We start from the raw sequence: 119,852 nt of genomic DNA on the forward strand, positions 1-119,852 counted from the left end.
AACACACACACAAGAAAAATGAGATTTACGTGGTTTGACAAATTTCCTAGTCCACGGGCGAAGAACAACTAACTTTATTTCAAAACTTGATTACACACTATTTTCCTTCTCACAATCTCGACTCACTTTTTCTCTCTACAATTTTCTCTCTCTAAACCCATCTCGATCTATTTATAGAGTCTTCAAACCCCAATTCCTCATTGGACAAGTATTTTCCAACTTTCCCACAATAAGTTACTATATCACTCTTCAACTCTAAAATAGTAAGTACAACTTTTTCCCCAAATCTTCAGCCTTTTCCCTAAGTCTTCTGGCTTCCAAAACTGATTAGGAAACTGTTTCTCGCAGCTTCCTTATTATTCATTTCCCAAGTGAAACCGGTTCCATGGATGGAACCAATTGCACTTAGGCAGTAGCCAAAAGTAAACACTTGAAATCTGCAAATTTGAACCTCCCAAGTATTCCACGTAATCAACACATGATCAAACTATGTCTTCACGTGCTCCTTCATTGCTTCACCTCGAGAAAGGATATCTGTATAGCTCCACCTTGACTAAAGATCTCCCCACCTTGAATAAAACACCATAATAAAATTGAAAAATACTCTAACATGATATTGATGCTTTGAAACTAGAATGGTAAGAAAATTATTTTAAATTATAACTCTTGATTCTGATAGTACCTTAACAAAGCTCATTCCATACTTTCAAATGCAAAGCAACATATATTCATTCTATATTTCAACAAACAATCTAGAAGTAAATAGAATGTAGATAATATATTTCAACAAATTTCATAATGTGCATCATGAATGTACTATAATAAATTTTTTGTTTTTTTGCTGTCAAAATTCATTCTGGTCCATTCTTTTAGGCCCTACTCACCGTACGTCACTTCCTTTCTTCCATATGCTTACCTTTTTCTTTTCTATTTTTCTAAATCATCCATTTTACCTTCTATATCCTCTCTATCTCTCTCAAACTATCAAACTGAAATAGAAAACCTTGCCACTTGTATTGCATAACAGATCAAACATCTAAAGGTGGTTGGATGCCCTGATCCATGTAATCTTCCCATGCATATGAACCCTAATTGAACTCCATGAAGATCCCGATTCTAAATAGGTGCTTGGGAATTTTTGAATAATCATAGCACGACACCATAGTCTATGTTTCATACTGTCAATTGATACTTACACAACCTGATCTCCACTTAGATATGTATATACACACTTAAACAACCTGATTTTACTATATTGTAAGCATAATACTAATATGAGAGTCATAATGCAAATTACAGATTCACGACATATCAAAGTTGTTAATCAATCAAAAGTGTATATATATTTATCAATCATATGCAAAAGGTTCTATGTTTCTCTTTTGTTCTACGTTTCTCTCCCTTCTCTTGTTTTCTCCCCTAAAAATTTACTTTTAAATTACACTCAACTTTCAATTTAGAAACAATATCATTCATGATACTATATCATGAAAATCATTCATAAAGGTCTAGCCCAAATTAAGATATCCAAGTTGTTGTTTCGACATTTGAACTTGAAAGAAGACTAAAAATATCCAACTGAAAAGGGAATATCCGTGAGATGTAAAATTGTAATTGACATATTTTGGTGATCAAAACGAGACTAGATCAAATTGTAATTTTTCATTTATTATTGAGTCTCAATTTCGAAAGCGAAAAATTCAAGTGAATTCCTCTTAAATTACCAACACAATAGCAAGGGCTAACTAACAACCACCGTGGTGTTCCACAAATGCCCCCTACTATGTAGCATAAAGCCTTTATCTTTGTTGTTCGAATAAAGTATAAGTCCTACAATAAAAGCAGAATATATAGGCATTACTATTAAATTATAAAATATTCATATTATAAAATAATTACAATTATAAACAATACACGTACAACTCCACCGATAAACAAGGCACCCATTCTGGTAATTAATACATGTCTGGAAGAAATGGGCTCGCTGATGATTTGGCGAAACATGTTCAATTCCCACATGTATCACGGGTAAAATTTATTTTTAAAACTTGCGGTTCACTACCAGTATGATCAAGAAAACTTGATCTATAAATATTATCATAATAATCATGTCAGTAGTAAAAAATGAAATATACTCTATCTTGTGTAGTAATAAAAACAAAAATCACATGTAAAGAACCTAAACTATCACCAATCATGTTTGCAGACGGAAGAGGTCCTTAAAATCATTGGCAACAACGTGACATATAATCTTGGTGATCACCTCATCGGGGAGAAGGAGCTTTATGTCAGTCATCGTAGCCTAAAAATTTTCGGACAGTGTTTGGAAGAAAGTATATCATGGTGGAAAAATATATAGACTCACATATTTGGTAAGACCTGGGCGTTCGTAACAATGGATGAATTTATGGGGCTTAATGGTACAATCCTAGCTACTTAATGATGGAAGCATCCGGAGGTAGATTTTCAAATGCCTTATAATTTTCATCCATCCAACAGTTGGTCATGATGCTTCATTAGAAACCGCAAAATGTCTGTTCTACCCACGTCTCAGTGGGCCCTCAACCTGATATTGATATCTTGCCCCTTTTCTTTATTATTACTGGGATTATCATGACAATTTTTACTTGAGCATCCCTTACTAATTAAATATTTACCCACCTTACTATGATTCATTGATCTACGCTTTGAACATCTATTTCAAGGTGAGAATTTTGTTCTAAATATATGAATGGTATATTCATATTCTTATTGAACCATCCTAGATCGTTTTCCCCCGGAATTGATTGCCAGAGTGTTGGAGCGAGTGGCTGCGTGTGATTATAGAGACATATCGTATTTGGAACAATGGTTTGTTCATTATTTATTCCAATTTCAATTTGTTCTGTTAAATATTCCGTGTAATAGTATTATGGTATATTAAATTTATATTTTACGTATTATTGTCCTTCATTATTTTTTTGGTTAAGGAATCCTTGACAATACGTTAATTGTGAACAATTAAAACCAGTTGCATTTTCAAATCAAACGGGTTGCATTTTCCTGAATTAAAAAGGGAAGTTTTTGTTTTTGTCAACTTCTATTACCTTTTAAGTCCAAATTAGATGGAGGTTTTAGCACGAAATTGGAGGTGTTTTGTAACCCTAATAGGACTCTCTAATTTTCTATATAAACTAACATTCACTCACAATTAATTACGACTTTTTGCATACAAAATTCTTAACTATTTTGAGAGCCAATTTTGTGAGAATTTTTTAAGAGTTTATTTTTCATTGAAAGCATATACACTATATACAAGAGTGATTTAGGGTGTTATTCTTATTCTGATTGGAGTACGAGCTATTGAAGACTGCAATAAAGCAGAATTTATTCCTTCTACATCATAATTTGATTTGAAGGGCGATCGCACTTTGAAGGGATCAGTACGATCTCGAAGTATTGTTGATCTACCAACAACCCTTCTACAAGGTTTAAGGAATAAAACTAAAGGACAGGAGGTCGTAAAGCCCACAGCGTTCAACGAGTTGAGTTTTGGTGGAGTGAATGAATTTTTCAATTGGTTTCCTCACTAAAATCCAGTGTCACTCTAACTTCACTTCCTTATTATTTTGTTGTGCAATTATTAATTGATCAATAATTTTAATTTAGTAAAATCAAATAAAGAAGCACATAATAATTCCCCCAAAAAGTTTTTTCAAACCTATTTTTGGCTCAACTCACAATATCAAATGTTGTGTGGTTAGTGATCAAAATAGAGTTACCAATTTACCATACACAAAAGGGAGCAGTTGAGCCAATCAACTCGATCCTCACCCACCCCAACCAAAGTTGAGTTACCAAACCCACACAAAAAGTAGGCATTATTATGATACTTTTCCTGAGCCTGGCATTTGATGACCCATTTATTTGGTTTTTGGTATATTATAGGCATATATATATATATATATATATATATACACACACACGCACACACACGTATATACATACACAACACACGCATAATAACTTAATAACTTCCAGTTCCATTCCGGTTAGCTGAAACTTTTTATCAAATTGGGGAAGTTTTACCCCTCTCAAAACGCATGAACAGCTAACTCAACAGAGTCCTTTTACCAATTTGGATCCTATTTTACCATGGAAAATGTTTTCAAAAGAAAAAAATTATGTCAAATAACCAAAATGAAAGAAAATTAAGCAGTACATTGGTGAGACAACGATGTATAGGACTTGTATGAATATGTATATGGACTATATTTTGTAGAGAGAGAAATAAAATTTTGTTAAATAAATTCAAAATGACAAAATTACCCTCGTTTAAAAGTATTAATTTATATATTTAAGGATATAGTAGTAAAATAATACTAGCATCTATTTTCAAAACAATGTATTATGCATTATTATAGATATATAGTTGTACCATCTGTTTTTATAGTAATATATTGATAAAGTTAGTAATGCTCCAAGGCCCTTGACAAGAAGGGCATCATTAAGGTCACCAAAAGTCAAGCATGCAATGACACTTTTTCATCAATTTATCAAAAAATTAAATAAAGAAGCACATCATTATTATGCTCAAGAATCCCTCTTTAATGGAAAAATTAGAACTAAGAGATAAACAAAAGAATCCTTTTTGATATATATAAATCAATTCAACTCCAAGCTGCTTACAATTAAATAATAAATATATAATTCATAGAACACTTAATTGCTTCTCTTTATTCTCTATCCATCTCCAAATGACAATTGCACAAAAACAATTACATACAAACAGTATGTTCGTTTTTGGGTTTTTTTTATATATATTTTTTTAAATTTTTTGATATGGATGTAGTGACCAATTGCACCCTCTAATAGCTAGTATAACTTGTTTTGAAAGCATTATTTATGTATTAACGTATGTGCTTTATATGGGTAAGAGCTGGTTTAATCAAACAAAACATCATAACTAACCATCTGATAAAAACCCCAATCATGGACCCCACTTTTGGGGCATTAGGTTTGGAGTCTGACTCAAGTCATCCCCAGGGAATGATATCTCCTTTACAACTAGGCACTTTAAATGAAATTCTAAACCAAACACACACTAACTCCAATCCCATTGTTCCATTATATAAGCAGCCCTCCCATTCCCTAATTGTGATCACCACTCTCTCTCTCTCTCACTCTAAAACACACACTCACACAATGGCAAGCCCTAGTGCCCCATTTGTGTGCTTGACCTTAGTTTTGTGCTTTGTTGTTCCAAGTTTGGCCACAGTTTACACAGTTGGGGACACATCTGGATGGACAATGGGTACTGATTATACCACATGGACAACTGGAAAGACCTTTTCTGTTGGGGACAGCCTTGGTGAGTTCTCATCTCTCATGATTACTACAATATTTTATATACAAGTCACAAAACATATATTTATAAGCATATTTTGTAACATATATATACATGTAACACATAATACAAACTTATTTATCCATCAATTAGTCATAAAAGGACTATACCGTGCACGAGACTTCTGTCAAAAAAAATTTAGATATAAGCAATCCTACCTCTCTATGCAAGGTTGTTGTTTCCTAATCAATTAGTCAAAATGTAATCATATGTTTATTTGCATTTTTTTAGCATATAATAATACAAAATTAATTCCTCAATCAGCCATAAAAATGGATAGCCATAATGTTGTAATTAAAATATAATAAATAGAACCAATGGTACAAAATTTATTGATTATGAATCCTAATGTAATTGTGATTTTTTTTATTTTTTTTGGTACTAGTATTCAATTATGGTGGTGGTCACACTGTGGACGAAGTGAGCCCAAGCGACTACAACACTTGCACAGTAGGCAACGCAATTACTTCAGACAGTAGTGGAGCCACCACAATCGCTCTCAAAACTACCGGGACACATTACTACATATGTGGTGTGGTTGGCCATTGTGGCAGTGGCATGAAGCTAGCCGTGACCGTGGCAGGTAGCGCAGCCACCACGCCGACGACGCCGTCGGGAAGCAGCCCGCCTTCCGGAACCACCACTACCCCGACAGCACAGACACCGCCGACGACGCCGTCGACAACCACTGTCCCACAATCATCTTCAACAGCTCTCTCTCCATCTGCTGCTGTTTTAGTTACTCTGCTCGCATTGTTTAAGTTTGCTATGGTTTAATTAAGTCCTCTGGCCAGGACAGAGGCAGTGCTCTTCACTTCTTTTCCTAGTTTTCTTTCTCTTTGTATGTGTATTGAGATCTTATTTGATTTGAGTAGGTAATTTCACTTATTTGTGATGATGCCATATAGATATGATCATAATTATTGTGCCATGTCCATATATACTTTATTTCATTTGTTTTTTTTTTTGACACGAGTTTAGATGGTATAATCTGTCTTGTATTTTCCGGAGCGGAGCAATGTCTACCTAAATTTTTTATAATGATGCCACATAGATATGATCATAATTATTGTGCCATGCCCATATATACTTTATTCTGCTCCCTAAATTTTTTATAATGATGCCACATAGATATGATCATAATTATTGTGCCATGCCCATATATACTTTATTCCATTTGTTTTTTCTTAGACTTCTTGAACACGAGTTTAGATGGTATAATCTGTCTTGTATTTTTCGGAACGGAACAATGTCTACCTAAATTTTTTATAAAAAAAAATTTTAAAAAATATAAAAATCACATATACCCACTAAGCAATTACATGAATATATGAAATCGGTGAAGGGAGAGGGTGGTTGGTGGAAAGCGACAGAGGGTTGTTACCATTTCTTTTTCACTTTACAGTTCAAAATACTATGCATGTGTCATGTGTGTGTGAATTTGGGGGTTGTTGACAATTTGGAACATGAAAATATGGAATAAGCTGGCAAGTACTCGGGGACGTGTCCGAGTGAATGAAGGTTCCATGTCCGTATTGGCGGAGTAGGTAAGTAATGGACCACTTACTTTGAATGGATCATGATTTTTATTTTTTAACGGTCTGTTTGAAAGAAGATTAACTTGATTGCACCTTAACTCTCACAGATGCTGCCTAATTTTTAAATTTGCACCCAAAACGGCCATTTGGTCAAACTACTGGAGAAGAAAGCCAAGTGATCAGATCCTTACCGATCGGATTAAGGAACCAAGTCAAATTGACATGTTATCATTATAGTAAAATATTCAAAAAAAGGTTTCTCAAAAGTGACATTTTATTTTATTTTTTTTTTTTTTAGGACAGATGGAATAATCTTAGTTTGAAGGTTCAACTTTATCTTGCAATGAGAATACATCTCGGATGTCCATGTGGAAGCCAATCCAATGGCCCACTTTTTTGGAACTTATACAATAAGTATAACTCAAGCATGTCTAAGTGCACCAAGACGCTTGAACTTACATATTGTCCTAAATGGACTCCAACACTAGGTTATTTTGAAGCTTGCTCCTTGGACTTCTTTCACAAGAATAAAGGTGTTATTTATTGCCTTTAATAAGATGTTTTCCTTAATGTAATGATTATATTCAATCTTTAGTTAAGCTTTAAATATTTGTTGATTTTCACTATGTTTGTTTTTAGTAGAATGTAACTAGAACCCTTTTTATTGTAACTTACAAGAAATTGTAATTGATTTTTATCTGCTTCCAAAGTTAATGATGAAAGTTACTTTTTACTTCTAAATGTTCTTAGTTGGGTGGTTCGGGCTTGATGTCTCTATCTCTATCTCTATCATTAACAAAAGAAAGCAAATAGGAATATTTGCTCGGCTCTTAATAGTTGGGCTTAGCCGCAAATTCGGACTTTGACAAATCCTAACATGCTCGCACGCGTGAAATACCAAGCATACCCTTAGGAGAACACTTTGAGCCAAACACATCTTAGTGATGACATGGCTACTCACTTAGAACACCTACATCAACATCTTATGTAACCTACCTACAAATGACTGGTTGGGATAGTATGGAATTGAGGGGAAAAAAAAAAAAAAAAGTTTTAATGAAGGAGTAAGGATCTCTCTTGCTATTTAGGCAGTTAATGACAGCAATGTTATACAAGTTTATCATAATTTGTACATACAAGGATTTTCTCCAGCGCAGCAAAGGTGCTGCACATAATTCAGTGGTTGAGATTACATCATTACTAGCGAGTCCCATTTCTCAATTCAATCTCAACAACTGAATTCTAAATTGTATGCAATAACCTCTCTGCGGAGGATCTTGTCCAATCTGCACACTTCTCAAATTGGTGATGTTACTTGCTTTATATGAAATTAAGGGAACCAAAAGAGCAAACCACTACTAGTAAAGTACTACTCAGAATCAGGCCCTCTCTCACCATTAAGGCAGTTAATTCCCACTTCTTCTTCTTCTTCTTCATATATATATATATATATATATATATATATATATATATTACAGTATATAGCTATGAAATTAATGGAAGCAAAAGGTCAATCGACAAGTAGTAGTGACTGCTCAGTATCATCCTGTCCCAAAGTCACCTATTTCAGGGCCCAATACCACCATCATCAGATTTTGGGCCCAATTGCCACTCTAAGCCTAAACAATCTTTAAACAAACAATAGGACCACTTGGAGTTGGCGCACATGCATATGTTGCGGAAGTCCTTTTTAAAAAATATTCCAACCATTGTTTTTTTCAAGTAGGAAGACAGGTCATTTGGAATTTCTTATATTGCATTAGCTAACTTTTGGAAATGGGGTTTTTCTAATTCCTTCTTGTTAATTCTTGAGAAATATGCCTCTATGGACCCTGGTTTTATGTTGGTTTGGTTGTTTGTTAATAAATAGATGAATAAATTAAATAAAATACTTTAATCATCAGCATCAATGCATTTATTACAACTTTTTTTCAAAAACATAGATTATGCTTGTACATTTTATAATAATATGAAAATTGATGAAATTGTTCCATAAGATGGAGAAAAAAAATTGAAGTAGGTCCTCTTGACACATTATAACCAATAATGGTATGTAGCTTTTTCAAAAACACAATTTGAGTAGGTAATACGTGAATTGACACAATTTTTAACTCCCATAATGAAGTTCTTAGTAGCAGTACTCTAATGTTGGTCCAAACAGAACCTTGGTATATTATTCATATTTGGGTAAAACGAGTCCAGCCGATTTTCTAATTATTATAAGCGCGTTGAATATTTTAGGTAACTTTTTCTCATTAGACAATTTTAAAGTTATTATCAAATATGATAGCATCATATTAAAAGCAAATATGATAGCATCATATTAAAGGATATTATTATAAAATTAAAAAAAAATTAAAAAAAATTTGTTATCAAATAAATAATATAATAATTTAGTTGTGAAAAGTATTTATTATAATATATCACCAAATACATTATACTCAAATGGGCTCTATTATGGGACAATAGTTACCTAGGTAGTATGTAATTACAACTTTTGGATTCCATGATTGAAGTTGAGTAAAGATCCCAAAACTATCCATTGAGCTTGGATGTGATCCCAAAGCTACCGATAAGTGAAAATTTATTCACACCGGTTATATTATAAACCCACCCATTATTCTACTACTTTAAAACTGTCCTCTGTGTTTATGGAGTTAAAAAAATGTTGCATTATTAAAACTCTTACATTTTCTTACTAAGGTAATGATCCTGTACAATTTTTTTTTACTTTTTACTCTAGTAACTTGAGTTTTTAGGCAAGCCAAATCATTAAAACAAAAGGCATTTTTTCTTTTTTTCTGGCCAAATCATATGTAGTGTGTACATAAATAAAATAAAATAAGAAAGACCAAATCTATTAAGATGCATCAATAGAACGATATTTATCTTAATTTTAATGAAATAAAAAAAATTTGTTTTAAATTATTCAATGACCTTTCAGTTTTGCCTCTTCTAGCAAACTAAATATATGTATCTATATATTTTTGGTTATATTAATTTAAAAAAAGAATAATAATTTTGTTGAACTAGGAAAGCATAAAATAATTCTACACCGAATTAGCTAGATAGAGTGAATAGTTAGGGTGAATGATTAGACCTATTTTTTTAATTAGTTAATTAAAAGAGTCACGTGACAAGTCTCCTTTCAAAGTCCTTGAAGACTTACTAGGTTCAAAAACAGGCTGTGAACCACGTGACACCCCTGTAGGCAGGGACAGCTAAAAAGAGCCATTTTTTTCACTCTCACACACACAAACACTCTCTCTCTCTCTCTCTCTCTCTCTCTCTCTCACACACACACACACACAAAATAAATAAATAAATAAAAACTATCTCGTGCACACAATTTCTATTATAAATGAAATCTCACATTACTAAATAATGACAAAATAAGCCAGAAATCAATAAAAATATTCATAACAAAGAATTCATAATTAATTAACAGAATAGAACAATAAATCAAATCTGTATCATCATCACCCGACTGGAAGATGAGAGAAAATCAGAAATAAACAAAAATAATAATAAACCCTAAATCATCAACTCAACTCCCACAAAGTATAGGAGTTTCAGATCAGATTTAAAGCAACAACGCCGACACGAAGAAGAGACCAGCCACAGATCCACCGACAGCCACTCTATTCAAAGCGGCGCCATTGGGAGTCGACGACGGAGATTCTCCAGGAGCTGCAGAGAACGACGGAGGCACCGCGATACCGGAGGGAGACGAAGCAGGGGCGTCGGAGGTTGGGGGAGCAGGAGGAGAAGCAATCGGAGAGGAGGTCGGTGCAGTCACCACGGGAGACGGAGTCGGAGAAGGAGTCGCTACCGCCTTCCGCGGAGAAGCGACCGGAGATTTGGTCGGCGTTGCGGTCGGCGATACAGTAGGCGCCGACACCGGAGACTGAGCGATAGCAGATCCAACAGCCAAAGCAAACATCACTGCAAAAACCACGCTTGAGTAAGACATTCTTGCTCTATTCTCTCTCTTCGAACAATGCAACGGATAGTTTTAGAGAGAGAAAAAGAAACTTGAATGTTGAATCTACAAAAACTAGGATATATAGAGAGAGAAAGTTATATGGAGAGAGAGTTGTGTGAAGAGACGATGGCAGAGGAACTCTTTATATACAGGGTCTGAAGTGAGAGTGCAAGGTTTATAGTCGATTTGTTAACGATTAATTTGGAAATAATTAAATTTTCTGTTGACAACTCAGCAACAGAGGATACAACTCAGCAAAATCATAGCCGTTGATGCCTTTTATTACCTTCTTTTTCTTCTTTTGTCTTGCTTTTAGGTCAACAACTTGTATTTTTCTTTCAGCGTTAACGCATCCTAGCCGCACACGTGTTTGCTTAGATATCTCTACCGTCGATTCTGGGCCGTGTTTGGTCTGAGTCGAGGCTGTCGACCTACTAAGATTCTCTTTACCGTTTGATCATTTATTAACAACAAATATTCCGCGTACCATTGTGATTTTTACTAATATAATTTTTAGGAAATGGCTATAATTAAAAATTATGATTATTAAGAGAGTTCTTAATTACCTACTAAGATTCCCTTTACGGTTTGATCATTTATTAACAACAAATATTCCGCGTACCATTGTGATTTTTACTAATATAATTTTTAGGAAATGGCTATAATTAAAAATTATGATTATTAAGAGAGTTCTTAATTACCTTACTTATAGAAAAAAAAATTAATTAATTAAAAATGATGACAATGTATTCATTAATTGTAAAATTAATCAATCTTTCTTTTCCTGGGAGATATAACGAGTTAATAACATCATGGTGATATGTCAGTAGGCATGTTTTTATTTTTTCTTTAAATTAAAAATAGAAATTTAAATGTATTTAAAAGCATTACTCGAGTTTTTTGTTAGATAAAAGAATATTATTTTTGTTAATAATACTTAAATTATTAAGCTTAAAAGAGAAAAAAAAAATATATATATATATATATATATAGAGTGCGGTCATCATCAGCGTACGCCGCGTAACGTGTGTTTTATTCTTTATTTGTTGGCATAGAGAAGCGGGCATCTCTGTCACAACCCACTTATTCGTTGTCACGACGATGTGGGATCCACCTGCCTTACTTAATGGTTATAAAACTTTTGAGCTATCAATAAGCTGTGTTTGGTGACACTCAAAAACCCGTCACATGTTGACTATCTCCCGCAAGACCATGATACACCCGTTGCGAGAACTTTCCTCTCGCATCAACTACCTCCCTTCCTCTCTCTCTCACACACACACACACACGCAGCGCTTATTTTTTCTCTCTAAATACATCCAACATCGTCTAAAGATGTCACATTTTAACATTATTGTTTTGATTTGGTTGTAAATTTGTAATTTAGGGGTGCAATTGAGTAGGGTCGCGCAGGTTTTGGGTGGGTTATGAATGGGGAGGATAATAATGGATCACTAATCCATTATCAATTTATTATGATGCGTTAAAAATGAATTGAATGTTAGATGAACTGAACCAAACTCAATTACCCAAATGTTTTTAGAAACAAATTGTCAAATATTTTTAATTCTTGAATATCAAAAAATAAAAAATGTGTTCTTGTAATAGTTTTATATTAATTTTCTGGTCTCTAGTGTTACAAATTTTTTTTATTTATTTATTTTTATTATTTTTAAAAAGGGATTTTAACCGGTACAAATATGGTTTTAATTTCAATTTTTTTTACCCAATAAAATAGAAATTAGGTTTGTAGTGAAAAAAAAAAAAATAAAAAAAAATAATCCAGAGACAGAAAGGAAAGAGGGAGAAATTTAGAGAGGTCAATTTTTTTCTATATAAAATCATAATTAATAACCATAAATAAGTATCACACCATCTTCCTATATAATTAACTTCCAACCCTGACAAGATCTTTGAGCCGTGGCAAGATCTGTTAGCAATATTTGCAATAATTCTGTATTTTAGGAAGGGTCAAAATTTAATAATAATTAAAAAAATTGTGCCAAAATTTTTTTTTTTTTTTAAAAAAAAAAAGAGACAAAGGAAAGAAATAGTAACGGAGGAGAGAAAAAAGGGGACTCAAATGTTTTTAGAAACAAATTGTCAAATATTTTTAATTCTTGAATACCATAAATAAAAAATTGTTCTAGTAACAATTTTATATTAATTTTCTGGTCTCTAGTGTTACAAATTTTATTTATTTATTTATTTATGTTATTTTTAAAGTCAGTTACAACTTATTATTCTGCTAGTATTAATATAATATATATATATATATATATATATATATATATATAAAAGGGAATTTTAACCGTTACAAATATGGTTTTAATTTCAATTTTTTTTATCCAATAAAATAGAAATTGAGGTTTGTAGTGAAAATAAAAAATAAAAAATAAATAAATAAGATATATAGAAGTTGACGTAAAAAAAAAAAAATAACAAAGAGGAGAAAGAAAAAAGAGAGAAGGAAAGAGGGAGAAATTTAGAGAGTTCAATTTTTTTTATATATAAAATCATAATTAATAATCATAAATAAGTATCACACCATCTTCCTATATAATTAACTCCCAAACTGACAGGATCTTTGACCCGTGGCAAGATCTGTGGGCAATATTTGCAATAATACTATATTTTAGGAAGGGACAAAATTTAATAATAATTTAAAAAAGGGTAAATTCTACCTACCTGAAGTTTATCAATATTCCACACACACCCCTCTATGTTTCATAATTCCACTTATTTTTCTTGAGGTTTTGATTTATGTAGCAAATTATCCCCTGCAGTTAGGCAATTAACGGTGTCAGCATGAACAAATTGGTATAAGGTCAATTTTGTCCTTCCAATACTTGAAAGGACATTTTTAACCTCATTAGCCAATGCAAATTTACAAAATTACCCTTAACTTATAAACTAAAAAAGATAACTGTGCCTTCATATCACCGAACCCAGAACACCCCCATTCACCAATCGTTTCAACTTTGTAAGTCGCCAGAATTGAGCCCACAGTATTAATCCATGCACCAACGGATGGTGACCAAACAAGTCTGAACGATGTGCAAGGATGACTAGGCGATGCAAAACGGGAAGTGCAGCCACATAATTTACCAACAAGGACCGACGACAAAGCTGTTTTTACTGGCGAGAAACGGCGAGACTGAACTGACAGGCGATGAAGCGATTAAACGATGGTGAAGAGGACGACAGACATGCTTCAATGAAGGACGCTGATGAGACTGTTTAGTGGAATGAAATTACATGCATGAAGCGGGCTGTGAAAAGGATGGTGAAGCTTGCAGTTTTAACAATGGTGACGAACTTACAGAGCTAGGCCGGATTCTTCTACAGAGCTTTGGCGTGTCTATGGCCGTTTTGACTTGGGTTTCACCGAGGTGGGTTGAGGAATGGCTGCTCGCCGGACTGAACTGGGTTTGGTCGAACTTAGTTCGTTTTAGCTTTCAGCTTGACTGAATCGCAAAACTGGGTTTGGTATGACTGAATCGCTGTTAACCGGTCTGAAAAAGGAGGAACCTTAGTTCAGTCCAACCACCGGACTTCAACGCCGTCAAATCTACGGATGTGTAGTCGCCATCAAATCTACCTTCGTAACGTTGGATAAGAACGAGGTAAGACGGGTCAAAAATGACGACGGCGAAGTTCACAGCTACCTCGACCCAGTTCAGTCCAGTGATCCCAAGTCCGATAAAGCTCAGTTCAGTCCGGCGAAGCTTCGCGGTTTGTTCACTACATGTTGGTGGTCTCGCCTACGCTATTTTGGCACCTTAACCAAAGCACGTTTGAACTGAGGTTCACCTCTACTGCTCGCCGGACTGGACTGAAGCTCGCCGGAGTCAAACCTGTGTGTAATGTATATGTGTGTCTATGTGTCTGTCCGTATATATATGTATGTGTGTATATGTGTCTTCGTATATGTACGTGGTGGGTGGTCAGTCGTCGTCGTGGTGGGTTGAGGTGGAAAAACGACGAGATTGGTTTTGGAACTCGCCGGAGATCGCTTCACCCAGTTTAGTCTGGCGATCCCTACTCCGGTGAAAAGCTCGCAAAGGAGGTTGTGATAAAAACTAGCGAACTGTCCTTACAATTGAACGGCGGGCAGTAAGGAGAACGGCTCGGCTGTGATAAGAGCCACCTTTTTCTGTGGTGGCTATCGGTGGCATAGTTTCTTCATCGCCGGCTATAATAAAGAAAAAAAAAAAAAAAAAAAGAAAGATATATATAGTGTGTCTATGTATGCGTCTGTGAGGAGAGAGAGACATAGAGGGTATTAGAGTCTTTTCATTTTAAGTTATAAATTTTAATATATAATTTAAGGGTAAAACAGTAAAATCACACATTTTTGTTAGTGAAACGCTTTTTACTGACAAGGGGTGTAGGTGGCATTATAAAACGTAAAGGGGTGTGTGTGGAATATTGACAAAGTTCAGGGGGTGTAAGTGAAATTAACCCTTAAAAAAACTGTGCCAATTTTTTTTTTCTCCGAAAGTTAAAGCAGTGCCAAATTTGTGAGAGAGAGATCAATTTTACAATAACTATATCTGCCAATGAAATTACTTTCCAAAAAAAAAAAAAAATTACATACTCTAAATTTTTTTGAGAGCAAACAAAAGAGTTAAAAAACTTTCTCAAAAAAAAAAAAAGAGAGAAAAATAAAATAAAATAAAATGGGAGAAGAGAGAGATACGTACGAAAAAAAAATAAAATAAATTGGAGGAGACTAAAAAGAGTTTTGTTTGAGCGAATTGAGATGGGTACCCATGAATAATAAGGCAAAAAGTGCAAAAAAAACCCCCCTAAATTATTACAAATCGGCATTTTACCCCCTTGGATTACAAAAATGAACAAGTCAGTACACAACTATCACAAAATCGTGCAAATTAACCCTTAAAACTCAATTCCGGCCACTTTCCGGCCCACAAGGTCAGCACGTGACTGTCATTTTCTTTTAATTCCGTAATTGCTCCGAAATATTACAGTTGTAACCCTTTGACATATATGTATATATGTGAATATATATGTGTGTGTGTGTAGGGGGCTATTGTTGCCACTCGAGGCAACCTCACCGCTGATGTGCCTGTGCCCGCTTCAACACTGCCATTAAAGCATTGGAAATTGGGGGTTCCACGGCAGAGGTGGTGGTTTGGGCGGTGGGAAGTTGGTCGAGGGCCACGCTGAAGTAGAGCTCCAGAGCCCGGCACTGAAGAGGGTGAGAATAATTAGGATGGGATCGAATACAAGTTTGTCGGAGGAAGCCAGATGGAGATGCTAGAAGAGTCACCGCTACGTGAAGCGACGTCATCTGGCCAGGATTACGATGGCCGGCTTCGGCGATCGAGTGGTTCAGTATACTCGCTGCCTTCGGCGTTTGGGTTTGCTGGGTCATACTTGATCCCACTCTCATCTTACTGTAGAGAAACAAACAATCTGAAAAGCCTTTTTTTCAGCTCACAATTGAAGTTCTTTTGAATCTCTAATAAACCCCAAAATTAGAATTGAATCCAAGTTAACTTTCTTCGGATCTTTGAGCTCCGGTGACCTGAAAATCCAAAGCAACCAAGAAATGGCACGACTATCTTCAAATTGGGTTTTCAGATACCCACTATAAAAAATAAACTTTAAAATTCTCTCCCGACATTAATCAATTCTCAATAGCCTCAAAAGTGTGGGATCTACTCTCTCTCTTAGAGATCGATAAAAGCTAAGACACAGTCACTTTCTTGTTCAACCACCAATAGTATGTATCCCAGAACCAGATGAGGAAATGGTAAGAAATGTAACAGAAAATATAAAAACAAAACCAACTTTTTCAGATATATATTACAAATTACATACAAATAAAGCCAAGTGTGACAAACCAATTTAAAATTAAGATTACGGCAAATGCTCCTTTTATTCTAGAGAGAGAAACTAAGAGAAACTAGTTTAAAATCACGATTATGGCAAATGCTCCTTTTATTCTAGAGAGAAAAACAAAGAGAGAAAGAGACGATTACGGCGAATGCTACTTTTTGTGTCATCTTTTTTATTATAATTTTTGTTTAATATTCTTGTCACAATACAATAGGTATAATGGAGAGAGAAGCAGATTCAAGAGCCTCATTTCCCTTTCTAACTTTCTCTCTTATTATTTATTCTCATCTCAATACAAGAGGTATAATGGATAGAGAAGCAGATTCATGAACTTTATTTCTCTCTCTAACTTTCTCTCTCTTATTATTTATTTTTATATTTTTTTTTTCTTAACTACAATGGGTAGTTTTGTAAATCTACATTGAGGTCGGCCGGAAAGTGGCTGGAATTGAGTTTTAGGGGTTAATTTGCACGATTTGTGATAGTTGTGTACTGACTTGTTCATTTTTGTAGTCTATGAGAGTAAAATGCCGATTTGTGATAGTTCAAGGGGGGTTTTTTGCACTTGTGCCGAATAATAATGGGCATCCATTTTTTACCCATTACTTATCTATTCATTTAAATTAATTACACAAATGATTTAATTTGGCCGAAACAATTTAATGAGTTTGGGTATAAATTGTCACTCCTAAGTTGTATACACAACTGCTTGTCTCTCTTTGAGATAAAGATGGCCGGTCAGTTGCCAAAATTTCCTTTTGCTTCCCATGAAATTACACTTGAAAATCTTTACCTTGTTCAAACATTTTAGGATTATTAATTAAAATTATGTATAAAATATTTTATGGAAGCCTTAACTATCATATGAATTAGGACAAAAATTCCTTGAAATTGGTAAATTGGTACGAATTAAATCAAATCGTCCCTTCAATTCAATTCTTTTATAGTACCGTTTCGATTTGGATTCCATACATCAGATAATAGTCCATCATTTTAGACTACAAATATATATAAATATATATATATATATATATATTTGAAATGTTTATTTTATATATACATTTAAGTAAAGAGATGGTTCCCACAATATTATCAAAAAAAAGAAATGTGGTTCAGAACCACAGTTTGGTTCTCTTCAATTACATTTTTAAACATGGATGTGTGTTATCATACCTGTCACCTGCCACGTCATCAAAAAAGCCCCACTTTACATAAATCAAATAGTCAATGCGCAAGATTAGTTATTTATGCACAATATATATAAGTGGAGGACTTCATTTTGTATTTGTTACATAAATAAATCAATTAAAATAAATAGATCTGATCATTCACTGTAATAAATCGATGTATGAATCATTTTCTAACTTTTAATAGTAGAGTGAATACTTAAATATTGATTTTTGGAATTCAATGATGTACTTGGTTTGATGACTAAAGCCATGTGGGTCTTGACCTGACTTGTGAAGAGAGAGAGACCATTGGTATGACACGCAAAAAATAAGACACGACTGCTACATGAATACTTCAAAAAATCACTAATTTAAAATTTAGAACAATTGTTTTTGTTTTTTAAAATTTTATATTATTTTTTAATTAATCCAGAATATATTTTAGATTGCATTGAATACTTCAAAATTACTTGTGTCTTAAAAATGTCCAAAATGTAAGGATATCCTAGCTGACATCACTAAACATGGATTTATTCGTACCAATTTACCAATTTCAAGGAATTTTTGTCCTAATTCATAATTTTAATTAATAACCCTAATTGAGACAAGCTTGGCAAAAGAAATATGAGCAAGTAAAATCGATGCCATTTCCTTATGCTTGATCAATTAGTTATATGTTTATTAAAGAACCTTTCTTGGGGCTGTTATTTGCAGTTTTGAACGGGCCACATGACAGGCGTTATGGGATTTTGAATTTTTGAATGAACTTGGAGTGGGCCACGTTCACTGTTTGGGCCGGCTTGAATGTTTAGTGTCTCCTTGGATAGTTTACTGTTTAGTGTCACCTTTGGGCGCAAATCCTCTGTAGTATGTTTTTCCTGCAGTCCCCATTGTTGGGCCTAGATTACAGAGGATTTGCACATCATTCTAGGGTTTTGTACCATAACATAGCATCATTAAGCAGCTTAGAATCGGTTACAAGAGAATAAACAAGAATCAAACCAGAATCGAGAACCCGTCAACGTGCTAAACCAAAGTAACATAAATAAACTCTCATACATTTACTTAAAAAAAATACGGATACAACTTTATTTGGCTACAAGGCCTTACATTAAATCAAATTATTAAAGAAGCCTCAACAAATACAGTCCTTACCAATTTCATTATTTATCAACTTTACAATTTTCAAATAAAAGGCCTAGTCAACAAAAGAATTCATAATTAATTAACAAAGAATTGTTAAGGCCCTTAAAGAATACAAGAAATGGAACAATAAATCAAATCTGTATCACCATCACTGGAAGATGAGAGAAAATCAGAAATAAACAAAAATAATAATAAACCCTAAATCATCAACTCAACTCCCACGAAGCATACGAGTTTCAGATCAGATTTAAAGCAACAACGCCGACACGAAGAAGAGACCAGCCACACATCCACCCACAGTCACTCTATTCAAAGCGGCGCCATTGGGAGTCGACGACGGAGATTCTCCCGGAGCTGAAGAGAACGACGGAGGCACCGCTATACCGGAGGGAGACGAAGCAGGAGCGTCGGAGGTTGGGGGAGCAGGAGGAGAAGCAATCGGAGAGGAGCTCGGTGCAGTCACCACGGGAGACGGAGTCGGAGAAGGAGTCGCTACCGCCTTCCGCGGAGAAGCGACAGGAGATTTGGTCGGCGTTGCGGTCGGCGATACAGTAGGCGCCGACACCGGAGACTGAGCGATAGCAGATCCAACAGCCAAAGCAAAGATCACTGCAACAATCACGCTCGAGTAAGACATTCTTTCTCTATTCTCTCTCTTCGAACAATGCAACGGATGGTTTTATAGAGAGAGAAAAAAAAACTTGAATGTTGAATCTACAAAAAAAACTAGGATATAGAGAGAAAGTTATAGAGAGAGTTGTGTGAGGAACTCTATATATACAGGGTGTGAAGTGAGAGTGCGAGGTTTATAGTCCTTTTGTTAATGATTAATTTGAAAATAATTAAATTTTCTAACGTTTTCTAAGCATTGGTTGACAACTCATCAACAGAGGAGACAACTCAGCAAAATCATAGCCGTTGATGCCTTTTATTACCTTCTTTTTCTTTGTTTGTCTTGGTTTTAGGTGAACAACTTGTACTTTTCTCTCAGCGTTAACGCATCCTAGCCGCACACGTGTTTGCTTAGATATATCTACCGTCGATTCTGGGCCGTGTTTGGTCTGAGTTGAGGCTGTCGACCTACTAAGATTCTCTTTACCGTTTGATCATTAAATAACAACAAATATTCCGCGGACCGTTGTCATTTTCCACCAATATAATTTTTAGGAAAAGGCTTAACTAAAATTTATGATAATTAAGAGAGCTCTTAATTACCTTACTTATACAGTAAAAAATAAATAAATAAAAAATGATGACAATGTATTCATTAATTGTAAAATTAATCAATCTTTCTTCGAGATATAACAAACAAGTTAAACAACACCATGGTAATATGTCACTAGGCATGTTTTTACTTTTTCTTTAAATTAAAAATAGATGTTTAAATGTATTTAAAAGCATTAGTTATTTGTTAGATAAAATAACATTAATTTTTTTTTTTGTTAATAATACTTAAATTATCAAGCATAAAAGAGAAAGAAAAAAGAAAAAAAAAATTGAGTGTGGTCAACATCAGCGTATGCCGCGTAACGTGTGTTTTATTCTTGATTTGTTGGCACGGAGAAGCGCATCTCTGTCACTGCCCACTTATTCGTTGTCACAACGATGTGGGACCCACCTTCCTTACTTGATGGGTATAAAACTTTTGAGCAATCAATAAGCTGTGTTTGGTGATACTCAAAAACCCGTCACATGTTGACCATCTCGATACAGCCGTTGCGGAAAAGAACTTTCCTCTATCATCAAACCACCTCCCTTCCCCTCTCTCTCCCCTCTCTCTCTCTCACACACACACACAGCGATTAATTTTTCTCTCTAAATACCTCCAACATGATCAAACAGATGGCACATTATCAATATTGTTTTGATTAGATTGTGTATACCATCACTTGTTTCTCTTGGAGATAGAGATGGTCGGTCATTTGCCAAAATTTCCTTTTGCTTCCAATGAAATTACACTTGAAAATCTTTACCTTGTTCAAACATTTTAGGGTTATTAATTAAAATTATGTATAATATATATATGGAGACCTTAACTACCATATGAATTAGGACAAAAACTCACAGAAATTGATAAATTGGTACGAATCAAAGCGAATCGTCTTTGCAATTCAATTCCATTATTTTAGATTACAAATATATTTTATTTTTTGGTTGAAATATTTATTTTATATCTATATCTATATCTATTATTAAAAGTATAAAGAGTTTCAGTATTTATTTATTAATATAAAAAAAATTATTAGTGTACATATTTATTTCTTAATATATAAAAAAATTATTAATTGATATAAAATGAATTAAAATAAAAGAGTTTCTATAAATAAAATGCATCTTTTAATATTTTAGTATTTATTTACTAATCAAAAAATATATTTATTAGTGTAAATATTTATTTCTTAATATAAAAAATGTTTATTAATTGATATAAAATGAGTTTAAATAAAAGAGTTTAATCAAATGAATTAAAATAAAAGAGTTTCTATAAATAAAATGAATGTTTCAGTATTTCAGTATTAATTTATTAATATAAAAAAATATTTATTAATTGATATAAAATAAATTAAAATAAAAGAGTTTCTATAAATAAAATAAATTAAATATGTAATTGTTTAATTGCAATTCAATCAAGATGTTAATTTTAAATCATTAAATAAATTCCCAATTAAAATTAAATAGGTAATTGTTTAATTAAAATTCAATTAAGATGTTTCAAATAATTTATGGATAAAATAATAAAATAATTTACAAAATAATAAAATAAGTTAGTAATTAAAATAAATACTATAAGTTACCAATTAAAATAAATCATATTATGCTCGGAATTCTTCAAAGTTAAAACAACTTTACTTTTTCTATTTTATTCTATTTATAACTCTTTCCTAAATATAAAAATATAGATCTAAATCTTTCCAAGTAATAAAATAAATTACCAATTAAAAATAATAAAATAAGTTACCAATTAAAATAAATCTTACCAATTATGCCCAAAAAATTTCATGGTTAAAACAACTTTACTATTTCTATTTTATTCTATTTCCAACTCTTTCCTAAATATAAATATAGATCTAAATCTTTGCAAATTATAAAATAAATTACCAATTAAAATTAGGTAATTGTTTAATTGAAAGATTTATTTAATGATTTGAAACATGTTGATAAAATAAATGACAATTAATAAATTACCAATCAAGATATTTCAAATCATTTATAAATAAAATAATTAAATAATTTACCAAATAATAAAATAAGTTACTAATTAAATTACCAATTAAAATAAAAAAAAAGTTACGTATTAAAATAAAATAAGTAATTATTTAATAAAAAAAATTATTAATTAATTAAATAAATTACCAATTAAAATTAAATAAGTAATTGTTTAATTGAAATTCAATAAACTTGTTTCAAATCCTTAAATAAATTACCAGAAATTAAATAGGTAATTGTTTAATTGAAATTCAAATTTTTCAAATCATTTATAGATAAAATAATAAAATGAGTTACCGATTAAAATAAATCCTATAAGTTACCAATTAAAATAATTCCTATTATGCTCAGAATTCTTCAAGGTTAAAACAATTTACTTTTTCTATTTTATTCTATTTCTAACTCTTTCCTAAATATAAATATAGATCTAAATCTTTCCATTATAATATTATAATTTTATAATAAAATTATTATTATGTTTTATTATAATGTTATGGTGAGATTTTCTTTTTTTTTTTTTTTTTGTACCATTATGATGAGATACATTAATTATATTTATATATGAAAAATCGAGATCATACTATATCTTCCCAAAGTAATAATACTAAAAGTGAAACAGGTAATATAATGTTTGATGGTTCAAAATGTTTTATTTTTAATTTATTTTGATTGATTTGTTTCGTAATGTGTTGTCACGTCATCAAAAAGGGCCCCACTTTACATAAATCAAGTAGTCAATGCGCAAGTTATGCACCATGTCATTAAACTTTTAATAGCGACGAATGGCTAATTGCAGTCGCTCAAGTGACTGTCCATTCACATTATTAGTTACCAATTATGATAGGTTAGTTTTGAATACATTAATTAGTTTGAGATTCTATTTTTATGGGACTCTACTAACATTATTTTTTAGACAAAAATACCCTTTTAAATTATCTAATGTTTCCTCTTTTCTTCTTCTCTCCTCTTTTAAGGAGTATGTGTGGTTAGTTATGTGATAGGATAATTCATTCACGAGAAATGGATGGATTCGGAAAAAAATAAAAGGAAAAAGAAAAAAAAAAAAAATTGAGAAAAAAATAAAAAAAGAATAAAAAGAACGGTAAAAAAAAATCGATTATATATTTCTTCCTTTTTGTTTTTTCTGTATATATATGTTTTTTTTTTGTTTTTATTTTTAATTTTTACAACTATCCTTGTATAAATGGATTTAAAAAAAAAAAAAAAAAAAGGAAATAATTCCTTCACCAAAAAAGAAATATATACGTGTACAACACTAATTTTGTACATATATATTTTAAATCTCATAATCTATCTTGTTCTTTTTCAGGATTTTTTTCTCTTTTTTTCCTCAGGATCTATTTATTGTGAATGGATTATCCTATCTAACTTTTTTTTTTTTTCTCCTTTTTCAGCATCCATTCATATCACATTAGTAATTATTATTATTATTATATATATACATACAGACACACATACGCATACATCCCTATATAAATCGATTAAAAGAGGAGATAAAAAGAAAGACATAATTTAAAAGTGTATTTTTGTCTAGAAAGTAATGTTAGTAGAGTTCATAAAAATAGAAATTCAAAGTAATTAATACATTCAAAACTAACCAATTTTAACTGCAACTGTAAATGGACAATCGCTTGCGCGACTGCAATCAGCATAGAAGACTTAAATTAGCATTCCTCCAACACCGTCATGTGGCTCTTGACCAGACCTGTAAAAAGAGAGGCCATTGGATTCCCATATACCCCATGAACTACGGATATGAATATGACACCGACATGGACATGGCAATATCTCAAAACTCCAAATATAGGACAAAGATACATCAAAAAAATAATATAATATATATTTTTATATAAATAATATATCTTTGCCATTTTATGCATATAATCATAAATAAATCACTAATTTGGAATTTAGAGCAATTGTTTTTGTTTTCTTAAATTGTATATTATTTTTTAATTAACCCATAATATATTTTAGATTGCACTGAGTTCTTTTTTTTTTTTAAATAATAATAATTACAAAATCAATCTGCCGTATCCTAAAAGTGTCCAAAATGTATCATTATTGTGTCCACCAAGAAAAATATATATATTTACTATTCAAAATATTTCTAACCCCTACACATATCCGAGCTGTATCAACGTATTTGAGAAATGTCTGAGTGTTGAATACCAACTCGACATCTTAATAGAAAAGTATCCATACTTGCAAGCATATACCTCATCCACGCCCTATCCTTATCTCCTAATACTTTTTATTCTTTTTCCTTTTCCTTCTCATCATAAAATTAGCATGGCATTAGTGACCATCACCCTATAAAAGGAGAGAGACCTTCTGCACCTTTAATGGGAGACTTTCTGCACCTTTAATACTTCATTATTTCTGCCATCAACCAATTATATATATTTAATAAGCTAATGATATGATGCCATCACTACAGGAACCGGGGTAATTAAGTTTTTCCCTTGTATAAAAAGACTTACCCCAAAGCTAGAGAGGGGGAAGAGAAATTAAGGAACCACCACCTACAAACTTGAAGCTTTCTCACTCTCTTTATTTTCTCTCTCACCTCACTCACTGAACCTTCACCAAAGAAGCTAACGGCGGTGAACTTGCACACTGTCATCCTCTCTCTGTCTCTCTTTCAGGTTTGCCAGGGCTTCTACCTCTCTCAGTGTACCTTAGTTCTTTGAATAATGCATGATGTACCATATGCGTATATATAATCTACATCTTCATCGCGGCATAACGTCGCAGTGCCTTCCTCCACTTCGCCAATGTTCGGCGGAATGATCTCTCCTTCATCACGACTTGGTGTCACAGTGCCTTCATCTCCGCTAGCTTCATCACGGTTTGACACTCCCTATCGCCTTCCATCTACAAAGGCTAAGCACCGCGATCTCTCTCACCCCTCGCTCCACCCCCAACCCAACTCCCTCTTAATAATTGTTAAGGGTGAGTTGACAAAGAACCTACTCCAAAATTTAGCAGAACAAATTTTTGTACATAAAACACACACTGAGAAAGTTTAAAAACAAATAAATCCATTTCTAAATATAAAAAGATCCAACCATTCATGTTCATATATAAATCCAATCAACAGGGGAAGAAACTAGTCCCTCCAATAAAAAGATGTATTGCATTTAGTCAGGTAACATCTTTTTTCCACCAAAAATTGCTATTTCACAAAGTTCCTTCCCTTCCACTCCCCACCTTTCATCACCAACAATAGAGACACAGCTCTGATAACAAAGATTCATCCCAATTTACAAATTCATCTCTTTCAATAACAAATTGACTAGCTTAAAGAAAACTAGACAGTATGAACTCCAAGAATTGAAGCATGACCTTGCTTTTTTCCGAACTACTTTTGTTTAACGAGGTTGATCACTATTCAAGAGAATATGCAGAGATGTTCTCTACATGGCATGGATTACTATGGAAAAATAAAATTGAAAGTTGAATGCAGCTCGAGGCATAAATGAGTTTTTCAATGAATGTAATTCGCATTGTGTGTATAAATCATTTGAGTTTTGCTTCTTGTTCTAAGCAGTAGATTGCCAGGGCTATGGTAGTGGTACCATATCTCAACCGGAATTATTGAGAATGAAACCTCTTGTTCTTTTCTTTTTACATAACAATCTGGATCGTCATAGCCTGACCGAGCCCAAGAGACCTCCTGCATGCATGCCAGGATAAAAATAAAGAAACCATTTATTAATAGAAGAATCTGTTCAGGACCAAAAAAATAATAATAATAATTTAAAGAGAGAAGAAACTGCATTAAGTACAATACAAAACATTTTAGTGAGATGGAAGTTTAAGAGTGGCTCTAAAAATGCTTTCCAAAAAAAATGGAAGCATGGCAAATATTGATGTCCTTTTCGATTAGTGCCCCAAATTGAACATGCAAACATGGCTGTTATTAATTTCATGAGCAGTTCCTAAAGGCCTCGATTTTAGATATAAGAGAAAGTTCCACTATTTAGCAGGATAAATGTTGCTGTCAGAGAGTCAAAACTCAATTTTAAATTGTCCTAATCACTGACAAACGTTACTTTAGTGATAAATTCCCGCCACTATTACTATTGCTTGACTGCCCGCCACCAGCAACTACTTATGTAACTGTACTGGCTGTTAGCTAAGTAATACATTGCTCTGGCAGCAGCCAATCCTGTAATGGCAATAGGGGCAGACAAGAAAATTTCCAGGAAATAGTTATCTTCTGGGGCAAACAGAACCAGAACGTTTAAAGTTAAAACCAATAGCACATACTTTATTTAGTTGAAGAGCTTTTCAATAGCACCTTAAAATTATAAATGTTAGTCTCGGTTCATCCAAGCAATAAGCAAACAAATATGACAATTTTATATATGCTCAGTTTACAAATTCAAATTGTTGGGCAAAGTGCAGAATATCCCCACGAACTCACTTTTTGGCAGATTTCCCCTTTGAACTATAATTTGCCAAAAAAAACACTAAACTATCAAAAAAAATTGCAATCATTCCCCTTCTATTTTCCATTAAGAATGGTATAGTCTCGTGTGTGGCACGTGCCGTATACGTTTATTATCATGACGATTTTACCCATTTATGTCTCTTTTCAACTGCAACATCTACAACAATAAAAAACGACATCAGCTTTTTCCATTTTATTTTATCATTATCTATTTCTCCTTCAAAGGCATTTTAGTACTTTTCCTAAATTGTTAAAAGAATCATTCTTCTTTCAACGGCAAACAGAAGTGAGGGGACGAGTGCAAATATTTTCTATAGTTCAGGGGGTTTTTTGCCAAATCAATTAGTTAGGGGGGTAAGCTTCCAAAAATAGATTGTTCAAGGGGTTTTCTGCTTTTTTGTCTTTTTTACTATTTCTCATTCAATGGCATTTTAGTACGTCTCCTAAAATTGTTAACTGATCCAATATTCTTTTAGTGGCAAACTGAGAAAAGGGGGTGATTGCGAGGTTTTTCAATAGTTCAGGGTCTCTTTTTGCCAAATTATTAGTTCAATAGCTTAATCTGCCAAAAAGTTATAATTCAAAGGTTTTTTTTTTGGGAAAAAGTAACAATATAATCGGTAAGATTCAACTCAATAAAAATCAACAATTGTGAGGCCAAGAAAACTTCTACTGTGCAACAATATTGAGATTTGTAGGTCTCCACACCAATGGTGCCTTAGTTCATAACTTCATATCATAAAAATTTAGCATTTAAAAGAATCAAAACACCAAGTTTAGGGGGTGAATATTATCTTGAAAATGAAAGATTAACCAAAAAAAAAAAAAATCTTTGATTTTTACCTTACAAATTAGTCTGTGCTCGTCTGCAATGAGAAACCTCCAAGAAGAAGAATCAGCAAAACGGCAGCATGGAATAATGACATGCAGCACAAGATCTTTCTGATCTGTAAGAACTGGAAGAAACTCTTCTAACTACTGTACCATGTAATATTATAGCTCTAAACTCTATTTAATTGCAGAAGATGTGCAGGCTGCCGAAGCCTCTGCTATTAACAAGACTGGTTGGCGAGCCTGTAGGCAAGCAGCTATGTCAAATGGACGCAACTCAGATCCGTCAAAAAGAAGATTAACACCAGGAAGGGCTACTTCTCTGCTGTCAGCATCATCTGATTCGGATTTCTGTGTACTCGTGAGAGAAGTTTCTTCAACGAGCCTTGTAGCAGCTTCGTACACAGAACCAAGAGCGAATGATCTGCAGATATCATAAAAAAAATCATGGTGGTTTTGGAAATTCTCGAATCAGCGAGAAATACTAACAAAATTATATCGGATAAAATCATTACTGTTTCATTTGATGCATTACAAAAAAATAATAACGATTGGAAATATTAGGACAACACATGAAAGTAACTATACTGGGTTCCTTTTCTTAGCAATGAAATGAAGCCATTAATGTTCAGATTTTCAAAATAATGGTCTAAGATAAGGTCATTGTAATAGATATATATATATATATATATATATATATATATATATAACCTCAGTTCTCTTTGTTCCAACAAATATTTTTGGATTTTCACGATGACCCTGTTACATGCGACAAATTTGTTCACTCAAACACACATTGGAAACTGAAAAAATCATAATTGTACTGATACTTGCCCCTAACAGATTCATCCCTATCAAGTCTCTTTGGATTCGAGAGAATAGGTAATAAGGAACGAAAAATGTAAACTACAAGTAAACCCAGACCACCAATAAGGCACAACTACAGCACATTATTACAAATAGCGCATAACTGTCATTTCAAACTATTCATTTTAAAAGTATATAAAGGTAAAAATGTTAAGTCACAAAAAATATAATAACCAGCCCATGTACTGATGGGCCAATAGACCAGTTCAAACAAAAGAAAAATTTTGCCACAGTTGTTGTATCAAGGTAACTTGTTGGCATGACGTTAAAAAAAGTGAGCAATGGGCCTAGTAGTTCATTTCTTACCATAATAGCTAAATAAGAAGAGGACTTTTCTGTACGGTAAAAGATGCAACATGACTCTTTAAGTCATTAGAACTTTATAATTATTCTCCTTTAACAATAATGCATTTTAAAGATGCAGATTTTAAGGGGATAGCATTCCCCTGCCACCCATGGAAATCGAGAGGCTATCTGAAGGAGAATCATTCATCCTTAAAGTTTATCAAACCAAGAATGAAGTTCTTCAATATTTATGCCAGTAAGCAAAACAATATCCCTGGAAACAAGCAGCATCTATTCTTTCATTTCTTTTACCCTCCGCAATAGAGGTACAATAGTGTTTGTCAAGATCCTTGCCACCACAACCCTAAAGCGAAGGGGGGACCATCAGTGAACAACAAATTAAAAGACAACATTGAATGCAAACCGAAGTTACAAGAAGAAGCATAAAGGTACTAAAACAGAGTTATAATGAACCATAGTAGGGTTAAGAATTTCCATTTGCTCCAAACGTAACCAGAAACTAATTGGGTGTGGAAATCATAGCAGGTCAACGTCTAAACAGACAAACTTATCCCAAGTGGCTGTCCTAATTAGAGAAACCTGAAAGGAACTGAGATTCTGACATTACAAAAATTGAAATGGACCAAGAGGGCTACTTCCAAATCCACTCATTTACTTCACTCATTTGCTAAAATATTTCTGTTTGCTCAGCAGAACTTTTCTCAGCCCCCTGTTGGAGAGGCTTCTTAAATGAATTGTGCAATGCACTAATAAATTTCCTTATTTGTTCGGGAGGCACAGGGAAGGAGGATTACAAAGAAAATGTAGGATAATTTGATCAATTGTATCTTGATTGAAATCAATTCAAAGAGGGAAGCATACAACAGGGTTTTTATCAGTGCCACGCCAAATATTTTGAAAATTGTATCTTGTGGCTGTTGTCCATTGTCAATGATATCTTCCGCATGATGTGATAAAATAAATTCATGATTCCCTTAGTCTGTACATCAAAAAAGCAGATCTGACGAAGTTACAAGAAGAAGCATAAAGGTACTAAAACAGAGTTATAATGAACCATAGTAGGGTTAAGAATTTCCATTTGCTCCAAACGTAACCAGAAACTAATTGGGTGTGGAAATCATAGCAGGTCAACGTCTAAACAGACAAACTTATCCCAAGTGGCTGTCCTAATTAGAGAAACCTGAAAGGAACTGAGATTCTGACATTACAAAAATTGAAATGGACCAAGAGGGCTACTTCCAAATCCACTCATTTACTTCACTCATTTGCTAAAATATTTCTGTTTGCTCAGCAGAACTTTTCTCAGCCCCCTGTTGGAGAGGCTTCTTAAATGAATTGTGCAATGCACTAATAAATTTCCTTATTTGTTCGGGAGGCACAGGGAAGGAGGATTACAAAGAAAATGTAGGATAATTTGATCAATTGTATCTTGATTGAAATCAATTCAAAGAGGGAAGCATACAACAGGGTTTTTATCAGTGCCACGCCAAATATTTTGAAAATTGTATCTTGTGGCTGTTGTCCATTGTCAATGATATCTTCCGCATGATGTGATAAAATAAATTCATGATTCCCTTAGTCTGTACATCAAAAAAGCAGATCTGACCAGCATAACATCCCATATCTGATGGATCTCAAATTTTGGCCCCATATTACACTTGGAAAAACACCCAGTTCATCACCAACGTCCTCTCAACTTCCATTCCAAGTAAATTTGTTTTACAATATGCCAATACTCATTAATTAGATCCTTTTTTATTTATTTTTTTGCAATTACATATGGAAACAAGCCTCACATAAATAGGCCTGTGTTTCAAATCAGCCATGCATGGCTGCTATAATTTAGTCTTTTGCCCTATCAGCAGTCCAAGGCAAGCCCAAATTTGGATCCCAGAGATTCTTATACAGGATTGGCTCTGAACAAGACAAGAAGTTAACCAGTTTAGAGAAGCTGATCTTATAGTCCTCATACATTTGGAAAATGAGACAGCCCCATTGTATCAAATTAAAAAATGGAACAGTTGTAGTATAACAGTCCTATTGTAACTTGTTCCTCATACAATTGGAAAATTAGATACCAATCTACTCATCTCAACTAATACAGCCTTAAACAAATTTAGCATAGACAACAGGTACACTCTTCTCAAGTATGTTCTACTTGGTGCATTTCCAGCAATCAAGACATAGGGCACCATATTATCTCATGCCTTTTCCTGCTAACACCTTCAGCCTAAACAAAGTTATTCATTAGCAGTCTGGTCGTTGGACTTTTGTACATAAGCAAGCAAGAACTTAGCTGACTTTATTTCGTTGCCTTAGTATGGGCCTATCATTACTAGTCAAGAAAGAGGAGAGTCGTGTCAGGTAGGCAATAGTCTAAACCTCTAAACCTATGGTTAATCCTACGTGCATGACTCAAGAATAAGTTTTCTATTAATGGTAACAAGGTAGGAATGATACTGCATTAACTCACATCTTATATACCATTTAAAACAAGGATATCAAAGAAAAAAATCCTTGCAACTAATCTCTGTCCCCAAACCTTTCACTTGGAAAAGGACAAAATGATCGTATACTTTTTAAAACATGATGACTTGCACATTTGACTACCACATCCATTGTGCCTTATCAGGCTACCAAATTAGGTGTGTCCTATTATTTTTCTTTCTAGAGGACTTCTTTCTCTCTCTTTTTACTACTTATCAGGATATCTGAAATAAAAAGAGGAAGACTTCAATAGAATATTTAAATTACCAATCTCTTCATAGAACAGTAAGTCATTGATATTGGTTATATGATTTAGAAGTAACAAAAAATTTTAATGTTTACTATTCAGAAACAATCTTAAGGTTCTACTTTATATTATTAAATGTAGTAATGTATTTGTTACTGTATTTATGAGTAGATGAATATTTGAAAAAATGATAGTTTCACTAAAAATTCAAGAAAGCAAAAGACTCACCTGTGCCAGGACAACAATACTTAACAGCACAACCACCTAGAAATCTTCGTTGCTTGTGGAAGTCTTCGCACATAAAATTGTGCAACATAAAGCCTCATGAGGTTTAAATCAAAAACCAGAATAAGATTGGTTTTTAACATTGAATGGTCTAGAGAAACTTTAGCTAATTATTGACAACAAGGTTGATTAGAGCTAGCATTCTCATAGAGACTACATAGACAATGCTTCAGCATTTAGCAATAGGAGTGAAATCAGGCACAAAGATCTTCAAATGAAGAGATGAATGGTCTAGAAGATTGAGGGACTATAATGTTTCAGATGCTTAGAAGGCTCTTTTAGTTTTTATGTCTTTGGGGGGAGTTGGATAATGAGATATGCCCTGTATATTGGTGTATGCTTCTTGGATAACCATCATTTTGTACTTCTCTAGGAGGATAACCATCATTTTGTACTTCTCTAGGAGAGGATACTTTGTCCTTTGCCTATTTATCAATAAAATGTAGTTTCTTTTTGCACAAAAATGAAATACAATAGCAAAATCATAACAAGAAAAAATGAAACAAAAAAAAAAAAAAAAAACCGAAGGGGACAAAAAAGAGTAGCAAATAGGAAAGAAAAGCTAATACAGAAACTAATGCATTAAAAAAAAAAAATTGATTAAACTTCAAATACACAACAAGCTCTTATATGGAAACAGTAATTGTAACATCATATTAGGTAAACCATATGCCACATGCAAACACATAAAAGAAGATCGATTTAGACGCACCTTAGAATGTTACCATCAAAGCTCAAAACTTCTGTCATGCAACGGTGACGGTTAGCAAGTTTTAATCTCTGATGCTCACTCAAGGCTCCCGAAATGGGAGAAGAAGGATCCACAAGCGGATTCCACCTTCCACTTGCATAGTTCATAAGTTGTCGCGAAGAATCCTTTGATTGCTCCCTCTGGTAAAGAAGTCTTGCAGTCGGACCTGTTGCTTGATACTCGACACAGATGTCATGTAACCTTTTCCTTAAGTCTTGCATCGCATCATGATGCTTATTAAGTAAATCTGTTTGAAGTAATTGCGAAGAAACCACTCTTTTACATATATTGTTGCATAATTTTGGACTAAATAGTGGAATCCCAAATTCCACACTCAATGGAACCCATTCGTACTTCTCATCATCAGGTGAAAGTTGGTTTGACTCTCTTTCTTTGAAAAGTTTTAATAGTCGAATATAACCAATGGTCCAGAGTTCTATCTTATTTGCTATATCAGTTAACAGAGAATTCAACTTCAAACTTTCTTCTCTACATAGTCCCAATTCCTCCCCTATATGGGCAATTGAACCATCTGAGTTCTTTAAAGGCAATGGAATATCCATAGTGACGATTTTTCCACTCTCATCAAGGTCATATCTGCTGAGGGGCTGCACCAGCACAGCCGAGTGTTTGAGAAGAGAATTTAAGCAATGTAAAAGGATACTTCCTTTAACTAAACTTCCTTCAAACTTGCCTCCCAAACCTCCAATCGTGGATCCATCCCAAGACCATATGAGGGCTTTCTCACAACCAGCCAATGGTGCAGGAAGCAATCGTAAACATTGACCTTTCATTAGAACTACTGATAGAGGTCCCCAAGCCACAGCAGCATACAGTACTAATTTCATCCAAGGTGTCATAGACGAATGAGAAGGAGGACCAAAATGAATGGGACCTTTACGTCCAGGTAGAACTGAAGAATAAGGAAGAGGAACCATAGATACAACAATATCGTAGTCACGAAGAAACATCCGATTTAAAGTTGCTGGTGCAAGAGCAGCCAAACTTTCACAGCGGAGAAGGTCCACACGGTATTTCTTTTTTCTCCTTGAAGTTCCGTCTCCGACTTCTAAACCTTGAGCAGTCATTGGTTTCTCATCATCCTGTAATCTAGGGTCTGATTTAGAATTCTCACTTAAGTAACTACCCTCTTCAGATATAGTGGCAGGAATATTCTCATCACCTGTACTTCCACTTACAGGATCAGCCAAAATGGCATCCTCCTGAGGTGTTCCTGAAAGCAGGGAACTATCGCTATTTACCCCAGCCACCTTCACACCAGAATGTCCTGATTTGTCTGTCAAATTAATGTCAGCTACCAAAGAAGTAGCCTCCTCATTTGAAGATATCATACTCATCTTATCACAAACTTCCACAAGGCTCTCATCTGTAGCAACTCCACCTGCTGCCAGACATTCCAGAACACAGCGAAGGCTAAATGCATGATTGGCAAATTCCTGCAGCTCTCCCTCAAATTTTGTTCCCTCTAATGTACTCAGATCATTGCAAAGATCTGCAATGCTAGCATGACCCAGTTTTCCCGCTTCATATAATGTCACAGCATGAGATTTCAAGCCTGCAAAAGAAACAGGATCAACACTAATATGAACAGGAGCCATCCCAATAGCTCACTCTACCGAAAGTTCATAGCATTCCAGTGAAAAATTATGAAAACCAAAACTTAAGATAGAGACCTAGTCTCAAGCAGAACAAGATATTCATAGCATCAAACTTAAAGCACGCTGAAATTCCAACAAGTTCCTACTTCATGAATGTGGATACCTATTTTAAGTAAACTATACTTTCAGATAATCTTTCAACATGGTTCCTAATCACTCCAAAACAATTTTCTCTGAAGCAAGTATGCCTTTTAATTGCCAATCTAAGATTTTCGTAGAACCGAAAATCTAAGACCCTATATGGTACTGTGAACTTCTTTAGAAGATTGGAAATCTTCCAGTGCCCTCTCTAACCGATTAAATGGAAATACGGCAGAAGCCATCAGCAGCCTGCCTTAAGGAAAAGTAACTTTTATGTTCCTTTGACAAAATAAAAGAGCTCTTATCTCTATTATCTTTCTTGGTTTGGACCACCAACAAAATTCTGTGAAAGAAAGCTTTACGATTGAACATAATTAAATGATGAGTGGGTCAAACAACCGCCTTACAACCTCTTCAAGTAGAGATAATGGCATGGCCCCAACATTTTGCAATTGATGCCATAGCCCAGAATCTTTAGAAGCATTCATTTGAAAGGAAACCAATTTAAAATTTTGTTCTTCTTCTTTTGATAGGTGAGGAAGACAAGTAATAGATTTTCCAACATTAAAAAATAAAAAAAAAATTTCTAAATATTGGTAACTATTATAACAATCACAAAGAGAGTTGTTCGCCAATGAAAAATTCAAAATCCATGGATAGGAGATATATTTCAATGCCTGTCGAAGTTGGCGACCTAGGAATAAGGACTTCAAAATTATGATTTATGCTCGCATGGGAAATGATTTTGGAGGGCGGACAATGAATACATTTAAAATATAAATGTGTTGGTGGAGTTTGGACGTCCACTGAGGTGAGGGGTAGTTATGGTGCGGAACCTCAGGAAAAAATTAAGAACACCAACTAATTATCTGAAAGAGTTATTCCAAGGTGGGAGATACTAAGAGGTGGAACTCATGGTGTTTGGTGCCAAGGCATGACTGTTAAGAAGTTTGTATATCTTGTCTTCATTCTGGCATAGTAGGAGGCCCGGTTTCAATATTATGTTCTTTAACTTCTTTAGGAGGAAGAGAGAGGTTCCAATCTTTCTTAAAAGCATCATGACTGGTGTTTAAGGTGGGTTATGTATTTGTTGAGAAACGATATCCTATACACATTTTTAGAATCAAAGATTATGTGAACTTGGAATAAGAGCCGTTGAGAGGTTCCGCATGTGAAGCCGTCTCATATTAAAAGCTGTGGAATTCTTGTGTTCCTTTGGAAGTCGTTTTCTTTGTGATGACTGTAGCTAGGGACAAACATTTGATAGTTGATATTTTATTACTAAAGGATGGGAGATTCCTGAAGAACAAGAATGATTAAGAATCTGCAAATCACCTTCTTCATAGTACATCGAGTTTAGTGTTTTCGGTGTTCCATTTCTTTTTCTTTTTTCTCTTCTTTATTTTGTGCTATGTATCTGTTGGATTATGCCAGTCAATGTTTAATCTGTTATACTTGGTGATTCAAGAATGAGAGAATTCAGGAGTAGCATCATCAGAAGGTGGCTCCATTATGTCTCATGTTACTGTTTGGAATAAGCAGAGGGAGAGAAGATTTGCAATGAGGATCTATGGGTGGTAGGAGAATATTTGAAGATGGTGAATAATCAACAACTAAAGTAAACTTGGCTTTTTCATCTCTCTTCAGTTGGAAGTCCTCCTCTTTAGGCACTGTTCAGGAGTTTTTGGAATATTTCTCTCTTTCCAAGACCTTTACAATTATGAATATCCTGCATGTACATGGCCTTCATATTTCGTTGAAGAGAAATGGGTTTACTCAACAAAAAGTAAAATAAAGATAGCAGTAAGGGGAGGGGGAAAAAAAGGAACAATTAACTGATTCACCAGCCATCTTGAACATTATGCAACCACGAGTAAAAATGATTTTGTGCTTTCTCCTTCTTTGAAGAATATCACATCATCACTGATGTAACCTCCTTGCGAATGTCCAGACCATGGTTGAGTTTCAATCTTTAACCATTTGAGTGAACCCGTTTTTCTTACAAGAAACCGCAGTATGTTGAAGAAATTAGGTTGAAGTTCATTAGAAAACATTCATACACTGCAACATGAGAGTATCACAGAGATTCTATGAACCAAAAACTAACAAAAGATTTATTCATTCCAGGTAATAGTACTGCTTCAGATTTCACAAATTCTCAACCCACTCAAACGACATAAGGTATTATAAATGGAAAGGTTTGATACAATCAAGTACACTAATAAGAATTTAATAACAAACAAAAGTTTTAATTGCATGACGAGGATGAGTAACTCTTCCTCTTCCTCAATAAAAATCACTTACCGTGGGGTGGGAGAGTATGAGTAACTCCTAAATTGACAGCACAGTACTTTTTCAGATTTCACATATTTCAACTCAAACAAAAATCAATGTAATACTGTAAATCCAGAGCTTACTTTATCAGATAAGAAACTACAACAATAAGAATTTGATACCAAACAAAAGCACTTTAATGACAAGGATGAATAAATCCAAATACCATACATATATGCAGACAAAACACTGAAGGCAAATTCAGGATGAGATAATGGATGAGTTCATCATACATGGAAGGAGAAGAAAAATGAAAAATGAGGAACAAACCTGGTGAAACAGACCCCATCATAAGATACGATGTTATGTTAGCATCAACTACGAAAGCAACACGAGCATAATCAGCAGCCAGGCCATAGTTTTCTGTCCCTAAACCATCTCCCTGTTGAACAGATCTGCCATCAGCAGAGAATTTCGTTGGGTCCAAACTAGCATGAGAACCATCTTCGTCATCACTGAGGTTAATGTTAGAAGCATCTGATACAGTTGCGTCTTGAAGAACAGATGCAGGATCAATTAATTTTACCGCCCACCCTAATCGACAAGCAAAAGATGCAGCAGCTTGCAGCTGAGAAAGGTCAGCCTGTAAAGTTGTAGCCAATTCAGCCACAGTTGAATTCTCACTTGAAACCACAAAAACAGCATACAATAACCTGGATAATGGCCTTAAAGTGGTTAGGATCTTAACTTCTCTGCTAGGAAGATGATAGCAAATGAAAAACAATGTATTCATTATTAATATAACTGCCTTACTCCTCAATGGGATCTTCGTAGGACTGCTCCCTGTTGGAAACAAAACCTTCAAGCCTGGAAACTGAAATGCTGTAAGCATTAGCATTCCAAACTAATAAATAGTGAGGAAAAGGAAAACAGAAATAGAACATAATATAGTTAGGTACAGACATATCTTACTAACTCGCCACATTTTGCAAACACTCAACCAAGGAAGAAAAAAATAATTGTTTTCACTACAATTTTCAGCTTGCCAAAAATAAATAAATAAATTGGAAATATTGAAAAATTATCCATTTTATCAGCTATATATTTAACCTATTAAACAATATATGAGGTTTTTCAATTAGGAAGCATTGAACAGACAAAACCATTTTAGAAGTTCCAAATATAACAGTCTTACAAGACAATAAATTATATAATTCAGAGAGACAGAGAACAATTATTGCAATAAAACTCATGACCAATTTAACAGGTCAACTAGAAGTCAATGCCCCCCAAAAAAAACTTCCATTTTCTCCATAAAGAAAGGGGCTTTATAGGTGTAGAGTAGATGTGCTTTATACTAATTAAAACAGAAAGATTTAAATTAAGATTCTCAAGGGCAAGTCACCCTCTTCCCAGTATAACGAGGTATGTCTTCTTCTGTCTCAAGTGATCACCTAACTGCAGGAATCCTTTATGTTAGCAGAAGGCCTTTGATCCACAACTATGTTACCTACACTCAGGTACGACTGCAGTGTGTCTAGAGGTCTGATTCACCCATCCTTCTAAGTGTAGGATACAAAGATTCGAGTAAAAAGCGTCCAAGAATTAGGTATGCATACTAGGACCGGATATGAGTATGGGTACTGGTATGGCAATTGCAAATGAAAACACATTACCTTTGAAGCGGTCATCAGGATAAACAGGGACATCAAAGTAGATCAATCCCCGTCTGTAAAGACCCTTCACAATGTCAGGATCAAAAAGGATGAATGAATTTGCTTCCTCCTTACAAACTTTATCAATTGTTGCCATTTCATCCTCTGAGAGTTTCTGCAGTAATGAGAAAGGAGAAAAGAAAACACTTGTCTTATATTTCTATAATAGAAACTTGTCTTGTATAAATCACGTACAGCTTGGACTCATGTATATTTGAGGGCTCTGTGCACAAGCTGGAGTGCCAATAAATTTAAAGAAGTTGGTTACTCTTTATTTACAGTACAGTATTTAAGTAAAGGGAATCATTAGACATGTCACCTTAAATTCTTCCAGTGTAAAGTTGACAAGACAAACTCCCCACCATGGATCGATTACAATGTCCACAGGTTGTGTAGGTAATAGTTCCTTTGCAATTGACTTATTCAGCTTCCACATAATTTTCTGGATAGCTCAGATATAGTAAATGAGGTAAGAAAATAATAAGTGCAGTACTTCGCTCTATACGATTTTCCATAAACATCATAATTAATGATTTTAAACCAGTCCCCACAGTAAAGCGCCAATGGGGCTAACAAAGATTTCTACAGAAAGATTGAAGAAACTAAAAATATTCAAGAAAAGAAGTGCATAAAACTTACAACACAGGATTGGATGACGATAAAACTTATAATTTATAATACATAAATAAATTATTCACAATATAAATTATTTACAATAGGACTACTGGGAATTTGGAAACCCATTTTAAAAAGAGCATAAAGCTTACTCCACAGGATTGGATGACGATAAATCTTATAAGTTATAATACATAATAAATTATTCACAATAGAACTATTGGGAATTTGGAACATCAAATGGGTTTCTGCTACAATGGAAATAGAATGTCATCTGAAGATGGAAACATGATGTATTAATTTTATTTCTGTTTGCCAAGTGGAAAGTGTCTCGGTAAGTACTAGGTGATGCAGCAGAATCCAAGATGTACACAAAGGTCAAATGAGCTGACTACTACGACCAGCTTGGACTTGGTACTTTCTTGCCTGTGTTTCTACTCGATATTTTGTTAAGCATGAAGTGGATGTTTGTGTTTGAAAGCAGCCTCCTTGTGCCAAAAAGATTTTTTAAGGCCAATGGTTAGCTTTATCTCCAATAGCTACCTCCCTATTATAGCTTCCTTTTAACAGGACATTAGAAAAGAGGATAGGATAATATAATAAAACTTGTATTACAAGAACTATAGTTAGAATCATTAGCACCTGTGCACCCCAAGCAGGCTAGACAAACACATTAAAACACAATTTTGGGAGCATATGGATGAATTAATTCGAGGGATACAGAAAGAGAAAAATTACATATAAAAAGCAGACTTTAATGGTCATGTAGGAAAAGATTGTGAAGGGTATGAAATGATACATGGTGGACACAGATTTGGAGACAGAAATGATGCTGGAGAGGCTACCTTACTTAAGATTTTGCAGTGCATATGATCTTATAATTGGGAATACCTATTTCAAAAAGAGAAATGAACATCTAATAACTTTTAAAACTGGATAAAATATGAGCCAAATCGACTTCTCTCTAACAAAAAAGGTAGATCTCTTAAGAAGCAAAGATTGTAGGTTATCCTAGGAGAGAGCTTAACATCACAACATAGGTTACTAGTTTTAGACGCATATATAAAGGGACAATGTAGAAGGAAAAAGAGAATTATAAACCCAAGAACTAGGTAGTGAAATTTAAATGGGGAGAAATTATAATAATTTAAGAATAGGATACTAACATAAGTAACAGGGATGTAGAAGATAAAACAAACTTTCTTTTCTTTTTCTTTTTTTTAATTGGTAAAAGTCGATTAGAAAAGGTTTCAAAAGGAGAAATCGTCCCTAATACAAAAAAATGAAAGTTGAACCTAAGGACCAATGGAGTCCAAAAGATCAACTAAGTCATCAGTAGAAGAGCAAGCGCTTCCTTTCACATAAGAAAATAGAACGAGGAATATGAATTTTCAAGGTCGCCAAAGACGATTCCTTTCCTTCGAAATTTCTGCTATTCCTCCTTCTCCATATGCACCACCAAACACAGTGTGGAGCTATCCTCCAATAGTCACGAGCGTGACTTTTCACTGGGCATCCTCTCCACATGTTAATCAGTCCTATGGAGGATTGAGGAATTACCCAATGTACGCCAAAAATGCCGAAGATGGGGTTCCAACAATCATACGTCACAGGGCAGTGCATAAGAATGTGATCCACAGACTCACCGTCTGTTTTACATAGACAGCACCAATTAACAATAGTGTTACCTCTCTTTCTCAAATTGTCCAACGTCAAAATCTTGCCCCAGACGGCAGTCCAAACAAAGGATGCGACTCTAAGTGGAGCCTTAGAATGCCATATAGTCTTCTATGGGAAATCATGACCAACGAAATTGGGCAAACAAAAGAACATGGACCGAACACCAAATCTACCATGGGTGGAAGAAGGGACCCACAAAATGTCATCACTACCTCTGCCAACATCCTTCTCCTGAAAAGAACGCCTAAAATGCACATCCCACGTAACCCCACTGCTATCAAGCCGATAACAGTCAGCTACGCAGGCATGCCTATTTTCGGCAATACTATAAAGTCTAGGAAAGGAATGAGACAACAACTGCTCTCCACACCATAAATCCTCCCAAAAGTGGACGCGCCTACCATCACAAACCTTGAATCTGATGTATGAGGAAAAGACATCCCAACCCTTCCAAATGAATTTCCACAAGCTGATGCCTCCCGCAACAAAGACTGGACGGGAGGACCAGCCACCACTCTCCTCCCCAAAACAACACAAGGCAATCCTTCTCCACTGGTGATGTCGTTCCCTAAGATAAAACAAACTTAATACTTATCAAAAAAAAAAAAAAATGCCTTGTGTTGGAAACCATTCTGACCTTCTTGAACCGGTAGCCAAATCTGGATCAGGCAAAGTACGTTGGAAACCATTCTGACCTTCTTGAACCGGTAGCCACAATCTTGTACCAGTTCAAGACATCCTGAACAGTTTGGAAACTTTCCTTTCTTATTCTGTTTGATTCCTTTTTGGACTAGACTTCTTTCCAAGTCCTATGCATGAAATTTTCTATATTTTCAGAGGGATTAGGACATTCTAAACTCTATATAAACCCTGATAGTCTTCTAGGTTTATTAATGGCTTTAAGGAACATCAATTCTATATTTTGAGAAAGCCTTTTAGAGAGAGAAAATTCAGAAAATCAAATATGACTATTCTGAATGAATTTTTGAGAGCATACACATATTTTCATGAGTGATTTAGTAGTGTTGTTCTCTATATCATCGGAATTGGAGCTATATTGATGATTCGGAGATTCCGAATGAAAAACAAGATTTAATTCTTCTACATCGAGTTCAGATCTTGAAGAACAGAAGTAAAAGCGATCACACTTTGAAAGAGTTGGAGCATTCGAGGAGTGTTGTCTAATCACCTGCTACTCTTCTACAAAGATCAAGCATAAGCCTGAGGTCAAGTTGCTGTTGAACGAGACGTCGCAAAGCCAGAGGATTGTCAGCAACTGGTGTTTGGTAGAACAATAGGGTATGAGCCAGAGTCAAAGTTCAGTGTACTTTGTTTCAAACATAGTGGATCTGTTTACTTTGGACTGCATAGTCCACGAGGTTTTCCCATGCAAACAGTTGACGTATTTTATCAACTGGGGTTTTCTCGCTAAAAATCCTTATGCACTCTCTCTAACCTTAACTTGCTTTACTTTACTGTAGTTATATTTGTGATTGTGGATGTTTAAATTGATCATATAATTTAATCAATCATTAATTGAACAAGTTGACCTAATAATTAGATCTAGGTCGTTAAAGGAGTTAATAACAATTAAAATCAACTAATAGCCTCCGTACCCCGCGTTAACACTGTTTTCACATGGACATGTAGAAAGAAGGCCACTAAGTGCGCCAATTAGGAAGAGTACAGTACACATGGCTGCTAATGCCAAGGGAAGGGAAAGACCAAAGTTAACACGAGTAGTTGGTAAGGAATGGTATGTTAACATGTGGTTTAATTGAGGCTATGGCCTTGGACAAAGCATAATGGAAAATTATGATCCCTATATTACAAAAAAAAAAAAAAAAAAATTATGATTCCTGTAGCCAACATTACGCAGCTGTAAAAAAGGCTTTGTTGAGTGATAGAAGGTTCAGTGATACTTATGACATTCTGTCATTCTAAGTTTGAGTTGTTGAGTGAGCAGTTAGATATGACTACCCCTGCAGGCCCTCTTAGCCACCCACAACCTTGGCTTTTTTGAGAATCCTACTTCTGTGTCATACGACTTGTAGCTCGGCAATCCATCGAGTTGGTTTGTTTATCCTTTCAGTTTGTTTTCTTCCCATAAACTCATACAAGAAAACAAAATTGGTAATGTCCCTGGACCAAGGTTAAGAATATAATCTTAAAAGGAAGGAGATTCTTCAGCAAAGGCAGTGGCAAAAAGGGTCATCTCAATTGCTTAAACCTTTCATTGTCTGAGACAATTCTTTTTTACATCATTTATAAATCGCTAATACAAGTTATTTTCTCATAACATTATTATTTCCATCTTTTAACATAGGCCGCATATGGAAGGCCATTATGCAGTATAGATTTATATCTTCAAATTTGATTGACAAACAAATTGCTCGACTTGCAGCTACTTTAGTCCATTTATTATTAAAATATTTTCTCAATTCTTGAAGAAGAAAAAGATTGCTATTTCTAAATTTTTAGCTATATTCACAGCGATAAGTTTGTAGTTAAAAAAATTCGATTCAAACCTAATATAAATCTTTCTCTCTTGAGATTATGTCCAGAAGTCTGTTCCCGAGAAAACTGAAGATTATAAAAGAGTTCTATAAAACAGTGGTCCTGGATATAGACCTACCCTTTGGCTTTATTTGCACAAAAGTGACTGCTCTCAATATTTGGAACATGCGTTCTCACACTTGATATCTTCAAATTTATTGGCAAACAAATTGCCTGACTTGCACCAACTTTAGTCCATTTATTCTTAAAATATTCTCACTTCTTGAAGAAGAAAAATATTGCTATTTCTAAATTCTTAGCCATATTCACAGCGTTTAGTTTGTAGTTAAAAAATTTCAATTCATACCTAATATAAATCTTTTTCTCTTGAAATTATGTGCAGAAGTCTGTTCCCAAGAAAACTGAAGATTATAAAAGAGTTCTATATAATGGTAACCTTTAGCATTATTTGTATGAAAGTGACTGCTCTCAAGATTTGGAAAATGCATTCTCACACTTGATAGATTCAGCATTTACCACCACACCTTGCAATGGCCCTTCCAAAATTCTTCTATCCCAAAAAATACTATAAACGATTATAAAAGTGTTGGGATCAAAATTAAAAGCATTGGACCATTTCAGGGCAACAATATCTAGAAAAAAAACCCACAAAATTTTAGGTCAAAGAAAAAATATGCAAGATAATGTATCAAAATCAAATCATATGAGCACCTAAAGATATAAGAAATTGAATTAGAATAATAGCATTGAGAGTTTGGAGGGACATTAAAAAAGCTCTTCTTTTCCCTTTGGGGGAAGGGCAGGGTTGTAAAGGGTGAGATGAGCTGAGCAATGGATTGCTCAAAAGCCACTCAAAAGTATTAAGGAGCTCCACAATATGATCAAATATCTCCAAGCCAAAACTCAAGTACCTTGATTTTTTAATAATCATAAAACACACGACCTTTGTTCATGTCTATGTCGTGAATCGATCTCAAACAAGCCTCTTAGCCCAGCCGAGCTTGAGTAAATTGGTTTGTTTTACAATCCGCATAGGGGAGGTACCAATATCTGACAACAAACTAACAAATTGAAGGTATAAGAGCGGTTGTTGAAAATACAGAGCACCTTCAATTATAGGTGTGTCTATGCCCCTAAATTTATACCTATTTGTTGTCACAAGAATGGCAAAATGTTGACAGGATGACTAAATGACGATACAAAAGTACTCATGCGTTACCACAAATCACTAAAAGAAATACACACTTTGCTATGTATTTGATTCCTGACAATTGTGAGTCATGAGCCATTCATGACGTGAGAACACTGAAACACAATTTGAGAATTCTGACTAGACATAGACAACGAGCGTTTAAAAAAAAAAAAAACCAACAATAATAATAATAAATTGATATATAGGGCTCCCTGATTCCCATATTATTCATTACGAAAGTAAAACAGGAGTTTAGCTGTCTTTAAAAGAAAGCAACCAAATAGAACAATATTGTATAATTCAATACAACAAAGAAAGGAAAGAAAATGAAGAAGACAAAGAGAGAATTCCCAAAATACATAATGGTATAGTCATAGAAACTAGGAAGGCAGACAACCAGTTTAGCACCTGAATTTGGCCAGGCCAAGGTCAGAATAGATTTATGAGAATCGATTACATACAAACACAAGCAGTTCAAGACATAACTACAGATAACCATACCCATGTCATGCTTTCTCCACATGTATCCAAGTGTTTATCAATGTTCGAAATCATTTAATCATTGCCGTGAAACTGGACAAGCATCTTATTGAGGTTGTTCAATCATAATATTAGCAAATGTAAGAAAAGACACGTAGGCAGGTGATATACATCTATATCAGTAAAAGATACTACAGAAGCTTAACAGCAAGTTAGTCTGCAAGTGTTCTTAAATTGTACCTTTGACCTGCACTTGTTCATGATATCAATGAATTCATTTCTTCCGACTCCTGTAAGACGCAAGGCATCAGCTGCACTAAAATTTGGAATGCTGTCATATGGTTGCTCTGCAAATAATAAGGACGATTGCAAATGATAAGAAACCAGTAAAAATGTATAAAATACTAACATATCACAACCCAAATAATGTTTAAATGATTAACAAAAAAACAGATATAGCTAAACAAAAGTAAGCTATGAAACAAAGAAGGTGATTTGGACACTTGATTAATGATACAAATGTAGAATCCAAGCACAAGAATTCAGCTTAAGGAGATGGTAGCAAAATAAGGAAGACAAAAAAGTCTAATTTCAGTCACATGTACAAGGAAGACAAAAAAAGTCTAATTTCGGTCAAATGTATCAGTTAGTCATTTATGTGCTCAAAGTTTATGTTGAAAAGTGTTGAAGGATTTATATATTTAAGTTACACCCTCTCTAAAAGCTTAAACTTTTGGAGTAGATGGTTGTTAACACGGTATCAGAGCCAAGTTCAAACCTCACCGTCACCCTAATTAAAAAAATTAATTGAAAAACACGTGTTGGACCAAAAGAAGGCCACACGTGAGGGGGCGTGTTGAAGGATTTATATATTTAAGTTACACCCTCTCTAAAAGCTTAAACTTTTGGAGTAGATGGTTGTTAACAAAAAGCAACAGGCATACGCCACCAGGCACAGATCATGCCACATTTAGGCTAGAGTATCAGGAATATAGAAATATAACTCAGTCCTGGTTTTCCTCTGATTTAAAAAGAATTAAAAACTGAATAAATACTAACACCTAAAGATATTAAACAGGTAATCATGATTCAAATGCGCAGTTCTCTTTTCCAAACAATCAGTGCTTGAATAATGGTTCAACAACCTTGTCCTAGAAAATGTGCAGCAAAACATCTAGTACTGTGTTTCAAACGTTTTGCACACAAATCCTTTAAGAGATTATATCCGCAAATATAGCTTCCATCAGGGTAATTTAAAACAAACATCCAAGCCATAAGCAAAATTTGGCTCAAGGACAGCTATCATAAAGATGGCATGTTAAACCATGTCCAATATTCATCACAAAAAAATAATAATAATAACCAAGTACCATTTTTCATGACTTCAAATATCATATCGCAATAATATTTGAAAGGCGAAACCCTCATCACACGGCAAATATACTCTGCAAGTTGATAGGGAAACAGCTGCAAAAAATGAATATATATATTTAATAAAGTTAAATGAATTATAAGATAGAAGAATAGAATACAACAACAGAATCTATTAATTTTATAATGTATAATAGGAACAGTGAAATTAAAGGGAAGTTTTGTGCACGAATGTTTTCTAACATGGACTCTTAGAAAGTATACCAACAAATTTTTTTTTTTTTTTTTGGGGGGGGGGGGGAAGAAGAAAGTATACCAATAGAGATCACATGGAAGGCAATCAAAAGGCCTACCTGGACATGATTGACATCATGCAATCATTTCTTCCAAAAGTTCAATATTTTCCAGAGAAATATACGCAGCCACTTTTTTTTCAAGAAGTAAAAGACAACAGGAAGGACAATGTATGTGGGAACATCAAGTCCCACAAAGCTTTTAGTGCACAATTTCATAATTAACATTAAAAAAACTCATTAGACTGTAGCAATATGAATTATGGATAGTGAATAGGAAAAGGAAAGAGTTTTTATCTGTTATACGCACCGCTAAATTTTTCCGTAAATAACGCATCATGTCTTCATAATATTCACCTTCTTTGCATACTTTGCGAGCAAAACAAGTGTTCCATTGGAGCCTTTTCTTTATGCAATGTTCAATTATCCTGCATAAAGAATGGTGAGTATAAGAAAATGTAATATCATAAGAGAGCTTGTTCAAATGAAATACGAGCACAGTAAGTTTAATGATAATCAGATCAACTAAAAATTAGGTGACTGTCACACCTGGCTTTCAATCATACAGGTTTTCAAAAATTAAACTGTCTATTACATCTATATATATACTTGTCAAGGTAGTCCAAAACCTTAAAGAACTTGTGTTTCCATTCTCTATTGTAGCCTTTAGCCAGCTAGCAAAAATTGACACCAAGGAATGGATTCAAATGTTAGAAAAAGCATTTGCTTATCAACTACGAAAACCATTTTTCGTCAATAATAACCTTGATTTATCAAATTTCCTAAGGGAATTCCATTAATAGTGTTTCTTTTACCCGATAGGCATGCATGACTCCTGTACATAACATGAAACAACCAAGCAAATGAATCTCATGCAGTGCCTTCACCTATAAATCCAAAATCAATTATCATATATACAGTTTATTTGGCATTAGAACTCTTTCGGAGTAAGTTATTCGTCAATGCGTGAAACCAAATCTACAAAATAATGGCATAGGCCATCCCAGGACTACTAAGAGGAATAGGACTGAATGAAAACATAGTCTTAGGCATCTAGCCTCATTTTTATAGGTAACCAGGCACTTAGGCAGTATTAGGCTATGTACTTCCTTCATAAGTTATTTTGAACCAAGCTTTAACTTTTAGGAAGTACTCGCCCTACTATTCTTTTTCTTTTTGTTATAAGGTACTCGCCCTACTATTCTCAATTTTGATTTGGTGTTACATACTGATATTTTTAATGGATAACGGTTTTGTTGATATTCCCATAATAAAATTTCCCTGTGAGTCTGTGACATAAGCTGAATGAGACCGTCAATTTTTTACAATTGGAAGTGTGTTCTGTATCGCTATATGTCTTGTGGGGTGGATCTAGCTTCTATGTACTTAATTTCTTTCAATACTAAGAAAGATCTGAAAATTCTAAACAAAAAAATAACAGTATTAATTAATAGGCATAAATTTGGGTGAAAAATCAGAGGTCAAACCCATGAGTAATGCTTAGTCTTCATGGTTAATGATATCATGTTTTCATATCTGATTTATAAGCTCAACAGTATTGATGCAAGCAGCCACTTCCACTATTCTAGAATCAAAACTTGAGCAAAAGTCATATCACTTCAGCTTCAACAAGTTCAAAGTAAATAGCATCAGAACTAACCTTCTATCTTATGATTACATTTTCCAGTACCACATCTAATAAGAGAAAACTAACCTTCTATGCCATTCTTCTTTAGAATTCAAAGTCGCTTGAAGCCTCTTAGGGAGACTCTCCCAAGAGCATTCTTCCTTAATTGCTTTCACTATCAACTGCTCCTCAACTGTTGACGGAGTACGCTGCATCTTACTAAATCACTCAGTACGGTACTATATAATCCCTAGTCCCTGCAAAAGTAAAGCAATTGCAACAATTCAATATAAACAACTCCAATCTGATGAGACAAGTTAGAATTCTCAATTACACACAGTTGAATCCCATTTCACGAGTATTCTGGATAATCTTCTATTGGAATGTACATAAAGCTTTGGTTAATTCAAGCATTTAAACAAACAAATTCTGTTCCTTTCTCGGGAAAATTGATTGTTGGATCGGAAAGAAATGTGAGATGCAGGAAAACATGATTGATCGCAGTCTTTGAGCACTAGAAAAAACTCACCTGAATTGGAGAGGTATAATGGATGTGGAAAATGTTGAGTGGGATCAAGAAACTAGGGTTTGAACATTGCTGGTGGAGATCTGAGAGGAACGAAGGCGTTGAGTTTTCATTGAAGCAGAATTGAATTCTAACAGTGGGACCCACTATATTTTCATTTCTGCTTCGGTGTGGTCGTTGCTCGTGTTAAAGCTTTGTAATAACAATTTCGAAGAGCCGGACAAATATTACGAAGGACGAGCAAAGCTGCTATGGTGGTTTTAATAATGGGCTCCTGTGCTCGGTCGGGAATAAGCCAGACCCACCCAAATTTTAACGGAGCTGACCCACTAGGAAGTTCTTCTATTTTTATTGTGAAAAATAACAGTACAAACAAAAATAAATAAATATAATTAAAATTAGTAGTTATATTTTAACCCAAAAAAAAAAAAAAAAAAAAAACTACAGTAGAGTTAGAATTTTGAATAACAAAGTACAGTTACTACAGTATTCTATTTTAAAATTTTATTTTTTATTTTGATTGAATTGATTCTAGTAAAAAAATTTGTTGCTTATCATCCCCCGTAATGTGTTTGGGGCTACATATTTTTAGGAATTTTAATAGGAATCATGTTGTGAAGGTGGTGTTGTTCCAAAGAGATATGTAGCAAATTGAGTTAAAAATAATAATTAAAAAAAAAAAAGGTGATATGCTTCAAGACTCTGGATTCAAATATCTTAAAATTATCTCAAAATCGAGTTATTTTGAAACCCGCTATAAAGATGGATAAATATGACTGATGTTTCCTAAATTTGATATTTTGAATTAGAGCTTAGGGGGCATGTTCGACTTGAAGAATTGTTCTCGATACATATGTAATTATTTTGTCTAATTCAATAAAATTGAAAAATAAATTAATAAAATAGACCATTTTGTAATTTATGTCTCCCAACTCTACCTAAGTGTGGTATTGCCAAAAATAAATAAAGAAGAAGGAGGAGGAGGGTAGGCTAAGTTTTTAACTACGATGTTTATCATAATGATTAGAAAAATTATGAACTTATCTTCGGATTGAGAAACGTGAGTATGAGCTACTGTGGTGAGACTCACACACGTGTCTCATAGTCAAATGTCATACATCGTAAGTCTAGTCGTGATAGGGCGTCCAACTAAAAACATCCAATTTGCTTCCAAATCTAATGTGGTTATATATATATATATATATATATATATATATATATATATTATGAAACTTGAAAGTTATGATCACGCAATTTTCCATCTCTAATCTCTTTCTTCATTTTTATCCTTTTCGGGTCTTGCCTATCATTGATTCCGAGACTTATTCTTTTATTTCTCAAAATCGAAGAGAGAAATCAGAGTATTTGTTTATCCTTGATTCCGAGACTTATTATTCGATTTCCCGAAATCGAAGGGAGGAATCAGAGTAGTTGTTTATGCTAGTTTGCAAAGTCAAATATAAAAAAGGATTGCAAATTGGTTTCAAGGAGTTTAATTAACTTATAATTGATGAATCTCATGGGAACAAGCGTAATGGGAATGCCAAATACATAATCTCTTCGCATCATCTAATTACTCCCTTTGTGATTTCATCTTCCATAATAACACCCACAAAAAATCTTTTCGTGAATTAACCACCACAATTCAGAATACCTACAAAAATTTAGAAACATGCCCAGATTAGAGCCTCGAAAATGGTGACTTATAATTTTAAAGAACGAGAGAGAGCATGAATTGAGAGAGAGAATATAATGGAAAGATAAGGAAGATGGTAGAAAGGAAGAGAGTAAGGAATTGGGAAGAGAATCAAAACTATCACAAAAATCACTGAAGCTACTTTGAAAGAAATGAATTCAAAAAATTAAATATTCACAAAAATTATGTTCATGAAATAACCACAAAAAATTAGAAATGTACTCGTGAAAATCCAAATTAGGGACTATAACTTAAAATATTATATTCAAAAAGAAGTTTAGGGCATAAATATGTGAATGGAAAATGTAAAATTGAAGAAAGAAAGAGAGCACACTAGAATTGAAGACAAAGGAATAATCGAGGAAGATGGTAGAACTATTACAGAGAAAGAGGAAATCCTTAGGAGTGAGAATCGAGATATTGTGGGATAGAGAAGTATGTTAGCCAACAATATATATATATTTTTTTCTTAATTAAGAGTCTGACGTGGCATAGCTTTGTGTTTTTTCCCCAATCAACTTACTAAGGGCTTGTTCAATTTTGGAAGTGCTTTGGCTAATATTTTTGCTTTGAATTTTTTGCTTTTGTTAGTGTACTGTGGCGAAGCAAAAGCACGAAGCATGTTTGGTAAAATTTGATATCATTTGAATAGTATCGAAACGCTTCTAAAATTGAGGCCAAAATCAGATGTATCAAAATAATATATATATATATATATATATATATATACATGTATATATATTTTTTTTTTGCTTCCGCACTGCAACAAACCATTGTTAAAAAAAAAAATTTAACTAGCCATTCAAATTTTCAAACTTGCAATACTTTTTACTAAACATACTTTCATATTTTTGCTTCCAAATATTTTGTAACAAATTTACGTTATCAAACAAGTTTCGAAATAGTGTTGAACACACTTTAAAGTAGAAATATTGTTTCTGCTTCAAATCAAAGGAAAAGCACAGAGCGACTGTGATTGCCAAACATGCCCTTAGTAAGTTGATTGGGGAGCAGTTAGATGTTAACAAATTGTATGAAGAGGTGATGAAGACAAACAGTTTTGACGAGGCAATCCTTGCCACAACATTTAACTATTTGGTGCAGCATGAAATGCTTGCAAGGGCATTTTTTGCCAAGAATGGTACGCTTAGAAAGATTTGGCTTGAAAATATTTAAAAGTAAACGGATAGTTAGAGATAAGAACTTTCTGTAAGAATAATGACTCACCATATTAAGAATAATGACCCACCACATATTTGTTTAATCCTCCGACATTACCCATTTTGGTTTGTCTTCCATTGAAGTTATCGCATTGATTCTTTTGCTTTATGACATTTCCCATTTCGGTTTGTTTTCTATTCAATATATTTCCTATTGTTTCCATCTTATTGATTCCTTTACTTTATGATCTTTTATTAACTTATGATTTCTTTACACTGAAAGCTATGAATGATAGCTATAATTGATCAGCCAATTTGCAATTCTTCTACTTGATGGTCAGTAGTTGAGTTGCCTATAAATAGCAGAAGCATCGGTCCTTTCTCTACCCTATTCTATATAAGTGTATAATTGTCATCATTTATACACATTATAGATACAACACATAAGTGAGTAAAGTGTGTAGAAGTGATTAAGGGAGAGAAACTATCTTCTAGATCTTATTGATTAATCAAAGTGGTGATTATTGTTCATTCGATATTTCAACATCTCCGCACATATGGATCAAGGTATTTATGATTATACATTATTTATAGGAATGTATAAAGATCCGGTTACATATTTACAAGCTATTCACAGTAATGATTCTATTAAATGGATTAATACCATGAATGAAGAACTAAAATCAATGAAGCAAAATGAAGTTTGGGAACTCGTTGAATTGCCTGAAGGATATAATCAAGTCGGGTGTAAATAGGTCTTTAAGACTAAACTTGACTCGAATGGCAATATTGAACAATATAAAACCAAACTTGTGGCCAAAAGTTTTACTCAGCAAGAAGACATTAATTATAAAGAAACCTTCTCTCCTATATCTAAGAAGGATAATTTTAAAATCATTATGGCATTAGTAACTCATTATGATTTAGAGTTACATCAAATGGATGTGAAAACTGCTTTTTTAAATGGGAGTTTAGAAGAAGAAGTCTACATGGATCAACCTGAAGGTTTCACATTAGAAGGAAATGAACACATGGTCTGTAAACTTAAGAAATCAACATATGGACTTAAACAAGCCTCCCGACAATGGTATATTAAGTTCAACAATACCATTACTACTTTTGGTTTTAAGAAAATCACTGTTGATCGGTGTATATACCAGAAGATTAGTGGGAGTAAGTTTATATTTTTGATTCTATATATTGATGATATTTTGCTTGCTAGCAGTGATCTTGGTTTATTATGTGAAGCTAAGAATTATCTCTCAAAGAACTTTGAAATGAAAGATATAGATGAGGCATCTTACGTGATAGGAATCGATCATGTGGATTGTTAGGATTATCTCAGAAGACATATATTGAAAGAGTTTTAGAGAGATTTGGTATGCAAAGTTGTTCAGATAGTATTGGTCTAATACATAAAGGGGATAAACTTAGTCTAAATCAATGCCCAAAGAATGATTTGGAACGTAAAGATATGCAAATGATTTCTTATGCATCTGTTGTAGGAAGTTTGATGTATGCACAGGTTTGTATAAGACTTGATATTAGTTTCGTAGTCAGAATGCTAGGCAGATATCAAAACAATCTAGGAATAGATCATTGGAAAGCTGCAAAGAAGGTTTTGAGATACTTACAAGGGATAAAAGATTATATGCTCACATTTAAAAGGTCTGGTCATTTAGATGTTATTGGTTATTCAGACTCAGATTTTGCTGAACGTGTGGATAGTAGAAAATTCACTTTTGGTTATATGTTTCTTTTAGCTGTAGAAGCAATATCATAGAAAAGTGTAAAACAGTCTATTATTGCTTCGTCTACTATAGAGGTTGAATTTGTCGCATGCTTTGAGGCTACAAATCAAGGTTTATCAGTTTATGGTTGTGGAATTTTTATTTTAGGGCTTGGAATTATAGAGTCTATTTCAAGGCCGTTGAAAATTTATTGTGATAATACCGCAATTGTCTTCTTTTCTAAAAATGATAGGTATTATAAAGGTATTAAGCACATGGATTTAAAATACCTATCCGTTAAAGAATAAATTCAGAAACAACGAGTGTCTATTGAGCACATAAGCACACAACTCATGATTACGGATCTGTTAACAAAGGGACTATCACCCAATATATTCAAAAAGCATGCTGAAATGATGGGTCTTGAATGTAGTCCATGACTATTATTATATGCAGCTGGTTGCTTATACTCACATATGACATTTTGCACTCATTAAATGTGTTTATGATATTCTTTTGTTTTATTAATGGTTAACATGTATGATATCAGGAAGACTTTACAAGACATTATTGTTGGACCTTTAAGTAATCTTCTCAATTATCGATCATATTAAGTAAATCATTAATGTTGTACTACATGAAAGGAAGTATGACATTTACTGATATACAACTGCCATGACTCGCGTTAATAAGTTACTTATCAATGATATTTATGATGAATCAAAAATAGGCTTCATGCCATTCAAATTATGAAACAAATAAGTATGATGGGTCAAGTGGAAGAATGTAAGAATAATGACTCACTATATTAAGAATAATGACTCACCACATATTTGTTTAATCCTCCGACATTACCCATTTTGGGTTGTCTTCCATTGAAGCTATCTTATTGATTCTTTTGCTTTATGACATATCCCATTTTGATTTGTCTTCCATTCAGTATATTTCCTATTATTTCCATCTTGTTGATTCCTTTGCTTTTCTATTTTGGTTTGTCTTCCATTCAGTATATTTCCTATTGTTTCCATCTTATTGATTCCTTTGCTTTATGATCTTTTATTAACTTATGATTTCTTTACACCGAAAGCGATGAATAATATCTGTGATTGATCATCCAATTTGTAATTATTCTACTTGATGGTCAGTAGTTGAGTTGCTTATAAATAGCAGAAGCATCGGTCCTCTCTCTACCCCATTCTAATAGAAGTGTATAATTGCCATCATTTATACACATTATAGATACAACACATAAGTGAGTAAAGTGTGTAGAAGGGATTAAGGAAGAGAAATCATCTTCTAGGTCTTCTTGATTAATCAAAGAGGTGATTATTATTCATTGGGTTAAGTGCACTAAACCCCCCTGAACTATGATCTGATTGCAATAAACCCCCCTTAACTAAAAATAACCCCCTAAACTATATGATTGTTGCACTCTGGGACAATCCGTTAACCAACCATTAATATAAAAAGTAATTTACCTTTTTGCCCTTAAGTTGAACTACAATTTTTCTTTCATTTTTCAACTTGATATGCTGACGTGGTACAACAATCCAACTGACCAATTAAAAAATGACAACACATTATCACCTTATCATAATACAAAGAAAGTATATGATATTTTCAGTTATATCTATCTCTAGTTGCCAATATATATATATATATATATATATATATATATATATATATATATATATATCAAACTGTTCCTTGCTAAGTTGCAAAGAGGATTAAGTCGTAACCAACTCTTCCCTAATTCTCTCTTTTCCTGTCATGATCGATTTTATCCATTCATTTTTTTCTCTTTATATTTTATTGTTTCACTCATGAAGGAATTATCACATGAGGATTTCAATTTTTCTAACCCAAATTGATGGTTGAATGGTGGTTGCGGAGTGGCAGAGGTGGAGGTTAAGCGAAAGACCCCAGAGAGAGAAAAAAAACACTATAAAATCCATAGGGAGTTCTTGTCATCAACTAGGGATTTTCAATTTTCTACATATATGTAACTATATATTTATCCATCATCTTGTGATTGGTTTGTTGACCAAAGAATGACAAAAAACAGAGGAACACTATGTTGGTGAGGGGCTTGAATTTTTAAAAGGATAAGGCATTGAGGTGGTAGAGAAGATAACTCTGTTACTTCGAAGAGTGCTAAAAAAAAGAACACTCTGCTCAGAAAGGGATTGTCTCTGTCGACATTCCAATCAGTAGATTTAATGAGATCGGGTCAACAGTGTAGTTATGGGTTTGATTGCATCAACGGGAAGAAAGAGAATATGATGCAAATGAGCTGAAAACATGTACACAAAAACTAAATATGGTTCCCGCAAACGAAAATGAAGATGCAGAAAGAGAGTGATAGCGAGCTGAAGATTGAGAAAGAGAGAGAGAATCAATATGGTTCAATTTGGGGTTTCTTCAATATGGTTCTCACAATTCTTTACTAAGAATGATTTTTATGGTTTCTTCAATTTGGGAATTTTCGTTCAAATATATATATATAAGGCATAGGTGTGTGTGTGTATATATATATGGTCTAATAGTCATAAGGGTATATATGAAATTTTAAATTTTGACCCAGGCACATGGTTAAATATGAGACGGTAAGTTAACGATTTTGGAATTTTTGCCACAACGGTGATAGTTTAGGGGGTTAAGTGTCTCTTTGATAGTTCAAAGGGATTTTTTGAAAAAGAAAAAAAAGTTCAAGGGGGTTTAGTGCACTTAACCCTTGTTCATTCGATATTTCAACATCTCTGTACATACGAATCAAGGTATTTATGATTATACATTATTTATGCCAAATATACATTAATGTTTTACTAACTAGTAATGATCACGAAGTTCAAGATCCAAAATATAAATTGTGATTAATAACCACACAATTAATTATGATGTCATGTTTTTTAACACTTTAGTTTATTTGTATTGTAAATTTTAAAATTTTCATTTTGGCTTTACATTGTACTCCTAAAATTTTGTTGAGGCATCTCTTGCCAATAATGATATATTGGATTTGATACATATGGATATGTAAAAACAGTAATACTAATCTACTGGAATATATCTCATTTATCTTTATTCTTTATCAATTTATTTGTTTGAACCTGTGATGTGAATTGATTGATTATAGCCCTTTCAGATTTTTTTGGATACTATTTAATTGTATCTTTGATCCTAGTAATAATTGGACAATAAGAATATGTTTACGCGATACAGTAACAAGATCATAACTCACAAGAGCATTTTCACTTGAATCTTCAATTCTTAAGTTGAGCATTGAATTTATTGTTATGAATATTTTAATAAAAATATAAATAGTAATTAATATAATTATTTATTATATTTATAATGATGATTATTATTACATGAGTTAAATGATACTTATAAGGGATATTATTTCATACATTATTTCTATCATTATATATCTTAAACGTTATATCTTTAATCTCTATATATATACACACTTCGTATATAAAGTATCATAGGGAGATTTGATGTATGGTAATTTTGCAGAGAGTGATACTTTCGTGTACAAGGCTGTGAGCCTATTTTGAACTATCACCAATCCATTTTTCATTCCTCAAAGAGTATTTTTACCTATTGAGTTTGTGAGTAACAAGACTTGTAGAAACTTGAACCTAGTCTTCCCGGGGTCGTGCACATGGAGGAGACGCCTTTGCGATCTGATTGAGTTGTATCTTGGAGCTGACTAATTTCGTCAATACCCGCACAAAGAAGAGAACTATCAGCTTTAAATCAATGTGTTTACATATGCCTCAATAATCAAGCCAACTCTTTCTTACCTTTTTTATTATTGTTATTTTCATTCATAATTTCTATTATTATATTATTGTTGATTTATTTATCATGTTAAGTTCTTATTCATCATTATATCCATATTATCCAATTGATGTATTATTGAGTTTAATAAAAAAATTGCTACTTGATTATTTATTGGTATTATTGTTTATATATTTGAATCATTGTGCATAAATATTGTACTTTATATTTTTCTATAAATATGTGGAATTTTTACGAGAAAACCATATATGTCAAATTTAGCATACAACTTTTTTGATATGACAAATGAATTGTTCCTATTATTTAAATATATGGATACCACGTATGATTAAAACTTTTTGTTCGTTATTTAATTAAAGGAAAAAATATTAATAAATTAATAAATTTAACACATTAGATGGAATTCTTTTATACATGGATTTGCCAAAGTTTTATATGTCAATTTATCACATCATACCCTAAATATATTTGAGATATAAATTTTGAAGATTTGGATAGAGATACTCTAAATAGGTCAGTATCTTTGGTTCGTCTTAAAACAAAAATATAAGTTATGCTCTTTTAGTCCTAATGGGTTCAAAAATAGTAAGATCATTATGGTTCATTTGGTTGCTGACATAAGTGGGAAAAGTAAAGATAAATAAATGAACAATAAATTGACTCACTCTTTTTTTTCTCTATTAAATAAAAGCATTTGAGCCATGTTATTACTCCACATTGACGGGTTATTGATATTATTTGAATGATTTTAAAATGTTAGGAGCGTTTTTAATCATCATATACTTCTTTCATATTCTTCTATAAAAAAAAAATAATTGTATTTGTTACACATGTCTAATCCAATAAAACTGTATAAGACTTATCAATACATAACTGCCAATTATAAGAGCATTATTATGACAGTTTACATTCACATCTATGAAAAAAAAAATTAAAAGATAATTTCATAATTTTTTTAATCACGACAAACACCCTAATTGAAAACTTAACCGATTTTTGCTTGTAACATTAAACTGTTTTTTTTTTTTTGGTAAAATACTATTTTTTATTTAATTTTGTTTTGCATTGCTATTTTCACAATAAAAATAGGGACTACAAAATAGCCCACCCCAAAAAAAAAAAAAAAAAAATTTACTATACTAATTTTAGTCCAGCCCAAAAATAAAAAAAATGTATTAATAGTTTTAACCCACCCCAAAATTAGCCCACCCAATCAAGTCCAAGTCAATTCTGCCACCGGCCCACCGTACTAAAAAAAGGCCCAACCTAAATAAGCCCAGGCTGGCCCTGACCCAAGGCGACAAAGGCGGGTACTAGGCTAGGGCCTCAAAATTTATAGGCCCATGGATGATGGGCCACCAGAAAAAAAACAAAGAAATAAAATTTTTAGGGCAAACCCCAATCGCCTTCATCTATCTCTATTCTCGTTCTCAACTCTGAACTTGCCCTCTCTCTCTCCCTCTCTGCAGCTGCAAACTACAAAATCTACAAGAATCAGAAGTTGAAAACCCATATATTTCAGTTTATCTATCTGTCTGCAAGAATCAAAAGTTCAAAACCCATATCGGCATATCATTTCAGATTGTTCAAAAAATCAAAACCCATATCTTTCAGTTTCCATCGCCCGCTGTTCCAGTTCGGGTTCGCCGTTCGCAAGCTTCAGCCGCTGTCTCTCAACTCTCAAGCTTGCCCTCCTCTCTCTCTGCAACTGCTAACTTGTATGTATGGGTTTTGTTTTAATTTTTTTTTTCTAAATCAACTAATCAAGGTCTGGAATTCTTGTTTTGCAAACTAAATCCTATTTGGTGACATTTGTATGATCTTTTTTATATAATTTTTTTTTTAACAAGATAAAGTAACAAAATTTGCATTGATCACCGTAATCTACATTTTATTTCAGCAAAACAAATATATATATATTTTAATTTCTGTAACTTTTATTTCTGTTTTTTTTTTTTTTTTTTGTTGTTGTTGTCAATTATGTCTACAAGAAAATTTGAATCTGGACATTAAAAAAGAGAAAAAAAAATCTGAATTGGATTGCATTGGAAATCTGCAGAGATTGAATCTGGAACTATTTTTATCAACATGCCAAGCTTTTTGAAGATGGAAATCTTTTCAGAACTAAAAAAAATAATCATAACAAGAAGTTTGACAAGCAAAAGTACTTAATATAGGGTAAAGCTCTAAAGTTACTTCTTGACAATTAAAATACTTACAAAAAGCATGCTTTTGAGTGAATTCCGTAGTGTTGGAAGGGGCTTGCCATGAACTACCTCACACTCTGCTTCCACTGGTAGATTCTCAAATAGGATTAGTAAATTGGTCAAAATAAGAGATAGGGTACTGAGTGGTGAATCGTTCAGAAATAAATTGGTGATTATAAATTTTTAATATGGATTTGCGTTTAATTTCCAAATCTTTGTTGGTGTGTTTGATTCTTATTGAAATTCATACATAAACATGTTATATATTGATTGATTTTTGTAAGGATAGCATTCACGGCTAGAACCCTGGAACCAAATTGAACTGAACCAAAACAAACTGGTTCCATTAGGACTAGTTTGGTTCCAAAATACTCCTAAATCAGTCCAAACCGAACCGTGTGATAACTCGTGCTTCTTGAAGTTCTTATTACAAGCTTAAAACGAACAACCAGACCGGAGTAACAATGAAAAAAGTGGGTCTCACTGTTATAATTCATCTCCACTAACAATGTTCAAACCCTAATTTCTTGGTCCCACTCAACAATTTCCACATCTATTTTAGCTTGCCAATTCAGGTAAGTTTTCAAGTGCTCAAAGACTGCGATCATTCATGATTTCCTGTATCTGACACTTTCTTTCCGATCCAACAATCAATTTTTCACAACAAAGGAACAGAATGTGTTTGTTTAAATGTTTGAATTAATCAAAACTAATGTACATTCCAATACAATATTGTTCTCAATATTGGTGAAATAGTATCCAACTGTGTAATTGAGAATTCTAGCTTGTCTCATCAGATTGGAGTTGGACATAGTCTCGAACATAACCATAAATTTATTTGGGTCGAACTTTGAGTGTCACAGCCCCTTCCATTTAGAACTTGACCCAACCTGCTCAATCCTTTGCAACCTGGCTGATTAGTGCCAACACCTAAAAAAGAGAAGATCAATCTCCAAACCCTAATCAGTGACTCGGTGAGGTGTGCTTAGCTTGTTCGCATACAACAAGGTGATTTAACTGCCTTCATCAGAATATCTCTATATGTTTTCTTTATGTTTCTTTGTATGCTTATCCACACACACACACACACGGGTTCTTATGCTTGAATTTATGAAGTTATGATTAATTATTTACCTGTCTAAAATATTTATACCATGTTGTTTCGATTGCACGAATCATTTGTATTCACTTGGAATTTACTTCACTAAATTGTCATCATCATCGTATTGGCACTAATTTTGAATTTGTGGTTGTTAGTTTATATATTTTCGGCCGACTTAAGTAAATTAAATTAGACAAATACCCTTTTTGTTTCCAAGATAGTTATTACTATACTTTTCATAGATTAACTTCTTGCCCATTGCCTAGCATGTGATTTGATTGAGGCTATGACATTAAATGGAGCTGACTGGAAATATAGAATTTATGTAGCTGATCCCAAGTAGTGTGACAAAGTGTTTGTTTTTGTTGTTGTTGTTGAACTTCTTGCCTGGTGCCAATATGAGGTTTAGGGGATAATTTTGAGATAACATTTCATTCTACTGTGAATAAAGTGAATGCCTAGTTTCACATGGTTAAAATACTTGACTTTGCCTATGAGTGCTGTGATTGTTTGAAAGGACTACTCAGCCGTTGACCGTCTGATTATTTCTTTGAATTCTTCTCATTTTGCAGCATAACTAGTGGAGAAGCCTGACAGAGATATTAACCACATGGGCACGAGAGTGGAAAAAGAGGAGACCTCGCCCGGTAATATTGGGAAGAAGTCTAAGAAAAACAAGAAGAATGTAGCCAATAGTTTGGAAGAGGCAGTTGACTGCATAGATGTAGTGCCTAGTAAGGTGGAGGCTAATGTTAAATCGAGCAAAGAAGATAGGAGAAGGAAGGATAAGAAGAAAGAAGAGGTTTGGAATGATGTTCAAATTGATGGGACTTCTGATGAAGCTGTCAATGTAAAGTATTGTGCAAAAGTGGATAACACTCGTCAACAGGAGAAGGATAGGAGGAAGAAAAAGAAGCCGCCAAAATTGGAAGCTGCTGAAGATAATGATACTTCAAATAATGTGTCTCACATGGAAGGAGAGGAGAATAGAAGAGTGCAGACAAATGGTGGCAAGGATTCAGGACATGAAAATTTGTTGAAAGATAGAAAAGACGAGAAGAAGAGGTGCAAGAAGGTTAGAAAGAAAGGTGAGAGTGATACTGTTTTGTCTTCAATGGAAATCCTTGAGGACAATAATATGAGAAAAGTTGATGCGGTTAATCGGCAGAACAGCTTTGAGAAGGAAGATGTCACTGAAATGAAGAATGATGTAGTGCCTAGTAAGGAGGAGGGTAACGTCAAATCAAGCAAAGAAGATAGGAGAAGGAAGGATAAGAAGAAAGAAGAGGTTTGGAATGATGTTCAAATTGATGGGACTTCTGATGAAGCTGTCAATGTAAAGTATTATGCAGAAGTGGATAACACTCATCAACATGATAAGGATAGGAGGAAGAAAAAGAAGCCGCCAAAATTTAATGCTGCTGAAGATAATGATACTTCAAATAATGTTTGTCACATGGAAGGAGAGGAGAATCGAAGAGTGCAGTCAAATGGTGGCAAGGATTCAGGACATGAAAATTTGTTGAAATCCAGAAAAGATGAGAAGAAGAGGTGCGAGGAGGACAGAAAGAAAGGTGAGAATGATACAGTTTTGTCTTCAATGGAAATCCTTGAGGACAATGATATGAGAAAAGTTGATGTGGTTAATCGGCAGAACAGCTTTGAGAAGGAAGATGTCGCTGAAATGAAGAATAGAGAACGAAGGGCTAGAAAGAGGAACAAAAGGAGAAGGGACATGGAGGATGGTGATCTAAAAGAACACAAGAAAATCACAGATGGAAAAGAGGTTGAAAAAGTGAGGGAGGACTTTAACGAGGATATTGTGGAGAAGGTTGAAAAGAAGAAGAGAAAGAGAAAGAAGAAACTGGATGAGGATGACTTGAGTGCTGGATTTCAAGAAATTGTGGCTAAGGAACATAATAATGAAAGGACTACTGTTGAAGATAAAGATTTTGTTTACAGTGAAGGTAATACTAATTCAAGTAGGAATAAGATGGTCGACAAAGAGATGAAAAATGTCAACAAAGAGAAGAGGAAAAAGAAGCTGCCTGATACAGTTGAAAGTAGTTCCAAAGATCCTAAATCAGAAGGAAAATCTAAGAAAGTTAGGTTTTCTGATCATGTAGAGGTCTTCCCATTGTCTGATGATCCATTTACGTTGAACACAAAAGAACAGGAAGATAATTTAGTTCGAGGCAAGCGGTTCTCACTAGAAGAAGATGAGATGGTTAAAGAGGCTGTATATAACTACATAAAGGTGAATAACTTGGGCGAAGAAGGTTTGGACATGGTTCTGCACTGCAAGGATTATCCCCAAATTAAAAATTGTTGGAAGGAAATAGGGGCTGCCCTTCCTCATAGGCCTTATGTGAGCATATACTACCGTGCTCATATATTGTTTGAAAGGGATGAGAAGCGTGGATGGACGCCTGAAGAGTATGAAATTATCAAAAAGTTCCATGAAGTACATGGGCCAGATTGGAAGACGTTGGCTGACGAGCTTGGCAAACATAGATTTCACGTGAAGGATACTTGGCGCAGAATAAAGCTATCTAGCATGAAGAAAGGACGTTGGTCCCAAGAGGAGTGCCAGAATTTATTTAATTTAGTGAATATGGATCTGCGAATGAAGGTTTTTGAGGAAAAGTACTCCAAACACGGCATGTTGAGGGATAATATCTGTTGGAGTGCTATTAGTGATAAGTTGTCCACTCGTTCCAATCAAACTTGCTGTAAGAAATGGTACTGCCAATTAACATCACCTATGGTGGCTGAAGGTGAATGGGCTGATGCTGATGACTATCGCCTGCTTACTGCACTTTATAGCTTGGATGAATGCTGCATGGAAGATGTGGATTGGGACAATCTTATTGACCATAGATCTGGAGATGTATGTCGAAAGCGTTGGAACCAAATGGTCCGTCAGATAGGTCAACCTGGGAATAATTTGTTTGCTGAACAAGTTGAAATTCTATCAAAGCGCTATTGCCCTGATTTACTTGAACCAAGAGAGATCTGGGACAACAAGCCTGTCCTTCCTTGATGCTACTATTGTATTTGGTTGCTAAGTACCTTATTGGGAATCACTTGCTGGTGAAGATATAGCAATTCATGTATCTACATGGCATTGTGATTTAGAGATTTGGTGGCCTTGGTTAAGCTCTCATAATTGGCTTGGACGTGACTGAGGGCTATAAACACTTGCACAGCTGGGTAAGTTTGCCCAGAAACTTTGGAAGTTCTGGTTAGTGGGTGTTTTTTTTTCTTTTTTTTGTTTTACATGGTTTGTCGATTTCTCCTCTCAATTGCAATTTTCTTCTTTTTTTTCCATCAATTTTTCCTTCTTAAATAGTAATTGCTTAAATTTCCATATTTATTGTTGATATTTTCAGATTTCAGGGCGTGATTTATGTTATTTTGATGTTAAGTTTGTTTCTGCATTTAATAGCAATATGAAAGAGATCCTTTTTATTTTTCTGCGTGGATCTTTATGAATCTGACAAACCCATATAATGTTTTGAAGTGTATTGCTCATTTAAATTTTTAAATTGAAAAGCCTTTTTTTTTTGTCTTTTTTCTTTTTTCTTTTTTTTAACTTCGAAAATGTTAAGGTAGTAGTCTTTAAATGTGTGTGAATTTAGTTCCAGAAGTTCTTCAAAAGCACCATATGTTTCCATTTGTGCTACTTGTTTTTTGTTTTTGGTCCAAATTTTTAAGTTTCAACTCTGTTTTGAATTGTGATATGGTGGGGGTTTCAGTCCTTTTTGACTGATGGAGAATAAATAATTTTTAGCAGCTGTTTACAGGTTAATTGATTGAATACTCAGTCCAGTTATACCAGCTCAATTTTCTGGAAGTAATTTTTGTTTTTGCAGCACATCCCCATCTAGTGTCACAAACACACACTCAAACACAGGTTAATTGATTGATTACTCTTCAAATGATTACCTCAATTGTGTGTGAAAGTAGTTATATTTTTGCAGCAGCACATCTCACACAGAGTCCAGTGGACTGAGCAGCTAAAATATCTAATCCAATCGTAACAGACTGAAGCAACTTGAGTCTAGGTTATTGATCTATCATGCCCCAGCTGCAATCCTAATTTTATGATGAACAAAATGTTTGCAAAATTATTTTTCTTGGTGAATAGAAGTTGCAGTCCTAATTCAAGGCATTGTTTAGAACATTGCCTTGGGTTAATGGATTTTGATTTGATCTATTACTTTTGAATCCAAGTCTTTTTTGCCTTGGATTTGGTCTTCAGTGATATATATTTTCAAGCCCATTTCCATCAAAATGAGAACTTTTAACAAATATGAGAATCTCAAATTCACTTTTGACTTAAATTCCATGAAGTCAATGAGCCTACTCTATCTACAACCCATTTGGCTTTAGGAACTCTCGTCACTATTCTATTCCTAGCATCCCCAACCTACCAGAGAGAGAGGGACTTAATACATCCAGATTAATCTTGCGCATTTATTATTTAAAGAGCAGTGAAACATTAGCTCTTGTTCCAATGATCGGTACTAAATTTTCATTTCTTGTGCATTTATTATTAGTTATTAAAGAGCAGCGTTAGGCTCACAAAATTCGGTAGATTTACATAGGTGGGTCCCACTACATTGCATATAGTCATTCCGAATGAATGATTTTTTGTGACACTATCTAATGGATATCACTTGTTTCTTTTTTTGTTTAAGTTTTTAGATTTCAATTCATTTTTAGATTGTGATATTGGGAGTTCAGCCTCTGACTGATAAGAGAAGAAAGAAATCATAGCAGATGTTCACAGGTTAATTGATTGAATAATTCTCATTCTATTAACACCTGAATTGTGTGTTAAGTAATTTTGATTTTTGCAGCATATCTCTCTCTCCCTCTCTCTCTCGTGTCACAATAGCACACATGCACACACGAGAAATGAACAGTTGTTGGCTGATGCACTTGGACTGGAGCTCAAGACAAGCTTGGGGTTTTGTAAGAAACATACTGTTGTTGATGTTGAAGAAGCAAGCAGTGTGTTAAATTTTGTTTTAATTGAGATCAAGAAGCGAATTGAAACAGTTCGGTTTTTTTCTTTTTCTTTCTTGCACCAGCTGTTGGACATATTAAAGTGTATTAATTTGTAAAGAATCAAGCAGTCTCCTAGAGCTTGCTTCGAAAGATTCTCAAAGTTTCACATTTAGTGTTGCTTCTTAGTTCTTACGGAGTCAAGGAGATCATACGTTATTCTTCAAGCATTCTCCCATCAGAAGATTATAGTACTCATTGTCTACGTTGATGATATTATTGTGACTGGGGACAACGTCGCAGAAATTAAAGATATGAAAACTCAACTTGCAAAATAATTTGAAATTAAGGACTTAGGAAATCTCAAATATTTCCTAGGTATGGAAGTAGCAAGGTCAAAGGATGGTATGCTTGTTTCTTAGAGAAAATACATTCTTGACTTGGTTAAGGAAATGAGATCTTTAGGAAGCATTGGGACTTAACAGTGAAGAAAATCCAGTTGACAAGGGGAAATCAAAGGCTTGTCGGGAAATTGATTTATCTATCCCACACAAGACCAGACATTGCCTATGTTGTAGAGGTTTAAGTCAATTTATGCACTCTCCCTTGGAGTGTCATATGGAAGCTGTTCAAAGAAGTCTGAGGTATCTAAAGACTACACCAAGCATATGACTTCTATTTAAAAAATCTGAACATCTCCTAGTGGAAGTTTACACAGTTGCCAATTGGGCTGGTTCAATCACAGATAGGAGATCTACAACAGGTTATCCTACTTTCGTAGGAGGCAATCTGGTTACTTGGAAGAGTAAGAAGCAAAATGTAGTTGATAGGTCGAGTGTAGAAGCAGAATATAGAGCTATGACTATGGGAATTTGTGAGATTCTATGGATACATAAGTTGTTAAAAGAACTTAAACTAAAATCTACATCTTCTATAAAAGTGTTTTGTGATAATAAAGCTGTAATCAGTATAACTCACAACACCGTTCAACATGACCGCACTAAGCATGTCGAAGTGGACAGACACTTCATCAAAAAGAAAATTGGAAGTGCATAGATTACTACTCCGTTCGTAACAACTCATCAATAATTGGTTGATATACTCACAAAAAGAGTTACAACAATACTCTTTGAAGATTTAATAAGCAAGTTGGGAATTAGTTTCCTTATTTTGTGTATTGACTATTTGTTTGTATTTTTAATTAGTTTCCTTATTTTTTTGTGGTAGGTAAGAACTCTTAAAATTAATTCAGGTTGTATAATTGTCATTGACTTTGTATAAAAAGTTGTTTAAGAGCTTTTTATAAATAGGTTGTATCCTATCCTCCAAAAGTATTTGATCATACAGATTATTCCTCATCTTTTTTTCTTCTTCTTTTCGGCAAATATTTATAGCACGTACTTCAACCAAAGTGCACAAAACTTGCAAAGAAACAAAATTTAAGATAATATTTTAGAAACAACTGCCACAATAAGAAGAAGATTGTGGATATTGACAAAAAAAAAAAAAAAAAAAAGTTTCAAGACAAGAAGTAAAACCAAGTGAGCATGACAAAGAGACAGCATAAAAAGTCGCAGATAAAAGTTTGAAATATTTTATTATTAAATCCAATCAAAACAAATCAAAATAACATCAAGAAACATTAAAGTAAAAGGCATACAAGATTGTTATACAACATATACTTTCGGATCTGGAGCAAAGGTATCCAATGCGATTGAAGTGAACTCACAGTCGTGATGCAAGATGGAATCTTAAAATACGAATTTGAAACACCCACAATAGAAGAGATAAAAGATGCGATTGAAGTGAACTCACAGTCGTGATGCAAGATGGAATCTTAAAATACGAATTTGAAACACCCACAATAGAAGAGATAAAAGATGATACACACAAACAAAGTGAAACGAAACCCTAGCCTCACAAAATGAAACGAAACCCTCCTGTTCTCTTTCATTCTCAAAGTCAGATTTGGGTAAAATTGTTAACTTAATTAACGGAAGGTATAATAGATATTTTACAAATCCGATATTTAATTATCTTAATAATTAATCAGTAAGTGAGGGGCTGTTTAGTAATTGTGTCTTTCAAACCGCCGGAAAGTACACTCCGGTGAGTTATAAGGGGGCAATATGCCGCATTTGTATAGTTGAGGGGTTGAGTTGCTCTCAAAAATAGTTCGGGGGGGCATTTTGCAATAATTCTATAGTTCAGGGAGTTTTTTGCTCTTTTGTCAAAAAAAAAAATTCATTTTCTTATTCCCATAGTATTTTGTAATCCTTAGTCTATTTATTTTTTTATTCCAATTCAGGATATTGTATTGTTTAAGTTATTTTTAATTTTTTGTTTAATTTTTTTTATTTTTAAAATCTATAATGGATAATGTATTGTTTAAAGTTATAATATCAATCCTAACTTTTTTAATAATTTACATAAAAAACCATTACATAATAAAAGTTTTAATACACAAAATGTCATAACATCTTAAAAACAAACAAAATGCAACATAAATTAAACGTCTTCATCACCATAGCACCATAGCTGTTCCACAAATTTTTCATCAAATCATTCCTCAGCTGCGTATTTATCTCTCTGTTGCGAATTTAAAGTTTTCCACAAATTTTTCATCAAATCATTCCTCAACCGCGTATTTATCTTTTTGTTGCGAATTTAAAGTTGGCAAGAGAATATGTGTGTTGTTAAAACCGATGAGCATTGACTTAAAAGTGAGAATCGGGATTGCCTCCTCTAGTGGCGGAGTCCATCTTCCAGCATTTGTGCGACGCTTATCTTCAATGATTATATTGTGAAGAATGACACATGTTTTCATTATGAGGCGTAAGTCACCTTTCTCCCAGTAACGCATTGGTCGTTACGTTATTGTCCACTTGATCTACAATACCCCAAAAGCCCGTTCCACATCTTTCTTGCATGCCTCTTGTCGCTGAACAAACAAATTTTCTTTTCCAGTGGTTGGGTGTGGGATGGTCTATATCAAAGTTGCCCACTTAAGGTATATACCATCAGACAGGTAATACCCATTCTATAGTGATGTCTATTCACCATATAATTAACCGGAGGTAATTGGCCATTGACGATACCGTTGAATATCGGGGAATGATCCAACACATTTATATCATTGTGTGAACCCGGCATTCCAAAAAATGCATGCCAGATCCATAAATCTTGTGAGGCAATTACTTCCAATATGAAAGTATTCTTACTGGAGCGTCCCGTGTGTGTGCCGTGACACTCCATTGGGCAATTCTTCCACTCCCACTGTATACAGTCGATAGAACCAAGCATACTTGGGAATCTTCTCTACACCCCTTCTTGAAGCAGCCATGCTGTGTCAGCTTCGTTGGGTGGGCGTAAATACTCCTCTGCATACACAGCAGCAATAGCATTACAAAATGCCTTCAAGCATTTAATGGCAGTGCTCTCAATGATTTTAATATACTCATTATAGTGATTGGCTGCACAACCATATGCGAGTATACGAACAACAGTTGTCATTTTCTGTATAGAAGACACCCCCAGACAACTAGTCGCATCCATTTTTTGGACAAAGTAGTCATCATAAGCCTTGACATCATTAAGGATACGAAGAAAAAGTTCTCGTCGCATCCTGAATCGCATGTGAAAGTACTTCGGTAGATATGTGCAATTCTCGTCGAAGTAATCTTTTATTAGCTGATAATGGCTTCCTTCTCGGTCACGATGAATGCACCATTTCTAATTACAGACTTGAAATACTTGCTCAACTATCTCTGGCCTCACAAAATTCATAATCTAATAGAATTTGTCTTGATCCTGTTGAATCAACGCGGCAATAGAGTCATTTTTCGAAGAGCATGTTGAGAAAGATGAAGAATTAGAGTTTGCCAAAGGAAATGCTTGTGATGACAAAGCCATTAGTTTTAAAAATTGAAAAAGATAGATAATGATATTTTGCCACAATGGAGAGAGATGAATGTAATGCTGATTTTTCAGATGAGCAAATTAGTATTCATTATATAAGATGAAAAATATAACTGTTTGGAAAAAGTTAAATTATTATTTTTTTTAGAGCGAAAATCCGGATAGCCTGATGGAGTGCATATTTTTGGAGAGCGAAAGCTGCTGACGTGACTTTTGAAATTACTGATGTGACTCTTGAAAAAGTTGAAGTGACATTTTTTTAGAGCCAAAATTCGAAAAGGCTGGTGCAGATGCTCTAAGTAAGTTAGTTTCTTTGGATCAGCTTAACTCAAAAATCTGAGTTATGCTCTTTTAGTTGTAATAGGTTCATTTATGTATAAAAAAAACACAGTTAATAAATATTTTAGTACCTGATATGGACAATAAATTGACTCACTCATTTTTTTTTTTCCTCTATTAAATAAAAGGGTTAATTTCACTAACACCTCCTTAGGTTTGATCAAATATCACCTTCAACTATCTTTCGAAAATAAATATTACTCATTTTACAAACGTTTGCTCCGTTTTTCACTCACATCCCAACCGTTATTTGTATAGTTCTGACTCAATGTAAAATGACTTAAATATTCTTTGATTTTGTCAAAATAACTCTTTAACTTAAATAATTATATAAAAGACTAAAATATCCTAATATTTTATGTTATATATGTGTGTGTTATCTTTTCGCCATATCCATGTATTGATGGAAGTACGAGTGGTGGTGATAGGTGGGTTTAATAAAGGTAATAATGGTAATTTAAGAAACTTGACATTTAGGAATAAATATGATTAAAAAATTAAGAGCAAAGTTATCTTTTTATTTTTTTTAATTGTGACAAAAAAATAAAGATGGACCTATGTGATGGGTAATTTGTGATATTTTATTTGAATAGTTTTGAAATGTTACGAGCGTTTTTAACTATCATATACACTGTACTTCTTTCACATTTTTGTAAAAAAAAATTAACTGTATTTGTTACACGTCTAATTAATAAAATTAACAATACATCACTACCGATCATAAGAACATTACTATGACAGTTTCTATTCACGTCTCTTAATCAAAAGATAAGTTAGGAAAAAAAATAATAATAATAAAAGATAATTTCATAATTTTTTTAATCATTATGACAAACACCCTAATTGAAAACTTAACCGATCGTTGCATATATATCTACCAGATTTATCTCCCAAATCAGAAGCAGTGTAAATCTAATCTATCATTCACACTTTCCAGACTTTTCTGTAAAGCTCTCGCCATCGGAGGCACAAAAGTTCTAATCTCTCTCCGGCATCGTCGCCGTCATTCCAGAACAAGTTCGGCAAGTTCAGCAACTCCGCACCACTCGACCCTGGAGTTTCTGGGGGTTAAAACTGACTAATAGTGTTTTATTGATGAAGTTATTCTTGGGTCGAATATAATATTCGGATATATTGGTGCGAGAATTTGGCCAGGGAGGCAGAGCTTTGTGCGAGAATTTGGTCGGAGAGACAGAGCTTCAACAATCTCAAGCTTGGTCTGTGTCGATCTCTCTCTGTGCCTCCATCGCCTCTGTTTCTCTCGGCCTCCACTGCCTTTGCTTGTCTTACACAGCCACCATCTTCGTTGTCCAGCAACCTACAACGACGACGGATATATGCAGGTAAGATTTTCGTTGTACAATTGACTCGCTAAGTTCGTTTTATTTCTTCAATTTGATTCCTTGTTAGTGTGTTTGATTATAAATTTTTAATATGGATTTGTGCTCGATTTCCAAATCTCTGTTGGCGTGTTTGATTCTTGTTGAAATTCATACATAATCATGTTATATATTGCTTGATTTTTGTAAGGATTGTATTCACGGCTAGAACCCTGGAACCAAACTGAACTGAACCAAAACAAACTGGTTCCATGTTCTACTGGTTCGGTTCCACATTAGGACTGGTTTGGTTCCAAAATACTCCTAAATCGGTTCAAACCGAACAATGTGATAGATATTTCGAGATTCTTATTACAAGCTTAAATCGAACAAACAGACCGGAGTAACAATGAAATAGTAGGTCCCTCTGTTATAATTCAATTCTGCAATTAAAACTTAACCCCTTCGTTTCTCTCAGATCTCCACTAACAATATTCAAACCCTAGTTTCTTAGTCCCACTCAACATTTTCCACATCTATTTTAGCTCGCCAATTCAGTTTAGTTCTTCAATTGCTCAAAGACCACGATCATTCATGTTTTCCTGTATCTGACATTTTCTTCCCAATCCAACAACCAATTTTTCGCAACAAAGGGACAGAATGTGTTTGTTTAAATGTCTGAATTAACCAAAACTTAATCTACATTCCAAGGCATTATTATTTGCAATATTGGTGAAACAGTATCCAACTGTGTAATTGAGAATTCTAACTTGTCTCATCAGATTAGAGTTGCACACTTGCACATAGTCTCGAACCTTACCATAAATTTATTCGGGTCGAACGTTGAGTGTCACAGCCCCTTCCATTTAGAACTTGACCCAACCTGCTGAATCCTTTGCAACCTGGCCGATTAGTGCCAACACCTAAAAAAGAGAAGATCAATCTCCAAACCCTAATCAGTGACTCGGTGAGGTGTGCTTAGCTTGTTCGCATACAACAAGGTGATTCAACTGCCTTCATCAGAATATCTCTATATGTTTTCTTTATGTTTCTTTGTATGCTTATCCACACACACACACACACAGGTTCTTATGCTTGAATTTATGAATAATTATTTACCTGTCTAAAATATTTAAACCATGTTGTTTCGATTGCACGAATCATTTTTATTCACTTGGAATTTACTTCACTGAATTGTCATCATCATCGTATTGGCACTAATTTTGAATTTGTGGTTGTTAGTTTGTATGTTTTCGGGCAACTTAAGTAAATTAAATTAGACAAATACCCTTTTTTGTTTCCAAGATAGTTATTACCATACTTTTCATAGATTAACTTCTTGCCCAGTGCCTGGCATGTGATTTGACTGAGGCTATGGCATTAAATAGAGCGGACTGGAAATATAGAATTTATGTAGCCAATCCCAAGTAATGTGGAAAAGTGTTTGTTTTTCTTGTTGTTGTTGTTGAACTTCTTGCCTGGTGCCAATATGAGGTTTAGGGGATAATTTTGAGATAATCTTTCATTTTACTGTGAATAATGTGAATGCAAATGGTTAAAATACTTGTCTTTGCCTATGAGTGCTGTGATTGTTTGAAAGGACTACTCAACCATTGACCTTCTGATTATTTTTTTGAATTCTTCTCATTTGCAGCATAACTAGTGGAGAAGCCTGACAGAGATATTAAAAACATGAGCAAGAGAGTGGAAAAAGAGGAGACCTCGCCCGGTAATATTGGGAAGAAGTCTAAGAAAAACAAGAAGAATGTAGCCAATAGTTTGGAAGAGGCAGTTAACTGCTTAGATGTAGTGCCTAGTAAGGTGGAGGCTAATGTCAAATCGAGCAAAGAAGATAGGAGAAGGAAGGATAAGAAGAAAGAAGAGGTTTGGAATGATGTTCAAATTGATGGGACTTCTGATGAAGCTGTCAATGTAAAGTATTGTGCAGAAGTGGATAACACTCATCAACAAGAGAAGGATAGGTCGAAGAAAAAGAAGCCGCCAAAATTGGAAGCTGCTGAAGATAATGATACTTCAAATAATGTGTCTCACATGGAAGGAGAGGAGAATAGAAGAGTGCAGACAAATGGTGGCAAGGATTCAGGACATGAAAATTTCTTAAAATCTAGAAAAGACGAGAAGAAGAGGTGCAGGAAGGACAGAAAGAAAGGTGAGAGTGATACTGTTTTGTCTTCAATGGAAATCCTTGAGGACAATGATATGAGAAAAGTTGATGTGGTTAATCGGCAGAACAGCTTTGAGAAGGAAGATGTCACTGAAATGAAGAATGATGTAGTGCCTAGTAAGGTGGAGGGTAATGTCAAATCGAGCAAAGAAGATAGGAGAAGGAAGGATAAGAAGAAAGAAGAGGTTTGGAATGATGTTCAAATTGATGGGACTTCTGATGAAGCTGTCAATGTAAAGTATTGGGCAGAAGTGGATAACACTCGTCAACAGGAGAAGGATAGGAGGAAGAAAAAGAAGCCGCCAAAATTTAAAGCTGCTGAAGATAATGATACTTCAAATAATGTTTGTCACATGGAAGGTGAGGAGGATAGAAGAGTGCAGACAAATGGTGGCAAGGATCCAGGACATGAAAATTTGTTGAAATCTAGAAAAGATGAGAAGAAGAGGTGCAAGGAGGACAGAAAGAAAGGTGAGAGTGATACAGTTTTGTCTTCAATGGAAATCCTCGAGGACAATGATATGAGAAAAGTTGATGTGGTTAATCGGCAGAACAGCTTTGAGAAGGAAGATGTCACTGAAATGAAGAATGGAGAACAAGGGGCTAGAAAGAGGAACAAAAGGAGAAGGGACATGGAGGATGGCGATCTAAAAGAACACAAGAAAATCACAGATAGAAAAGAGGTTGAAAAAGCGAGGGAGGACATTAACGAGGATATTGTGGAGAAGGTTGAAAAGAAGAAGAGAAAGAGAAAGAAGAAACTGGATAAGGATGACTTGCGTGCTGGATTTCAAGAAATCGTGGCTAAGGAACATAATAATGAAAGGACTACTGTTGAAGATAAAGATTTTGTTTACAGTGAAGGTAATACTAATTCAAGTAGGAATAAGATAGTCGACAAAGAGATGAAAAATGTCAACAAAGAGAAGAGGAAAAAGAAGCAGCCTGATACAGTTGAAAGTAGTTCCAAAGATCCTAAATCAGAAGGAAAATCTAAGAAAGTTAGGTTTTCTGATCATGTAGAGATCTTCCCATTGTCTGATGATCCATTTGCGTTGAAGACAAAAGAACAGGAAGATAATTTAGTTCGAGGCAAGCGGTTCTCACTAGAAGAAGATGAGATGATTAAAGAGGCTGTATATAACTACATAAAGGTGAATAACTTGGGCGAAGAAGGTTTGGACATGGTTCTGCACTGCAAGGCTTATCCCCAAATTAAAAATTGTTGGAAGGAAATAGGGGCTGCCCTTCCTCATAGGCCTTATCTGAGCATATACTACCGTGCTCATATATTGTTTGAAAGGGATGAGAAGCGTGGATGGACGCCTGAAGAGTATGAAATTATCAAAAAGTTCCATGAAGTACATGGGCCAGATTGGAAGATGTTGGCTGACGAGCTTGGCAAACATAGATTTCACGTGAAGGATACTTGGCGCAGAATAAAGCTATCTAGCATGAAGAAAGGACGTTGGTCCCAAGAGGAGTGCCAGAATTTATTTAATTTAGTGAATATGGATCTGCGAATGAAGGTTTTTGAGAAAAAGTACTCCAAGCACGGCATGTTGAGGGATAATATCTGTTGGGGTGCTATTAGTGATAAGTTGTCCACTCGTTCCAGTGGAACTTGCTTTATGAAATGGTACCGCCAATTAACATCACCTATGGTGGCTGAAGGTGAATGGGCTGATGCTGATGACTATCGCCTGCTTACTGCACTTTATAGCTTGGATGAATGCTGCATGGAAGATGTGGATTGGGACAATCTTATTGACCATAGATCTGGAGATGTATGTCGAAAGCGTTGGAACCAAATGGTCCGTCACATAGGTCAACCTGGGAATAATTCGTTTGCTGAACAAGTTGAAATTCTATCGAAGCGCTATTGCCCCGATTTACTTGAACCAAGAGAGATCTGGGACAACAAACCTGTTGTTCCTTGATGCTACTATTGTATTTGGTTTCTAAGTGCCTGATCGGGAATCACCTGCAGGTGAAGATATTGCAATTCATGTATCTACATGGCAATGTGATTTAGAGATTTGTTGGCCTTGGTTAAGCTCTCATTATTGGCTTGGACGTGACTGAGGGCTATAAACACTTGCACAGCTGGGTAAGTTTGCCCAGAAACTTTGAAAGATTTTTTTTTTTTTTTTTTTCTTCATGGTTTGTCTATTCCTCCTCTCAATTGCAGTTTTCTTCTTCTTCCTTTTTTTTTTTCCATCAATTTTTCCTCTTAAATAGTAATTGCTTAAATTTCCATATTTATTGTTGATATTTTCAGTTTTCAGGGTGTGATTTATGTTATTTTGATGTTAAGTTTGTTTCTGCATTTAATAGCAATATGAAAGAGACCCTTTTTATTTTTCTGCAGGGCGTGATTTATGTTATTTTGATGTTAAGTTTGTTTCTACATTTAATAGCAATATGGAAGAGACCCTTTTTATGTTTTCTGCGTAGATCTTTATGAATCTGACAAACCCATATAATGTTTTGAAGTGTATTGCTCATTTAAATGTTTAAATTGAAAAGCCCTTTTTTTTTTAACTTCGAAAATGATAAGGTACTAGTCTTTAAATGTGTGTGAATTTAGTTCCAGAAGTTCTTCAAAAGCACCATATGTTTCCATCTGTGCTACTTGTTTTTTGTTTTTGGTACATTTTTTAAGTTTCAATTCTGTTTTGAATTGTGATATGGTGGGGGTTTCAGTCTTTTTTGACTGATGGAGAAGAAATAATTTTTAGCAGCTGTTTACAGGTTAATTGATTGAATACTCATTCCAGTTATACCAGCTCAATTTTCTGAAAGTAATTTTTGTTTTTGCAGCACATCCCTATCTTGTGTCACAAACACAGGTTAATTGATTGAATACTCTGCAAATGATACCTCAGTCGTGTGTCAAAGTAGTTATATTTTTGCAGCACATCTCGTGTCACACGCACACACAGTACAGTGGACTGAGCAGCTAAATTATCTAATCCAATCTTAACAGATTGAAGCAACTTGAGTCTATTGATCTGTCCTGCAATCCTAATTTTATGATGAACAAAATGTTTGCAAATTTTTTTTTCTTGGTGAATAGAAGTTGCAGTCCTAATTCAAGGCATTGTTTAGAACTCATGACAAGTCCTTTTAACAATTTCAAAAGAACATTGCCTTCGGTTAATGGATTTTGATTCGATCTATTAGGTTTGAATCCAAGTCTTTTTTGCCTTGGATTTGGTTTTCAGTGAAATATATTTTCAAGCCCATTTCCATCAAAATGAGAACTTTTAACAAATATGAGAATCTCAAATTCACTTTCGAATTAAATTCCATGAAGTCATTGAACTTACTCTATCTACAACCCATATGGCTTTAGGAATTCGTCACTATACTATTCCTACAACCTCCATTTGGCTTTTAGGGCCTTTTGCCAAAGAAATTACTCTGCATCCCCAACCTACCAGAGAGAGGGACTTAATACATCCATATTAATCTTGTGCATTTATTATTTAAAGAGCAGTGAAACATGAGCTCTTGTTCCAATAATCGGTACTAAATTTTTATTTCTTGTGCATTTATTATTAGTTATTAAAGAGCAGCGACAGGCTCACCAAATTTGGTAGATTTACATTACATGGGTGGTCCCACTACATTGCATCTAATGGATGTAGTCATTCCGAATGAATGATTTTTTGTGACACCATCTAATGGATATCATTTGTTTCTTTTTTTGTTCAAGTTTTTAGATTGTGATATTGGGAGTTCAGCCCGACTGATAAGAGAAGAAAGAAATCATAGCAGCTGTTCACAGGTTAATTGATTGAATAATTCTCATTCCATTAACAATTTAATTGTGTGTTAAGTAATTCTGATTTTTGCAGCATATCTCTCTGTTTCTGTCTCTCTCTCGTGGCACAATAGCACACATGCACACACGAGAAATGAACAGTTGTTGGCTGATGCACTTGGACTGGAGCTCAAGACAAGCTTGGGGTTTTGTAAGAAACATACTGTTGTTGATGTTGAAGAAGCAAGCAGTGTGTTAAATTTTGTTTTAATTGAGATGAGGAAGCTAATTGAAACAGTTTGGGTTTTTTCTTTTTCTTTCTTGCACCAGCTGTTGGACATATTAAAGTGTATTAATTTGTAAAGAATTATGGATTTTTGGAAGCTAAAAAATCACTTCCTTTTCCAATTGAAATATTATTATTCCAATGGTGGTGATTCTTTATCATACTGTGGGGGATGCTCTTGTGTTGAGCATCAAAATTGATATATTATGCAGTTGCGTAGAAACGCCGCAATGATTAGTGGCACATTATGTATTAGTGACACTCTTTCAATGTTCACAATTGTTCATATATTTATATACAGAATGAAACGTGAATGTTTAGATATGGCATGTTTTTATTAATTGTTCTTCATGGTTCCAGGTCGAAAAATAGTCCGCAGTGTTGGTGGTGCCTGGCAAGTGGAAAAGCACCTGCTGAAGTTGCAGAAACTGAGATGTCAGAGATTATCCATTAAAAGTGTTTCAATTTGCTTTTTTTTTTTTTTTTTGTTTAACTTTTGTGTTCCTTCTTAATCTTTTATAAGATTTCAATTTGCTAAGTATCTTTGTTTTACATTTTTCTATCTAGATACTGGTTATTTCTATAGTTTACCACCCGCTATCCTATTCTGTCATTTAAAGTTGTGGATAAACAGTGTCTTGTAATAGAAAATTTATTTTAATTACAGGTGTAAACGTATGAAATACCATAAATGGTAGGATAAAACATAGAGTTTAGATGGTGTCTGATTTTTTCTTTCCTGTTTCTTTAAAATTGTCCTCCTTTTCTCTAGGGTTAAAACCACAAAACCCCCCCTATACTATACATGTTTCTCATATTAACCCCCTGCGAGGTTATATCAGCCCTTTAACTACGAAAAATGATCACTTCAGTCCAGTTTTTGACAGAACCGTTAAAACATCAATACAAAATGACCCTTGTTTCCTTTATTATTTAAAATAAAATAAAAAATTAAAGTTACAATCTGACTGTTTGACCTACAATTGCTGAGGTTAGTTATTAGAGAGCATTTATGGGTTACTTCCTCCAATATATTGGAAATTTACAAGATGAAACCTAAAAATATATACAAAGGAATGCGTCTTATTATTATTATTATTATTGTTATTATTTAGTTATCGGCCTGTAGGGCCCGCCAATCTCTTCATATTTTAAATGTTCGTGGCTCACATTTTTAGGAGAATGTTTTCAACACTAATTGTTGTATAGTTTTTCTAAATCATCATTCAATCAGGAGTACTGGGGACAAATCTTTGGAGATGAGGATTGTTGTTGTTTTATCTCCCGTTTTATTGACATTGATTGCATTATTTCTTTCTAGTCTTCCATGATATCAGTTTCTAGTGTAATCATGTTTATATATTTATACATATCATTGGAAGTACATTGGGCTATGAACTGTTTTGGTTAAACCTGAATCGAATCAATATCAATGTTTGTTATTAAGATACGCGCTCACTTACATTTCATGCTTTTGTAAATGTTCAGCTGGAAAAAGGTGTAGATGGCTTTTTTGATTACTTTGTATGTTGGATTCACATTTTTGGACAGACTGCTGCCAAAATTGGAGATCATCTGCAGTTTGTTTTTATCGTCAAACTAACGGTAGGGTAGTGTTTTGACATGATTTTCAATAGTTGAGGTCTTTTTTTGACACAAATTTATTAGCAGACTGCTGCCAAAATAGGAGGATTTTGTGATTTTAACTCTCTCTTAGTTAATTATTTATCTGACAGGTACATTGGATTATTGTCTAAAATACTTATCCTGTGTTTATTTGTTGCTCCCAAACATAGCTATAGGGTTATTGTTTACTAATACAATTTTAGATAATCGTTTAGATAACCATGTGATACTCCTTTTACGGGATGGATATCTAGCATTATTAGCTTTCTGTCATGAAGTGTTATGATGCATGCATGCACAATGGAATATAAATTTGTTTCTACTGATCATTTGCTGTTTGTTTTTATATTGTTGTAGCAGATCAGGAGAGCTTCACAGGAACAAGGTACCTCAATTCACAAAATTTTGATGCATATATGTGTGTGTGTGTGTGTGTTTATAATATAATATTACCTTTTAAGGAGTAGCTCTCCTTCCTCAATACTTTTCGGCTTCTGCATGAACTGGGGAAAAAAGAAAGGAGCATCTTCCTCTTCTTTTTGACTTTGTTGTCGCTTTTGAAATTTGATCTTTTTATTGCTTAGCTTAGATGTATAAAGATCAAATCACTCCATATTAATTCTCTTCCTTACTTTGAACCTCCTAAATTCCAAGTCCTAATTGATCAAACAACTAAAGCAGAATTGTCCCTTTCTTTTTAGTATGTCACTTCTACTTGTCCTATCTTTTCATTTCTTTCAAATTTCCAGCATTTATAGGAAACAAAGTACTAGTGAATGGTGAGAGATTATGTATATTGCAACTCTGACCTTCTTCTTTCCTTCCAAATAAATGAAATTGGTAGGAAGGAAGAGTAAAAGGGGGAGAAGAAAAGAGAACAGAAGAGTTGGATAGACTATTCAATGTTTGGATGGAGAGAAGAAGTGAAGGGACAAAAGAGAAAGAGTTCATTTACCTTTTTAACATTTTTGCTACCATTGATTCCTTTCAAAGTTTCATTTCTTTTATGGTATTAGGATAGCATTTTCATCTCCTCCTCATTCCATTTCTTCCAATTTTAAAATTCTTTTAGGGTTCATTTTAGATAAATAAATGGAGTTAGATTCAAGGAATTTGAGTTGATATGAAAGGTTGAGCAATGAAGTTGGATTTCAAAGCACCAAGAGGATTGATGTTTAAAATAGGGGTTTAAGAGAAATATTTTCTTATAATCAATTGAATATAGTGTTTATTTATTTGAATCATTTCAAATCCATCAAACTATATATTTGTTATCCTCCTTTCATTTGAAACCCTTCAATTCAAATGAGACTGATAAAAGGAAAAATTATTGAGTCTCAAGTCTCAAAGTTTATGTCTGTGTGTTACTTTTTGACAACAGAAATGGCACCCGTGTCAATAACACTTTTTTTGGGTTGGTCCTACACAAACTTTTTAGGACACACTTCTCCTCCAATCTACCTCAACTCCTCTCTCAATTATTTTCCATGATTAGATGGAAAAACACTACAAAGTCAAAAAAATATTCCTGTTTCCTCAAATTTCAACCAATGGTTTGAAGAGCACTCAAGAAATTTGAAATGAAAACATATACTAAAACTTGTTTCTTTCAAAAATTTAAGTGAATTGACATATAATAAAGTTGTCTTTCCTACCTATGGTACCATCTCTCTGTTGATGTTGTTTTGCATGTGCATATATGCCTTTCTCTTGATCTCCTATTTATTATATGAGTCTCTTTCCTGCTACATCGTTGAAATGTTGAAAATGTGATTATATTTTATTTTCCATCACAATTGAGACAAGAAGAAGTCAAATGCAGCCATTTCTCTGTTTTAGCATCCTCTCAATGATGGCTAACACATTAATTTTATTTTTCAACACATTAATTCTGGATTTAATATGTTGAAAAATATTAATAGGTAGATTTACTGAAAACTAGCAAGGTCCTATGCACGTCCTAGAATCTGGCTTTACTTTTCGAGGTAAAATTTTAAACTAGAGCCATGTGATGGCCGTCCAAATAAACAAATGTCATATTATCAATCAACCTCAATGAGATTTGGACTTCTATTGCTTAGAAGCTGGCATTACCTTCTCAATTGACATTATACATATATATATATATACACACACCTACAAATTGTCTCCCTCTTATTAGATTTGCATATCAAAGAGAGCCCATAGGCTATGTGTCACATATATCTTTTGTTTTGTTAATCACCGACTTTGCGCTTCTATATATATAGGCTAGGGTCTCCTCATGGTTACTTGCATGAGGCTATCCTCTCTATCGTATCGACTGATTAAATTCCAACGCTTAATGATAGGATACACTGAAATTGATTAAATTTCGACGCTTAATGATAGAACACACTGAAATAGATGTGTTTTATTTATTTGAAAAGCTAAAATCTATTGATATTACTGCTAGCACGATATTAATAGTATATTGAGAACTTTCTCTTCTTTGGCACGATGAATTGGGATAAAATAAGAATACTTGATTTAGTTTCATTTTCTTTCCATTGTTTACACCACCATTGACCACTTGCGAGAGCATTCCACCACCGGTTCGAGCTCTCCATAGAATTCGGTTCGACCAAGATATTGGGTCTGATACTGATAGCAATTGACACAACTCGAACGTTGGAACTTCACTTTATTTTTTACGAATGCCAGATGTTTTATAGAATTGAATTTGAATTTCATTCAGTTTTTACATTCAAATTGATCGGATCGAATACTGTTTGGAACGATCATTCTTTTCTATGCAGCAACCCATGTCGGTAATCAAATAATAAAATGAAATAGCGCACACATAATTCGTTGTTCCTACATTATTTCTATTTCTTTCCTGTTCTTGTATGCTAAACATAGACTTCATTTGGGTTTCAATGATTTCAATTTCATTAGCAGAAATTTATGACCAGCAGTCCTATAAAGTTTGCAAAAAAAACAAAAGAAATTAATTTCGAGTTTTGGTGAGTCAATTGTTTGGTATGGCTCTGTCACAATCGGTGCCTAATTTGTACAAGCAAGGATACAGTAGTCAATTAAATATTAAGTAATAGTAGAACTTTATGCTAAAAAAGCATTTAATATGGTCCCCATTTTTGACATTCATAGCATAGAATCTGCCACGAGGAATTTAATAAATATATTTTCATATTATTTTTTTGCAACGTGATACATTTTCATTTTTATATTCATAACGCAAACGATTCTCAAATCTCAATTTGAATACATTTTTGTAATTCTGTATGATGAGGTAGGAAATAGTCCCTGAGTTTGACATTATGTATATTATATTCTAATTTATTTAAACTCCGCAATTTAATTTGGTGCTGCTAAGCTTCCTTTGAATTGAATTGTAGTATTGAAGATCACATGTATGTGGCTTAATTGGTAAGATAAATTTGTTGTGATGTTATATTTTCTTGGATTATTTTTTATTTATTTATTTTTTGTAGCGGAATGCGCTAGCATTTGATGATAAGAAATTTTTTTTATACTAGTTTGATTGCATGAAATTGGTGTCTTGAAATTGGAACAAAATTGGTTGATCATTTCAATTCCGAAACTAAATTTTTTCTAATTCCAAGACATTGATTTCATGCAATCTAATCAGGTCTTGGTCTGAACCTGACCTCGTTCTGCACCTTCCAGATCTAGACGGAATTGTAGTATTGAAGATTGCATATATGTAGCTTAATTGGTAGGATATATATGTTGTGATGTTAAATATTTTTGGAATTTTAAATTTTTTTAGCATAATATGTTAGCATTTGATGATACGAAAATTCTTGATGTTCCTTCGGTTGTATGGAATTGATGTTTTAAAATTAGAAAAAAAATTAGTTCATGATTTTAATTACGAGAAAGAATAAAAAAAACATTTCAATGGATATATTGAATAAATTAAAAACAAGTCCAATGATGAATGAGCTCCACTTATGAAATCAAATGAAATTTGACAGAATGTTAAAACTTGAAGTATTGAACTTGGATCCTTTCTTGTACAACACGATAGATGGTAGAAACCTCCATATTGAGTCTGATTTATATTATTTGCGGGGACCAATTCTCACATGGGAGCATGTACAAAAGATCATACTATGCATGGGATAAAATCCAAATCCGTGAAGTATTATTTTAATCAACAAAATTGTTGATGTGATAAGGGGAAATAGACAAAAAAAAAAAAAGAAGAAAAAAAGAAAAAAAAAAGGTAAAGTACAGTCACAATTACTGAAATTTGGCTAAATGGCACTTAAATGAAACTTTCTTATTTTTTGGATAAAGATACCCTTGAAGGTTTAAGAATGGACAGACACTCTTTTACATGAGAAATTGACTAAATTACCCTTTAATTGTTTAGGGGACTTTTTTAACTTTACAATTTAATAAATTAGATCAATCTACCCTCATGAACAATTTATGCATAAAAAAAAAAACTTCTTAAAAATGTAGATGTCTAAAATAATTTTTTGATCCAATACATATATTTCAAATAAATTATATTTTGTTATTACTTCTTTACTTTTTCTTTTTTATTTTTAAATTAAGATGCTTAATTCTTTCATCTAAAAAAAATTAAACCAATCTCTTTTTCTTAAAAATAAAAAATATAGTACCAGTATAACTTTATGTATCTTAAATTATAAATCAAATATTATGCATTTCCCAACATAAAAGGGGAAAAAAAATAATAAAACAAAGGAAAAAAAAAATAAAATAAAGGGAACAAAAAAAAAAAAAAGGCATGCATAAAGTTATACTGATACCATATTTTTTATTTTTAAGGAAAATAGATTAGTTTGATTTTTTTAGATGAAAAAATTAAGCATCTTAATTTAAAAATAAAAAAGAAAAAGAAAAGAAGTAATAATAAAATATAATTTATTTGAAATATATGTATTGAATCAAAAAATCATTTTAGATGTCTACATTTTTAAGAAGTTAGGATATTTCTAAAAAAAAAAAAAATGTAAACAATATAAATTTTTTTTTTTATTATTTTTTTTTATGCTTAAATTATTCATGAGGGTAGATTGGTCCAATTTATTAAATTGTAAAGTTAAAAAAATTTTCTAAAATGTCAAAGGGTAATTTGGTTAATTTTTCATGTAAATGGGTGTTTTTGTTCATTTTTGAACCTTCAGGGGGTGTCTTTGTCCAAAAAATCGAAAAGTTTCATCTGAGTGTCCTTTTGCCAAACCTCAGGAGGTGTGACACTACTTTATCTTAGAAAAAATTATATTTCGTAAAAAATTATTTTATTTTGCATATTATTGAAACATTTCGTGAATAGTGACCAAAAATTAAAATACCAAATTACAGTATTAGTAAAAAAAATAATTTTTTTCAAAATTTTTAAATAACATTTTTAAATTAACCATTATATTTTTCAAACTTATAATTTTTTTTTACCAAAAATGTTTTCATACTTTTGCTTCAAAAATCTTATAACAAATGTACATTATGCGTCTAATTATTATTTAAAACACCCTATGACCATAAAAAAAAATTGCTTTGTTCCGAATTAAAACAAAACATCAAAAATAATACTTCCAAACATGACCTATGTTTTGGCCATGTGTGTATATATGACAATTCCAACTGGCACCCAATGGGTGTGAAACCATTCCAGTTAGAACACAAAACACACAGTGGCACACACCATGTGAAGCAGGTGGCTTTGGTCACCGGCACACAAAGCTGAAAACAACATGGAAGCTTTTGTTGTACATACAAAATTGACACACCATGTGATGTGAGATGAGATAGGGCTCTATATGCAGGGTTCAGGCTATCTCTGCACAAATAACAAAATGACAGCTGTGATCTCTCACCCACCATCCACACCCATGTGAAAATTTGAAAATAGATAGGTCAGCTTGTTGACACTCTGATCCGATCAGATCCATCATTGATCAGACGGTTACAGATTCTTGTACTTTTCATCCTATCTCACCCTCCTGTACTTTTAGCAAACATCCATAGGGTGTCAGAAAATGAAGTTACTACACATTTGTTGTGACAGTCATAAGTTCGCATACATTAATTAAAGTTGGCTGTTAGGAAAATGTTTGATAGTCCGAATTTGGATTCTTTATCAATGAATTTGGTAGCTCAAAGTTTGACCCCTCAAGCCATACGTTGTGGAGGATTCAGTTCTTGCTTTTGAATTACAGTTTTAAATTAAATGGCGCAAGTGTTACAAGGTTGATATACGTATTTAAAAATAAATAAATAAAAAATTTAAAATTTAATCTAATATTCGAATGTAAAAAGAAAACCCATGGCATCATATTTTACTTCTTGGCCTAGTTTTTCATGGTCATTTGAGCTTATGAAAATTAGGACTAAATTTTTGAAAAATTATTATTTTGACAATAATTGATTTTCGGTTGTCTGTTGTTATAGCAGGGTTCGACACTTGATTTGTCGGGTGTCTTATACAACGGGCATTCGCCCGTTGTGCTGGGAGACTCATCACCATATGAGACACCCGACAACAGATGAGTGTCGTTTTGAATTTTCTATTTTTGGAGTATTAAATTTGGTGTGTGAGTGATCCACCAGCTTGATTATTGAAAATTGAATAAAAATTGACAAATTCAAAATAGCTGATAAAATATACATTCGTCAAAGTCATAATCAGCAATTAGAGAGTGCATTCCAAGTTGCTCCTACCAAACAGCAACATGCAGCAAACTTCCTAAGAAATTTAAAAGGTCTTCAATTGAAATCACAATGATGGCCATAAAAACAAAAAATAAAAAAATAAAATAAAAGAAGAAAAAAGAGCAAATTCAATAATTGTCTTGCTGTATGGTAACTTTTGTTTAGTTTTAGATATTATGATTTAATTTATTAAATAAAAAATAAATATTCAGAAAAGTCCACAGCTTCATATTTTATATCAGTTTAAGGCCTGAGGGTATATATATAATGTGTAGGATGTATCAAGTCTACTGCTACCTGACTCGCTCTCTCTCTCTCTCTACTATGTTATATTGGATCAATCAAAGCATTTGGTCACTTTTTCATCATCTGTATAGAATTCTTCATTCTGGGCATCCTTTACTCATTGATACTAAAACAGAGTCTACTTGACTTTGATTCTCATACATTCAGCTATGAAGCGGTTCAGTAGTTCAGGTTCTTTGGGTGCTTTGATCTGTCCATCTCAAGGTAAATTGAAATTCTATTACAAAATTAAGAAACCCCTTTTTTTTCTTAATGATGCTTCAGTTGTCATTCAAGCACATTCTCTCTGTTTGGCTGCTTAGAAAACAGAGGAAATAATAGAAGGAAAAAAGAAAGTTTAATTCTATGGAACATGTTTGTTTTGGTCAGCTGAGTAAAGGGTTTCTTTTAATTTAGCACAACTCTGATATTCAATTTCTTTTCTCTCTCTATCGATTGTGAAATTCTAATTTTTGAGAAAATTTGTTTAACTCTCTGTTTGTTTGTCAATGCAGAGATGAATCCGAAGAACAATGCCGTCGACAGTAGGGAATTCCAGGCAATGCTGGATGGTTTAGATGAAGAAGATTATCTGGAAGAAAAAATTGCCGGGAAGAAAAGGCGGTTGAGTTCTGTTCAAGTGAAGGCATTGGAGAAGATTTTCGAGGTAGATAACAAGCTTGAGCCAGAGAGGAAAGCAAAATTAGCAGCTGAACTCGGTCTCCAACCGCGACAAGTTGCCATTTGGTTCCAAAACCGACGTGCTCGTTGGAAGACAAAGCTATTAGAGAAAGATTACAGTTTCCTCAAGTCCAATTATGAAGCACTTAGGCTCAAGTACACTAAGCTCCAACAAGAAAAAGAAGCTTTAATTTCAGAGGTGTGTCAATTAGTTTTCGATTTGATGACTTGAAATTAGATTGAATCTGCGTAGATTTTGGTTTCATTAATGTCTTGTATATGTTGTTTTTACTGCAGCTAAGAGAGATGAAAGTGAAACTTGGAGAGGAAAACACAGAAACAGAGCACTCTGTTCGAGAAGCTCTGTTTTCAGAAGAGAGTTATAAGGTCTCTCCTACTAGGCCATGTGGTGAACCTGAGCTATTATCCAACCCGAACCAAGAAGTGTGCAACAATGCAGGCTTGTTAAAATTTAAAGGGTTGGTGGATTTCAAAGACGGGTTATCGGATAGTGATTCTAGTGGAGTTCTCAACGAAGATGGCAATCTGAATAATGCTCAACGACTACTATCACCGGCTTCGTTTACTCTTAGAAATGATTATTCTTCTTCTTTGTCTTTACATTCATCGTTACTGAATTGCTTCCAATATTCAGAATCAAGAGTGATTACGGGGAATGCTGCGTGTGAGCCACAGTTTGTGAAGATGGAAGAGCAGAGTTTGTTTAGTACAGAGGAGTCCTGCAATATATTCTCGGTTGATGAAGCACCTACACTTCAATGGTACTATACTGGTTAGAAAAACTAGTAATGTGTAATGGCCTGTAGTTGAAGTATGAAGAAGCTATGAAGAATTGCAAAAAATTTGAGGCATGGAAATTAAGTTTTTATGTTTATTTGAACAAGATAGGAACTATAGAAGTTTAGAGAAATTGAGTGTTTCACTAGGTCAAGCATAGAGTAGCGACTCTAACCATTGGTTTAGCCTCTCCCTCCCTCGAATTTTTTTTATTCATATTTTACACCTATAATTTCATTAAATTTTTAACAAAATTTTTGAATTATCAATTGTTCAAGGCACCCCCTACCCACAAAAAAAAAAAAAAAAAAAAATTAATTTTCTTGCATCTTCGTTGGGTTTAGCCATTTTTCTTACCTTAAATAAAAACATCACTTGTTGCTTCAAAACAAGGTTTTTTATTTTTTTATAATACTCGCTGGCAGAGTTGGCTTAAAATTCCACCATTTGAGCTGGATATCAGTCGATCAAACTCAATTTCATAAACAAGTTCAAATCGAGCGTGAATGTGGGCATTCAAGCTCAGTCTCACACTATTTTCTTGTTGACCTTCGGCTCAACTCATTTAACTAGTTTTTGCCAATTTCGAGCTACTCAAGTTTGTATAAGATAAATATTATTATAAATCCAAATAAGCTCCGATAAAAAAGGTCTGTGTTCATGAATTTTAATAAATCTGGTCATAAATATTGTGAACATGTTAACCAGTCTAATAAACTAAGTCATGAGTTATTCAGACTTGCTCCTTTACCTAATGAGTTTGAAAATTTTGTTTGAGTTCTTCTTATTTACTTAACAAACAAAGTTGAACATAATTCTTATCCATTGGCGCTCAAACCATTTTATAGACAGTTTCATCCCTTTGGAGCTTGAAAATTTTTCTTGGGCAACTCAGTCCAAAAAAATAATATAAATGAAATTATTTTATTTGGTTTTCAGGAAATATAAAAAGAGAGAGAAGAAAAAGAAAACTAAGAATGAATCTTATAGTTTATATTTAATTCCATTTTTTATATAACAAATTTTAAATTACAATTATTTTTTAAAAAATTATGTGTGGTAAAGAAAATAGACAATTTGATTTTCCTTTTACTTTTTATTTCTTCCTATTTCACGGAGAATCTGTAGACTAAAAAAAGAAAATAAATCATGCACAATCAACTAGTTCAAGTGGGCTACACACGTTTGTTTGAACATGCACAAATTCAAAATTGATCTAAGAAAATTATCCGAGTGGTCTATGTGGGCCGGATCAGGTCTATTGGCATGAAGTTTTTGTGATATGGGTCCATTATTCTGGACTTGGGCTAGGGTCCACTAAACTTAATTACGAAAATTAAAGGTGTTGCAAACTTGACCCGATTAAAGCTGCTGCATACCCGAAGTAAAGGAGGTTTTGTAATTTCGAACTAAGGGAGGTACAAGTTCCACCTAACCCATTTGGCCATTCCAAAAAATGAACGATAATCGGTTTTACTAGGGACCGAATACTTTTTTGTTTCTAGTTCACTTTAAATCGAGAATGCAATACTAATGCAACATCGGTGTAAATGCTCACAAATATATTCGCTTTGAGTTTGCAACACTCAAGCAACGTGACAAATATATTCGTTTTGAGTTTGCAACGGTCATTAGTTGGTGTTGCACGATGTTGCATCTTCGATTTATTTGTATAGAATCAAGAATAAATGCGTATTGTAAAGAATCAATGTTTATTTTTTGGGAGGATAATTTAATGAAGCTAACGTAATGCATTGTTATTAGCTAAACATGCAGAGACTAAGGGTTTGCTTGGTTTGTAACTATGGAAACAGTTTTTTGTTTTCGGAAAACTGTATAAAAATTCTGATTAGTTTAGTTTTCTGAAAACTGTTTTCCGAAAACTCAGTTATAAAAAAGTCTGTTTTCAGATAATAGTTTTTTATAATTCTCTAAAAATTATTATTTATTTTAAAAATTTTTAAAAACTATTTTCAGAATTACAAATCAAGTATGCTTTAAGATTTTTTTATTGAAAGAGAATCGGATGCTAAGATTTTTTATTGAAAATAATCTGATACACCATGAATTTAAAGTTTGGGTTATACAGCTGAACCTCCTAAACATAGCTGGTCCAACCCCCCTACATGTGGGCCCTTGCTGTGTTGGTGGATTGGGTTCATAATGGCCCATGGACTTCATTAAATTGGTACTGGGTTGTAATCTTAAAACTTGATCCAGTAGGCCCTTATCAAGGGCCTTTAGTCTAATCAGAAACCACCGTGTGTATTTTAATGCAAACGTGTGACAACTGAGCCAACAAGAATATTATTTGAATTACACTAAGTAATTAAAATATATTTATCCAAAAAAAATTGAGTTTTGGGCCTCAAAGGCCAAAATAATGGAGTTATAGTTTAAATCGCATAATTTTTTTCAGTGGGTATTGTCCTCACGTCCCGAGCGCGTTCTCGCTCTCACGTTCCGCGCGCACTCTGACTCAATTTCTAACTATTCATGACTTAATTATGTCATTTTTACGCTCCTGCTCTCGAATTCGTTCGGTCTCCCGTTCCTACTTTATGTGGCTTAGGTTAAAGTCATACTTTCTAAATTAATGGAGTTTTATCAATGTCTAACCTGGATATGAACATTTACTGTACATTATCTGTTGATTCCGAAATTGTCCATCCATTGTTGTTGCGGAATGACCCAACTACCCATTCACAAACTTTACTACTTGACCTGCCCTTTCTCTCTCTTCATCTCTCTTTATCACTTTTAGGGATTCTTATCGTCGACGCCTCTCTCTACCTCACCATTAATATTGCCGAATAAGAGAAAAATCTGATTTGTTACAGTTTGCTGATTTGATTACAGTTTACTGATTTGATTTCATTACTTTGGTCGTATTTTGTTTTGTTGTCTGTGGTCTTATTTTATTATGAAAACCTATTAATGTAGTGTGTCTATGTGCTGACTATAAGTTATTGCAGTTTGATGAATTCATTATAGTTTGTATTGCTAATTTCATCAATTTTTTATTTTTTATTTTTTTATTTTTTTTTATTCTTCCTATTTATGTTCAGCTGGTCCTATTTCTAGGGTCTTTTTTTCATGTACTTTATTTGTTTTATTTGTTGAATAAAAACCAAACACATTCAGGGAAAAAAAATAAAAAGAAAAAGTAATGAAAATCAAAGGGAAAGGATGATGTGAAATGAAAATCAATGGCGAGATAATGAGATGTATAATTGTGTTTCCCTGAAAGAGTGAAAAAAGAAATAAAGGAAAAGTCAATTAGTAAAGTTGGTGAAGGATAGTAGCATAGTTTCACAACAATAATAAGATGGGTAGTTTGGAAATCAAAAGATAATGTACAATAAATTTTCATGTCCATTCAATTAATTTAAAAAACTTGACTTTGACTCGATCATTTTGGCCTTTGACTTTCAAAACTCTATTTTTTTTTTTTGGAATAATCCTAATCCAATAATCAAAACTGATAGGAAAGGAGAATGCAGACACTTATTTGTGATGGTCTAATCACCATCCGACTGGTCAAGAAGTCAAATGCTCTTGGTGAAATAATTCAATGAATGTAGGTTCCAGCAATGGACACATGTAAAAATCTTAGAAGTTCATAAATTTAAATTTATTTTCATATAAAAAAGAAACAAAATTTTCTTGATTTTGGGAATTTAGCAAATTTTGTGGAAAATTTTCAAATAAAACACTCTACCTTTTGGCCTATAAATATAAGGTCATCCCTGCACATCCTGGGGATAAGAGAGAAAGACGAAGCAACACCAAACCTCTATCAAATCTTTGCCTCAACAAATATTCTGAAGTCTTTGAAGACGAAGAACAATAAGCACACCACACAAGTATCATTCTTCATCACAGTCATTCAACACTTAAAAATTTTAAAGAAGAAGAATAACAAGCACGCCACGCAAATATCGTTCTTCATCAAACCTTTTAACACTCGAAGATTCTGAATACGAAGAAAATATACATTGATACAAAACAGATCAAATAAGATGGGCTCATGTATAGGATTTATCTAACCCAAAGTTGGGCTAGGGCTTTAATAAAAAATTAGATTCTGAACTTTATTAACTACCCTTTAACCAATGTGAATCGTACAATCATACAATCCACGCCAAGCTGATACAAAAGGGTACCTGAGTCAGCATCCCACGATACCATATTTATCAAAAAGATAAAAGGTTGATGGAAAAAACTGAAAAGTGACTGTATAAAAAAACATTGCTTTCCTCTTTTCTCCTTAGAATTAAAGATAAAAAAGGAAAAAATAAATGAAAAACATGAGAGAGAGAGATAGACGAGTATTCATTGTCAACTTTCTGATATTGAATGGGAGGTGAGCCTTCTTGGCTTCGCCTTCTCATTTATGTAAATTTTTTTGGTCGTGTTTAATCTTTATCTTTAAAAAAGAAGAAAAAAGAAGAAGGAAGACCTCGTCCTTTTTATACCCATAATTCGGTCAGCATTGTCTTGTTTCATTATTCAAACATTAACATGACCATTCCTTATCTCTGCCGTGTAGGTTAAAATAAGTTTATTTATTATTATTTTTTTATTATTATCGAAAAAAAATTTATAAATAAGTTGATCCATTCAAAAATTTGAACAAAAGTAAAAATCAAAGCAATTGACAGAAGTTATTATTTTTGTTTATTAGTTTAAAAAAACTTGTGACATATTATCACATGTTTGTGATAGTTTTACCCTGATGAGTTTTACCCGGTTAGATGAGTTAATATTTGCACATTAATCCCATATTTCAGTATAATTACTTAATTATCCCACACTTTAACCAAAACATAGAATGGCCATACAAAATGATAGTTTTATCCCGTGGAGTTTTAAAGTCATAATAAATGTACTAAATGACTATTTTACCCTTTTTGGGTCATAAATCATTAATTGATCACGGTAAATGACTATTATATTCTTATGGACTCTATAACTGTTATATTGACGTGAAATGACTATAGTACCCTTGTGTGACCTTGGGTTTGGATAAGGTCCCAATTAACGATCTGAATCCTGGGTTTGGATACAACAAATCTAAAAAAAATAGGATGCGGATACGGCATATTTTTTTATATACAAAAAAATTACTTTTTTAAATCAGTTTATTGTAATATTATGAATCTAAGTGCACTAATTAACATGTTTATAAATAAAGAAGCAAGTAAGAAAATAAACAACGAGAAGTTCTAACATAGTAAAAGTAGGAAAAATATAAAAGAAGAAAAACCCTAATTTTAGAATCTGAAAAACCAAAAAAAAAAAAATGTAAGAACAATCAAATATAAGCAATTAAGCAAAAATAAACCATTGACTCTATAAAAAAAATAGTGGGATGAGAATTAAGAACAATTGTGGGGATCGATTTGGTAATTTTGGAGTTTTAAATGCATTTTTGTTTTATTATAATTTGACCCCCATTTTTTAACGTACAAAATTTAAGTATCACAATATGAACACTGTCGTATCCTAGAAGTATCCTCGGCATATCCAAGCCGTATCCGAATTTTTTTAAAAAAATCGAATACTTCAAAGTATCGGACACGTGTTTGGGCATATCCTGGGCATATCGATACTGGACACGTGTCCGATACTGCCATGGCGCCTCTGGGAAAGTATTCGTGCTTCTTAGGAACCAACTCATACACATGTAAGCCTTTATCGTTGGAATCCGTTCCCGTAAGGATGCCAACTCAATATATGATTGGGGGATAGGATTTAATGAAGTTAATGTAATGCATTTTTATATTCGTTAAATATGCTCAACGGACAAGGATACTCATTAGTCAAATCTCTCTACTTTGCAAACCTCAATCCTTTAATCTAGATTCAGTCATGTCATCCTCTTGTTCACTTCTATTACTTACAAACTGAAATTTTTTCAACATGGAGGTTAACAAAATGATGAAATGACTGAATCTGAACTACATAATTAAAGTATGTGGAATTCAGGATAGAGATTCGGTTATCTCCTATAGGACCGACACTGAATAGGGTTATACGACTGTATTTCCTAATTCCGACATAGCTGGTTCAATATTAGAGTTAGGTAAGGCAAGTTGAAATGAACTGAAGTCTTTGTGGGTCCTTGATATGTTGTTGGATTGGGTTCATAATATCCCATGGACTTCATTAACTTTATACTGGATTGTAATCTTAAACTTGCTCTAGCGGGCCCATGACGAGGGCCTTTTAGTCTAATGAGAACGCGCCCTGTATTTAATGCAAGCGTTTGACAACTGGAGCAAGAAAGTGCCACCGCCACACCCTCAATTGAAAATTAAAATCGCATTGCCCAATTAATATCACATCCACGTTTGGTTGCTGAGATAGGAAGACTAAAGGCACACCTAATTTTTAGCATAAATTAGTACAATGACTAATCTCAGTTGAATTTTTTATATTGTTTGAACTGCACTAAGCAATTGAAATATATTTATAGGGAAGTTTTTTTTTTTTTTTTTTTTCATATAAATATCACAAAGTGTTATTACTCACTAATTGAACTTAACATTTGATATTGGTGCCAAAAAAAAAAATATACATTTGATATTATTTGAATAAATCAAATAATTGAGAATATATATAATTGTATGGAAAACAAATCGAAGAGGATGGGCTCATGTTTCTTTAACCCCAAGTTGGGACAATGACTTTAATTAAAAAAAATAGATTCAGAACTTTTCTTTAGTCACAAACCCATTTAACCAATGTGAATGGTTCAATCCACGCCAACGTGAGACAAAAGGGTACCTGAGTCAACATCCACTGTATTGATCGAAAGAGAAAAGAAAGAATAGTGTGGGATGGAAAATTTTGAAAAGTAACTGTATAAAAACATTGCTTTCTCTCTTTTCTCTTTTCGTGTTTGGATTGAAGGCCCAAAAAAAAAAAAAAAAAAAAAAAAAAAAAAACCGAAAAGAGAGAGAGAGAGAGACGAGTATTCAATGAAAGACATCCCCCCTTATCGTAGAATTTTGTCAGCATTGTCTTGTTTCCTTATAAAAATACTTATCTTCTAACATGACCATTCCCTATTAGGTGTAGGTTAAAATAAGTTGATTCAATATTCAAAATAATATAAACAAAATAGAAATAGATTAACAAAAGTTATTATTTTTGGTTATTAGTTTTAAAAAATTGTGACAAATTATCACATGTTTATTTGCAATGAGATGCTTATATTTTTATTTATTTAATTATTTTTTTTCCAGATATGTATAAAAGAGACTTGACTATGAACGCTTGAATTTTATCTTGGAGATGAAGTATCAACATTATCATTTCTATTTGTCTCTCAATTTCAATTTCAATGACCAATTTTATTAATTTTATCAAATATATATTTGATTTATGTGTTATATATTTTACTCCCACAATATTATTTCTGTTACGGGTTGTAGTCTAGTGATCAGAGATGATGAATGTCTTGCCCCGTTTAATATGGTTATGGAAATAGTTAAAATGATTTTGAATCAAAAATGGGGATTAGGGTTGAAAACCCACAATATTGCGGGGCGGGGATAGAAAAGGATTATTCGGCCTCGAGTCATTTTGTACTGATAAATTACAATTTTGCTTTTATAGTCTATTTTGTACTAAAAAAATATTAAGTGTAAAGTACGGATTATGTTCGCGGGCATAACCTCTAAAGAATTGTTTACATATAAGATGGATCAAACTTGAAACCTAATGTTTTATGATTGAGGCACCAGGGCCCAAATCCCCTTAGGATTAATCACTAAATATCATTTGTATTGTTTTTATTTGAGAATTTCTGTGTAATAGTCTAATATTCTTATAATAACATTAAATATTGTTTCAATCGAAACTTTGAATCTTTTTCTTATCGATCTGTGATCGATAATTTATTATATTATTTATTACATATGAATTCTACCAAACTAATTCTGTTTATAAATGATTTTGAACAAAAATGGGAATTTACACTAAATAGGAATGGATCCTCCTGCTCTTGCGTCCGTTGCACCATGAAAGGAGTCTTGTAATACTTTGCTTGTGCATATACTAAGCCCGTTACACGATCTAACGTGCATAAAAAAATATCCAACGTGCACAAGAAAATTTTTCTTCGCCTGTTGGAATCTCTAGTATTACCCCCACCGTCTAAAGTGGAAGTAATATATATGTGAGTTGGTAAAAATTTTTTTATTAAAAATTCAATTTACTAATCCTCAATGTTGGCAACGGAGTAATTTCTGGCAGCCCCCACTAAAGCTTGGCGCATTCCACACGATCATTCCAGCCACCAACTCCAATCCAGTACTGGCCCCACTCACCCGCCAACTGTCGTCTCGGTCCTCACCCGACTTTTCAAAACTCATTACCCGTCAAAAAAGTCATTTTGTGAACTCTCAAGGAAGCTCACATGAACCCTCATGGAAAAACACCACCCCACACACATATATATACACACAAACACAACCACCATGACCAGCAGCCAAAAATGGAGAACAAGAGACCAAAGAACCCTCCAATGGGCAGATCAAAGACCGACCTAAGGTGCAAGAAGCACCCGAAACACCGCCAGTCACCGGGCGTTTGCTCCGTCTGTCTCAAGGAGAGGCTCTCCCAGTTGTCAACTAGCTCATCCTCACGTACCACCACCACCTTGGTCGCTAGTTCTTGTTCTTCTTCGTCTTCTCTGTCTTCTTTGTCGTCTCAGTACTCGTCTTCGGAGTCATCTCCGGTGCACCACCACCGTTACTATAGTGGTTCGGAGGCCAAAGGGTCGTTCTCTTTGTTGATGAGGAGTTCAAAGAATGTGCTCACAAAGAGTAGGTCTGTGGCTTTCGTGACGAGAAATATGAGAGGAGAGGCCAAGGATGGGAAGAAGAAAGGCGGTTTCTGGTCGAAATTGATCCGGCCGAGGACTAAGAGGATGGATGATGATTTGTTGCACTCTAGGACTGTTAGAGAGAACATGACCATAAAGGCCTATTAATGGAGGTCTTTTTTTTTTTTTTTTAATTTATTTTATTTAATCTAGTGTGTATAAGAAAAGAAAGTCAAAGGGAGAATTAATGGACAAAAAGGGAAATTATACATGTATTTGTGCATTGATTGTGTAACAAATCATCAATGTTATGTAATGGGATTGTGAAGAAAAAGGCTTTGCGCGCTTTTCCTATTTGTTGGTGATTTTTTTTGTTCTTAATTAATGTAGAATATGATCTAAAGAAAGAATCAATGAAGAATTAGAGAAATTATATATGTATTTGGACATTGATATGTGTATCAAATCATCAATATATTTGTCATGGGATTGTGATCCAAGAATTTAAAGACTTTGCTTTTCCTATTTCTTTGTGAATATTTTTCTCCTTAATTAGTGTGTAGATAGACAAAAAGAGAAGAAAAAATAAATACTAGAGAAATTATAGATGTATTTGTACATTGATATGTGTTGTATATCAGATCATCAAAATATGTAAAGGGATACTTACCGGAAAAGCAAAACCTTTCTCCTTAGATTTAATTTTTTTTATTTAATCTAGTTGTTTTTCCTATTTCTTTGTAGTTGTGGACAAAAAGAAAAGCAAAATTAAAGAAAGAATTAATGAAGAACTAGAGAAATTATACATGTATTTATACATTTATTATATGTGATGTGTATCAAATCATCAAGTTATAATTAATGGGATTGTGAAGAGAGGGTTTGCTTTTCAATTCCTATTCCTTTGTGAAATATTTTGTTCTTGGCATAGACAAAAAGAAAAGAAGAATTAATAAAGAATTAGAGAAAATATACCTCTAGTCTTTGTATATTGATATGTGTTGTGTATCAAATTATAAATATTCGATAATTAATGAGATTGTGAAGGTTTTTTTCCCCGATAATTAAGATTAATGAGATTGTGAAGGCTGTTCCTAGGTCTTTGTGTAATATTTGTGGTGATATATTTATGAAGAGCTTAGAGAAAGTATACATGTATTTTATTTACCAAAAAAATAAAGAAAGAAAGTATACATGTATTTGTACATTATATATTAATATGTGTTGTTTATCAACTTATCAATGTATATATAATTAATGAGATTGTGAAGAAAAGCTTCGCTGTTCCCATGTCTTTGTGAAATTAATATTCGTGGTGATATAAAAATAAGTTACAAATATTCATTTTAGATTTTATGCTTTTGGAGCTTTGCAGTTCTAAGGGACGTTTCTAAACTTTGGCTTGTGCAGACCCAAGACAAGAATATATTGTACATATAACAGCGAAGAAACCTACTGGCGCTAGGCTGTTACCATTAGTGCAATACAAATACATACATACATATATACGTATACCTATATTTTATTATATGTAGCTTAAGGCCCCATGCCAAGGAATTTATTTTAGGTTAAAAGGCAAAGTTGAATGGTTGGTCCATGCATAAATTATTCTTTTATATTTTTTTCAGAATTCTTTATTAAATGTTGTTTGTCGTGGAGGAATCAAAATTGTAAAGCTTGTTTGACAGTTGGCTAAATCCTTCCTTCTCCAAATTCCTGGCAATTTCCGGAGGATTTTTTTTCCCCTTTCCTTTCCTTTCCTTCACATCTCCAGTTCACATGATTAGAATTGTGCCCAGTCCACTTGGAAAACATATCTTCTCTGCACAGAAGTCTTTTGTGATATGTGTTTTTCCAAACAAGAGCATTAATTATAATATTGTCACTTGTATTTGACCAAAACCTACTAGCTCCATCAACGCTCCAACATAACCCCTCTCACACGTATATAGCAAGCATATTCGATCTCCTAGTGGCACAAGAGACCATATATAGAGCTAGTTGCCCTTAATTCCCTTTTGTGGAATCTTGTATATATTCTGGTTGAATAGATCGAGAAAAATATTGATCGAGACAACATATCTATTTTAACGTACTTATCGAGTTTCACAAACTAAAACGAGTCAACGAATGGACAACCTTTTTATTAGAGTCGATATCCAAGATTTTATATACATAGAATGTGATAGGAAAAAATAACCTACATTGACTAGCTGCCAGACCTCTTTAATATATTTTGTTATCAGAGATAAAGATTTTCATCGAATAAGAATGATGACATTTCTTATCCAGGATAATGAATGACGACATGGTTCAACAGGGTGAGGATCACCTTGGCATAATTTGAGAAAGTCAAAGGAGTAAATCATATCTCCGACAAATCTGGCAACAAACGATCTTCTCTAATTTAGCATAAGCGGATCTCACGCGGGACCAATTTGATTCCAATCGACGGCTATAAATAGGGCACCAAGCCGTTAAAGAAGGTACGAGAAAAAACCCCTAAACAGAATTTAGATAATTATTATGTGATACGATTACAAGTACTAACTTGATCGTCGGAGGGTTCGGGGTGGCACCCCACCGGTGCCATTCGAGATGACGTCCTTTTGTTTTGCAGGTAAACGTCGTCGTTTCGAGTCGTGAGGATTTTCGCATCAACAGCTGGCGCTGTTTGCGGGAACGATTAGTTCTCTGAAGAAATAATAATCCTGATGCGACTTAGCTCGGACGGCAAGACGAAAGTTTCCGATCATGGAAACCATCCCAAAGTCATCAGTTAACACGGGTTTCCATGTTCGTATGTAAGGACGGGACTTTACATCCTGACTACTCGTCCATTATACTGGGGGTAGAACGGTGGGTTGCGTGATGTCATTCAGTATATGATGACAATAATCAAAATTTGGCACGTCGACCCAGGCAGTCCAATGTGGTGTTTTCCATCTAGAGATGATTGGTCCCTACACTATTGAGGTTTGGTCGTCTAAGACCAGACTCTATCTCATATCGGGCAGCAGCCAATTACCAAGGCCTTATTTTTGAAGACTAAGGCATGGTTCTCCTGCACCTACATAAATAGGTAGGTCTCTACCCATTAAGAAGATTACTACCAATAAGGAGGTCTCTACCTACTAGTAAAGCCTCTACTACTGATGATGTCTCTAGCAACGGAGTCTCATTACTTCGTCCGTTCGTGCAATCAGGGTGACCTTCTACATCCAAGAATGTATCGAGACCTTCAGGTCCAAGGAGGTCCAATGTCCCTCAAGATCCCATGTCCAATGAGGTTTGTATTCCCAAGGAGATTCCTTAGTTAAGGGCGATCATTGGACCCAACGAGGTACTGGCCACCAGACCGTCATCTGGTACTGGCCATCAAACCGTCATCTGTTAGCCGTTGGGTACCAGGCCCTTATCCACCAGCCATCAAGCCAGTTGCTGGACACTAAGCCTCCACTTATCAGACGACAGTCGTCACCTCTCTTCCCTTGCAGGAATTGCCTATCAACTTCAAATTATGTAGAATTTTGGATTGATAATCCATTGCAGGTTAATCTTCAATAATTATTTCTAACACAATCTAATGTTTCTAGACAATTGTAAATTGTTGCAGCACCAGACACTCCGTCCGCTGTATAAACGTCTATAGAATGGGTCATCACCCAAGATCCCATCATCGGGGGCAGAATAGTGGATCACACGATATTAATCGTCGATTTACATATTAAGGGAAGTAGGTTTTATCATCGCGGTGTCGTATATAATTAAAGCTTCCTTCATTTATTAGAGAAACACGACTACCTCTCGTATTAAAGGGGTCACCCTTCTTCAGACTACACCTCTTTCCCCCATAAAGGTTATAAGGGATGATAATGAGTGTCCTGTACTATAAGGACCCGGGCTGAATGAATCCTGTAATCAATATCCCCGTACTATAAGGGATAGTAAATAAATGTCCTGTACTACAAGGACCCGGGCTGAATGAATCCCGTAATCAAAATCCCTTTGCTATAAGGGATAGTGAATAAAAATCCCTTACTAAAGGGACGAGCTGAGTAAAACTAGTAAAATTTAATTCCCTTATTAAAGGAGTGACAATCTGAGTGAAGCTCGTACAATTTATTCCCTTACCAAGGGAAGATTACTCAATGGAAAAGTATCCAAGGGAATATTGCCTAAGGGAAGAGTACCAAGAGTACTAAAAATAGTACCCAAGGGTACCAAAAATAGTTTCCAAGGGCAGAGTACCCAAGGGTACTCAAAATAGTACCCAAGGGAATATTACCTAAGGATACCAAAAATAGTACCCAGGAGCAGAGTACCCAAGGGTACCAAAAATAGTGTCCAACGGCAGAATACCCAAGGGTACTAAGAATAGTACCCAGAGACAGAGTACGCAAGGGTACCAAAAATGGTACCCAGGGGCAGAATATCTAAAGGTACTAAAAATAGTACCCGAAGGAAGATTACCTAAGGGTACCAAAAATAGTACTCAAGGGAAAAGTACCCAGGGCCAAAAAAAAATACTGTTCACATAAATAGTACCCCCGCGGGCACTATTCCCAGGGCCAAAAAAATAAATAAATATTACTGCTCCAGTGAACAGTACGGGGGGCAAAAAAAAAAAAAAGTTTTACTATTCCAATGAATAGTACTCGCAGGTACTGTTCCATCGGGAACAGTGTCGGGGGCAAAAAAAAAAAAAAATTACATTCCCAAAGCTAGACGAGCAAGCTTGGGAATGGGGGGCAACTGATAGGGAAAAATAACTTACCTTGACCAGCCGCCAGACCTCTTCGATATATTTCGTTATCAGAGATAAAGATTTCCATCTGATAAGAATGATGACATTTCTTATCCAGGATAATGAATGACAACGTGGTTTAATAGGGCGAGGATAACCTTGGCACAATTTAAGAAAATCAAAGGAGTAAATCATATTCCCGACAAAACTGGCAACAAACGATCTCCTCTGATCTAGCACAAGCGGATCTCCCGCGGGACCAATTTGATTCCAATCGACAGCCATAAATAGGGCACCAAGCCGTTAAAAAAGGTACGAGAAAAAACCCCTAAACAGAATTTAGATAATTATTATGTGATACGATTACAAGTACTAACTTGATCGTCGGAGGGTCCTCAACTGGCACCCCACCGGTGCCATTCAAGATGACGTCCTTTTGTTTTGCAGGTAAACGACGTCATTTCGAGTCGTGAGGATTTTTGTATCAACAGAATGCATTGTGGTAGAACTCACATCGGCAGTTTGCATCCCATGCATGGAATGTATTTGGCAGAAGACTTCAGCAGCATGAATTATTTTCCCTGCTGTTAGGGTAATAATTTGTCCTTGCTATTAGGGCTGAAGATTTCAACATGTTTTTGGCCAAAGGTTTTACATCCATAGAATGTATGTGATGGGACCACATGCACCATTTTCCATCACATGGATGTGGGCAAAGTGTTTTTCATCATATGGATGTGCGCAAAGTGTTTGGAGAAAGCTACGATTGAAATCTTTTGTCTGAATATCATTTTATTGTTTTCAAATGAAAAATAATTTGTCCTTTAAAGTTAATGGAGGAACAATTCCGAAGCATCAGGCGATTGCACGCTGGATGCTTCGAAATGCATTCCACCCTCAGATTATTTCAGATGTTGTATCATTATACCTCATTCCAAACAAACATTGCTCACATACACCGTGACATCGGCTCACATCTGACTTTGTATTTTGTTGCTACTAGTCTATGACTTCTCAAGATTATTAACTCTTAATGCTTTGTTTGGTAGGAAGGAAAGAAGAACTAAGTAAAGAAAATAAAAAGGAAGGAAGAAACTTCATTCGTTTAGTAGAAATGATATAAAGAAAAAAAAATGATAATGTCATCCCTCTCCATTACAAATTTTCATTCATTCAAAAATGGGTCGGAGAGAGGAACAAAGACAAGTGGACTATTATGCTGCGTTTGATGTGCATGAATGGAATGGAATGCAAGTGGGAATGGAATGAGAATGGGAATGGAATGGAATGACCATTCTTATTCTATTGTTTGGTTGTAAACGTGAAATGTGTATGAATGAAATGATAATAACCATTGGACCAATTTAAAATTTAGAATGGAATAAATTTCAATTTGAGTTCTCCAAAATATCCCTCTTAGATAAATTAAATTAACAAAATGACATTCTTGTATACTTTTTTTAAAAATAAATGGTGGCAGTGACGGTGGTGGATGGTGGTGACGATGGTGGTAAAAAGCGGTAGTGGTGTAGGTGGTGGTGTTGGAAGGAGGTGGTGGTGGCAATGGTGGAAGGCGGCGGCGGTGGTGGTGGAAGGCGGTAGTGGTGTTGGTGTGGAAGGTGGTGGTGGTGGTGGTGGTGGTGGTGCAAGGTAGCGATGGTGAAAGTGGTTGTGGAAGGTGGTGGCATGGTGAAAAGCGATGGCCGTGGTGGTGGAAAGTAGTGGGCGGTGATGAAAGTCGATGACGGTGGTGATGGTGGAAGGCGGTGGTAATGATGGAAGTTGGCAGTGGTGGTGGTGAAAGGCGGATGTTGTTGTGGTGGAAGGAAGTGATGATTTTTGGACTTGAAATATGATGGTTTTTTGGAAAGATTTTTTTTAAAAAATTACTTGGGAATAGAATGGCCATTCCATAGGTTTAGTTGTAGAATGGATTTTCATGATGAATGGATTTTCATTCTAATGGAATGACCATTCCCACTTTAAATTGCATATCAAACAAAGGAATGATTGGAATGGGCATTCCATTCCATTCCATTCTTACACACCAAACGCAGCATTATAGAAGTTTTAAATTAAACACTACCTTAAATTATACAATTTATAAATTACAGTGCTATCCTTTATAAATTACAATATTATAAGTAGATAATAATGGATATAATGGTAAAAATAATTTGAAAACTTTCTTTCTTTATTTTCTTACCTTCTGTCTAACCGAACAAAAAGAAAAAAAAGACACAATTTCTTGCCTAAAAATGTCTCATCCATTCAAATTTTTCTCTCGTGCCTGCCCAACAAAGCAATGGTGTTTGCTTGGACATTAGCGGTTTAGGTCTTTAGCGAAGCCTTTGGTGGGCTTTTTATATGGAATTTCAAAATGGGTCAAGCTACAAAATAAATCAAATTTTTTTGTTTTTGTTTGTTTGTTTTTGTTTTATTTTGTTCTGGTCTTTCTTTGCTTTTATCTTGTTCTTGTGCAGCCCACCAGAAATTTACTTCAAACGAGACAACCATCATCAACCAAAATAATAAATATCCAACAAGGGGTCTTTTTGAAATTTTGAGTTAGGCTTATCGTTTTTAGTGATATTTAAATTGGGTTATCAAATGCAAATTAAGCACTGGATTGAGTTATCAAATACCACCTTTATTTTAAGTGGCATCTTTTCCTTCTTTTAAATAAATAGAGAATAATAGTAGTCCGAGTTAAATGAGTTCAAGTTATGTTATCTCCTTCTTCTTTCAAATAAAGAATAATGTTACTAAGAGAGCTTTCTTGTGGGCTTTTGTGGGAGCTGTCTTGATATCGTTGCTCTTCAAATAAAAGGTTGAGATTTTGAATTTAAATGGACAATTATGATTACATGTGTCACTCACTTAACACACACAAAAAAAAAAGAAAAAAAAGGGGGGGGTTTGAGGTTGACCTATCAATAAATATGAACGTTTAGTTGATTAATAGAAATAGGTAATTGCAGTGAATTGCTTAATTAGATCCGGTAATTCAGTCAACTTCTACACGTGAAAATTATTTTTCATAGAAATATGAATGAAATAGGTTGTTAGTGACGTTCTATGCAGTAATAATCATGTTTATTGTCAATTCACTCTCCACTTGGAAACCTTCTCCACTTTCAACAACCCCAACATTCTTTCCACATACATCTATAAAAATTATGCGTAATAGAGCACTTGTTACTGATTTCCATGCTTGTAAATTCAATGATGTTGTCGATTAAAGGCCCGCATTTGGCTCCAGTTTGACTTTGCTCTATTAAGAAGTTGAAAATTTATTAGTATGTGTCATTTAATCAGTGCCACATTATTTTCAAAGAAGCAACTTGATTTCACTAAAATACAGGGTACTTTATGTTACTCAGTCGTTTAATTAGTAGAGCGCTCGAATTTTCGAGCAAATATGTTTGTGTTTGAGTCTCTTTTTCTCCTAATTTGCTAGAGTAAAAAAGAAAAAAAAATTTGGTATTTATAGTCGCTTCACGTCTTGTTGTTTTCTTTGTACTTGCTCCGTGGATGGACACTTTTGTATGATTGACAAGAGCAGGCAACTTAGACGGTTACCTATGACCCCAACCAATAAAAGGCTTCCAAATTTTTTTATTTCTTTATGTATTTTTACGATAATATTTTGGTTTTTTGTTTTTTCCTCCTCTATCCTGAGGTTCTTTACACCTACTATATTAATTATTGAATATATATCTATTTGGACGGATTATACATATACAGCGTATTAAAAATATATATATATATATATATATACAAAACTTGCACACAATAATTACTTTGTAAAGAAAAAACAATCAATTACTAATTTTACATCTAAAAAAGCAAGAAAAGTGATTATTAAACAAACATAATTAATTATTATTTAAAATTAATATATTGCATATTAAAAGTCACTTTTATATTGTTCACCTAAGGCCTCAAACTATATTGAGCTGTTCTGGACGAGAGATCTATCACTTGTTAGATTTTCAATGTTTTTCTCTTTCTCAGAGCAAATGTGATGGCTCTTTAGCCAATCACTTAAGAGTTTCTCTGTATGATTGACGAGAGAGCTATCACTCGTTAAATTTTCAATGTTTTTCTCTTTCTCAGAGCGAATGTGAGGGCTCTTTAGCCAATCACTTAAGAGTGTCTCTCGTATGATTGATGAGAGAGCTATTACTTATTAGATTTTCAATATTTTTCTCTTTCTCACGAGAGAATTATCAATTGTTAAATTTTTAATGTTTTTCTCTTTCTTAGACCGAATGTAATAACTCTTTAGTCAATTGCTTGAGAATGTATCTCGTATGATTGGGAGAGAGCTATCACTTGTTAGATTTTTAATATTTTTTTCTTTTTTAGGACGAATGTGATGACGCTTTAGTTAATTCCTGAAGAGCGTCCATGTGCAGCCGTACAAGAACCTCAATCTAAGGTAGAAAATTTGTTGGATGCATAAGTATTAATGGAAAGATTCATTTTAGAATAGTTTAAGGCATAATTTAGAAGGACTAAGCATCATCAAAGTCTCATTAGATGGAATGATAATAGGGGATTTGCTAAGACCAATCTCAGTATCGTTTGATTCTGATGAGTTAAATACTAAGAAATATAGTCAACAATAGGTAAACGCAAGAAAAAAGAGGAAGATCAATTAAACAAGTCTTTAAAAGCATGGCTCAAGATTTCATAGTCCATTTTGGTCCCAAATCAAGCAATTTTGTCTCTTTTCCACTCCGAGTCTCTTAATAGTTCCAAAGTTCTATTAGAAAAATTGTAACACAGAAGACTTAGAAATTAATAAAGAACGACTCACATTTTCAAGTACTCAGAAAGAAATTTGATAAAGAAACAAGTTTTCCCACATCGCGGACTGTACGAAAAATTATACTATTTTTTCTGTGAACGGGTGGGCGCTTTAGTAGTGCCGCATATTCACTTATTTATGTATATTGTCCTTCGGATCGGGTTATTAACGTGACATCGAATTAAGAATTGAGTCTGACTCTAATACCAAGGTGGATGTTTATTTATTTACCTAAAAACTTAAAATATTGAATAATATTGCGTATCCACCTATTTATACACATTTCAACTCCCATCTAAATCCGACATGAAACAAGTCCTACTTGTAACATTAATCCACCAAAATTAATTTTAGTTTTTTTATATATTACACCATCAATATGGACTATGTAACTTTTTTAAACCATGGATTTAAAGGTCTAAAATAACCCTACTTAGTTCTTATTACATTATTTCACAATGATATAGGGTGTGAGTGTGTGTGTGTGTGTCTATATATATATATATATAATGCATTAGTGCTTTAAAAGTGGACGGAATCCATTAGTTCCTAGTTGTGAAAATGATGGGTTTGTACTAGTGTGTGGTAGGTATTGGACACACCTATATCGTGTGGTTTGGGTTACTGGCAATTCCTAGTGTTAATAATGCTCTTTGATTAATGACTTTGATTTTGATAGAAACAACGACTCTTAATATCTATGGTTGACGCATCAATTGGGAATGGAAGTAACGTCCTCAACACCACCTACTGAAATCTCAGTTGGGCACTAACGAAACGGGCAAAAACAATGGTTGGATTGATAGTTATGTGTGGTGATGAGTAATAGGTTAATTTTTTAAAAATCTTCTTGTTGGAAAACGAGTGGCTTAATTGACCTCTGCTTTTTTGCACTTGTGGTAGTTGATGTAATTATGTGGATTCAGAATATTAATTATGCCATTTTCTTTTTTAATGTTTGGAACACAATTTTAAGGAATATAACTGTTTGAATTGAGCAAGGAAGTGTCTCCAGCTAACTACCACCTCTTTCTTCTTACTTGAATCATTCATCTGTAGGGATCTTCGGACTCTTTACTCTCACGTTTCACGTGCATATGTTTGTTATGTGATTTAAGATATATCTCATACAAGCTAAGTCCCCTCATTTGTCACAAATGAACTGTGGCCAACGTTAGGAATTGTAGGGTGGAATCAAAAAATTTAGATTGGAGGGCCGGATTTGTATTATATAATTAAAATTTAACATTTTTATAAATCAACTGTAATATGATTTTTTATAAATACTAATCATATTATATATACTTTGAGAAAATTTTAAAATAAAAAAAATACAACTTAATAATAGACGAAAAATTGATATTAGAAATGAAAATATAGAGAAAGAATGACCAGTTACAATTAAAAATAAAACATGTACAAAGGTATTGTTAGAGAATCAAATTTTCTGTTTCAATTTTTTAAAATCTAATTTTTGAAAAAAAAAAATTTAAGTACTTTGATTTCACTTGAGAGAGATTTACCTAGATGAAATATTAGAAAAAAATAATAAATTTGAACTAAATAAAATAATTTTAAATTAAATAAGATGTCAATAAAAATTGTTATATAATTCTATATATTTTTCTTGTATATATCATTGTACCAAAATGTTTGACAAAAAATATTTGAAACTTTTTTATTAAACGTGATGGAACTTGTGATAGTTATGTGTGGTGACGAGTAATAGGTTAATTTTTTTAAATCTTCTTGTTGGAAAACGAGTGGCTTAATTGACCTGTGCTTTTTGGCACTTGTGGTAGGTGATGTAATTATGTGGATTTAGAATCTTAATTATGCCATTTTCTTTTTTTAACTTTTGGAATACAATTTTATGTAATACTATTGGCTATAGCCTATATATATAACTCTTTGAATTGAGCAAGGAAGTGTCTCCATTGCTAATTTGCTAACTACCACCTCTTCCAAAGAGTCTCTCACGTTTCAGGCGCATGTTTTTTTTTTTCTTCTTATTTTCCCACTCTCACAATCATTTCTTCTATGTGATTTAAGATACATCCCATACAAGTCACCAACTATGACACAACACGAATATGACGACATGTTAAATTTTTTAAAAATAAAATACAGGTACGACTTGAACACAATTATATAAATAATAAATGTATTAGGTAATAGTGTTATAAAACTTTAATTCATTTTTAATTTTTATATTAGAAGTCATAATAACTTTTATATCATATATACACAGTTATTTCACTATTTTGTCATGATAGTATTTTTATTTTAAATGAACAAATATTATTTAATGTTTAGATTGTGACCATATGTGTGTAATACCAATTTTTCTTAAAGGAAAATATTTGAATACTTTAGAATGTGTTCATATTATTTTCAAGAATACCTAGTAGACTTGTCTTTAAAATGTTTGAAATTGTCGATGAAGTGTGCGGAAGTGTTGAGAAAGTGTTCAAAATAATAATAAAAGATTATTATTTTTATTTACAGACAAGTATATGAAGTGTCGAACACGTATTCAACACGAGTACGTCTCCTTCGTAGAAGTGTCCGTGCTTCATAGGTTTAAACAAAATTTTCAACCTTACATGTCTCATAAAAATTTCGGTGAAACCAAACCTATATACTTTGAAAAACTCAAGCAACCAATGTTATTGCCATGGCAAAGTTATAATATTTGTATTTGACCAAAATTACTGATTTTGTTTCAGGTCTGGGACGCAAAATAAAACTACTTCATTGTAATTTCAAGGTTACGAGTTCAAAAAAAAAAATAATTTATTTCCCTTTAGACACTGTTATGGGAGTAATTCCGCGCTAAGCCATTCATTATATATATACAAGACAATAAATAAGTTTAGCCTACACTCCCACTCACGTATTCCCAATTTCAATAATTCACTATACCATATCATTTCACATTCTTATTATTTCACGTTAACACGATTATAAATCATGATAATTATGTGAAGGAAAACAATTAATATGTACTAAAATACAATTAACCATGAACCACGGCTTGATCAGCTGCCATTCATGACCTCTAGATCTCATTGTTGAATATATGCGACCCAAATTATACTCTTGATTCATCAAGCTCGAGACGTGTGTTTATTAGATTTCATTTCCATGTGCCTTTCTTCTTTTATTGAGGGCAACTGCCCCCACCCTACAAAGTTCAAAAGGAAGTGTGTAGGAGAAGGGACCCACAGGGTCTTTCACTGTCTTTGCAAAGATCTTCCGCCACGTATGGACTGCCACATTAAAGCTGTCACTCAACCACATGACCAAGTTTTATTTATTTTTAAAATTAAGGGTTAATAACATTTCTACCCATGTGATTTACTTTATTGACAATCATACGAAAGTTAAGTCGAACAATCATACCCCCTCAAGTTTAATAAAGTCAACAAAGACACTCCTATTATATATGACATATGATGAATTTACTTTATTGCCATTTGGCTATTAATTGACCTATTCAAATATTGAAATTACAATTCTAACCTTCCACCCACCCACCCACCCACCACCACAATCACTTCACCGAAGAAAATAAATCATCAAATTCAGGACGTGTATTTCTATATATATTTATATTGATTGTATATATTTTTGTATGATAACTGAAGAATATATGTATATCGATTAACTTCCAAAAAACATATATATGTATATTGATTCAATGGGGTTGCTGGATGATTTATTTAGAAAAGAAAAGTTCAAGAATTTGGTGAGTTTTTTTATTTTTATTTTTATTTTTTATTAATTTCACTGATACCCCCTTAGGTTTGGCCAAATATCATCTTAAAACATCTTTTAAAAAATATTATCACTCACACCCCAAATCACTTTTCTGTCAATGACACCATCAAAATGGGTGTGAAATGATATTTTTACCCTAAATTTTTAATACCTTTTAATTTAAAACATCATAATTGTATAATGACAAAATTACCCCCATCACCCTCACCCTTACCCTCTCTTAGCATCGACTGGCCACCTCCCACCACCACACCACTATTACCAGATGAATCAACCTTTTATCTAATCTACCTACTCCTTCATCTACACCGCCTAATTTACTAGCAGTTGCCCTTCATCATCAATGATTTATTTTATTTTTATTATTATTAATTGTTCCATAAACAGCTCTTTTGTTTTCTTTTCTTTTCCTTAGAAGGATTTGGAAAGAAATGGAAAATTAGAGAAAACTTTGAAAATTATATATTAAGTTTCCATGTTTGTTGAAGGTAGAGAGAAAATAGAATCCTATATCTATATATATATATATATATATATATATATATATATATTATACACATATATGCATATGTGTATAGTGTTTCTTTGGCAGTTCAGAAAATTCCTACAAATTTCAATTTAGAACCCAAGCGGAGTCGTTGATGTGGCGTCTCAATTGGTTTCTTCAATTCTCTGGATTTCTTGTGGCATCTCAATATTGGATGGATGCGCTAAGTTACTTCCAGAGGAAGAAGGTGTTTGTTTGTTTTATCTCATTTTCTTTCCATCGACACTTCCTATGTTGCTCTATCAACATGATTTTGTAAGGACAGTGGCCTAATCTATGACCACCCTAAGGTTTAAGGAATCTAAAAGTTTACTTCGTCTCCAATTTTAATTCTTCCGACCACCAAGTTTATTAATCAAACCCATATTTGTTCAAACTCTAATTTGCTCTCTTTATCGATTCAATTCACAAACCTTAATTTTTAATTTAGGGTTTGTTTTTTGCAACATCAACACGCCGCCAAACTTGGACCTCCCAAAAGTGCAACAAAAACAGTAAAAGAGAATGAGATACCCTGAATTTCTCTCTGTTTCTCTTTTCACCTCTTCCCTACCTACAAATTCTCCCACATCTAGACACAACAATTCATTAGAGCAACAAATTACATCACTTGTTCTCAATAGATCGGCGTCGTTGATGAGTTCATGATTTGGTGGTGCAACTGTTAGTGGTACAGTTGTTAGTGTGGTGGTGTATACTTATATATAGTATATACATATATATATATATATACATATATATATATATATATATAATTGTAAATTTGTAAAACATTTAGGGATAGTTTAGTCTTTTAGTATATGAAAGATGTTTTTGTTTTTGATAAAGTTAAAGGGTATTTAAGTCATTTTACATGGTGTCAGAGGTTTAGAGATGACGGTTGGGGTGTGAGTGAAAAACAGAACAAACGTTTACCATATGAGTGATAGTAATTTTCGAAAGTTATTTCAAAGTGATATTTAGCCAAACTTGAGGGGGTGTAAGTGAAATTATCCCTTTTTTTATTATTATTTTTTAATCTCTCTCTCACACACACACACACATATATACAGAAAAACATACCAAATTCTGTAACTTTCATTTTCTAAATCAAAATCCTTTTTTTTTTTTTTTTTTTTTTTTTTTTTTTTTTTCATTAATGCTCAAATATACGATACAAATAAGGATTTCCTTTCTAAATCAAACCCTTTTTTTCTTTCTCTACAAAAACCTGATTGAAATATAAAATTTAAATACACAAATATACCTACAAAATGAATGCCGATCAACAAGAAGATGAGCAACCCCTCGTCGCTGCCTCTGCTGCAATCCGCAAGCCACAAATCAATTTAGATTCCTTTACAAAATTTCACAAACCCTAATCCACTTCAACTTCTACCTCCGCGATCCACTTCCTTCTTGTACCGCCCATCTGCAACTAACCTCCTCCTCACTCTTACAACGGCTTATTGGGCCACTGCGGGCATAGATCAACCATAGTGGTGGTGATAAGATAGATGGTGATATTGTGTAATCATAGGTGGGTGGAGAGAGATGGTGGCAGTGGCTGTGGCGGTGGGTGTAGAGAGATGGTGGCGGTGATCATGACTGAAGGGAGATGGTAGCGGTGGGTGGAGATATATGGTGGCGGTGGGTGGAGGCGGAGGCCGTTGTTAAGTAGAGATGGTGGCAGCAGATGTGGATAGAAGGAAGAGCCGATATTGGTTTAGACAGGACATAGGTATGGACAAATTTGTCATTTGTCAAGTTGAGATATATTTTTTATTTTTATTATTAAAATGAATTAAATATTCAAGGGTAATTTTGTCTTTTTCTATCTTTTAAGGGCTTATTTGGTTGGAATTTCTGGCAGGGGATGTGAGTGTTCAAAAAAGAGCTAAGTTCCATCTAGCTGTTAATATAGCAAACCTCAGGGGTGTGAGTGTAATTAATCCTAAAATTAACTTTGACATAAAGTAAGACCAAAATTATAGATTCCTATGAATTAAGGTCATTGGGGTCTACCTTCTTTGGACCAATCACCAGAAGCCACGTAGCTTCTGTAAGTTGGTATTACTTGCCTGCTTGACACGTCAAAGAAGTCACTTCTTTATTATATAAAGAACTAGGGCAGAGAAAATGTGCTGCAAAGTGCTGTGTGAATCGTGTGATCAACAGTTCTAATATTATTAGGGTTAGTAACCCTAGTATATTTTATATTACGTACTCAAAGGTTAATACGGAGTAAAACTTTTATAGCTTAATTATCCTTTGACACATTTATATGGACAATACTAGGGATAGTAAATTAGTAATTTAATCTACCGAGTACCCATTTTGTTTATAGCGATTTTGGGGAGGATACCCTCGCCCAAAACCGCCACCATTACCATCCTAGACAATACTTGTGTTTTGAAAATTCTAAGCCTATTCAAAAGCTAAATAAATTAGAGATATTGTTTTATTTATTTATTTATTTTTCTTTCTCACTCCCTTATGTGTATTCTCTATCTCCTTCGACTAGTTTGTTTGTTTTTTTGTTTTTTTATCTCCATTCGAAACCCCAATCTTCATATATATTTCTTTTTCACGGCCTGAGCTCCACCTCCTCCACCGTTACTAAAATCCTAACCCTGCCACATTTTGCATTTAATTAGCAAGGATCGATTTATATTCTTGAAACAATTCATATTTTATTTATTTTTTTATTGAGGTCGATTTTACCATGTGAGAGATAATATTTGAAAGGTTTATATGAATTTGCATGGAATATGAATCATTCATCTGTGTTGTAAATTTGTAATGCATTGCAAGATAAATTTTACTGTAACAATTGTGACTCTCGCTATTATTCGGTTACTAAATGCGATCAGTTATAAACTCATGTAAAAAAGTATGAAATCTATACTTTGGACTTAAATTTTTTTTTTTTTTTTTTTTTAAATGTTATTTACTTCAATTCTAATATTAAGAAGCCAATTTGGTACCAATTATCCGTTATGATATAAACATGCTGAGGACATGATCATTCTTCTAAGATGTCACATTTTTTCCAACCAAACACGACTCCATATTTTTTATCCTTTTAGTTAGATTTGATGGTGCATTTCATGAATGCGTGATTCCTACCTAACGTTATCACGTGATATTATATACATATATATATATAGTCTAGCCCTTTATGCTTCGGCAAAACATTGCACATTGAAAGGTATTATATGAGCACCACATATTGAGAAAGATGACCTATCACTGTTACATCAAAGCACATTATCGAAACTAGCAATATCGATGGTAACTCCGGTTCCTTTCGATCTACATCTACTACCAAATTTTCACCATCAGAGCAGCCATTTCTCTCAATATGGTGCTACAACGTAAATAGAAAAGAGTCTACTTTCCAGCTTACAGTAAATATTTTGTCACATGTGACATTTGAGACAACTATTTCTGTGGTACCATTCTTTAGGGTACTGCCCTTTTCTTTATCACATAGTCCAAATGTAATTACTGCATTTAATTTCATTATAGTCAATAAAGCAATCCATTAACCCTCGTACAGTACATATCGGGTATATTTATCTTTTATCAGAATATCAGATATCAATAATGTAATACTCATGGTTCGTAGTATCACTTACAGTCGCGGCGGTATCAATCGCAATATATTAAATTCGGACAAAATCAGTGTAAACTAGCCTATACAGATCGCATATTGAACTTGAAAAAGAGTTGCGCATCGGACGATATGGCGAACCGCGCGCGATAATTCCCCCATTCTATGATAAAATATTTTTACAATAACGACTTCATTTGTTAGAGAACCTTTAGATATACCGTCTATTTTTATATTGATTACCTTGTAAGAGGAAAACAAATTGAAAATGAACATGTTTTCAATAAAAAGTTTTGGTTGAAAATTCAGAAATTGGATATAAAAGAAAAGAAGTGAAAAAGATGTGGAATATGAGAAAATTTTTGTTGTGCCAGTTGTACTTTGCGACGAGCGCATCTAACCGTTTATTACCGTATGTGTATTCATTACACGAAAAAAATATGAAACAAGAAAAAAAAACACTCGATTGTGCAACGAACGCATTACTACCGTGCACGTATTACAGAGATGATCTGAATATACCTGTTGTACGGATGCAACCAAGATTTTCTCGTGGAATTGAGCAAGCATGAGACCAATGTGAGACATAACAACTTTTTCCCACTTCATAATTGTTCCTTCAAAGCGGTGTGGTGTGAGTGTTGCAAAGCAGAGCACATGACAAAAGTGAAAAAAGTGAGATGTGTCACGAGAACTCATTGTTGGGCTTGATCAAGCAAAGAATACTTTTAGTCTTGCTTTTTTTTGTTATACTATTTGTCGTATTAACTAGTAGTATTAATAATTGTATTAGGCTTGCTATTTTTATCATTCTCTATGTGGTGACAATATGGTTATGTGTAGTTTTCACAACAATTTTTGCATCACCCATATCATTCTATCTTGTATTTTAGTTAGTTTTGGTTTCACTGATATTCCTACATTTTCCTTCCCATTCACGTGTGACAACATCCCCATTCCCCCCTCTTTTTCTCTCTCTCTCTCCCTCTCTCTCTCTCTCTCTCTCACACACACACACACACACAAAATTGTCCCACACTCTATAAATTCAACTTTTATTTTTATTTTTGTCCCGTGGCAAGAGATAGTTTATCTAACATATATAACTTAATTTTTTGATTTTTTTTAGTATTATTTTTCTTAAGTCTGGTTAAAAGAGATAATTTATATCAAAAAGAGAATTTATTTAACAAAGATACTTCTACTTTTTTCTTTTTTCTTTTTTCTTTTTTAGATAATTTTATTTTCTTTTGTTTTGCATATTATTCTCTCTTTTTTGCGTGGTGTCAAAACATATAGTTTACTCAACTGAGATAGTTGGTTTTTTTATTTTTATTTTTATTATTTTTTTTTTTCTGGTATCTAATTTTAGTGCTATAAAAAGGGAGAATTTAATTATTAAACATGTCTATTTTTTTTTAGTCCTCCCAAATTAGATAATTTATTTATAAGACTTATTTATTTATTTATTTTTTTTGAGTCTGGCCGGTCAAGAGAGACAGAAAACATTAACGAAGAGAGAGATACCAACCGTGTGTGTAAAGGTAGTTTTGTAATTCAAAATATAATAATCATGGATTAAAATGGGAGGTGCAGATGTAAAAAAAGTGGAGGCAATCGCCTCCCTTTTTTATTACTGCGTAGTAAATCTTTTCATTCTAATATACATGGTATATAACTTAGGCTAAAGTGTAAAAAAATCTATCTTAACTATTAATTTTTTTTGCAATTAATTCTCTTGAACTAAAAATTGTCTCTCTAAATTATTAATTTGTTACAATTAAGGACAAACTCATCACAAAAGACTATTTTACCCTTTTCTTATTAAATTTATCGTTTCTTATTAAATTATTTTTTATTATACTTTCTCTTATTTAGATATTAATTATACCATTTACCTTAATTTTATAATTAGTATCAATTGATTATAAAAATGAAAAAAATAAATAGATTTGTAGCTATCATTTTCTAAAATGATTAACTTACTATAATAAAACTTATTGTACTCACTTTAAAAAAAATTAGTATAAAAAAAATATTTTCTTTTTCAAACAATATTCATACAAAATTAATAAATTACGTAAATAAAAAATATCTTCTTTTTAATGCAATATATTCAAGAAAATTAAGAAATTACTTAAATTGTTTCAAAATTTTCTATTTAAGATTTTTATTTAAATAATTAATTAAAAAAATTAAAGGCAAACTTTTGCAAATTTAATGGAGAATATTTCTTTAAATTAGTTAGAATTTTTTTTCATAATTTATTTCAACAAAGAAAAATATATCAAGTGTAATTCAATAAGAAAGAGTATTATGGTCATTTGATAAAAAATATGTAAGACAATGGGGCATTTTGCGACTAAATATGATAGTTAAAGGGGTTTTATGTATAAAACATAGTTTAGAGGGGTTATTTGCAAATTTAGACATGATTGAGGGGGGTTTTTGTGCACTTTACCCTATAACTTATAACGTTAAGTTGAAAATTTTAAAATTAGACAATGCATTCAATGCATATACTCTTAAAAAGTTAGAATACCATAAGTGAATTATTAATTTGGCACAGAGAAAGTGTTTTTTTTTTTTTGTTTGAAGGATAAAATGTTAGGGGTTAATTGGTGATTGAGAAAGTTATGTCATGGTATTTTAGCATGACAAAGGGAGTTATGTCATAGTATTTTTGCTATTGTATACCGGCAATGAGTTAAGTAATGGATTTTATACTGTAGATTTATTGGCATTATTATTATTATTATTATTTCATTGGCATTATTAAAAGTCATTGTTTGATTTAAAAATATATAAACTAAGATCTATAAGTGTGTGGATATGACTAAATTTAAGAGCATGTATTTTGTGTAAAATAATGAAAAAAAAAAAACAGGTCGGATTTTTCTCCGGAATTCTCCACCTAACACTCCAAAATCCTCTTCACGCAAAATCTCATACATATGAACCCCCCTCCCCCTCCCCCAACACACACACACACGAACGACACTTTTAGCATTAATAATGGCTTGGCTGATAAGGTCATTTTGGTGACCTATATACATTCACTAACAAAGTAAGGTCATTTTAATTTCTTATTTCAAACTTTTTAATAGGTGAGAAATCAACTTCTTTACAAGAATAGACCATTTGACCACATTTATAGGTTACAGATACCGTCACTTAAAAATGGGATATACTGTTAAAGAAAAAAGAGAAAAGAAAACTTTTAGCTATTCTAAAAAGGGTTTAATTATCATAAAAAATAAAAGACAATGCTTAGCTACTCACTGGTGGATAGGGTGAAACTATTCACTCCCATGTGGTCCAATAACAAAATAACACACATTACCTTTAATAATAGAATAATCCACACATTTCTCTTTTCTCGGATTAACTATTGAATAAATCGTATATAGTATTTTTAGGTATGAATTATTTTATTATTAAATGTGATGTGTTATTTTATTATTAGACCACATAGAGGTGAGTAACTTCATCCTACCCACCAGTGAGTAGCTAAGCATTATCCAAAAATAAAAAGAATAATTCTTAAAATGGTTACATCATCATATATAAGAATTATATACATGAATAAATCATATATGTACTAAAATGTTTTCAATTCGGTAATTCCCTACATTTGGGGTTGAATGGCCATCTTTTGTTTAATGTTAATCACCTTGTCCTCAATCCATCTATAATTGTTCTACTACATTTTATTTTTATAAGGAAAATGATTCTTAGGCGGATTTGTCTTAGCCCATGAATTTTTATCTTTTCAGTTTATTCATTACATCTAGGGATGACAACGGGGGTGGGTTTGGGTAGGTGTACCCTCCCCTGCCCCTACAACTGTTTTAAAACCCCGCTCCCGTCCCCACCCAAAACCGCAAAATCGGGAGAACTTTCCACTCCATTCCTGTAACCGTTTAACATTTTTACCCCAGCGGGTACCCGCCCCACCCCGTTTAAGACAAAAATTTATTTATTCTTGAAATAGATTTACTCGTTTTTTTTTTTCTCCTCATCTTCAATTCTTCACCATTACAATTTTCTTTTTAATGAAATTTATTTGTTACTTTAATATTGCTATATAGGATACTTAATATACAGTAGGAAATATATATATATTAATGAAATAAGAGTATTTAAGTAATTTGCTATCTAAACAGGACGGGGCGGTGCGGGGCAACCTCCCCCCACCCCCGCACCAAATTCGCGCGAGTTTCTATTACATCAAACAATCCCTGCCCAAATAAATAAAACGGTTCCCCAAAACTGCCAAAAACGGGACGGGTAACCGCAGGGGCCAGTCAAATTGACATCCCTAATTACATCCAACAGATAAAAATCTTTTTTGCCGAACAAATCCGTCTAAGAAAAATGCCTATGTATCATTACTCTTTTTCAAAAGTAAATTTACTTTTAGTCTCATGCAAATTAGGGCTTGAATCCCCAATTATCATTTTATGTGATATATAAACACCTTTTCATTATTTTTTGGAGGCTGGACTCTCTGCCTTTCACTCTGAAACGAAATGAATATATCACATGTCTTGGGTAGTTATCTCTCTCGAGGGGCTCAGCGGGCAGCCGCCTCCAATGAAATCTTTTTTACTTGCAAAATTACCTATGAATTTTGTAAAAATCTAAAAAATATCTCTTCTTTTTATCAAAATCTTAAAAATGTTCCTACTCAATTTCTAATGATACCCCATTATACAAGATGCATTCTTCTTATATAATTTTTTGAGTCTGTCACAGTTTTTCTCAATTTGAAATACTAAATTATGGTATGAATCGTATAATGTTAAATAAGAACCGATGAATGAGAAATATCTATATTAGTTTATATATATATATATATATATATATTAAAAAAAAAGGGTGAAAATTTTGAGGCTCGAAGATTAAGATTTTCTCAAATTAATGTTAGAATGTGTAGGGTGCACTTCAGCAGCTGTTAGAAGTCTACTGCACATGCAAGCCATCCATAATCAATGCAACTTTCTTATCTTGATTTTTGTCTTGAGATCCACACAGCAACACTCGTCCTTTTGTGTAGATTGTACAATTTGTTAGCTGGAAAATTCACACCTTTTTATCAACCACAGGGTGTCAAATGCTACTAAATGTTTTACATTAACATGGAAAAGAACTAAAGTCTCTTAGACTTGGTCATACCTTGGACCCCTCATGTGAAATCAAAATTTTAGGGCTTGACCTATTTGCATACTTTTGGATGCTTCGCGACTGCGCTATTAGAACATTATTCAGTAACCTAATTGTTAAAACATTCAACTCTCCAAATAAGTATATATGTGTTCAAGTTCTAACCTAATTCATATAAAATCAAAGCGGGAGTGAGAGTGAATTTGAGAGTGAAAGTGTGAAAGCAGTAAAATTAAGTCACAAATAGTGCAAATGTGAGCGAGAGCGGAAGCGTGCTCGAAGCGTAAGAACGACACCCATTAAGAAAGATTGTTTGACTGTAGAAAAAGAAAAGAGTAACTTTACTCTAAAGTCTAAACAGTTTTACATTTGATATATATTGACAAAGTAAGACAAAATTATATTTATATTATTTCCTAAGCAACCTGAAAAAATTAGGCATCCAATGCTGCGACAAGCTAAAACCTCAGAGAGATATATATATATATAGCTGTTGATTAATATATATTTGTTAGGCTATTTAGATATATTTGACTAAACCAAGATAGAGATGATTTATTAGGTTGTTACATAGACCATTTATTGAAAAATATAATGCACACCAGAAATTCAAATTGCAATTGCGCAGGTGGAACATTTATGTCATCATAACTAGCATATGTAATTTCTGAAAAACTAATTGAGATCCATCTCATGTTTAACAATTTCATTACAATTGCAATCTTAATTCATCCCCTTTCAAAGTGCAACTTTAACAATTGCACGTGCCCCTGGCCCGGCCTGGCCCAACCCTCTACAATATATGTGGTATTTTTTTTTTTTTCATATATATGAAAATTTCATACTTGCTCCCCTAATTTTTTTAGTTTTTAAAATGATCTCTTTAACTTTTTCTTTAATTTCTCTTTTATTCTTCAAAATCCTTTAAATTCCTTTAATAGAAAACGCTAATTTTTTCTTTCAAAGTTCTCTTATTTTTCTTTCCTTTTTTTTTTTTTTTTTCCTTTTCTATTTCTACTTCTTAATTTTTTTTTTTTTTTTTGGTGCATATTTGAATGATTTTCTTCTTCTTCTTTTATATTATATATATATATATATATATATATATATATATATATATCTATCTATCTTGCACTGTGCCCCTAACT

At 33.5% G+C, this 119,852-nt stretch overlaps 9 protein-coding genes across 19 annotated transcripts; 6 read left to right on the plus strand and 3 right to left on the minus strand.

The window, feature by feature from the left end:
• Positions 1 to 5,113: 5,113 nt before the first annotated feature.
• LOC132279300 (blue copper protein-like) lies at positions 5,114 to 6,325 on the plus strand. The gene is made up of 2 exons (XM_059781228.1): positions 5,114 to 5,350; positions 5,772 to 6,325. Exons 1-2 carry the CDS (start codon positions 5,185 to 5,187, stop codon positions 6,161 to 6,163), a joined length of 558 nt encoding a protein of 185 aa, XP_059637211.1. The 5' UTR covers positions 5,114 to 5,184; the 3' UTR covers positions 6,164 to 6,325.
• Positions 6,326 to 10,317: 3,992 nt separating this feature from the next.
• Positions 10,318 to 11,036, minus strand: LOC132279278 (classical arabinogalactan protein 5). The gene has a single exon (XM_059781209.1). The coding sequence runs from the start codon at positions 10,895 to 10,897 to the stop codon at positions 10,508 to 10,510; it is 390 nt and encodes a 129-aa protein (XP_059637192.1). The 5' UTR covers positions 10,898 to 11,036; the 3' UTR covers positions 10,318 to 10,507.
• Positions 11,037 to 19,339: 8,303 nt separating this feature from the next.
• Positions 19,340 to 19,729, minus strand: LOC132277693 (classical arabinogalactan protein 5-like). The gene has a single exon (XM_059779542.1). The coding sequence runs from the start codon at positions 19,727 to 19,729 to the stop codon at positions 19,340 to 19,342; it is 390 nt and encodes a 129-aa protein (XP_059635525.1).
• Positions 19,730 to 25,347: 5,618 nt separating this feature from the next.
• On the minus strand, positions 25,348 to 48,851 carry LOC132276074 (uncharacterized). 2 transcript variants are annotated; one of them, XM_059777329.1, is made up of 12 exons: positions 48,607 to 48,851; positions 48,165 to 48,334; positions 46,761 to 46,878; positions 46,157 to 46,253; positions 45,027 to 45,133; positions 38,622 to 38,744; positions 38,264 to 38,417; positions 37,401 to 37,461; positions 36,918 to 37,300; positions 32,515 to 34,129; positions 27,623 to 28,034; positions 25,348 to 25,999 (listed from the first exon to the last, which is right to left on the minus strand). In XM_059777329.1, exons 2-11 carry the CDS (start codon positions 48,290 to 48,292, stop codon positions 27,788 to 27,790), a joined length of 3,033 nt encoding a protein of 1,010 aa, XP_059633312.1. In that variant the 5' UTR covers positions 48,293 to 48,334; positions 48,607 to 48,851; the 3' UTR covers positions 25,348 to 25,999; positions 27,623 to 27,787. The 2 variants fall into 2 exon arrangements, with proteins under 2 accessions (XP_059633312.1, XP_059633313.1); XM_059777330.1 differs by lacking the exon at positions 25,348 to 25,999 and adding an exon at positions 26,668 to 26,936.
• A 1,814-nt stretch (positions 48,852 to 50,665) lies between these two features.
• Positions 50,666 to 53,242, plus strand: LOC132277694 (uncharacterized). The gene is made up of 4 exons (XM_059779543.1): positions 50,666 to 50,734; positions 50,891 to 50,926; positions 51,254 to 51,440; positions 52,965 to 53,242. Exons 1-4 carry the CDS (start codon positions 50,666 to 50,668, stop codon positions 53,240 to 53,242), a joined length of 570 nt encoding a protein of 189 aa, XP_059635526.1.
• Positions 53,243 to 58,396: 5,154 nt separating this feature from the next.
• LOC132276223 (uncharacterized) lies at positions 58,397 to 63,690 on the plus strand. 2 transcript variants are annotated; one of them, XM_059777560.1, is made up of 2 exons: positions 58,397 to 58,714; positions 60,878 to 63,690. In XM_059777560.1, exon 2 carries the CDS (start codon positions 60,916 to 60,918, stop codon positions 63,346 to 63,348), a length of 2,433 nt encoding a protein of 810 aa, XP_059633543.1. In that variant the 5' UTR covers positions 58,397 to 58,714; positions 60,878 to 60,915; the 3' UTR covers positions 63,349 to 63,690. The 2 variants fall into 2 exon arrangements, with proteins under 2 accessions (XP_059633543.1, XP_059633545.1); XM_059777562.1 differs by lacking the exon at positions 58,397 to 58,714 and adding an exon at positions 58,993 to 60,211.
• A 6,762-nt stretch (positions 63,691 to 70,452) lies between these two features.
• On the plus strand, positions 70,453 to 77,859 carry LOC132276128 (uncharacterized). 9 transcript variants are annotated; one of them, XM_059777404.1, is made up of 4 exons: positions 70,453 to 70,918; positions 72,549 to 75,189; positions 76,801 to 76,872; positions 77,495 to 77,859. In XM_059777404.1, exon 2 carries the CDS (start codon positions 72,587 to 72,589, stop codon positions 75,017 to 75,019), a length of 2,433 nt encoding a protein of 810 aa, XP_059633387.1. In that variant the 5' UTR covers positions 70,453 to 70,918; positions 72,549 to 72,586; the 3' UTR covers positions 75,020 to 75,189; positions 76,801 to 76,872; positions 77,495 to 77,859. The 9 variants fall into 9 exon arrangements, with proteins under 9 accessions (XP_059633387.1, XP_059633392.1, XP_059633385.1 ...); XM_059777409.1 differs by having other exon boundaries at positions 76,808 to 76,872; XM_059777402.1 differs by lacking the exon at positions 77,495 to 77,859 and adding an exon at positions 76,943 to 77,276.
• A 7,877-nt stretch (positions 77,860 to 85,736) lies between these two features.
• Positions 85,737 to 87,479, plus strand: LOC132279974 (homeobox-leucine zipper protein ATHB-6-like). Its single transcript, XM_059782060.1, has 3 exons — positions 85,737 to 85,960; positions 86,251 to 86,615; positions 86,714 to 87,479. Exons 1-3 carry the CDS (start codon positions 85,906 to 85,908, stop codon positions 87,212 to 87,214), a joined length of 921 nt encoding a protein of 306 aa, XP_059638043.1. The 5' UTR covers positions 85,737 to 85,905; the 3' UTR covers positions 87,215 to 87,479.
• Positions 87,480 to 95,643: 8,164 nt separating this feature from the next.
• On the plus strand, positions 95,644 to 96,487 carry LOC132278532 (uncharacterized). The gene has a single exon (XM_059780341.1). It carries the CDS (start codon positions 95,721 to 95,723, stop codon positions 96,216 to 96,218), a length of 498 nt encoding a protein of 165 aa, XP_059636324.1. The 5' UTR covers positions 95,644 to 95,720; the 3' UTR covers positions 96,219 to 96,487.
• The last annotated feature ends 23,365 nt before the right edge of the window (positions 96,488 to 119,852 follow it).

The sequence above is a fragment of the Cornus florida genome, unplaced genomic scaffold (genome assembly GCF_030987335.1).
Source record: "Cornus florida cultivar Cherokee Brave unplaced genomic scaffold, ASM3098733v1 CherokeeBrave_3.0.0_Hap2_Chr10, whole genome shotgun sequence".
Taxonomy (NCBI): Eukaryota; Viridiplantae; Streptophyta; class Magnoliopsida; order Cornales; family Cornaceae; genus Cornus; species Cornus florida.

Bases quoted from the DNA above. Each gene is read 5' to 3' on its own strand.
- LOC132278532 (XM_059780341.1), top strand. From the start codon at position 95,721: ATGGAGAACAAGAGACCAAAGAACCCTCCAATGGGCAGATCAAAGACC.
- LOC132279278 (XM_059781209.1), bottom strand. From the start codon at position 10,897: ATGTCTTACTCAAGCGTGGTTTTTGCAGTGATGTTTGCTTTGGCTGTT.
- LOC132279974 (XM_059782060.1), top strand. From the start codon at position 85,906: ATGAAGCGGTTCAGTAGTTCAGGTTCTTTGGGTGCTTTGATCTGTCCA. The intron at 85,961-86,250 runs GTAAATTGAAAT...TTGTCAATGCAG, and splicing joins TTTGATCTGTCCATCTCAAG to AGATGAATCCGAAGAACAAT. The intron at 86,616-86,713 runs GTGTGTCAATTA...TTTTTACTGCAG, and splicing joins AAGAAGCTTTAATTTCAGAG to CTAAGAGAGATGAAAGTGAA.
- LOC132277694 (XM_059779543.1), top strand. From the start codon at position 50,666: ATGGTAGAACTATTACAGAGAAAGAGGAAATCCTTAGGAGTGAGAATC. The intron at 50,927-51,253 runs GTAAAATTTGAT...TTCAAATCAAAG, and splicing joins AAAAGCACGAAGCATGTTTG to GAAAAGCACAGAGCGACTGT. The intron at 51,441-52,964 runs GTACGCTTAGAA...CATCTGTTGTAG, and splicing joins GGCATTTTTTGCCAAGAATG to GAAGTTTGATGTATGCACAG.
- LOC132277693 (XM_059779542.1), bottom strand. From the start codon at position 19,729: ATGTCTTACTCGAGCGTGATTGTTGCAGTGATCTTTGCTTTGGCTGTT.
- LOC132276074 (XM_059777329.1), bottom strand. From the start codon at position 48,292: ATGCAGCGTACTCCGTCAACAGTTGAGGAGCAGTTGATAGTGAAAGCA. The intron at 38,418-38,621 runs GTGACATGTCTA...TCATTACTGCAG, and splicing joins TTACACTGGAAGAATTTAAG to AAACTCTCAGAGGATGAAAT. The intron at 37,301-37,400 runs GTAAGGCAGTTA...GCCATTATCCAG, and splicing joins TACGAAGATCCCATTGAGGA to GTTATTGTATGCTGTTTTTG.
- LOC132276223 (XM_059777560.1), top strand. From the start codon at position 60,916: ATGGGCACGAGAGTGGAAAAAGAGGAGACCTCGCCCGGTAATATTGGG.
- LOC132279300 (XM_059781228.1), top strand. From the start codon at position 5,185: ATGGCAAGCCCTAGTGCCCCATTTGTGTGCTTGACCTTAGTTTTGTGC. The intron at 5,351-5,771 runs GTGAGTTCTCAT...TTTTGGTACTAG, and splicing joins TTCTGTTGGGGACAGCCTTG to TATTCAATTATGGTGGTGGT.
- LOC132276128 (XM_059777404.1), top strand. From the start codon at position 72,587: ATGAGCAAGAGAGTGGAAAAAGAGGAGACCTCGCCCGGTAATATTGGG.